This window comes from Gasterosteus aculeatus, chromosome 7 (genome assembly GCF_964276395.1).
Source record: "Gasterosteus aculeatus chromosome 7, fGasAcu3.hap1.1, whole genome shotgun sequence".
NCBI lineage: Eukaryota > Metazoa > Chordata > Actinopteri > Perciformes > Gasterosteidae > Gasterosteus > Gasterosteus aculeatus.
Window position 1 is genome coordinate 27,110,442 of NC_135694.1, and position 139,869 is coordinate 27,250,310.

At 45.3% G+C, this 139,869-nt stretch overlaps 9 protein-coding genes across 23 annotated transcripts; 4 read left to right on the forward strand and 5 right to left on the reverse strand.

Moving 5' to 3' along the window:
* Window positions 1-4,516: 4,516 nt before the first annotated feature.
* On the reverse strand, window positions 4,517-10,203 carry ndfip1l (Nedd4 family interacting protein 1, like). 2 transcript variants are annotated; one of them, XM_040181758.2, is made up of 8 exons: window positions 9,908-10,113; window positions 8,668-8,755; window positions 8,045-8,175; window positions 6,940-7,008; window positions 6,451-6,538; window positions 6,186-6,310; window positions 5,981-6,047; window positions 4,517-5,682 (listed from the first exon to the last, which is right to left on the reverse strand). In XM_040181758.2, exons 1-8 carry the CDS (start codon window positions 9,935-9,937, stop codon window positions 5,579-5,581), a joined length of 702 nt encoding a protein of 233 aa, XP_040037692.1. In that variant the 5' UTR covers window positions 9,938-10,113; the 3' UTR covers window positions 4,517-5,578. The 2 variants fall into 2 exon arrangements, with proteins under 2 accessions (XP_040037692.1, XP_040037693.1); XM_040181759.2 differs by lacking the exon at window positions 6,940-7,008 and having other exon boundaries at window positions 9,908-10,203.
* Window positions 10,204-10,551: 348 nt separating this feature from the next.
* endou2 (endonuclease, polyU-specific 2) lies at window positions 10,552-14,819 on the reverse strand. Its single transcript, XM_040181757.2, has 7 exons — window positions 14,386-14,819; window positions 13,660-13,810; window positions 13,288-13,393; window positions 12,233-12,354; window positions 11,741-11,853; window positions 11,256-11,409; window positions 10,552-10,885 (listed from the first exon to the last, which is right to left on the reverse strand). The coding sequence occupies exons 2-7, from the start codon at window positions 13,759-13,761 to the stop codon at window positions 10,631-10,633; spliced, it is 852 nt and encodes a 283-aa protein (XP_040037691.2). The 5' UTR covers window positions 13,762-13,810; window positions 14,386-14,819; the 3' UTR covers window positions 10,552-10,630.
* Window positions 14,820-15,284: 465 nt separating this feature from the next.
* Window positions 15,285-19,978, reverse strand: rnf14 (ring finger protein 14). Of its 2 annotated transcripts, none has more exons than XM_040181754.2 (9): window positions 19,835-19,978; window positions 19,162-19,321; window positions 18,891-19,021; window positions 18,615-18,804; window positions 18,085-18,455; window positions 17,674-17,902; window positions 17,298-17,470; window positions 16,898-17,028; window positions 15,285-16,771 (listed from the first exon to the last, which is right to left on the reverse strand). In XM_040181754.2, exons 2-9 carry the CDS (start codon window positions 19,310-19,312, stop codon window positions 16,711-16,713), a joined length of 1,437 nt encoding a protein of 478 aa, XP_040037688.2. In that variant the 5' UTR covers window positions 19,313-19,321; window positions 19,835-19,978; the 3' UTR covers window positions 15,285-16,710. The 2 variants fall into 2 exon arrangements, with proteins under 2 accessions (XP_040037688.2, XP_040037690.2); XM_040181756.2 differs by having other exon boundaries at window positions 18,648-18,804; window positions 19,835-19,972.
* Window positions 19,979-20,595: 617 nt separating this feature from the next.
* On the reverse strand, window positions 20,596-32,461 carry hspa4a (heat shock protein 4a). Its single transcript, XM_040181753.2, has 19 exons — window positions 32,149-32,461; window positions 30,526-30,583; window positions 30,279-30,419; window positions 29,582-29,704; window positions 28,757-28,856; window positions 28,267-28,400; window positions 27,756-28,000; window positions 27,369-27,445; window positions 26,712-26,863; window positions 26,285-26,391; window positions 26,029-26,162; window positions 25,434-25,615; window positions 25,127-25,210; window positions 24,603-24,755; window positions 24,126-24,251; window positions 23,900-24,007; window positions 23,526-23,645; window positions 21,691-21,852; window positions 20,596-21,540 (listed from the first exon to the last, which is right to left on the reverse strand). The coding sequence occupies exons 1-19, from the start codon at window positions 32,253-32,255 to the stop codon at window positions 21,322-21,324; spliced, it is 2,532 nt and encodes an 843-aa protein (XP_040037687.2). The 5' UTR covers window positions 32,256-32,461; the 3' UTR covers window positions 20,596-21,321.
* Window positions 31,796-37,643, forward strand: zcchc10 (zinc finger, CCHC domain containing 10). Of its 2 annotated transcripts, XM_078106807.1 has the most exons (5): window positions 31,796-33,157; window positions 33,423-33,678; window positions 34,664-34,825; window positions 35,568-35,609; window positions 36,978-37,643. In XM_078106807.1, the coding sequence occupies exons 2-5, from the start codon at window positions 33,638-33,640 to the stop codon at window positions 37,213-37,215; spliced, it is 483 nt and encodes a 160-aa protein (XP_077962933.1). In that variant the 5' UTR covers window positions 31,796-33,157; window positions 33,423-33,637; the 3' UTR covers window positions 37,216-37,643. The 2 variants fall into 2 exon arrangements, with proteins under 2 accessions (XP_077962933.1, XP_040037694.1); XM_040181760.2 differs by having other exon boundaries at window positions 32,468-33,678.
* An 874-nt stretch (window positions 37,644-38,517) lies between these two features.
* aff4 (AF4/FMR2 family, member 4) lies at window positions 38,518-64,831 on the forward strand. 8 transcript variants are annotated; one of them, XM_040181749.2, is made up of 21 exons: window positions 38,518-38,861; window positions 49,939-50,074; window positions 52,639-53,451; window positions 53,750-53,788; window positions 53,946-54,032; window positions 54,425-54,452; window positions 54,552-54,615; window positions 54,844-54,936; window positions 55,294-55,438; window positions 55,592-56,336; window positions 56,443-56,582; window positions 57,141-57,226; window positions 57,407-57,641; window positions 57,934-58,031; window positions 58,372-58,435; window positions 59,139-59,275; window positions 59,774-59,845; window positions 60,007-60,100; window positions 60,260-60,303; window positions 60,615-60,838; window positions 61,057-64,831. In XM_040181749.2, exons 2-21 carry the CDS (start codon window positions 49,943-49,945, stop codon window positions 61,182-61,184), a joined length of 3,468 nt encoding a protein of 1,155 aa, XP_040037683.1. In that variant the 5' UTR covers window positions 38,518-38,861; window positions 49,939-49,942; the 3' UTR covers window positions 61,185-64,831. The 8 variants fall into 8 exon arrangements, with proteins under 8 accessions (XP_040037683.1, XP_040037684.1, XP_040037682.1 ...); XM_040181748.2 differs by lacking the exon at window positions 38,518-38,861 and adding an exon at window positions 45,704-45,956; XM_078106801.1 differs by lacking the exon at window positions 38,518-38,861 and adding an exon at window positions 48,622-48,737.
* Window positions 64,832-65,942: 1,111 nt separating this feature from the next.
* Window positions 65,943-89,428, forward strand: shroom1 (shroom family member 1). Of its 3 annotated transcripts, none has more exons than XM_040179984.2 (9): window positions 65,943-66,329; window positions 79,193-82,083; window positions 82,189-82,339; window positions 82,530-82,582; window positions 83,013-83,657; window positions 83,881-84,462; window positions 84,972-85,074; window positions 85,547-85,819; window positions 87,103-89,428. In XM_040179984.2, the coding sequence occupies exons 2-9, from the start codon at window positions 79,409-79,411 to the stop codon at window positions 87,355-87,357; spliced, it is 4,737 nt and encodes a 1,578-aa protein (XP_040035918.2). In that variant the 5' UTR covers window positions 65,943-66,329; window positions 79,193-79,408; the 3' UTR covers window positions 87,358-89,428. The 3 variants fall into 3 exon arrangements, with proteins under 3 accessions (XP_040035918.2, XP_040035921.2, XP_040035919.2); XM_040179987.2 differs by having other exon boundaries at window positions 66,021-66,130; XM_040179985.2 differs by lacking the exon at window positions 65,943-66,329 and adding an exon at window positions 76,493-76,977.
* Window positions 89,429-91,231: 1,803 nt separating this feature from the next.
* Window positions 91,232-94,459, reverse strand: sowahaa (sosondowah ankyrin repeat domain family member Aa). The gene has a single exon (XM_040179989.2). It carries the CDS (start codon window positions 94,340-94,342, stop codon window positions 92,939-92,941), a length of 1,404 nt encoding a protein of 467 aa, XP_040035923.2. The 5' UTR covers window positions 94,343-94,459; the 3' UTR covers window positions 91,232-92,938.
* A 55-nt stretch (window positions 94,460-94,514) lies between these two features.
* Window positions 94,515-119,596, forward strand: septin8a (septin 8a). 3 transcript variants are annotated; one of them, XM_078106803.1, is made up of 11 exons: window positions 94,515-94,657; window positions 95,398-95,727; window positions 101,435-101,549; window positions 101,695-101,890; window positions 103,322-103,508; window positions 106,093-106,254; window positions 107,359-107,455; window positions 111,326-111,494; window positions 111,580-111,712; window positions 111,871-112,040; window positions 117,389-119,596. In XM_078106803.1, the coding sequence occupies exons 2-11, from the start codon at window positions 95,698-95,700 to the stop codon at window positions 117,552-117,554; spliced, it is 1,425 nt and encodes a 474-aa protein (XP_077962929.1). In that variant the 5' UTR covers window positions 94,515-94,657; window positions 95,398-95,697; the 3' UTR covers window positions 117,555-119,596. The 3 variants fall into 3 exon arrangements, with proteins under 3 accessions (XP_077962929.1, XP_077962932.1, XP_077962930.1); XM_078106806.1 differs by lacking the exons at window positions 94,515-94,657; window positions 117,389-119,596 and adding exons at window positions 94,949-95,088; window positions 113,360-114,134; XM_078106804.1 differs by lacking the exons at window positions 94,515-94,657; window positions 117,389-119,596 and adding an exon at window positions 113,360-114,134 and having other exon boundaries at window positions 95,307-95,727.
* Window positions 119,597-139,869: the final 20,273 nt, after the last annotated feature.

A 139,869-nucleotide genomic window follows, 5' to 3' on the forward strand; every position in this document is an offset into this window, starting at 1 on the left:
TCCTAGGCTGGTCTCACCGTCACTTCTAAATTGAACCGTCACTGTTGAGTATGGTAAATTGTTGCCATGGCTACGGCATGTGCAGACAAATCTGAGTTGGATTGCCAAGAGCACCGACATGAAACAGTAATTAAACTGTTGACAGGAGGTATGTGTGAGGTGTCCATGTGACGACTCGAAAACTGTTAAATAGGACACGAAAGAATGGAATAGAAACACAATAATCTGCAAATACAATATGCAGGAACACAATTCAATAGAATTCATATTGTCCAGTTCTGTGTGATGAATTGAAATAGCCGGCAGCAAATTAAGATAATGTGTTAGAAAGGAGAGTGGAACATTACAAACGATGGGATTTAGACATCAGCAGGAGCAGGAGGAGTAGAGGGAAGATTATAGTTTCAGCTTCTAACCGATAACCTGGAATCTTTAAGGCAGAACTGAATAAAGTGAAGTAAAGCCCTGAAGTAAAGCGCTGACGTCACCACAGGATGAAGTCATAGACAAACCCGCCTCTCGGTGTCTGATGCATCAACACAACGGACCTCCGTTTTGTGACATTCAGAAACGCCTGCAGAAGATAACTGGACTGCAGTCTGCGGAGAAAAGCAGTGATGTGAGGAACCGGGGTCGTTTTTCACGTTATAGACTAAACACTGCCACGCTGCAAGAAATGTATAGGAAGAGATGTGGTGACATTTCATTGTTGGCGATGAATTAATAGCAGTAACACATTAAAGAGACAGTAAAACATTTCTGTACGCTGCCAAGTGAAGTACATTTGCTACATTTCGAGTAAAGGGTGAAAGGAAAGGTCATAGAACGCATATTCTACTGTACTGGCCTTCAAGATTCTTTTCCTTATATGCAGACGTCTTTGTATTGAGCACAACAGAAGAATACTTATATTCCTTCATCCCGACTGATCGTCAAGAGTACAAACTACAACATTATATTTGTATTTTATTCATATATTTTATTGACCTAACCGTTTTTTGTTTTTTTTACCACTACATTTTTCAACTAAATATTTTGTCTTTTTTTTTCCCAGACATATTTTCAATTAAATCTTTCACCCCAATATATTTTGATTTTAACTTTTTTCCATGGCATTTTTGGACCTAATATTTTTGTACTTTTTTTTCACAAAACATTTTTGACCTAATATATACAAACATTTCTTGGCCAAATTTTTTTCGACATAACATATTTGACTATTTTTTCAATGACATGACTAAATATATATATTTTTTCTTTTTTACATTTCACAACATTATTGACATTTTACAACAATATCAACATACATTTTTTTACTAGTGACATTTTTCAACCTAATATTTTTCTCAAACCATTTGCATAATGCATTCACTTGTGAAACTCATCATAACATTGCACGTTGAACTACGACCCGACTGGTCATAAATCACCTCCCTGCACATATCTTACAATGCATAACATTGTTTGATGGTCACAGTAGTCAGAGACAAAAGCTCCGGCTGCCTCATTGTGATTTCATGAATGAATGGCCGACATTCACGTTTGCCCGGCTGGTTGGGCTGAGAAGAGGAGCTGAGAAAGTCTCAACGTACAGTATGAATCACCACAACACAGTGTCAGGGAGGGGGTGGTGATGTCATTGATGATGGTGGGGGAGTCATCTGTGAGTCAGAGAGGAAAAAGGGAGAGGAGGAGATGGAGAGGGGGGGCGAAGGAGGAAGTGGATAAGGAAGAGAGGTGGGTGAAGAAGAAGAAAAAAGGAGCTCATGGGGAGGTGGGGAACCTGCTGTGTGACCCATGGTAACAGGCAACGTTGGCCCGTGGATGACTCACCGCCGCTTTACCAACCTCACGCACATACGCACGCACACACAATACAGAGGGATGCTCACGCCATTCGCCGTGACACACATGCAGGTAGAGATGACATCATCGCTTGTTTCTTTGCTTTAGACTTCCAACATAAACACAGGCGGCCTACGGGACGCTTACGCAAGCACATCCACGTATACGCACGCAATTATAGGCGCACACATGAACACGCCACATGAAGTGCAAGGAGGGCAGGGGGGGATGGGGGGGATGGGGGGATCAGGATGACTCACACATCAATGACAAAACCCCTACCCCCAATCACACGCACACGGGAAGAAGAAGACGACGGACATATCATTTGGATGCAAACCCACATCCCGGGAAGCCTCCCATCTGAAGCTCTGACGGGCTGCACTCTGTGTAAAGGGAAGGGAAGATATTCTGCCTTCAAAATAAACAGGGATGAATTCAAAACGTCAACAGTGTCAGGGAGCTGCCTTTACTCATGAGAGCCGTTATCTGTTAAAAATCAATTGAAAAATGACATCATGGAATTATTATTTCAGTATGAGATTAGTATGAGAGCGTGGAGGAGGGATCATCACCGGTATATAAAGGATATATATATATATATATACATAAAGGAGGATAAACGTGTAAACACAAACGAGTGATTTCTCCACCGGCCTTTTCCTCGTCCCACCATCTGCCATCGTGAGAAAACTGCACCAGCTTTTGTTCTGAACAGAACAGTTCCCCTCTGGAACTCACAGCATGCTGGTCTCTGATTTGGTTTTTACGTTTTCTGTTTCTGTGCCCACGCTGCAAAACAGGGTTTTCCCCTGGTGAGAAATCAACCTGATCCGTGTGGTCGGGGGGATCACACGTCTGAAACAGGGTCACATGATGTGAGACGTTCTTATCTTTGGCAAAATTGGTGTCTCCAAGTTTTTCTTAACCTTCATCCAGCAGTAAGTTTCACGCCTGTCAGCTTTGGCCACTATTGTGCTGTTGAGCAACTTTAGAGGAGCAATTTTAATTCAAAGTTCCTTGCTCACAATTCCAATGAGCGAGTGGTAAATAGAAGAGAAAGTAATGATGACGCAACACAAACCTTATTGCGCTCCTGCCCAAAAGTTAAAAGAGGAGGTTGACACTAAATTCTGAATCAAAATCTTTCCGTGTCACTAAAAGCCTTTTGTAGAAAATATCTTGTAGGACATTTTAGAAAAAAGTGTTAATAATGAAATCATTAATAACATCCAAGTCTCACGAGCGGTTACCTCATTCTGCATTCATCAGACAAATATTTCTGCAGAATGATCATCAAACGGCCTCCTCTTATCTTTCCGATAGCTAAAACATGCAAGCAGTGGCCTTGGCTCTTTTGCTAGGACACATGATCCTCATCAATTACTCCGAGAAACACTTCCGTCCCTGTAAATCGAGGGCAGCCGACGAGACGAGTTATTTCATGAATGACATCTGGATAACGAGGACACCTGGACCGGGTGACCCTGCTGGAGAGAGAGGAGGAGGAGGAGGAACATGAGGGATTCAAGTGGACCGAGGGCGGGGTCTGTGTACCATGTCGATGATGAGGAATGCTGTTGTGTGTGCTTTGCCGGAATTTACAGCTGACACGCTGTCGGCGATTAAAGCCGTCCGCACCTGGCAGAGTGAGGTTTGTTTATCCGAGGTCATCTGGTGGTGCTGGTGGACTGGTGCTGATGCTCTGGAGGATGACCTTTGACCTTTATTTTTTTGTCATGCTACCTCGTCCGTGGAAGAGCCAATAACTAGAGAGCACGAGACAGTTTGAGTTCACGTTTTCTGTCCCAGAGCTTCTGCACATCTGCAATTTCTGACCAACAGCTGTTTCTGTTTTCTCCAAAGTGCACAATGCGTAACAAGAAATGAGTTCGGGAAATCTGATTTTCAGAAAGCCGTGGTGCAGCAGGTCTGAGGTAAACGAAAGAGGAAGTGTATAGTTTATGTTAACAAGGTCACCCATCAGTCAACAGTCGCCTCTCAGCAGTTTCTTGTCGTCTAATTACATGTATGACTCTTTAAAAGGGTTTGGATTGGAGAGCAAAAATCTGCTTCACGTGCTGTAAAAGAATCATTTCTTTTGTGTGAATTGAGAGTGACATTTCCTCCTCTGGGCCCCGTGAAAGACGACCCGAAAGGAGCTAATGTCGCGTCAACTGATCACCTCCAGAGGCCAAAATCCAGCTGTGCTGTGACGCTAGTTTCCAGTGGAACCAAACCCTGAGTCGGTTGGTGCCACATGTCTTCCAGGTGGGGTGACCTTCACTTCCTGTTACGACTGCAAGGAAAAACAGTGCTGACATGTATAATTAACCGCCAGTAAATCATCCTAATTCCTCTGCACATACAGACACACACACACGTTAAATTTAGCATGGCTAAAAGTACATCTCGTGTCAGTAACTGAACATCGCGGTCAGCTGGGCTTCCTCTCTGTGGCCGAGGAGCTCCGGAACTCTGTATTTTCCACACACGTGATACAGTTCTTCACATGGTGGGTGTTTTTATCTGGACCTGTAAGGTCATCTGGGCGAGGTTAGGGTCTAATGAAACTTGATTGTGTCCAAAACAACTTTATAATCCGCTGAGAAAATATAATTTCTCAAATTCTTGAGCTTAATAACATGTAATAAATAGCTGAACACCAAAATTGACTTTTTCCCGTTTATTTCCAAACATTTTCCAAGACAGATAATGAAATTCTTTGAAAAAGAAACCATGTCATTCCACTACAGTGAGGATATACAGAAAATGACTGACTCAATATTTCATTGCTTGGGCAAAAAAGAAAGAATTCTCTCTGTATAATGTCGTCCTTGTTCTTCACAGGAAAGGATTTCAAAATCACTTCTGGGAACATAAAAATGTTTCCATCCATGTAAACAGTCAATGGGCGCCAGTGACCAAGATGTGGCGTCTGACTGCACATGTGAATGGAGTGACAGACTATCATCTTATTGCATGACACGGTGTCCTTGAGCAGGGCAGTGATCCTCTGCCTTTTAAAGAAGCTCTGCTTTACCTTTGTGCTGGTATACGTGTACTAAATGTAAAGCACTAACGCTCCTGATTACAGTGTGTGTGACCAAACTATTCCTAATTACAGAAGGAAAAGAAAACCATGCCCCTGAACCGCTATACATTCTCGCCCTTTCCGGTGCCTGTACCCCGAAAAAAGCGGATCATTTTCCATTTTCGTCCTCATCTTAGCTGAATTATACACTATTTCCGGCGGGAATGACGCATTAGTGACAAAAAGGTTAAAAGCACATGAAAATGGGACATGAAATATATTATTTCACACCGAGTAAATCAACCCATAATCCCCAAAGTACCCGGAGTCCAGGGCTGAGAACCGTGACATCATTTGATAGAAGAGTGGTGAAAGTAAACACAAACCTGACTGCCCCCTGGTGGCCGGCAGGAGAACGGCTCTTGCCGCCGCTACCAAGAGGCAGACAAACAGAAAATAAGGCATTCATTTACACATCACACACTTCAGAACTGCAAATAGCACTTGACAGTACACCACTAACAACTGAATAGTTTTACAGCATATCACCTTTTTACACCAAAAGGGGAAAACCGATGTATTGTCCAGATCATGTCAAGCAGAGGGGAAACGCCTCCTTTTCTCCCGTTGTGATTGGATAAAACCAGACAGCACGCTTCATTGAGAAGGAGGAAAAGAATGACGATGACGACTGTGAGCTCAGTATATGAAGAGGACTCGGGTGCGGGGCAGGGTGGAGAGAGTGTCAGCCATTTTGCGGATTCTGGCATAGTTGATGAATCCTCGAAGGAAGAGCAAGAAGCCTGCAGAGCAACGGGGGAAAAGGGAAAGTGAGACAACCAGGGGCCTTAAGGGGGGAGATAATCCAATGAAATAGTGGCCAGTCAGCCACCAGTGATCAGTCATTTAATCGAGTGCTATGGGAAAATGGGAATTTACTGTTGGGGGGAGAAATAAAAAACACAGTCCCCTCTGTGTGCTTTACAACAGCTGTAACTATTGCGTAACACTTATCACAGCTGAGCACAAATGTGTCACAAGCAGGACAAAAACATTCAACTCCCTATTAGAATCTTTCAAATTCATAAGTTGGCCACTTACCCAACACCAGGAAGACCCACCATAGCCAGTACTGTCCATCAAAGTAACCAGGGAAGTATGTGGAGAACTGCAGGGCCAACAGAGACACAAAGTGACTGCTTAGAATAAATACGGCCTTCCATGGTTGGATTTAAAAAGAGTCCTGCTGCTGCTTTACTCAAGAGAACAAACCAACCGCTACAGAGTGGTGTGTGCGTGTGTTTACCCTGACAATGAGGATCCATTTGATCAGCGAGAGGCCAAAGCCTGAGATGGCCCCATAGCGGCCGGCTGCTGAAGTGGTCAGACAGAAAGACATGAAGAAGCCGATCCAGTTGAACAGGAATGCCACTGGAGAGAGAGGTTACGCAAAAGAAAAGTCACTGATTTGTATCTCAAAAAGGAAAAGGGTGTCATTTCGAGAAGAGACGAAAAAGAAAGCCAATGGGTGGAGGAGAGAGAGAGACAGACGAGTAGGTTGAGTAACTAACTGAAGAATGCCAGCATGAAGACGCCGTCATTTCCTATCCTCAGCTGATCAGCGTCCTCAAAGTCGTCTCTGGCCACAAAGTCTTCGTCCTGGGAGAGAAAGAGCAACACAAGAGAACAAAAACAGAGGACAGTTGAATTGTTCAGGCATTCAAAATAACAAATCGATCATTTTGATCGAGTGTGTCACAACGCTTCCTTCAGGATTCTGCAAGTGCAAAGTGGTGACCGAGATCAAAGGGGATTGTGATTGAGCACGAGCAAGCACATAGGAGTGGAAACCAAGCTGAACACAAACAAACAAGAGAACAATGGAGCCACCACAACACAGCAAGCCCATTGAAATTACCATCGGTGCCACATTATCTCAAAGGTTCTGGATTCAGTTCAATTAAATGGAGGACAACAAGAGAACCAGTAGACGACGTGTATTTATCTACTAAGCACTCTAAACACACACACACACACACACACACACTCCTCCCAGTTACCTCCAGTGAACTGCGAATTACATCGTCAAAAGTCTCCGGGCGTTCCCTGTGCTGAGGTTGGGGCTGGTGCTGAGCGCAAAAGGGGCGGTTGTGTGGCAGAGAAACACAACACGGGCAGATCAAACAGGATGGCCCCACACGCAGTCAAGCAAAGAGCATCACGTGACCGCTAGAGGTCAGAAATGAGCCGCCGGGGAGTCGCGGCTGAGGGCACGTTGTTTAGTTTGGGGTGGAGGAGACTTTGGTGCTAAAGCCTGAGGTTGGTTTACTGGTTGTCTGTGAGCTTTGCCCTTTGTAACTGGAAGAGACGGTGACACAATAATAAGAAAAAAACATGTTCACCGCAAACCAGAAAAATTCAGCCATTAAAACAATCTAGAAAACCATCAAAAGGCGTAATATCAAAAGAACTAGACTACCAAAAATGAACGATGTTCTTTTACAGATGCAACGAGTAATAAAAACTTTGGCTGTGGTTTTTAGTGGTTGTAGCCATGGAAAATTAACAAAAAACATTTTAAAAAAGCAACAGCTGGAAAGCAAATTGAAAATGTTTCCCTGCTTATTTCCACACTCCATGTGAGGTCGACGGTACAGAGATAAATATTAATGCTGCACATCTACAATGTTTGAGTAGTAACGGAAACGTTAGCCTTTGTGGCTAACTGAAGCTACATCCCAGGTTCCGACATGTAATGCGACCCGGCAACAGTACAGAACGCGTTAAAGTCCGAAGCTCCCCTCACAATTCAGATGCTGCACCAATATTTACTCAGAAGAACAAACGCAGGTGCAAAGTGCACAAAGGGTAGTCGAGTTATTACTGAATTCTCATTTATTATGAGTCATCAATAATGGGGTTTTTCTCTACTTCATTAAATCTCTTCCTATTCGAGCAAGCAGCGAACGTTCATGTCGGAAAGACAAACAGACACAATCAGAAGAAGAGAAAAAGCTTTTCCACTTCCTGCCTTGCAGACAACGCAGGAAGTGTTTGGGCACCAGAAGCGACCGTGTGCGTCAGTGTACATATCAAGTGTGACCACAGACAAAATGCTAAAGGAAGGAGGAAAAAAAACAAAAGAACTGCAGCGATGCTACTCACTCTGCCAGTTGCCAGGGGAACCGCGGTCTCAGTCTTGGTTCTTTCTGCCTCGTCATAGGAAGGCAGCGTGGTTGCAACGTTGTATGATGGAGGATTGGGGAAAGCACCGTCTTCCTTGTAGTCAAAGAAGGCTGAAAAATATAAACGGCACAGTTTCACAAACAAAGGCACAGACAGACTTTTTAGCCAACAATAAAATGGCTGCTTATGCGAAGAAGAAGAAGAATCTCTGGCGTGTGAGACACAGTCGAGTCAACTATTATATTTCCCACAAAGAGCAATCCCAGGAGTCTCGTTATACCAGTTAGACTATTTTTCATACTGTATCAATAATTTACTGAACCTTATTGCTTTGAATAACCTTCAGTATTCCGATGAAGAAAGCTTGTGAGAATCCCATTGTGCCAACATGATCAGAACAGCCCCTTCAGTTATAAAATAATCTATATGAATACCTCATACAATGGCCGTACGTTTGTTTCTTGAACAGTTCACAAGCTCCTAAAGGGCCTCGTTTCCTTCGGTTCGCCCTGCGCCCACAGACACAAATACGGCCTCTCTGTGTACCAACAGCGCAGATGGGCCAAGCACCTGGGAAACATCTGGATTATTGATGGTCTCACCGGCATTGTCCCCTGTGATGCTGCTGTAGGGGGGTGGAGATTCAGCTGCTACCAGTGGAGTCTCCTGTGGGTCCTCCTCATTGGTCAGCTGGGGGGAGGGGAAGACAACCACATCCTGGTACATTAAACGTGTGTGTCAGCAGTAGCTGCTTTGAGCTAAAGAAGCTTCTCACTGCCCAAGTAGTCCTTCACTATTATTGAAACGTAAAAGAGCTGACGGGGTAGCGGAAGGGAGTTGTTGGAGCGCAGATAACATCGAAAAAAAGAGACGATGAGTAATAAACGTGAAAATGTAAAAGCAGCACCGGACGACGCCTCTCCTTCCTCTTGGTTGAGCTGGAATCGAAAAGCCAACGCATTTGATCATCAGCCAGGAAAGACCAGTGACATAGTGCTGAATACCGAGCGGTAACTTAGCAACACTGGTCTCAACAAAAGAAATCCACTAATTACCTAAAGAAACCTTAGTGGCAGCCTTGATTAGCAGAGGTATACATTACAGGTTAACGCTCTGGTTTTCCCTTCGATGTGGGTGGCGCTTTATTTATTTATTTATTTAACTTTATTTCCTAGTTTGGAAATGTAATCCAGACAAGACACGAGCAGTTGCTGACTGATGCAGTTCCAAATGACTATTTCCCGTGACATATTATAACCCCTTTTAGTCAGTAAGATGCCCTGGACATGCGAAGAGATGATGGGAACACCCATTCAGTAAATAAAGGAATGATGAGGGACAGATAACCACTGACAATACACTCAAATAAAAACAAATATGTGCTCACTCTGAAAAAAACTGTACTTATTTAATAAACTGAATATTAAACATTGCTAGGCAGGTTATCGGAATCAGCGGGTTCTTTAAGTGAGGATGAGAAGGGTCCATTGAAGTTACAATGACAAGTTTAGGTTTTTTTTTTTAAAGAGCCACGCTCTCAGGTTCGATGGATGGAGCTCGCGCAGCGTTAGCTTTAGCTTTAGCTGAACCGCTAACACGGGCAAACGTAGTTAACCATCGGCTTTACGTCAACAGCCACCTTCACCCGATTGAGAATAAACGAGATTAATCCCGAACAAATTCAATTGACGAAAGCCACCACGAGATCGACACACCTGGATAGGCGTCGTCGTTTTTAATTAACAGCACGAAGCCGACGTGGATACGTGATGTCAAAACATGTAACGTTAGCTAACGCTAATTACGCTGTCAAGAGACCGATAACGTCGAGTGTTTCCATACCTGCTGATATCTGCCGCTCGGTTCGCCCATTCCGATTTTAAAACTGCCGGGAATCAACAACAGAGATAGGAACAAGACACTGGAACCTCAACACGAAAACAAAATTATATAACAGTTAAATCTTCATGACGATGAAAACCTTTTTTCCCCTCGACTGCTCGGTGGTCACACCAATGTCAAGCTAATGTATTGTTAGCGTTAAACACAAAGCTTCCGGTTAGCTTTGACGTCCTTTCAAATTAAGCCCAGGGGGAACGCTTTCAACAGTAAATGAAGGCGGTGTTTTGTGAAGTGCTATGTCGCCTACATCAGTTCAGTTCATCATTTATTTATTTAATCTGTAACATGAAGACATGTTTAAAATAAATCTTGACATTGGAAATGTCTGATTGTTTTATTTTGAAATTACAACCGTGCCATTTCTTCATTCTTTCCAGCTTGATACAGGTCTTGCTTTCCAATGGATTGACGTCATTGGCCACAACAAACCCTCTACCGCCCCCGTTTGGAGCGAGGTGAAACCAATATATATATAATTAAAAAGTTACTGACAAAAATGTAAATGGCAGAAACAAAATCACATACTGAGTAAAGAAACTGTCAAAATAGGCATCACTGTACAAATAAAAAAACGAATGCAGTTTGGTCTTTTATAGGTTTTTTAATGTATCATCATCTAAAATAAAGTGTTGGAGAAGTGATATCCTATATCTAGCCAAGTTTCTAGGTGGGTTTCCGGTACTTAAGGAGCACAGGGTAAGTGGTGCCTATGTGCTTTTGGTTGTAGTGGTGGCAAACGATCTCCACGTCGTAGGAACTGAACTGGACCTTGACCCGCTCGTTGGGCGAGGTGAGGAAGCAGAGCGTGTAGAGGGCGAACTCAAACTCGGGACTGACGCCGATGAAGATGCTGCCCTTGGGCTTTATACCGTCCTTCCAGCTGAACTGGAGGGCCAGGATGTGTTTGTTCTCGTCGGGCTGCAGTGAGAGAAATAAATGGCAGGGCATGAAAGAGGAACATTGAAGACGACGGTGTCCCATGGGTTCAGTGCACATTGCAAATATACTTTGGAATGCACTGTGTTGCATAATAATTGCAAACTGGGGACGAGTTTGGCGAAGAAATACGCAAATATGATCTGAAAATCCGCCCAAAGGCTCAATAGAATGAGAGAGGAAGAACGTGGTCATAGCAGGATGTGAGTTTTCTCATCACCGGTCAAGAAAGACAAAGTGAGCAACGGCAACCGGGGGAGAGAATAAAGATTTGTCAGAAGAACAATCCAGATACAGTAGTGCTGAATAGATATATTCATTGCCCATTGCATGTAGTGATGACACACCGTACCTGGGGGGAATTGGCGCTGACGCTGTAGCCTTTGTAGTCGATGTGTCCCAGCTTCTCCTGCAGGTACAGCTGGATCCAGTTGTGAAAGCCGATGACAGTCCTCCCTCCTCTCGTCTCCCCGACGAACACGTGTTCAAATCCAGAGGAGTCCGGCCTGGCGGGAGACGGGACGGACGTCATTATCTGAATGCTTGTGTGCAGGCCGCAACACACTATTGTCCCTTTTTTTTTGTCTGACGGCTCATTTTTAAATGCTCCCTGTGGGTTCATTTAAAAACGGAGCCTTATGACTCTGTACTTAGCAGCGTGCCATCGATTAAACAGACTAAATTTAATTAGCTTGTGTGCCATTTGGTCATAATTCACGCCTTAGTGGCTGTTTCCATCCTGATGCTTTTTCAATAGCTCACAGCGACGCTGCCTGGATGTGGTTTCAGATTCCACTGGTGAAGTTATATTTAGGTGCCGAGCCAGATTCCACCTACTTGCTGGATCCCCTCCTCGCATAAAGTTCAAACCAGATCCTGTATAGCTGCTGCTTGAACTGTGTATCATCCTTTGGAGAAAGGTTCTTCTCCACCAGGTATTTATGAGCTATCTGCAAACAAGCAGGAATTCACAATGAAGCGTCGTCGTTCGTGGTTCCCAGACAATGACTTTCATGATCCTGTTGACTTGTCGTCTTTTACTGCGATTACTAGATGAAAGAAATATACGAGCTGCAAAACTAATAATACCTCAGTTCCCATCAAACATGCTCAACATCCGCGTGCTAGCATTAGCTTTGAGCTACAACATCATACTTCCATTAAAGTAATACACTGTAGATAATCCCATCATTGTGAAAGTCAGTTTTGATTAAATAAATATTTGAAAGAGTGAAACTCTATTGAGTTCTCTTCAATGTGTTAGTAGAAATGGCCCTTTAAAAAGGCACAGCGAGAGGGGAGAGTTTCTCAGAAGAACCCCTCGGGTACCTTCATGGTGGGAGTCTGAATGATGGAGTCCAGGAATTTGTGGTTCTCTGCCACCTCCTCCGGGGTCACAATTTCTGGCTCGCCGGTGTCACTCACATAGTTATCCAGCAGGGAGATGAAAGCTGCAGGAAAAAACAAACAAACTTGCGCTTCAAAAAGGCATTTGGCCTCAGAATGGGACGTGGATAGAATACCGAATACCAAAACCATTATCTTAGTACAGTGTAAAAAAAAAAATTTAAAGTCTCCAAACTGATCTACTTCAATACATTTGCCCTGAAAAACAAACTCCCAGCTCAAGCAGTGTACAGTGGCCATTGAGGAGCATCCGCTCGGCGGCGGTGAACTCTGCATGCTGCGTGGTTACGCAATGCGCCACAGTCCGTCATGAGGAGATTACGAGCAGACGGAGAGGCTTTAGTCTGAAGGGAGGCGACAAACAGTGCAGTGGAATGTGTGAAGAGTATTAGAAATAAACGACCCTGTTCATAAAATTAATAAAATGCATATAGTGTACACCAGAATACAGCCATAATTCTGAAACTGTGTAATCAATAAAGTAATGACAATATTGTAAAACCACTGTAATTCTGAAACTAGATAGAATAAAAATAGAATAATACCAAATGTACAGTTATGATTGTATTTGATGTAATGTAATTAACTGGAATGCATGCATGTAATACTTGAACAACAACTGATATTGACTAAGGATCATTCGAAATCCGAGTTACATCGAACTCACCAGAAGACCACTCCCAGAGGTGTGGACACAAACTTTCACACCTTTACGCATTGGTATAAACACCTGTAGGAACCATTGTTCTGAGTTCGCTGGTGGAGGCAGCAGACGGGCACTAGGGATGGTCAATGGGCCCTGTGGCCTGTTTGGTTGCAAAGACCACAACACCATCTCTTTTATTAAATACATTTGATTTTAACCTTTAGATCTGCGATGTCCTTTGTCCGTCCGGCGTTTCTTCATTTTAAACACAACAAGTCAAACACTTTTGACGGCCACGGGGAAAGAAAATGCACTTTTTTGGTGCACTTACCTAAAAAAGTCTCCTTTTTGAACGTGTTCTCGTCGACAAACGTAAACAGAGGAGACCCGGCTCCGTCGTTGTCGTCGTTCACGCACATGCTGTCTCCTGCTTTGCCCTGCAGCGGGACGACAACCGCTCAAACTTTAGAACTGGACCGGTGCAAATACTAGCGGCACATCTTTTTTGGTTTTGTTGGCCTTTACACACATTGTCAGAGCTACATTTACTACACCAAACCCCCTGGAAGTAAAAAGACACACAGAGAGGGTACAGAAAGGTTTAACAGGTCAAACAACAGAATCCTCCTGGCCCCCCCGTCACACGTCCTCTCCACTAGGCCTTGGGCTCCCGTATGTCACGGCATGTAAAGGTGTGCCGCACCTGCAGAGAGATCCTGTAGTCGGTGCCGGGTTTGAGCCTGTTGACGTCGTTGTCCCACAGCTCCTGCGCCATGGCCGACAGCTCTCTCTCGCTCTCCATCATGGTGTCCTCCGTCCCCGCTGTGGATCAGCTGCGGATGTGTGCGTGTCTCCTACGGGACAGTTGGTGGACAATGGTGGACGGGGACAAAGGGTACATCTAAAGCGGAGGCATTGGCGTTTTAAATGGTGCACTTCTTTTTTTTTGATGGTGGATCTCTTTGTGAAGGCTTATTTCTTCGATCTGTCGACGTCCATATTCAACAAAGGCGCTTTCAAAATGGAAAATCCTTACTATATTTTCCCGTTTTGTTTCCCACAGAGTTCAATGTTGGCACTAACCAGATGATTAAAGCTACTGAAGCTGGCAATTTTACATTTAAAATATATATTTAATTGTTAACTGTTACAAATTGCTGATAATCACATAAATATATTTAAATGCCTGAGATTGTGTTGCTCGGTTTTTGTTACATCTCACTTACCTGAAAGCTTCACGGTTGACAGAAACAAAGAAATTTAGAAGAAGAAAATTGTGAGAAAATTTGAGAAAATGTTTGAGACACCAGTTATCCACGTGGCTCAACACCCAACACGAACAAGCCGAAACACACATCCACAACGCCGAGCTCTGGGGGTTCTCTCCAGGGCCGCTTCCCATCAGCCACCACATCACAGATCCACTGACCTTGGAGTCGCTGGTCCTGCTTCCTTCTTGCTTCAGTGAGGGATTCCTCGGCGTCGGTCAGGTGCTGCCGTTTGTAAGGGGGGCGCCTGAGAGCGGGTGTCTTTATGGGAAACGTAACGGTTGAGTCAGTCACTCAGTCAGTGTATGGTGAAAGACAAGCAGGGGCTGGAGGGGCACGAGGCCGGACAGGAGAGAGGGGACCTTTCAAAAGGGTTGTCCCCCGTCAGCAACTCTAACCAAAGGGATCACACCGTGTTGTCGTCTCTTTTCAGGCCCTTTGTTCCTTTAGTGTTTCATTGTGTCGCTTGCGGTCACAGTGTGACCTCTGGATCACGCGGTTAAACGCGGCCCCGCCTTTCAGGTAACGAGGCGTTGGGAACGCTCACTTCAGGCGCGACGCGGAGCTCACGGCTTCCATCGAACGCGAAACACTCGTTTCATTGACGAACTTAATACCGGTTGAGTGAAAAGTCTGATCGACCCGTGGACATCTGAAGGGGCTTTTCTGAACGAAACCAAAGAAAATACGGTTTGAAATCATTTCAGCGCAATTAAAAATAACAATGTGAACGTTGACAGTAAAAACTGCTTGGTGGATGCACGTGTCACTAAATGCCTTCCTACTGCACATCAACAAATCCTCACTGTACATTAGCTGAGAAGAAACTGGGCTGTAAAACTATTCTCAGCACTATTGTTGACTCACATTGCCACGTGCACCCTTTTGTCAGACGTGTAACTAGGCAACCACTGACTGGCAGTATCTACTCCATGAAGCACTTTGCTGTATGTGTGGTACTCTTTAATTAGGTACTCGTTTCCATTACATCATTCCCAGTCACCTTTGTGTTGTATTTTCATTTGATATTTCACAGATTAAATGAGGGTCATGGACAATCTGTGGACAAAGTGGGGATATTTATTCTAACAAAACTGATGACGAATGCATTTTAACATGAATCGGCAAGTCACGTTTCCAAATGTTTCCTCTGTGAGACATGAAGACGTTGGGTTCTGCATTGAAGGGAAAGCAAATCCAAGTGCATTTCAACATGGTCTTTTAAACAGTCGCCACCTTTTAAGTGCAGTGTGGTTCCATTTCCTTTCAAAAAAATAGATGTTATAAGATAAAAGGAAAATAAATTAACAATATACAAAATGTTTATCTCTAAACATATCAAGGTCATATGGCCTCTTTGATTAACTTTGGCAACATTCAAGTAACAAGTTGTGCAAAGGAGGGTATGAACACATGTAATCAAATATCATTTCTAAAAGGTGACTCGTGAGGATTTACCCCCCCCCCCCCCGTCCCTGAACGACTCGACACCCACGAGGAGTTACTGCTGTCTTCTGTTAATCTTTGTGCAAAAACACAGGCACCTCGACCCACTTGTGAATCCCTATCCCCAGAAGACACCCATCTCCAACCCAGCCGATTCCAATCACATGAAGTGCAAAGGCACATTTCTGTGGAGTAACTCATATCAGGAAAAGACAAATCCAAACACTTTTCAGAAAAGACAATTTAAAAAAAAAAAAAAAAAAGCACATCCTGACATAAAGAGGAAAAAAAGAACATCAAGTGATTCCCATGGTGACAGTGAACCCCAAACCAACAACAAAACCACGGTGATTATGGCCGGGATACGAATCCACTGGTTTCCCTACATTTAGGATTATTATGTATCACGGGTGTGGGCGACCCACCTGCGGCTTCATCTGATGGAAAGTGACCTGTGAGTTGATGCCACGGTGTTGACATATTTAGCAGGTAGAGAATCTACCTGCTAAATATGAAAAAAGAGGGTAAACGCGGCCCTTTTGGCAGCAACACCCAGCTGCTGGACAATCGTAAGCAAACACGTCGACGTAGTATCCAGCATCACCGGTCGATCGCCACGAGCCGGAGAATGTCAAAGAATGTCCTCGTGAAGAATACGGTAAGACCTGGAATCTAATCTAGAATATAGTAGAGAAGTACAATTTTCTTTTTTCCTCTTTTCGAGTTTAAAACAATAGTTCGGCCTTAATGTCATCATCTATACGAGTCACCAACACCAACCGTGTATGTTTGTAAGAAAATGTCAACGGTTGTTTCTCAAACAGAGAATAAAGCTAAAGCTGTCCTTGCCATTCCCGACTACGTTACACGCATCAAATCTGTCATACTGAGCGTCATCTATTTACAGGCAGACATTAAGTGTTTTATACCCAAGACTTATGATCGTATCCAAAACATGATCTGCTGTTGCCGTCACTGTTAGTGAAGTGATTGTTACGGGAGATAAAGTGCATTCGGACGGAGCGGACAGTGGCGAGCCGTTAGTCCTCCTCGTCGCTCCAGAAGGCATCTTCTTCATCCAGATCCACACCCTGGAAGAGTCTGCCACAGGGGGGGAGGGGAGGGGTGGAGAGGTCAAAGGTTACGCCTGGACGGGCAGTTTCCGTGACCGCTGGGTCATCGAGTGGTGAGAAACAAAACAAACGGAAAGGAGATGCTTGGACTCACTGGTTGAAGCAGGCTGAATTTGGGTTGTTAAAGTGACTGTACGGGTTGACTTTGCTGAGGAGGCCCAGGCACAGCCAACAGAAGTACTGTTTACAGGAGGTACAGGTCATCTTGTTACAGCCGTCGGCTTTCTGGAGAGACACAGGGACAACGCGTTAGCTGGGGAAGACTCAGCCAACACAAACTCAAGCTGATCATGGGGGGTGGGGGGGTCTTCGGGGTAAGCGTGGAATAGAGAATAGCATTTTAAACTACCTAATCATCTGTATATCTCAAGTAGGACAGCTTAAAGTCCACTTTCCCCGCGACTGTGCTTCACCCACGGCCCTTTGCCAGAAGTGAATGGTGACGTGAAGTCAAAGCCCGTCATGAGAGCTGTGGCCAGCGGGGGGCGCCACACCTGTATGTTGGTGCCACAGCGGGGGCAGCCTTTGCAGTTCTCGTTGAGCCAGTCTCTGCTGAAGGACTCCTCCACCGCTTTCTGGATCACCCTCTTCCCAAAGCGCTGCTCCATGAACTTTTTTCCCACGCTCGTGGCTGACAGGTACTCGTCTCGCAGGTTACGCAATTCCTCTGTCGGACAAAGCAGAGAAACAGGGGACTGTTAGAGGAGGGTCACAGCAACAGTGATATCTAAATGCAATTACTATCAAGTATTGCAAATACATTTTATATAAACATGGAACTTTAGTACACGACAAGACAGGACTGGGTCCCACGTTGGGATTCAGAACAAAAAAAAAACATGAAATAAATAGTATTTTCAGTCACATTACCTGCAGGGATTTTACAGTGGGAGAGCCCGTGGTAGCCCAGCTTGCACAGCGTGCAAAAGGCGTACTGGCACACCGAGCAGATCCCCATGGTGGAGTCGGGCTCCACCATGACAGCGGTGGCACAGGATTGGCGGGGGCAGTAGACCACGTCGGCCATGCCGTCCAGACTGGACTGGAGCAGCAAACGGTCATAACGGGCAAAGAGCTCCTCGTCCACCAGCTGCTTCACCTGAGACACAAAGACATCACGAGCGCTTTGGTCAACTTAGAAAAGTCGATGACTAGTCGCAGGATTTGAATTTAGCTAAACTCTCCTCTGAAAGGCACTTTGTCAACTGTAAAGTGATTTGAGCGCTCACACACACACACACACACACACACACACACACACGTACGTTACTGCCCCTTTACCTGCGACGGTGTGGCTATGGAGGTACATTTGGGCTCAGGACAATTAAGGCACTGAACGTTGCCGTCCCGTATTTGGATCTGGAAGTACTCGGTCATGCAGGCCTTGCAGTAGACGTGCTGGCACTCTTTAAAGCAGAGGCAGCTGGAGCCCAGCTTCTCCACAAAGCAGATCCCGCAGCCGAACACCTTGCCGTCGAACGCCTTCTGCCGCTGCTCCTCGTCAAAGTCCAGCAGCTGAGGTAGGAGGTCGGCGCGCGGGTCCATCACTAAAACGGCCCGCGGATCCGCCGGGTGTTGTTGAGACTTTTCCTTCTTTGCTTCTCTCCTCGTCTCCTCCGCGGCTTCAGAGTGACTCCCACACTGCGACAGAGCTGAAAGGAAATGTGAATTAATGAATCAAAGGGGAGGAGGATTGGGTTTGCAAAACTATGGTGAGCTCCTTATAGATCCTTCTGCAAAATGTTCTAATGGAACATGGCTTGGGGGGGATTTTAGCTCATTCGGAAGCCTGAAGCGAACGCATGCGGTACCTGTGGCCTGCGGGTCGGCTTTCCTGCGCTCACCACCTGCCTTGCTGCCTCCCTTGATGACTTCCAGAGGAGACTGGATGCCCAGAAAGTCCAGCGCCTGCTCTTTGAGGAACTGGATCCACGTGAAAAGAATCACGCAGCCTTGGTTCTCCTCGTAAAGCTCATCCAGACGTCTGCACAGACTGCTCATCTGAGGGGGAGAGGGTGTAAAACGGCAAGAAGACATTCTTTATCAGCAGTAACTCAACTTCTCCTCAGTCGAGTATCGATTCTTACCTGCGCCCTGCTCATCCATTTGGAGCTGAGAGTGAAGACTGGCGAGGACATAGACGGGTAGTCTGCAGGGAGCTCAAAGTTGAGGCCCAAAGGAGGCAGGAAGCAGACATTATATTCAGTCAGGTTCTCTCCTGCAAACACACGAGAGAGGATTCGGTCACATCCACGAGGCAGTGATGGGATGGGAGGACGGGACAACAAATCGATTCAGCGTTTGGTGTGAAGAGCGCCTGCAAACGGAGTGGGAAGTCCAACTTGTAATTAATTGTACCTTTGACTACTACTTTGAAATCCGGAGGGAGCTCCAGGCGGAGTTGGATCTCTCCGCCCTGAGCCGACTCCGCCCGGCGGAACTCTTCTTCGTCATAGATACTCGCTAAAGCAAGCAGCTCATCCTCCTGGGCTTCCTTGTCCTCGGACATTTAACATTCCTGTCAACAAAAAAAAAAAACACGAGACAAACATGTTAGCACTCGTACACGCAGAGTAGAGACCGCTCACTTAGCGTTAATCGTATCTGCAGCTAAGCTAGCGAAACGTTGCGGTCACATAACGTCTTCTTGCGTCAATGTCCGTGGCCTCGGGTGTTAGCACGCTAGCTAGCAGAAGTAAACTTTAATTTAGTAGGCATCCATCCCGAATGAACGGGCGCCGTTTCGGACGCGGGGATACCGGCAAACGTCACGTCAGCAGACGTGGGTCGCGCTCGCTAAGTTAGCAGAGTTAGCGGCGGCGCTTTGGAGATACGCGCGCTAGCTAACGTTAGCTAGCAGGGGTTAGCTGATGTAAACAGTGACCGAGCTCGGCCCCGCTGTCACTTTCCCTCCGTGGCAGCGCGAAAGCCCGGCGACACTCGTGCCGGAACCCCGGCGCCGAGATACAGCTGCGCGAACACGAGTCCGCTAACACCGCGAGTGCGTAAGAACCACAGCGCGGTAAATTACCTTTTCAGAACCCCGATTCCTAGTGACTCCTGCCCTCTGACCGGGAGGCACCGTGAGTGGGCGGCACAGCGCGGCCTGTCGGCCGGTTAAGGAACTGCACGCTTAACGTGATCCATTCAAACAAAAACAACAGCGAGCCGTCCCCGGATGCTGACAAAGGGTAGTTATTAATTTACCCGGTTGTAGAAGTTAAATCAATGACAACTATTTTGTTTTTTATTATATTCATATTCTCAAATACCACACAAATGATATGGTAAATGCTTGCCTGGCTTTATTATTAGCTTTGGTTATTATGATTGCATCGATCAGGTCAGCAACTGGCAAATATTTTGCATTTTTTTAGCAGTCCCTCTGTGTGGCTTCGTATTTGTTTTTCATTCACTCATTCATCTATCTTTATAAAATTTCATGTAGTAAGTCCGATACTATGTTCAGACAAAACTACACGCAGTTAAGTAAGCGGTTTACTTGCCTCATTGCTTCTGAAAAAGGCCCATCAGAGCACCTCAGAACTGCTATATTTTTTGTTTTATCCAGTTAAAAGTCAATTGGGAGCAACGTAAACCAGCACATTTGAGGAATTGGGATCAGTGCCAAAATTGGATCTTCTATCAAAATTGTAAAACCACAAAACTGTACCGTCTTCTAAGTACCACATACATGCTCTCATTAACAGTAACTGTCGTGTGACTACAAAAAGAAGGCATTGTTCACAAGATCACTGGTGCACACCTATAGCAACAAATGTCTATTCCTTGTTTTGTTCAAGATTTATTTTTTAGAAGGCGAATAGTAGGACCACCGCTCAAACTGTTAAGTAGAAAAAAAACAGACAGTACAAGTCTACCAGAGAACCAAAGGACCAACCATTGCTTTTGAATGAGAAAAGCCAAACAGGAAATACTGCATGACAGTAACTTATAGTTTCTAGTTTCAACATACAATACAAGTAAACTCAATAACAACGTCCTCCTTAACCTTAAACTAAATATAACACAATCCAGCAGTTACACTTATTTTAAGTCATGTACAACTTAGATGCTCGTTAACATTTCCCTCTGTACCTCTATCGTGATTAGACATACTGCAATATTTTACACAGTCATAAATCCGGTGTGTATTACTTCTTTTCTTCTGTCCTTTTGCTTACAATTCTTCCAAGCTGACATTCTTATGTTAAATATGCTCAGGAGATGCTGAACTAAACAATCTTTAGCTTGATGGCCGTCAAAGCAACGCGGAGGAAGCGGTTTTCCGGCCGACACCGACAACCTTTATGTCATAAAGTAGTCTATTCATTTTCAAAGTTATGCAATATTTTTTAATTCACCAGAAAAAAAAATAAAGGAAAAAAATAAATAAAGGGGGAATGACGTGCCGATGACGCCGGCTGCATTGATTAGGGATGCCGTTGTTTGCATTTTTGATAACTCTCGAGGAACACGGGTCGGGTTGCAAGCGGCCCGACTAACGGAGGTGAACCGTTAGTCGATGTCCATGTCGGGGAGCTTCTTCTCCGCCGCTCCTTGCTCTGCGCCCGCGGGTGTTGCTTTGTCAGAATTGCCCGGCTGACTATCAGTCCCCTCCGTCCCTTCCTGCCCCTCCTGCCCGTTCACCGGCCCGTTCTCAGTCTTCTCCTCCTGCGGGAGCTCCGCCTTGGGCTTGGGTTTGGACACCACGGGGTTACAGGCCGAGTAGAGCTCCTGTGCGAGGAAGTCGGAGAAAAAGGTTAAATAACTCCCATAATCACTAATCTACAGGAAGAGGATTTGGTGAAGCGACGATCATATTTCCACAACTTCTACTATTTTAAGGTTGGTTGTTTGTGTGAGCACCTCGAATGTACTCAGTACCTTAATCTTTGCCTGGATCTCTGCCACTTTGACCACTGGTTCCAGAGTGAGGTCCTGATTGTTCTGCTGGTTCATTTTGCCGTTCATCCAGATCATGGCGGCCTTCACCTGCTTTTCCACGCTGGTCACTTCCAGCTCATCCATGTGATCGTACAGCTCATCCTGTTGTGTGTGTGGGGTGGGGGGGGGGGGGGGGGGTGCACGAATAAATTATGCTATCTGTTTGGCAATCATTAATAATCTCACATGGAACCTCGTTGGCTGTGATTAAACACCTATTATAATATGGGTAGAGCAGCGATTCCCAAAGTGTGGAGGTACTGCAGGTGGGCCGCAGTTTTTTTTAAAAGTTTTTTCATTTTCAATTTTTAAAAGTTTGAAATTAATATACAAATATTTATGATGCGGCACATTAGTTATGTGAAACATTAGTTGATGAAGCACAAACAATTTAAACGGACAGATTAATAAAACAATAAGGCTCTCGCTTGAAACGGCTGCTCTTGTCCGCCTGTCGTTGTTCAACAAACGGGGCGCCCTCTTGTAGTATTAAAGTAAATATACCGCATTTTCCGCACTCCAAGGCACACTTAAAAGGCTTTAATTTTCTCAAAAAACGACAGTGCCTTATAATCCGGAGCGCCTTATATATATGGATCAATTGGTTAATCGGTTGATCCATACTGGTTGTTCACGGCGCTCAAGGTGCTCTGCCAAACACGCCAAAGCTCGGTCTACGACGGCGAGATGCTGAGCGTCGCTCAAGCGCGTGAGATATGGAGCTTGTTTCAGGGCGCGTCGGAGAAACAAAGCTGTCGTTCTTGCCGAGCACGTTATGAGATTAAAGAGCGAGAGACGGCGTCCTTTTTTTTACAGGAGCTGAACCATCTTAACAGGGAAAATAAGTTATTCTAAAAGCAGCCGAAGATTTAAGTCGTGGATGGCGAGGGCGGCGGCGGGAGCGGACGCACCTCGCAGCATCGATCAGACCCTGAAAGCACCGTCTCCACCTTACTGTCAAAAAGAACAACAGCGAGCAGCGATTCTCCTCACAAGCAACGAAGTTCACGTTTTGCAAGCGAGCAAATACCTCGCGGTGACGAACTTTTGCTCGCGGATGTTTGATTTTGGTTAAATTCTTACAGTCATTTAATCATTATGTTTTGATCAGAGGTGTGATTAAAGGTTTGGGTGGGCCACGAAAGATTTTCAGATTTCAAATTGGGCCGCGGCATTCTTGAGTTTGGGAACCGCTGGGGTAGAGGAAATTCAGCGTTCTGATTGGTTAACAGTGAGTCACACGGGCTACATTATTAATGTAACATACTTCACATTGACCCGAGCGTTCCATATCGCTGCGCACTCAAAATAACGGTTAGATTTTGCGCGACAGTTAGTTGACATTTCAGTTTTAGCTCGGTGACTATTGCCGAAAAAAGGCCGGAAACACCACACATGATCGGTTTCAGGCAATGCGAGCTTTCGCAACCGGACAATTAAGATGGACGTCATGAGCGATGTGAATGAATGAGATGCTGCAAGATCTTGCAAGGAGACCCAATGCTGTTTACATGCACGTACAGGGACTATTTTTCTCTAGACGACTATTGAAATGCGATACACAATGTTTGGTGGCTAATACTATTTTGTGCTGAAAGGCAGCTTTACTTACATATTTATAATTTCGCTGGTAACCGTATTATAAAAGCAATAAGGTATGAAAGGCCGTGGTTTATCGTCCAATAATGTAACAGTTTGGGGTGTTGTTAGGCAACCCTCAAACTGTTAAACGAAACAAAGCAAGCCTTTGGTTTGTAAAGAAACCAGGTTACTACCTTTGCCTTGTAGGCGTCGATGATCTTCATGTACATCTGGATCAATCTGCCAAGCTCCTGGAATGCTCTAGGTCTCTCCTCAGCTTCCATGTATCTCTCAAAAATTGGCTGGCCCATTTCCTGTAGAAAAGTGTCACGTTTAGTCAGAAGACAAAACACACTCATTCATTGTGACTGAATAAACAGAGTAATTTCTGAAAAACTATTATGATACTGCAGAATATAATAGATAAACATGCATTGGGAACCACATTAATCTCAACAAGCAGGGAGCCAGGTCAATAACTGTACACCTGTTTAAAACGAGTTTTCCCTTGAATGCTATTATGTCCCTCTGGAACATCTGTCCAGCTGCTCGCTTTGTGCCCGGTTACCTTCAGCTCAGCCAGTTTGTCGATGTAAACTTGTTTCTGTTGGTCCTCTCCGTCTTCGTACAGCCAGGTCTCCGTGTCTTCCAGCTTTAAGGAGAACGCGTCTCGATGCTGCACACAAGAAGCATTTTCAAAATCCCAACGCACAAAAAACAACTAACATTGATTAAGAGGAAGTGCGTGTTGAGATTAAGGCGACAATGTGTCAATGTCTGCTCACGGTACTCACAGCCTCATTCACAAACTTTTCCAAGACCCCGTGCAGTTTGTCCCTCATGTCGTACACGTACTCCTCTACGTTGTTCTTGGCGTCGTTCCTCTCCTTCTCGAGCTTGTCCTGCATGATCATCTGCCCCTGAAAGAGCCAAAGGGCGGGTGTTACCGAGACAGTGAACAAAAACAAACACTTTGAGGAAAAAGGACAACAAATATCCAATTATATATGGTGAATGTCTACATCCAAACAATCAAATCCATCATTATCATATTTGATTCTGCAGCATGTCATTTAATAAAAGCAACCAAATCCCCGTAGTGTTATATTCACCAGGTCATCAGCTATAATATCATCAACATGATCTATGAAGCGACTAACGGTCTTTCCTCTAGAAAGAAATGAAGGCAGGACTTAAGAAGCAGCAGCACGTAGTGTGGACGGATACTGGGAGTGCATGCTGGACACTGGTGGTGATTGTTGGGACATTACCTCATTCTCCACAGACATATTTAGTACGTCATCAGACAGCTGCCCGAGCAGTTTGTGCTCGACGGGCAGCTCCACTGTCTTCGTTTTCACTTTGGGCTTCTTTGCTTGGGGCGGCTGGTCGTTTTTCTTTGCCTGCTTGGAGTCTTCAGTTGTCTGAAAAGGGAAGATGGAAAGCATTTTAGTGCGTGCAAATAAAATATTTAACATTCAACAGCCTTAAGACTATGCTGAAAATTTAATATCTCCCTCTGCTGATGACGGTTTCGATCCTTTTCCAGTTATTAGTAGCGCTTTACTGAAATCCAACAATAACCTTTATTCATTTTTCATGCCTTTCTCCCTGCTTAATTCTTTTCATTTGTACTTCCTTATTTCCTTCCTACGTTAGGGAAATGTGGAAAAAAGGGAGAAAGCAAAGAAATAGGGAGAAGAGAAACCAGAAAAGGCAGTTTCATTGTACTGTATATAGTAATGGAATATGTATTGGCATCATAATGAGTGACTTATCACAAGGCCGCGGTTACCTCCATCTCCTCCACCTCTGATTTGTTTTCTCCGTTGTCTCCAGTCTGGAGCTTTGGATCGTCTTGGTCCACGTGCATTTTGTTCTGATGCGCGGTAACAAAATAAAAGACATGAATCGTATTAAATATAAGATTAAAGATATTGCCTTTTGCAGCTGGTTTAATGCCAACAGTGGATTGAGACTATGAGAAAAATGCAATTCCATTTAAGTCTTAAACAGCTTGTTAAGGCAGTACATTTAAAGTCCATTATGATGACATTAGGGGGTTTAAAACACACACACACACACACACAATGAGCACACACCTCCTCCTCTTTGGCCGGCTGGTCCGTCTCTAACTGTTCTTCCCCCTCAGCTGTTTTCAGGACCTCTATGAGTGAGGCGCTCGAAACGCTGAACATGCCGTGAACGTTGACCCGGACCTTCACCTTGACTTTGGAACTCTCCCCAGACGCCTGAGGAACCACGTTGTGGATCAGGAACTGGCCTGGGGGGCGGAGATACGGGTGGACATTCAGAATACATCAACGCACAGGGTGGTGGTTCAGGCTCCCTGTGGGGCGGCCGCATGAGGTGAGCAACGTCTTTGTGGCTCTGAGCTTTAGAGCACATGACTGTCACAAACTGTTTACTGATAAAACCTTTAAGGATTTCACTAAGCTGACCAACTTGTTTTCCTTAAGAAAATTAGTTTGTGTTAAATGTAGCTGGACCTGTACGTTTTTAGAATGTATTTGTATTTTATTTGAGTGAAACAGTAGTTCTTAAAAATATCTTTAAAAGTTTATTCAACCTTACGTTTCTACAATACATCTAACACTTAATTTATTTATTGCCAGGGATTGTATAAAAGGTGAAGATGGAAGTATATGAATTCTTGTGAAGTTAAACTTGCAGTACCTATATGGCTGTTTGGGTAGGGCAGCTCCTTGGGGTTGCTGTAGTAACCTTCAAGGGTGAAGGGCTCCTTCCGGAAGAAGGTCAGTACCTTGGAGAAGGGAGCTGCGTGGTTCTTTTGGAAGACCTCACAATCACTGTTAAGACACAGCGGGGGGGTTAATGAGGAGACAAAAAGTAAACCATCCAAGGTAATGTTTCACACTGCTGGATACTAGCCAGTATCTAGTAAACTGCCAATGAAACTCAGAGATTGTACCTCAGTCCCTCCTCAGCAGCCGAATTCCATTTTAGAGAGATGGAGTAGGGGACAACATCTGTAATGGAGAACTCCCGGACTTTGAACGCTGGTGACAAGATGGCACACTGGGGAGGAGGGGGGATACGAGTTAATAAAACTCACACTTGCCTTTTAAGTCGCCTTCCTTCACCGACTGCCAGCAACAAATTATCCAACCCAAATATTCCATTTACAATGAGAAAACAATATTTGTGAAGCTGTTACCATCAATGTTTCGTTGTTTTTACTCACTATAAATAGGTAAAACCACAAACATTATTCCCGCATCAACAACAAATAAGCCACTTTAAAATGATGCGTGTGCACGTCATGCTCCACCCGCTCTGCTGTCACAGCCGTCGGCTGTGTGAGTCCAGACGGTCGGTTATCGCAGGGGCAGCCGTACCTGCAGCGCGCAGCCTCTGGCCACGGCCTCGTCGGCGTTCAGGGTGGTGCTCAACTCTTTGCCAAAGAACTTGCTGATGCGCTCCTTGATGGATGGGATTCTGGAAGCACCGCCCACGATCTCCACGGCATAAATATCTTCCTTTTTCAGCTCTGGGTGACAGGAAGCAGGAGACGATGGTGACGCAAAACAGGCTTGGTAAAGTGTACGGAAGCAACACTCTGTTTTCCGATACTCGCCGACGTTTGTGTTTGCAGTGAAAATACATCCAGGATATATTGTCGACAAAGTTATATGTTTTGGGTGAAAGCACATAACTCAACGACACTTAGCGTAAATACTCTGGCACACCCAAATTTATATTTATATCACCCCACAGCTTTTAAAAATACTTTTGATTGGTCAATCCCTGCAAAAAAAGGGAGCAAATTGTTGCATATAGACATCTAACAGTTGCTACTGACGTACTTCTGATCTCTCAATGAGAGGAATAGTCTTTTCAGATGAAAAATCTATTTTTTAAACAATATTCTCTTTAGAATGATGCAGCCATGCAATGAAAGGGATGAGTCTTTTTAAAGTGCACAGGCGGAGGGGCTCTCTCTGCCCTGTGCTGACGGGGATAGTCCACATGCTAATAATGTCAGATGCACTCACTGGCTTGTTCCATGACGCTGCGCAGGGGACCCTCCACTTTGGCCAGATGCCCCGTACACATCTCCTCAAATTGACCCCTGGAGACACGTGGTCAAGGATTATTAATAGATTCTCACACACACACACACACACACACACACACACACCGAGGGCCACTAAATGTTAGTTCTTACTGTAGCAAAAGTAGTTTTTTAAATTTTATTTGGGCTAATCTTTTAGCAGCTCAATATAATATTCAGACACTAGTCAACAAAAAAAAGAAACTAAAAGATTGTAACGGCTTTATTCTAAATGGCACGAACACTAAGCCCTCATTGATGATACGTGTTATACCCAGTGAATAACAGATTGTGTCCCATTAATCACGAGAGTACAGCTGCATCTCACCTGTTGAGTTTACCGGAGACGTCGATGTCATTCATGAAGCACTCGATGTTGAGAGGCAGGTCGGAGGAGTTGGCGCTCATCAGCTTCTTGAGTTTCTCACACTCCTGATGCAGTCGGACCAGAGCCCGGGGCTTGGACTTCACGTCCAGCTTGTACTTTTTGCCGAACTCCTCGCAGAAGTGGTTGACCAGGATTTCATCCAAAGCCTTCCCTCCGAGCTCCGCGTCAAACGCTGTGGCGAGGATCTGAAGGTGGAAAACATATTAGAACAGGTTCCCACCAACATACGGGTTGAATTTATTGCTGTTACAATTAAGAATCATTACCATTAACAAATGAATAAAAAGCACTGCTCAGTAGCATTGCTCATCATCCGGCTTCCATCTATGCCCGCATGACAAAATAAATGACAAACTTTTGGGCTGAATCTGCCAATAACGTCGGGCTGCGACATCATAAGCGCCCCTGAAAACATTTTACATCGCTTGGGCACGAAGCATCCATTACTCACCTTGAGCTTTCCCTTGTTGAAGGCACAAACGGAGACCTGGTAACCAGAGTGGCCGACGTCCACAAACACCACATTCCTGGGCTTCTCTTCTGGCGCTGGCAGGTCCTGCTTGTAGATGCCATATGCCAGACTCACTGCAACAAACAGGCACAATCTGGTGTCAGTTTGGCCCACAAATATAGTAGAGGCATCTGACCGACAGAAGAGTACGAGAATGCAAATACATACAAATAAAATGCTTATGAAATCCACCGCATTTCTATTTTAACATATTTATGCAATGACACAGTGGTACTTTTGCTGCGCAATGACTTTGCCAAATAATTAGCTAGAAGTTGACAGCGCTATACTTTTGTAATAGCGGCTCCACTCATCTGCCGTCGATGCAAGTTTGCGGTAGAACGTTATTGTTTGTCTAAAAGCCCGACGACTGGTTGCAAGGATTGTGAGGTTGCTTATCCCTCAGAGAGAGAAATATCTTTCGGTATACCTGCAGTGGTCTCATTCATTAGTCGCAGACAGTTGAGGCCCGCGATCTGAGCTGCATCCATGACAGACCTCCTATCTGAGTCGGTGAAATAGCTTGGGACCTTGGGAGGGGACAAAACAATGCAGGTGAGGGATTTGACTCATACAATTTCTAATAAAAAGACTGGAAGGCATTGATAACACAAAAAAGATGTTGACAAGTTAAAACATATCCCTTAGTTCTTCTCATTGAACATCAGTGACGCATGAATTGCCTGTATCGCAGGACGTCTGGACAACGCTGCCATGTTAGTTACTCCGGGAGTCAAAACAAAACTTCTCCTTGAGGAAAAAGGTCTAATTTTAGCAACTGGCCTCAGTAATAATAACACCACCTTATCCACCTCTTCGGCTGATGCAAACATTAGATTTAGTACCGGTGAAGCTAACCGCCTCCCCGTGTGAGATCTGTATCACTACGCAACAGGTGCCGTTGCTTTAACACGAGACATCTGGTGAAGTGTTGGAAACTCTAAAGACCACACGAACAGGTGCTAATACATTCATACACCTTGGAGACAGCTGTCATCGTATAAAGTCCGTAAGTAATCACAAGTTGTGTAAAAAAAAAAAACTCGTCATATTAAATAAGCAACGTGACGCGATCCAACTAGTACTTTACCTCCTGCTAAGACATTTAAAGCCAATGAGATGTGACGCGTTGCCACAACAAGAACCTCCAGTAGGACGCGGAGAGGCAGTAATGAGCAGTACTGATGAGTTCCAGAGGTGTCATAGATTCTCAGAGCCCCTGCATGAGCTGCAAAACTGCTGTGCAAATGCTTACCGAGATGACACAGTCTGCCACTGGTTTCTTTAGTGCGCTTTCAGCAGTCTCCTTTAGTTTGCTCAGCAGCATGCCTGTGACCTGCTCGATGCTGAACACTCTCTCCTCCTCCATGTACATGACCTAGAGTTGAGGAACATTTGACAGTTGAATAACCTTGATTAAAGGTTAGAAAGCTATAAATAACCCATAATGCATCTTAATAGATTGAAAGCACATCCAAACTTACGATTGTCTATGATGTGATTGAATCTGGAAACTCTTAATAGAAAGGATGGATCTATGATGTGTTATTTGTCAGAATAAATATATATGCAATCAGCTAATTGAAAAGTTCAGAGATCCAGTACAATGATAATTTCTTACCACAGAATATGTTTACAGGAGTTGAAATAGCTAACAGTTTATGACGGGTTGAGGAAACTAGTTTTAGTAGAAAAACATAAAGAAATGGATTGACAGGGAAAGATAACAGAAGAACTTTGATCGAGAGGAAAGAATAGTATGCAAGGCACTTTTTGGGAAAACGCTGGGTAGGAAATGGGCGAGCAATAACGTCAGGAATAAGCTGTTGTGCTTTTTATCCTCTCTGTCCGTTACTTTTGTTGGAAGCAACTGCATCTTTTCTCTCCAGCTAGTTGTGGCTACCTATATTATCTTGAATATAGCAGCGGCTGCGGGATATTCTTCATCTTACTTTTATACCGGTGGCTCCAGATGGCATCTCGGCCAGGTCGTACACCAAGTTGGACTTGGCTGACTGGACATAAGGGTCTGAAAACGCTCTGCTGTGAAATCGCTTGAAGGCCTGCACCGTGTTCCGACAGTTGGTCACCACCTGGGCATGACAAAAATTAATTAAAAAGGTTGCCAGCCTCCATTTTTTCTGGGTTTGATTACAAGAATCTTCAAAGATTCTCGATGGGCGACTAGACTGATCTTACCTGGCTCTTCGCAGCTGCTCCTATAGACCGATTTCGTGGTCCAAAGGATATGACTGAGCTGGAGGACAACAATCAAAAATGTTACGCTAAGACATACGGCGAGCAGTTCGTATCGTCCGCCTATTTGTGAATACACCCTCAAGACAGATTTACTTGCCAGTTAAGCCATGTCATGTATTGGCATGGCTTAACTGGCAAGTCATTTCTAAACACTAGCTACAGAAAAAGGGACAGCGTGGTCTGTCCATGAGATTTCAACATGCCCGTCGTCCTCACCCCTATTGAACTCAGAGCTACATTCGCTGTAAACAATCAGAGGAATGTGGCTCATCAGGTAGCGGACCACGTCCTAATGCCAGATCAGAGTGGTAAGAATTACCATGCTGTGTTATTTGCTCATTGCAATTGATGTAATGGATTGAAGTCAGGGAAGTAAGAACATTTTGATTAAAAAATAAATAATTAAAAAACAAAAATGGAATGAAAATAGAAAACAATTATGTCACTTGCTTGCTTAACAAAATTAATTATTACAAAACGTATGTCTTGCATATTGTATTTAAACAATTGCACAAAAACCTAATTTCATAAAGAATTCAGAAGAAACAGGTCCTGGTTGTTTTTTGCACACACAAATAGTTGATCCCTTAATGAAATTATATTATCTCTCTTGCCATTGACAAATTCAACTCATTGCCTCAGTAATAACTAGTTTCTTACAGTCGGTTCATTGAGTCACTAAAAACATCAGTTGACGCTTCCAATTCATAACGAGTTAAAAAAAACTGCTGTAAATACATCCACATTCAGATCTATCATCATACTAAATATATGAGATAATACATACAGGATACAGTCTAGGAAATGTTGTTATAGCAGTCATATTCGTTAACATATTAACATAGTGAAATGACGCTGAACGACCACTTGAAATGCAATATTATCTTGTATAGACATTTGCCATCGTGGGTACAAAGTGTCCGCAAAATGAGCTGCACTTAAACAAAAAACAAACACGCGTTTCTCTTTGAAGACGCATCATAAACTACACGTATCTTCAGCGCCAACAACTTGCTAGAAGATTCCAACAAGCCGCTGGATGCTATGGTAACCGACGAGAACGTAACGGACGGCGCTCGCTTCCCCACACGGCGCACGCCGGTTGGTCGGGAGCTTTAAAGCATCGAGGCATGACCAACCACGACCGCAATTAGAACGGGTGGGAACACCGCGCGCCCGTGTTCTCCGGGCAACGAGAGCCCGTTTTCCAACAAGGCAGTAACAAAAAAACGTTACGGTGAGCTCGGCTAGCCGACGTTAGCCGCTAACTCGCGGAGGCGCCATGGCGGATGGGAGGATGAGCACTAAGGATTAGTCCGCGTTCATTCGACACCGTTACATGTCCAAAACATTGACACATGCTTAGCTAAGTTAACATTCACACTGAAAGGATATTTTAGTCGTACAAATACGCGGTAGCTAATAAGCAACGTTCAAGCGGGATTCGCGTGTTACGTCAACTTTGCCATACCATCGGTGAGACACAACCGTTGAGACAAAGACATGTTTTCTTAAGATATCCACTCATATATCCACACATCACAGCCATATTTATGTACTTACGGCGTGCATCTGTCGCTGTATTCATTGGCGACTGTCTCAATCCCTCCGGCTCGGGCTACAGCTACATAGCAGCTTTGAAAGCCCAAGTCGAATCCCACCACTGACATCTTCAGCGATAGGGCTGTATTCTAGCTATAACGTTATCTAAAGTCGGACAAACACTAATAGAAAGCAATGGTGCCGCTTTAAATGGATGAGGAAGCAAGATGAAGTGGCGTGTTTCTCTGTGTTAAGTATATCAACTTCTAGTCATAATCCACACGGCTGACAATTACCGGCGTGTCCGCAGCATAGACATATATACAGTACAACGGCAAGGTGGCTGAACTAACGTCTCGAACGGGAGTTATCGCGAGATTTGCGTTGTTCTAGATATATCTAGACGTTTCCATAACCATGTGAGCCACTGTTCTCTAATATTCAAGATTTAGCTGGAAATAAACGAGTACTGCGTTGTTGACACAGATAACCAAATGCTCAACCTCAGAAACGGTATATAGCTCAATATCTGAAGATATGGACGTACAAATAAACATAAAAGACTATTGTTTTAGTATAATCATTTTACATTACTGGGACTTTATACGTTTTTGTCTTTTATTATGTAAATATTAGAAACCATATGGAAATTCACCACTATTCAGACTATAGAAATTGACATAATTAAAAATGTTCCCTGAATCCTAGTTAGATTTACATTATTATAGATATTATTTTTATATAATTTATTTTCTAATCAGTGCGTAGTGCTATTTGATATACATATATTATTACATACATTATATGATATAAATATGAAAAGAGTGTTATATATTTTCATTGCAATGTAAATTATTTTTTACGGCAATGGTGTATCTTTTGAGCATACAGTGGAGCCTCTCAATATCTCCGGAAGTTAACAATCAACACCATCACCTCTTAAACGGAGTGAGAAAAGCTTTTGAAATGGGACAGAACGTGTCTGTGATCTCGAGCTCCTTCACAATGTCATAACATGTCAGGTACTATGGTGGGTGTATATCTATACTTGTTAATCCCTAATTACAAACTCTTTCAGGCTCTTGATTTACAAGCTTCTTCAACAAAAATAAATGTCGGATGATTTAATCTGTGTAATAGACTCTGTTTTCATGTGTTTTTGTTCACTGTGTTTAATCTTTTTACCCGTTTCCACTGGTAACCCTGTGTTTAATATCACACCGGTTGTGGGTTATTCCAATACCAAGCCTGCGTGGGGTTGTTCCTTTTCTCCTCTGTCTCTTTCTCTGTTTCAGCACTAGAAACACAGGAGCATCCAAAAGAGGCAGCCACCTCACCCTGGGCCTGCACTCTGGTTTTGCAAGTCTTCAAACCCAGTTGGCATCATCCCCAACTGACCATATCCCAACAAAAACAAAGGGGGCGACATCATCTTGCTGGCGGGAAAACAGACCTCCGACGTAACACCGGAAGTTCTCATACCATCGAAGAAGAAAAAGTAAACTGCAACATGGCGACTCCTATGCACAGGATAATAGCCAGGAGGCAAGCGTGAGTATTCTGTTTTTTAAACCGGTCACCATCCATCGTTTTCATCGTCGTGTGAGCGTTCTCGTCCTTTAAAGACGGAATTGCATTAAACTCGCCGAGCTTTGTGTCGGATAAAGGAGGGAAGGACGAAGCCTGCAGGGCTTGATGGAGCACAAATGCGCCACGGTTTTTCTGACCGACACTTCGTTTTTTTCCACACTATTTGAATGTTTTCTGTGATCTTTTCTTTGGGGAGGGTGTGTGGGGGCTTTAAAATCGTAACTCGTATGTTTTAATAAACAAATAACCTGCAAGCGCTCAGTTTATTCGGCATGTAGTGTGCGATTAGTCAAGAGGCGAGCTGTACAATATCGGGCTGTTTTTGAATCACGACTTTCTCCCTCAACAAAATATATTTCTAATGTTCTTAATTTATATTAATGTCAAGTTAAGCTTTATTTAATCAGGTACTCACATTTAGCTCTGGATCTATTTTAATGGAGATCGATGAGTACAGTAAATTCAATAGAAACATGGATACGACCCACAACAAAACACAGATGCACATACAAACATCTGTAAAACCTAAAACTTCACTTTTTAACATTTCGATGAATCACTCCCAGCAGATGGAAAATAACCTGACAAGTTTTTGGAAGTCGGGGTGGTGAATTGGATTCATACAAAATTTCCATTTGCAACTTTCCATTTTTTTTACCCCTTTGTTTCGGGACCCTGCATCATGACCGCAATGGTTTAAAGGGAGGTTTTAGCTACTCAAACCTTCCAATGGGATGAAAGATCAGACATTAGTCTTATACAACATGGTTTTGGAATTTGAAAAACAAGAGAAAAATGCATGTGTATACCCCATCAAATGTGACGCACACTATAGAATGTTTATTGTTTAAGAAACATTAGCACGCATCTTGCTGCAAACACACATCACGAAAGAGAAACGTCAGCATCTGTCCTCATTGTGATGTCTTCTTTTAATTGCATGCAGAGAGGCAAACAAACAAAATGTGCGTTGCCAGAAGTGTCTGGAGATGGGACACTGGACCTACGAGTGCACGGGCAAGCGGAAATACGTGCATAGACCATCGAGGACAGTTGAGATGAAAAAGAAAATGAAGGAGAATGAAAACAAACCCCTGAGCATTACTGGGTAAGGCCTCTTCAGAAGTTCACAGGTCAAGCTGATTCTGTTTGAGCGACTAACGGTGGGACTGAATAACTCGGATGGTCACTTTTGAGGAAGCTAAAAGCCTCTCGTTCACTTCAGGCGGACGAGCAGTTAAAATGGTTTTCTTGGTCGACATAGTCGGTCAGAAACAGCGAGACTCTCAAATGAATATACAGCGCTTGTCCTGTCATCCAACCACTCAAAGCGCTTTTACACTACTTGTCATTATTCACACATTCACCCACTGATGGCAGTGGCTCCCGCACACCGTGCCAGTCTGCCCTTCAGTAACTAACATTCATACACCGCAGTCACAGCTACAGCAAATGAATGTTAGTGGATCCGGGGTTCAATCCGCCGGTTAAAGGTTGATTGTACATTATAATTCAATGTATTGATCACAGAGATTAGCCAAATTTGACCCAAACGGAATAAACCACTTTCTGAAGCAGGAGTGATGTTCCGCTATAATTTACCCGTCTCTAATTTAAGGTGAATCTGGACAAACACTGACCCAACAGAAGCGCGGTATATTGTTTTTTATTGCCATCTGGAGGACATAATGATAAATAGCCTTGAGTTACTGGCGTGGAATATTCCCTAAAGGTCCTACAACACATCGTCATACCTTATCACTTGTAATTACTAAGCCAATTCAAGCTCAACTAATTGACAAATTATTAATAATGTGGTGTCTCTAAGGAGTTTTAATTTATCTTTACAGACCTGGCAATGAAGGCTCCAGTGAGAAGAAAATTAAAAAGAAGTAAGTACATTTTTAAATGTTTTGTTTTCACCTTTTTACCAAATTAGTGTTTTGCCATAAATTAATATTCTTTTTATTTTTCTAAGTCTTACCAATCTTGACATTGTAGTAAACCACTACATATAATAACATAATATAATATAAATAAAACATAGATTTACATATCTGTATTACTGAGTAATAAAAGAACAAATTGAAAAGAATAAATACAAATGGTTTCTTCATGAAATGATGTCAATCATGTGAGAGTTGTAGTCTCGTGAATTTAAGCTTGACTTGGTGCGGGATTTATCCTCGGATGGGGTGTTCAGGTGCACTTTATGAAAGGTAGATGACCTTTGCAACGTTGCTCTTCCACTCTGGATTCAAAGTCCAAACTGGAAACGTCTGTGTGAACATTGTTTACTCTACAGCTCCCTCTGCTGGACACTCCTCATGACCAGCTGTAAAACAGTTCAGCTCTTCTCCAATGCAGTACTTTTACACAGCAGATATTTGAGCCCTGGCAGAGAAAGCACAGGTGTAACTAATATTGCTATTATATTGTTATTGCCTCCAGGATATCGCGGTGTTATGCAGCAATTCATGTTATTAGCTTCACCTGTGTTTTCCAAATCAAAGGTTCTGTTCAACTTGACCTCCTCCCACCAGCCCCAGAACACTTGACTTGCATCACCGCTGGTTGAGCGTTGGCTTGTGGCCATCGACCGAACCGGTATTACAGTGTATAGTTAAGCAGCGGACTTCGGTAACTCTGCAGACAGTTTGGCTCCGTGGCAAATGACGCCGTCATCTCGGGTGTAATTACTTTGTTTGTTTTGGAGTGGCAGGCCATGATTGCCTTGGTTGGTAGGAGGGGCAGATGCAATCAGTCAGGAGATCTCAGAGGTTGTGAATCAAGGGCAACTCAAGTGAGAGGCTTAACATCAATGAGCATTTAGCAGCAAAGGTGTGCCCCCACGACCCCCTTCATGAAAGACAAAAAAAAACCCACAGAGGAAGCCTTGATGGGGGTGACTAAGTATTGCTTTACCTTTTAGGCGTGACGACACTGATTATTTCAACACCCAAAGAGGAAAACAAAGGTTGCCAGTGCAGGTTTTGCTCCCAGTTTGCCATCGGCTTTCTCAGTTGAAGAAGAGATGGTAGACAAAATGTGATTTCACTTTGAAAGTAGGTAAACCGAGCCGGTCAGTGTTGTTTAAGAAAAGTGAACAAAAATAAGGTAGGTCTTATAGTTTTGTTTTCCTTCTCTGTTGCAAACAGAAACATCTGCGGGAGTGTACCAAGTACCGAGTGAGACCTTAATGGCAAAACTCGGCGTTCTTGCCTCCGTAGTGCATCTCACGCTCTATCATTTGTTCTCAGGGCAAAAGACGGGAGCGACAGCAGCAGTGACTCAGACGGCTCGTCAAGTGACTCATCGTCCGACAGCAGCGACTCCTCCAGCTCCTCTTCGGATGACAGCGACAGCAGCAGCAGCGACGATGACGACAGCTCCTCCTCGTCCTCCTCCTCCTCCTCTTCATCATCGGCCAGCTCCGACTCGGGGAGCAGTAGTGGTTCAGATCAAGGACCTCCTAAGAAGAAGAAAAAGAAGAAATGAATAAATATGTTGGATGAAGTGGGTTTTCTGGTTGTTTGTATACAGTATCCATAAATAGATTTTAGTTGTGCACTGTTTTTTCTAGCAAAGGTTGAAAATACCAGATTAATTTGGTTGGCCAATAAGTCATGTTATGCTTTAAAAATAAACAAAAGAACACGTTAATGTGATTTTTCTCACATGTTTAAGTCCACTAAGGATAGGAATTTGAAATATTTGAAGAAACTAATGTGCTTATTCATGTTGAATTTGTGATTTTGTATTAAAGAATATTTTTAGTCAGACGTCCATAAACCTCAAAGCTGTTATTTAATAGACCATTGAGTGCTAGCAGTAAAGGTTTTACATTGGTTTGAAAATTTGAGGGTGTGTTTGCTATGAAGTTAAAGTTGTTTGTTTCACTTTAAAATAAACTTGTTATTAAGGCACTTTTAGTTGGCCATCAAGTTTTTTATTTTGCTAAAGAGACTCTTTTTACTTTACAAAATGCATTTAAGAATAAAGTTATGCAAAGTTGACCAACTTACAAAACTGATTTTTAAAACTAATCTGCATCATATTTTGGTAGACATGCCCTGGTTAACAAAAAATAATGAAAATTTTAAAATGCGATCATGACTTCAATATTGTGCCTCTCAAACTACTGGCCCCTGGATGATAATGATGAATTTGTATGTGGCAGACCACATAAAAAGTACATAGTGTTATGTACTTATCCAAATGTTTCTGATATATGAGCTTGACAAGCTCTTAAAGTGGCTTTTAAAGACATTTACATTGGACTGAAATTGCGAGAAACTGTATTTCTTAATGGGGTTGATCAACTAAACTTTTCGGGGAATAGTTTGTTGGTACCTTCTATTAAATAAGTGTAATCACAAATATCCAACACAGACTAATTCATCCGATTATGAATTAGTTTAGGAACATTAAAGCACGTACAACTGAAGTTGATGGCATATGAAAAGCATCACATTTACATTTAGTAGTCCAGTTGTGAAATTAAAAACAGATAAAGAACAATGAAAAATCCCCCTCACTTTACGTCTTAACCGTCAGGTCTGCTACAGTGTTTGTGCGTCACATAAATGTTGCATTCAATGAATTCGAAAATTTCAGAATCATCGCCAACTAAGACATTACAGTGAAACTGCATAGTTCACATACATACTTTTACATGTGACTATAACTTGTTTATCGGCGATTTTGAAATTAGCTGACTGTGTGCTATTCTCAAATCAATAATTTCTCCAAGATGCAATAAAATAAAATCTTATGTTTCCTTGGTCGTGTGGCTAGCCTCAGATATTTCCCACGGCAAGTGAAGGGAGCACTGCTTGCTGCCATCCATGCATCTAGTCCTGTCTGTGGTACCTGCTGGCTACTTAACTTAGCCACCTTACCTATCAGTCACTTATGTTGACGAATAATAACATGAACGACAGGCAAAATGAATTTATTTAGTTTTCTACTCGATGGGCAGTTGCGTTTAAAGGGAGAGATGGATACCATCCATTCGGTTTTAGTGTTTTAGCTGTTATAGGGTTTTGCTGAGTCCATTTTGCGTCTAACTGGAAGTGGAAAAGACAAAGAGAAAAGAGCTTTCCAATAGCTAGAATGGTTTGGGCCTAAAAAGAAGACAAGAGGTAAGGATGTCGAATATTTCAGAATACCTCATTTGCTTACTAACCACACACAATGGTTATCTGTCGTTTTGAGAGAATGTTAATTTAAATTTCCCCAGGAAATTTCAATGGTTTCGTAGCTAGCTAGCCGCTAGCCTAGCATTAAAACGCTAACAGTATGCTAAAGAAAATATGCAGGTAACGTTAGCGAACTACGGCAGTCTTGTAGGTAGCGTGTTAGCTTCTTGCTAAACGGACAGACATTGCCGCTACTTTGGAGTCCTCATAACGGCAAACGTTAACCGTTAAAATGATAATATCGCTAAATGTTACTTTAATTCGCCCGGTGGCTTCCCGACCCCGAAAAGTAAGCGATTGTGGTGATTGTGTTTTTGTTCATCTGATGTTGGCTAACGGGTCATGACGTCTGTTTGTTTTTTTTTGTTTATTTTTTTACTGGTAAGCCACCGGTGACACACCACGTTCCGCCAAGTATTCATCTTGCTTGACATCGCTGCGGATATAATCGCTTGAAATTTGTCATTTGTTGACTGTTAAGCGGTAAACGGAAACTGCTCGCAGTTCGTCCACCGTGCCTAAATAACTGTTCTCCACTTAAGCTTCGTGGATTTAATTGCAGATAAACTCTTTTTTTCTTTTTAGCTTGACGATTCACATTCATGCGACTATCATCGCGCTTGCTTGCAGTTTCTCTGCCCCTGAACGGGACAGTGTAACTAATCCTAGGCCCAAAACAATCGTCGGTTTTCTCACTGACTAGCGAAAACTTTTTGGGGGTTTGTTGTCCTGTGGCCTCCGCGCATTGATGCTGCGTTCATTACGGCAGGTTGCTCTCGGTGACAGTCGTCGCTGTGGTGAAGTCAAAACGGCAATGACTCAATATTCCTGTTGAGTTGGAAAGGCGACATAATAGCTGAAGTGTCAAGCTTTGGTCTTGCAAAAGGACAGCTGATAATGCTTCTTTTTTTCTTTTCTTCCTGGAAGCCATTTTACGTGCCTCAGTTGGGGGGAGGGCCAGAAAGTGCATCATAAATCCACAGTTGAGTAACAATTAGCCGCCACACCAGATATCTGTTTTTGGAGAGGTGTTTTTGGCAAATGGGGTAACTTCCCTAGCAATCAACTTGTTCATCTTGGTGGTGGGGGGGGAGGCCTCTGGTCATGAACTCATTCATGGCAGGTAGCTGTGAGCTTGCTCAACATCCGCACTGACGGGGTGGTCAATGGCGGTTCCACTTTCCGTGGAAGTGTTATTGTGTGAGAATGTTTTATTTGAGCAGCTTTCATATAATCTAGCCTTGTATTTAGCAGTAAAAAGAGATATTTGAAGTGTGTGATGGGATGGAAAAATTTAAGAAAAGTTTGACTGATCTTGCGATTGAAGCTGTTTTGGAGATTAATCCGTTTATGCTTTAATGTTAAAGGAGATAGTTTAGATAAGTCATGTTCCACCAAAGAAATGGCTCACCACCCTTTTTTTTTGGCTGTGTTGTTTTTATTTAGGCTAAGCACAGAGGTATCTAGAGAAATCTTCAGCAGATGTTTTAGGGGTTTGCCGACCCTAACCTTAACCTTAGTTATTCCTAATACCAGCACTGTTGTGGGAATGTTCTTTTTTTTTTTTTTAATTTTCTTTAAAAAAAAGCATTAAATGTGGTCTGTGCATCATGGCGGGTAAGTGGATAACGATTTATTTTCTGCCCTTTTGCTCCCTGTGATGCAGCTCTGTGAAATCCTCTTCACTTCCTGCTCGGGTTTTGGCTCTGTGGCTTCAGTATAACTGTTTCCTCTGTAGCCCGGCAAGGGCAGATCACACTCGTGTCCTGCCGAGATGTTATGGTGACTTGTTTGGCCATTCCAGACGGAGGAGTGGATGCCTGCTTGTTTGGCTTTGACACATCTATTGTACATTGCGGCAGTAGGGCAGTGTGGTTTTCCAGTCTGGTATTTTGGAAAATGAGGAACACCTAGTTCCAGACTGTTGGACAACAGTAACTAATTGTACAGGATTTTCTGGCTGCCTTCTCAAAACTGAGTAGTCCTTGTCTGAATAAACCACATGCTTTACAATTCTTATCATCTCTTTGATGACTAATGTATTCATCACGTTAAGTCAAAGGGGGTTTGTTGAAGTAATTTGCTTCGTTTATTGTACAGAAGCCGTTCTTTTTGTGAACCCCACCAAAAGTAGGAGCAAGTTGTGTCTTCAGCTGTCCTTGTGAGTTTATTATCAAATCTCTTTTAAACAGAAGCTTGTGGAAAGGTTATTTGAATGCTTTTCCACAGTATGGTAGTTTAATAAGCCCAAATCTAATCAGGCATCAGCAGCTCGTTCTTTATCCCTCCGTGCTGTTGCTCACACAGCAGAAAAATGTGCTACTCACTGTGTCCTGACCTCATGCATCTGTTCTTCAGCTTTTGTTCTCTAGGATGCCAGTTAGGCTCTCATGTGGCCGGCTATATAGTCCAGTGGAGGTGAAGCTCATCAAGGACATTTCATTTCACTTCACACATCCAGCCTACATGTAGATACTGCGCTATAATATATAGAATCACTTTTAACAATAATACTTCTAAAAAAAAGGATATCACAATATTTCTTTTCACAGCAGGGTAACTGCTTTACGGGCAATAACAAGTGGATCACTATCATGAGCAGTAAAACTAAGTTTGTATGATGAATCCAGAAAGTTAAAATAAGAAGTAAAGCAAGAATAGATTTATTTAATACAAAGGCGAATCAAATTTGTAGGAAGCGAATCTATAGAAACAATATTGCTAAACTAATCCTCTGTAACTTGAACAGAAAAACATATGTACAATTTATGAATCGTGTAAATCTACCGGTCACTCCAATCTCATTCGAGCACAACGCGTATTAAAACACATGTTCCGCTAAGCGTGACGGTTTATTTCGAGGTTCGGAGTAGTAAGCTCGAGGTTGGCATGTTTCTATTTGTAGGCAGGCAGATATCCCAGCGTCAAATTTAGCCCAGACTGCTCTGAGGAATACGATTATTACTGATATGTGGGACGCTACGCAGCACAGAGTCCCCTATGACTCTGCTCTGGGGACGTTTCCTGCTGTGCCTCGTTATAAATAGAAAAGACTGCATGTTCACTTACATGCAGTCATGTACTTCGAGCTTTCGGCCCAGGTTTGTGGTGAGTATTGGATCTTAAAGGGAGGGGGGGAGTCATGTAGGTTACCATTAAAGGTTCAGGCTAAAAGAGGACCTGACATAACAAAGTTTAGTGTTGATCTGTTTGACCAATGCAGGGTGGACTTCACATGCCTAGTGCTTCTTGCATTACATTCATGAGCAATAGTAAGTGAATTGGAACTATATGCAACACATACATATGAAAGCTTTATTTGTACAGTTGATTCAAACCCTTTTGCAATATAATCAATGTTGAACAAGAAATTGCATTATTATATTATGGCTTTATCAGAGCTATTGCACACGGCACAAATGCATGTGATTTTATTGTGTATTTCTTTAAGTAATGTCTTTTTTAAGAGTTCAGTGCAGTTCTTTTTCTCTGTGTTGGCAAGGTTAGGCTAATTGTACTCATCAAACCAGTATGAAAGCGTTTTCGATTGATGGCGCCATCCAAGATTATGACGCGTTGTTTATTGTAAACGTGTCGGACATGCTGGAACATGGCGAGTTCAGACGGTCATTGCATAACGGTGTGTTTAGTCAGTGTTGCTTCAAAGACAGGGGAGTGGTGTGGTAGTTGTTGGGAATTCTTACTATAGTTTCGAAATCGGTGACGAGGTTCATGAGACAAACGTAAACCGTCTTCACTGTCTCAGTGTGAACATTCAAAGAGCTGGAATGACGCAGGTTCTTTTTAATATGCACCCACGATGACGTGAGGGTTGTGTGTCGCGTTTCATAAATATTGTGCTTGGGGGGGAGAAAAAGTAGGCCAAGCGTTGTGTTGCTACCTGTGTTGCTACCTGTGTCCCACTGAGCTTGTCTGTCTTTATTTTTCAACTCCAATCCATACGACCCTTCGGCAGCTCTGCTTCATTTGCTATTCCCTTAACCACGGATTATCCCGCTGTTTAGGATGGGTCGCAAGGCAAGACGAGAGCAATGCAGTGACGGAAAATAAATGAGCATGAATGGGGGGGAAAAACAGTGTAACATCCCATTGCACCTAAGCTAGTAAATACTACGTGTCAGCCTAAACATTCAGGAAAGTTGCTGATGTACTTTTGTTTTTCCTTCTCTGCTTGATTTCATGATCACTAACCTCGAGGTGTATTATTATCTTGTCCTCTGTGTGTTGTGATCATTGTTAATAATAGTCCTCCGTGATGAGCATTCGCTGGATGTTAAATATAACAATGCTCCGAAATGAATCTCCTGTTAATTATTTGTGAGAAATGCAGAACAGTCCCAGCACTGGGCTCTCATTGGTTAACACCGCCGGCTCCCTCTGATTCCCATCATGCACCGCTGAGCGGAGGCATTCCAACCAAACGCTTCAAACCTGCCTGGATGAAAGGAGCCAAGCGGTTGTTTAGAGAACACGCCAGTCAAGACTCTGAGTCTTGTTTTGATATGTCCATTAACAGCTAATCGTTTTTATTATTTTATTAAACTGAAGCAGGAGCTAAAGCGTTGCGAATAATTGATCCCAACGTCAACATCATCTTCCTAAAACATCATCAGCTCAATACTTTTTAACATAACATAACGTGGTCTTGACGTCACTGGTCCCCAAACAGCTGCTTACGTGAGGCAGGTTTGCAGCTTTTTGAGCGGACACTCCCTCCGGAATGCGTGCTGTCAGCAGGTTGGCTTGAAAAGCATCACAGGAGGGGGCCACCGAATACCCGCCTGCACCAAGAACTCGTTGTTGATGTATATTAAAATACCCTTCTGTAAACACCATTTGGATGACATCAGGAGACTAAAGGACAGGCAAACGGGGTGGAGAGGGCGGTCCAAAACACTTGAGTATTAAAAAAAAAAAGAAAAAAATGCTACATGTGAGACACGGAGCCATAGCACTTCCTTTGACGTCAAGAGACAAGCTACTGATATTAAAATGTCACAACGAACTTCTCTAAAATGAGTCAACGGGAGTTTCCCCAAATTTGAATTTTCTAATTTTGTGTTTTTCAGGATAATCTTTCTCCCTGGCTCATTTTGGATGATCCCTTAAGAGACACTCTAATTTAATAGCAAAGAGGTTTTAAAGTTATCTGCAAAAAGTCACTGGGTTGAATCTTGTTGAAACAGAAACAAGTGTTGGAAAAGTTGGATAATCCTTATTTTACTTCATCATGGCAATGCAATCCCTTTTAGGGAAAACTTTGGTTCTATAGTTATATACAGACAATCATTAATATAATATAGGCCCCAGTTCACTAAGACAGACCTGTAACCGATAATTAACTCTTAGAAGTTATTTCACATGGCGTTCACCGAAGCCGTTAACCAATAACGGACAGACTCTTGATCGTTCATTCCCCCCACGAGAACTTTTAAACCTGTTTGTGTCATACGTTCAGAACCAGTGGGGAATTATTCAAAGCCGCAATGTGAAGCGCCACTACGACACCCATCCACTCGATAGATAAAAGATCCACCGAGAGTCCATTATGCTTAGAATCCTAATACAATCATTCACTGCACCACAATGAAGTGAACAGGGGAGAATCGTGCTGAAACAAGTGTTCCCTCAACAGTTTCTGAGGGGAAGGTGAGAACAATATGTGGTTTTCTTGTTGAACGTCACTTCCCCCGAATGAAGTAAATGTGAAGTATCGGGGCAAAAACAATTAATACCCCTAATGTGCTGTAAAAAAAGATTTCAGAAGAAGTTTGGCACACACACACACTTTGGCAAGTGTGTGTGTGTGTGTGTGTTTTCGTTCTTGTTCCTACTTCCCTAAACCAAACAGCAAAAATGGGGTCATGTTTACTCAAGTCCAACAATATATAATTATCCCGGAAGGCTTTATTCACATCGCACATTAGACAACACCTGCTACGCCCAGAGATCCAACTCAAGGAAAAAAGGGGAGAATCTCCTCATGACCGCTGCTGGATCTGCAATAGATGTTTTACATAAAACATCAGAGTAACAGAACCCAACTTCTAAAAACCACAAACTTATAATATAAAGTAATCAAAGCAATGTACTAGTTTCAGGCACATTTTAAAATATGTTCAACTATATATTCTGAACTGGATGATGCTACCAGTTTGTGTACTAGTTATAAATAATAAAATCCCTGTGGAATATGGTGACGTATTGGTCAGCACGCAGTCGTCATCATCATGTGAGGAGGATGAAAATGTCTCCCGGTTTCTTCACTCTGCCTGCCGGAAACTGCACACTGTCTCTTTAACAGGCTACAGGGTGCTTTGCCCTGTGCTCCGCGTAGTGGGGGAGGGAGGGAGGTTGTTGACGGAAAGATGGGCCCTTATTGGCTGGGCCTTACTGAGGGCCGTGACATCACACGGAGGAGAAGCCCGGTGGTGTAAAATAACATCTCCTTTTATGGGACCAAGCGGATCGTTCCATTCTCAAGAGAGAGGTGAGGTTCTGCTCCCCTCTTGATGAGCTCTTAATACTTTCTCCCTGTAAACCGTCTAACCTAATGGCTCTTTCTTTAAGTAAGTATAAATGTAAGTCTGACCTACACTAAACTCATTTATTTCTTCAGCGTTAAGTCTGTCCCTTCTATCTACACACATGCCTTTTCAACCTCAAGACTGAAACAAAAGCCTGCAGCTTCCCTCGACTTCGACCACCCCCGCTGCTGGCCGACGTGGTATCTCCCGAGAACAAGCAGTCTCCTCCCCTCTCGAAGTCAGATTTGTCACCACTCCAAGGAAATGCAATGTACCTACGAGTGGAGTAAAGAAAACTCTAGTTGCACTCTTCCAGCTCGACGCCCACAGATACATTTAGAAAATGTCTTCACTGGAGGAGGTTGGCGTAGAAATTTAGGCTGACAAGTCATAACGAGAATACTTGAGAATCCTTGGGAGATCCTTTTGAATCCTCCTCCCTCCTCCTCCCCAATGTTTCAGTGGTTGGGGCCATGGCCTCTCAGACAGGGTAAGAAATGCATGGCTAGTTGGCTGCTTCACTCATTTATTTTGCTGTCTGGAAAGAATAAAACACACAGCTTCCATTCCGCGACGTTGTTCTGCTAAAATGGTTTTAGTTGCTAATCTCGTGGCTGTCTCACCGAATCCCAGTCTTGTATTCATGGTGCTTAGATTACATACAGTTCTTCCCTTTTTTGGGGGGGGGGGGGGGGTAGAAGATGTGACCTGGCCCTTTTATGTTGTGTGTTGGAACAGGTTAAGTTCATTTTGGTTCAGAGTGAACAGCCTTCTCCACTCAGACTTTGACCTTTTCCAGTCCAGCACACTGTTGAATGATTACAATAAACACACATGGCCACCACGCTTTGAATTTAATGCATGTCCTTTCAACTGGTGTTGTTTGAGATTAGATTTGCTGAGTGGGAACGATTTACATTGCCTACCTTTTAGTATGTTGGCGTCTGATCAACTCCGCAGGGCCTTGAACCTTTTGGCTCGGAGCTTGGGCTGAACTTCAAACCATTTAAAATCCGTGCCTCATAAGCTTGGCTACGGAAACTAGTCAAAGATGTATACCTAGTGGCTTGTCCTATATTTTTCATAAACAGGGCCGATATTTGCCATATCCCAGAAAGCCACAGGTGAAATGACGGCTGAAGTTGTGGTTATTGAGTAGCGATGTGCAACGGATCATGAAACTCACGGTTTGGATCGGATCCGTGCAAAAGGCGAAAAGAGACTAAATGACTTAGAGGTCCATGTTGCAAATGTTTTTTTCTGCCGCCGAAACTGCTTTCCGTTCATTGATGATCCCCATTGGCAGTTAAAGATCCCTTTGTTTGATTAATTGTAAAACTTCATGTTACACTGTGACAGTGAACGTTAAACTGCGTAATTCATTCATTCACACCGTGCAGATCCACGGCGGCCCATTGCACCACTATTAGCAAGCCGTGTCCCATTTTGTACACCGCGTGCTTGTTGATGCCCCTAGATGGAAATGAGCAATTGATCAGTTTCCCCTTTTTAACCCGAAAAAGTAATTCCTCGATCACTTATTAGTGAGATTTAGAAGTAAGTTGGAGATCATCTTGCGTTAACTGATTCTGAGGCATTATGACCACCGCTGGGGATTTCCCATTCGCCGTGCCGTAGCAGATGTTCTCCCTCTGGACTTTTGTAATGCTTTGCTACACTTTGCACAAAGTGGCGTCCGCCACCGTTTTGTAAACCGTATATATACACACAGGTGTTTGCTGACACTGAGAAAACCTGCGATGCTGTTGCTTCAAACTTTTTCAGGATGAAACTGCTTCTTGAGTTTCATAAAAATTCTCCCACAGAAAGGTCCACTTTTACAAGATTTATTTTTTTATTTATCCTCCAGGTCACAGGATGTCTTTCAAACAAAGTGTTTTAAAGCTTTTATTCTTAATTAATATAAAAATATTCCGACTGTTATTATCCGTCCATAGGAGCCTTGCCCTCTGTTTTCATCACTCATATAAAGGCATCGCATTATTGAACTTTGCTTCTCCACGTGGTTTGAGTTGGGAAGTTGATTGATGGCCAACTAACAAACAGGTTTCGCTTGGATGCTTTGAGTAGTCACACATTCGCTGCATGTTTTTCACATTATGTTTTTGCATTCCGGGACTTTGTGTACTAATTAATCCCTGAAATCCCTCTCTGGGTTTATTTGGACTTTGAAAGATGTCCATTGAGTTATTCGAATGTTGCAAAGGCACAAAGGCGAAGCCAGCAGGTATGTAAATACCAACATTAATGCTCCAGTATTGTTGAAACCAACAGCAGGCACTTGAGCCTCCGCTCTGTTGCTTTTGTTAAGTGCTGTGCTACAGTAGGACAGGGTGTGACCCCCCTGCTCTGCTCATAGAAAACAACAGTTTTGTTCAATTAGTCAGGCAGAATGGACAGTAGTGCTGTTTTAAAAAAGGATGTTCTTCCCATTCTTCCCATTTTAAGTGTTTAAGTCCCATTAAGTGAACAGTCACCCATTCACCAGATCAGCTCTATACATATAGTTCTAATATATAATGTGTGCTCTCAGCATAGTAAATCACCCGTGGCACATAATCCCTTTGTCTAACTGTCTAACCAGTGGAGATATTGTTACTTTGTGGGCATGGAACTGCCTTTTTATCACTACATTTTCTAGTGAGAATGATATTGGCACAGAATCACATGAATCTGAATAAACTAGGATGTGGTGGGAGTATCTCCACAGTCCTGTTACATCTAGTGTACACTCAAGGAGATCTGAGCCCATTCAGATAAGGCCGCTACAGTATTGAGTTTTTTGTAGTCTTTGACAGCGTGTGGCCTAACCTTGGTCACCAGCTGCTCGCCAGGTGAAGCCCTGGGACGTTAATGAATGTTTGGACGATGGATTGACGGAAGAATGTTTTCGTCTTTTCCCGACACCCTCCGCTGATAAAAGTGGTGTTAACGGTGCGTCTCAAACGGCTCACGTTGGCCTCGGGCTCCTCCTGAGCTTCGGTTTAACCTAGCCTACTTTGCTGTGCTCTGTAACTGAAGTGGCCCGTGAGGAGTGATGACTCTTGAGTCGGGTGGCGTTGACAACGTCAAACAGCCGAAGGCTCGGTAAAGGCGTTGGTTGGGAGGTGACGTATTGGACTTGCTGATTGATTGAGCCCACAGATAAACGGTCTCCAATAGATGGCTGCAGGACTGAGCACTAATATCCTGAGACAATGTACCAGGTTTTCACGTCTCACTTCCCTCGTCCCAAACTCTGATGCCTGAAGTGAGTTCCTGTTTCTTTCATCCGTACTTGGTAAAGATTGATAACCCCCTTGTGCGTTGTGTTTATAGTTCAGGACGAGGTGGATTCTGTACAATCGCTCTCAGCCGCTTTAGAATCATTGTTGTCGTAAACGGAGAGGCGACGCGCCCGGCTGCTAAGAGGCTCGTTTCTGGTTTTCAAAGCCTCGTAGTTGCTTTCTGTTCCAGACGGAAGTCTTGTTTGTGGTGGTTGTCGTCCCTTCCCTTAATACTTGCTACCGCGACATGGACAGTCTTGTGTATTTGTCCTCTGCTTGTGGACACAGTTTGTTCAGGTGTTTGGTGTCGTACATCCACAGTTACCGCACCGCTGCCTTCAAATGGCTCTTTAATGGAAGGTTTACACTACACACATTGTTCGGAGGGACAGTAAGAGCAGCAACGTGCGTGTGTGTCAGTCATGGAGCCGATTGCTTAGAGATCAAGTTTAATAGCATCAGGTTCATTAATCCTAATTACAGGCTGATTCATCTCGTTGCTATTTTCCAGAAAACACTGACACATTCTGTTCATGTCGAGTGAATGACGCCTCTTCAGTCTAGTCCAAAATACACAACGTGTTTATTTGAATAATTTATCTTGTGAGCAAACAGCCATTCAAATTGTAGTTGACAAACTTTGAAACGACGACGTTGAAAATGGCCGTTGCATATGCCTGTGTGTGTCCGGGGGGGGGGGGGAAGACAAATTTACATTGACCATCTATACAAGCGGAGTCTTTGTTGTACAAGTATCCTGCTTGTTGTCTCGATCAGCCGGAGCCCATCGGGGATTGCGTTCTGCGTCAGTCCGCTGTGTTCACGTTGCCCGTTTGTGCCCCCCTCCCCTCCGCCCAAAACAATAAAGTATAAAATGACTCAAAGCAGAGGGTAGTCGATGGCTGATTGTGACTCGCAATGAGGGGTTATCATTTTTATCCGGGGCAAGAAGTCCTGGCAGCAGGGAAGACTTCAGAGCTTGTTTTAGTTGCGGTACCTCACTGTTTAGGAGTAACCTTTTTGAGGGCGGGGGGTTCTTCTCATTAGGCGTTCCTTTTGAATCGTATACGGCTGCCCTAGATGACCCCCCCCCCCCCCCCCCACAAAATGAGTGTGGAGTGTGTTTACGGTCTCTCCTCCGCGTGTACTTATGTTGACCTGTTGTTGTTCTGTTTGCGTTATTAGCAACATGAACCGTGAGGACCGGAATGTGCTCCGAATGAAAGAAAGAGAAAGGCGAAATCAAGAAATCCAGCAGGGAGGAGGAGGAGGAGAGGCCTTTCCAGCAAATTCACCTCTCTTCCCTGAGCCCTACAAAGTGGTAAGTTTGTTTACCTCTCCCTTCAGATGTTACATGACATTGATTAGTCCGTGGCAGGAAGTGGGAACAACACAAACCTCCTCTAGATTCAGTTTTGTCATCACATATTCTTTGAACAGTCATACTTTTTTTTTTTTTTTTGCCTGAACTGAAGTGCAGAAGGGAATGTTTACCTACGGGCCTCTGTGGCAAAAGGTGGAAACCCTCTTTCCGTTGGTGGTTTTGTACACATGTGCACGCTTTATGTAACATTGTTTGACTTCCCTGCATTGCTCGAGTCAGGGAGAACAAAAACCTCCTAGTTGTTTGTCAGGACTATCCTGTTTGACGACGACGTGGACACATTTTTTGCCTGTCCCATCATGGGGGAGGAAGTTTTTGTTCCGTTAATTTCTTTTTCATCATGACCTTCAGTCATGAAGTCTTTGGTTTTGTGTGATGAAAGCTTAAACAGGGCGAACTGTGAAATGCTTCCAATACCTATGCACTTCATATCCGGGCGAGTTCTGTCATCAATGGCGATCCTGCTTTTAATCTCGACGATTTCGCTCAAATTTTGAGCTGTAATTGGCGTGTGTGTGTGTGTGTGTGTGCAACGTAGTTTGTGGTTAAAGTGTTAAAAGGGCTTTCTTTATTCCAAGCATTTGTTATGAAATAATGGTTAGCGGTAATCCGCCGTGGACTCCGGGTGAGTCGGGTTGACGCCTGTCTTTGGTTAGCTGGTTTGCAGTGTAGCCCTTTCCTCCCATGCTGGTGGATACATATAGATGTAGGCCAGCCAGCGCCTCAGCCAGTGTAATTGTTAAGCGGATTTGAGTTCTCTGAATCGGTCTAATCTTCGACCACTAACCAGATTTGAGCGTAGGTAAGTGGTCCCTTTCCTTAGCCGGAGTTCGCCATCAATGAGGCAGAGAGGAATGTGTCCCGACAGGTCGGCAATAGAGAGGTGGACCAGAGGTGAGTGCCGAAGGTATGAAGCTGCTGTTTTGAAGAAGTCCTTGACCTTTGCGCAACAAAAGAAAATGCAGTTGCAGCAAACAATGTGGTTTTGGTTGATTTAGTGTTCATGTCTTCAGAATCAATAGGACAAGAAAAAGGCAGAAAAAAGCCACCTGTGTGTAAGTCACTGGCTTCTCTGCACTTTGCATCGCTTGCGTCTTATGTACGCTTCAGTTTGCACCCCCCTCTTCTACCAGACCCTCTGGTACGCTCCACAAAGTGGAAGTTTACTGTGTTCAGCATTAAAGGCCATGTGTGCACGCAGCTGCAGCAGAGCAGTAACATTTTTTTATGGTGCTGAGCGCACACACGTTAAACTCAGCGGCATTGAATGATCTGTTAAATCAGGATTTTGGTCTTTTTGATGACCCAGTGTATGTAGATGTGTGTGTGGTCGTTTTTGAATTTGTATTAAGTTGGCCTTTTTTACTTGGCGAGATCTAAAAGGTTCAGAAATCAAAAATCCAATGATCAATCATGTTTTAACGACGTCTTAACAAAGATCAGGCAACATGGACAAGTAACGCAAACCAAAAGACAGCAGATGAAAATATGTGTTTAGTTCTTTTGTAATTTATTGTTGTGGAAATATGACTTTGGAAAGGATAGTTCCCAGTTAGTAAGGAAGTAGTAGTCATTTTTGCAGCCCACCAAAACTTTAACAACTCTTCTGTTTTAACACGTAGGTAAAAAAAAAAGCTGCACGATAAAATATGTAATTGTGTGTTCTACACTTCATTGTTTTTAGCATTATCAGCCAACGGCAGTGTGTGTGACAAGCCCGATCATCGAAGCCAAACATCCAATCAGAAAAAAAAAGTGGACGCTCCGCTACACACGCACGCACAGTGTGGGCCGAGCTGTTGTGACCAAGCTAGTTAACACTTCCTGCTACAGATAACGATAATGTTTCCTCCCCCCATGTGTGACAAAGTAGACGTCGAGCGCTCCGTGTGAAACTGGATATTTTGCACAGGCCGACGCGGGCTGATTGCTCGCAGGTCTGCAGGAACCTGTGGCTTCAAAGTGATTGATTAACCCCCCGTGTTGGCGCTGTGGGCGGACTTATCTGTGTTGACAGATGGTTGTGGACTAATCGGGGGTCGTTTTGGATCAGCTCCCTGACCGATCGGCGGGTCTCTGCGTCCAATCGATTATTTTCCCCAACCTTAAATCAATAATTTAGAAGGTAAACCTGACGACACGCAGCTCAGGATTTTATTAGTTTCCTCCTGTTTTGGACGGATGTAAATCTGCATTTGAATTATGCTCCTTTTGCATTGACTTGAAGTTGGTCTTTGTTGGAGTAAAACATTTTCTCTCCTTTTGGATGGAAGGCAAAGCAATTAACCCGAGTGTTGAACTTGTGCCCATAATGACTGTTTTCTCTGCCCCGCTCCTCTCTTCTTTCCCTCTGTTCGCTTCTCTCCCTCTATGAAATTTTTTTTTTCTCTGGCTGTCAATTTTTTTTCTTCTCCCCCTTTATCATCACACTGTCTTCACCCGCCCCCCCCCCCCCCCCCCCCCCCACTCTCCCTCCCCCCTTTCTCTGCTTCTCTCTTCAGTCCAGCAAGGAAGATAAACTGTCAAGCCGTATTCAGAGCATGCTGGGCAATTACGACGAGATGAAAGAGCCGATTGGTGACACACTTCCTAAGCTTGGCGGTAAACCATCTAACAGCTCGTCTTCCTCCGAGGAGAAATCGGGCCCACCTCTGTTCGGCGGGGACCAGCGCGGCGTCGGTAGCGGGGGCAGCAGCCAGAGCAGCAAGTGGACTCCCGTTGGCCCCGCAGCGGGCGGATCTTCGTCCCAGTCCCAGAAGCGCTCGGGACTCCCGGGCGGCCACGGTAGCCAGAGGAGCGGCGGCGGGAGCAGCAGCAGCAGCGGCAGCCAAAGACACGGCGGGGAGGTGCGGGAGAAGAAGTCGAGTAAACACGGCGGCGTGTCGGAGCACTCCAAGTCGCACACGTCGAGTCCGGCCAAGGGCTCGCTGAGTTCTTCCGGCGGCGGCAGCAGCAACAGCCACTTGCGAGGCTCCTTGTCCGCCGAGCAGCATCACAGCAAGGAGCGCTACCGCTCCAAGTCCCCGCGAGACCGAGAGGCCAACTGGGACTCTCCCTCCCGGGTTCACACCGCCTTCCCCACTGGACAGCACTCGAGTCAGGCCTTTCCGCCCTCTCTCATGTCCAAGCCCGGCTCCATGCTGCAGAAGCCCACAGCGTATGTGCGGCCTATGGACGGCCAGGAAACGGCGGAACCCAAGAGCTCACAGGCAGAAAGCTACAGCGGACAGTCGCACAGCAGCACCATGGGAGAGATGAAGTCCAACAGCAAGGCCTCGCTTTCCAAACTCAAGATCCCCTCGCAGCCCGTAGAGGTGAGGCTTCGTCTTCGGGCTCTCCGCATGTTACAGCACTTACGCACTGTTGGGTGTAAATGTACAGTTTCTGAAATTGTACGTAGGTTATTTTGACTAGCGGAGCGGTGTTTATGTTCGGAGCATGTATCCATAGTGGCGTCATAGCTGGACGCGGTTACCTTCGCAGCATGTTACACTCTGTAAATCCTCCTTAGAATGACTCATGCTTCTAGGAATGGAGGCCTCCTCCCACCTGCAGCACTGACCGGCCTGTCGATTTATGAGAACGTGTTAAACATAATGTTTCTGTCTTCAGGGATCTGGTGACGCCAACTGTGTCGACGAGATTCTGAAGGTAAATGTCTATTGGCAGAACTCCCCCTCCCCCTTCGTTCAACACAAGTATTCAGGGAGTGAAAAGAAAACTATTGCACTTTGCATTACTCTCAGCGTACAACTCATTCACTTTTCTCCCCCCCCCCATATGTGTGTTTATTCTTTCTTTCTCGCAGGAAATGACTCAGTTGTGGCCCCCTCCGCTGACAGCCATCCACACCCCCTGCAAAACAGAGCCCTCCAAGTTTCCATTCCCCACCAAGGTTAGCATTGCACCGGTCCCTGTGTTTACTGTTCGTCTCAAATCATGCGTCATGTGCTGTGTGTCTAGTTTGGGGCAAACAGACCTCGTGTAGCAAACGCAACCAAACCAGAGTAACCTTTTTATGGCCCTTCAATGAGAATTATATGTCAATTAATACATAGTTATTGATAGTTTTACTATCAGGTATTAATGATAGACTAACACAGAAACTAAAGGAAAGTTGTTTGAACTTCCTAAGGAGCTTTTATGAATTACTAATGAAGGTAAATTCAAGGAGTTCATTTAGAATAGATTTGTATTCATTCGTAGATTGTTAGAACAGTCAAAACATTTGGGTTTGTGAAATAATAATAATAAATCTTTATTTTCCTTTTTCTTTTTTGCCCTCAGGACTCTCACACTTTCCCAAGTGGCCACAGTGAGTATTGCTCCAATTTCTCATTCACAGCCATCATAAAATATATATGCATGTACATTTGATAAATGTAGTGCTCATGAGTTTTATTTGTGTTTTTAGAGCGAGGTAGTTCGTCCAAGAGCTCCAGCAGCCACCAGTCCAAAGCGTGCGATGACCAGCCCACGTAAGTGCTTCATCTTTTCCTTCTTTTAATTGTTAGCCCATGTCAATAGTTTTTACAGTGTAGATTGACGCCTTAGAAGTGGGATACTAAAACCAATGTATGAAATCTATGAAAAGTTAAAGTAACCAGACATGCATGGATGACCTCAGTACGTTGAGTAGACGGAGCCACCAATTACACTGCTCTAATAAAATAGACCTCTAATTTAATTTTGTTCCCCCATCTCAGTGTACTGGAAGATGACCTGAAGCTCAGCAGCAGCGAGGACAGCGATGGGGAACAGGACTCTGCCAAGAATGCCTCAAGGAACACTTCAGCGAGGTAAACCACGAAGCACGTACATGAACGGGGGACAGCGGCGAGCTACGCACACACCACGTCCACACCTTTCACAAAATCAACAGCAGGTGTTCTCAGCGACAATACCTGCATTGTGAGGCAAATTGAGAATTTTACAGCTGAAACATGATCAACTTACGAATCAAGTATGGAAAGGTTTGGCAGTATGTGATCTAAATGTAGTGGTTAAGGATGATCCTCAGACATATGGAGCTACCGTTTGTGTCCCTGGGACAAGACTTTAAACCCCAAACACTTGGTAGTTTCTAAAACATGGCTGGAAGTGTACTGTGCCCTTTTTTTAACGCCGTTCATTCGCGCTCTTTTCTGTTACAACAGCAATAACAGTGAAGGAGCAGAGCAATCCAGGGACGACTCGAGCAGCCACAGCGGCTCGGAGAGCAGCTCGGGCTCCGACAGCGAGAGTGAAAGCAGCACGACGGACAGCGAGGCCAATGAGCCCCCCCGGCGCGCCTCGCCTGAGGTAATGCCTTAAAAACAACCTCTTCTTCTTCCTTTGGCCATCGTTTTTAAAATGTTTGACTGGCTTTCATACTTGTCCACGATGTTCTTCCTCCACGAACACACAAGTCTGACGTGTGTGTGTGTGTGTGTGTGTTCTCCCGCTCCCCTCCAGCCTGAACCACCCGTGGCCAACAAGTGGCAGCTTGACAACTGGTTCAAGAAAGCCAAGCATCCGGCTTCCCCCGTGGACAACAACGTTCCGACCAAGTGCAAGAAAGAGGGCAGGGACAACGGCTCGGGGCGCGGCTACAGCAGCCAGGGAGGGGGCTCCAAAGACTCAGCGGCTCCCACCCCGAGCAGGGACTTACGGGCGGCACAGAAGGGGGCGGAGGGCGGCCGCGGCCGGCAAAAGTCCCCCGCCCAGAGCGAGGGCGGCGCCAATCCGCGAAGGAGCGTGGGCAAGAAACAGCCGAAGAAGTCCGAGAAGCCCCCCGTGGTGGTGGAACCCAGGGGAGGCCTGAGGGTGGAGAGCGAGCCGGCTCCCGAGATCCCCCCACGTCGGACGAAGGCCGCCACCAAGGGGTCCCGCAAACCGAGCATCAAAAGGGAAACCAAACCCTCCCCGAGGCCCACCGCGCCCGCCGTCGCCACCGCGGACAAGCGCAAGGCCAAGGCGCCCACCAAGACTTCGCAGAAGTCGCGGGAGTTTGTCGACACGGACTCTTCGTCGTCGGACTCCGAGGGGAACGACAGCATCCCGTCGTCGTCGCAGACGCCCAAGTACACGGAGAGCATCAGGACCCCCGTGTGCGTCTTTTCTCCGATGGAAGAAAAAGAGCTGCTGTCCCCTCTGAGTGACCCGGAGGAGCGCTACCCTACAAGGCAGCCGCAGCACCAGGTTTTACTCGTGAAGATAGGTCAGTGGAAGCCACAGGAGTTATCTGCGTGTGCCCCGCCGGAGCTTTTCTTTTCTTTGGACCAAATTTAAACTGTTCCTTTTCCTTCCCTTCCCGTTTCCTATAGATCTCAGCCTGCTGTCTAGGATCCCAGGGCGGCCCTACAAGGAGCCTGCAGAGATAAAAGTGGAGAGGGACGACTCTCTGGACAGGGAGAGCAAAGACTTCAGCAAACAGAGCTCCAGCAAGGCCAAGAGGAAACACAAGGTACAAGACTCGATGGAGCAAGTTCCTGTCCTTGTTCTCTGCTGCTCCGATTGATCTTTAAATGTTCTTGAGGCTTTGAAAGACTGCGGGGTGGTTTACTCCTTCTGGCGCGTTTGGGCCAATATGGAGACAACCATCCCTTTTGCCCTGAATGGCAAAACAAGGAGGCAGAGATTACTTATTATCCCTATCTGGGTGATTTAATCATGTCAACATGATGCCAGGAATCATTTTGAGGCAAAGGTTTCCGATTTAATGAGAGGAGAATATGATTTATTATCTGATTATCTTCTTTCTTTCTTTTTACAACTTTTGCACCCCTTTTTTAAAGTCTATTGAACACAAGATAATTGAGGGCCAATTCTGACAATTGCAATAAGTTACTCATTGAAAAACTAAGTATTTTATTCTTACAAGGCTAAGTGATATCACTGTAATTCGCATTGGCTGCAATTTTTTTGAGGTTCAAGTCATCTACTTCCTACAGAGAAATGTGTACACACACCACTAAATCCTTTAATGTGTCTTTTGATTTCCTGCAACCTTTGTTTCTTTTAGAACGATGAAGATGGCACCAAGACCGAGATCAAGCGTTGTAAGCTAGAGGAAAAGTCCCCCTCTCATCATAAAAACAGCAGCAAAGAGTGAGTTTTCCTCCTGATCATCTTTCACACTTAAAACAGTTGGTGTGACAGTAGCACTTAGCTTCATTTCTTTCTTCATGCCTGTGAAGAAAGTGTCTTATAATCCACTAAATAAACCCTGTGAAGGCTTTTGACTACTGAACTACTGAAACGATGTTACAATGGTGATTCATCTCCTAGGTCTAAGAGGTCGGTGGAGAAGAAAGAGGAGCCCGTCCCCTCTCCTTCCATATCGGGTCTCCAGCGGACGCCCAAGGCAGAGCATCCGAGTCGAAAGAGGACAGTCAGCCAGTCCTCCACCTCTTTGTCCAGCGGCACAGGAAGTGGGAAGGAGGGAAGCCACAGCACCAAGGGCAACTCCACCTCCAAACACCGGAAAGGGGAGGACAAGGGACGCGGCGCGCGCGACGGCAAGGTAAACGCATGTAACCTTATCGCAGCTATTTGCTGTGGATTGAACCCCTGCACCCCCACCCGCTTAAACTTAAATAACAAAATGTTAGAAAGAAGGTGGTCGAGAACATTGCTGCTATATGGGTCTATATATTGGATTGTTCGCCCTAATGTCCATAGTACGCAGAACGTTTCTCTAGACATCCTCAACCCCTCCCCCACACCATTTCTCAATTTTAATCCTTCGCTTCAAACACCAGGCCGCCTCCCTTTTTTCCTGAAACTTTATTCCATCTCTCTTGCCGTCTCTGCAGGAGAAATCCTCAAAGGGCAGCGATAACCAGCTGGCTGTGCCTCCGCTCCCCACGGACGGCTCCAAGTCTCAGAGATCCAAGCTGATGTTTGAGGACAGGTAAGAGGAGCTCCTTCCACTGCAGCTAACCCCTGCAAGGGGTGCAGAAAGCACTGCTGTGGGGATCTAGGGTTGCCTTTGATGCACAAAGCTGCAGGAGGTCGGGGAGGTCATGCATAGATGTGCCTGTATGCAGGAGAGATGACATACATTTCCATTTTAAAAGCTTCTTTTTTGGGGATCTGTTTTTCATGCAGAGGTAAAAAAATATCCGTCTTGCCTCCTGACTTTCTTTTTTCGGTTTTGTGGTTTAAATTAATGTAATAACTACTCGGTGGAAATTTATGCTGTTTCCAAAATGTAATTGAATTAGTTTGACGTGTTAATTATGTTGTTTCAGGGTCCATTCGGCGGATCACTACTTACAAGAGGCCAAGAAACTGAAACACAATGCAGATGCACTGGTAAGAGCGTGAGCCTGAAGCTTATTTCCATGTGTAATTGAGATGCTGCAGTCTCAGCTGCTGCAGGCAAAGCAGGGAGGAGCGGTAAAACCCGGTCTACCCCCTTTTTTTAAAATGCAAAACGACCTCCTGGTGAGGTTTTCCTGGAAGAAATGCTTGACCTACTGTAACAACGCAACTAAAACACTTTTTTTACCTATGACATAAAGTGTCGAAAGTCCCTCAGTTATTGAACAAGGAGTTGCTGAAGTATTAGCTGCTAACTATTTATAAGTTCCTGCTTGAAGGGGGGACTGAAATACTTTGCTTGTTATGCCATGTTGAGTTAGACAAGCAAACACACACACTATTGATGAGAACAAAGCAGTATTTTCATGTATCTTTTCAAATATATAGTTCAACATTATGGACACGCTTTGAATTAATCTATAATGTCTGTGGAAAATGAATTAGGCTACAGTTCATGAGTCCACATCTATGGTGTTTTACATTCCGTAGAAAGGCAGACTCATACATGCTGTTATAAGAGTTTATTGTATTCCGCACCGAAACACATCAAATGAAGTCATGTGAAGCATTTACTTGAAAGAAGTGTGATATTAGAGCAGTCTTTGCCCACTAACCTGGGACGCACCGCCATCAGTGACTCGTGACATCAGTGAATCAGTGACTTGTGTTTCTTTCCCCTTTCCCTATTTTGCAGTTGGACCGTTTCGAGAAGGCGGTTTACTACCTGGACGCTGTGGTGTCGTTCATCGAATGCGGTAACGCTCTGGAGAAGAGCGCTCAAGAAGCAAAGTCTCCCTTCCCTATGTATGCTGAAACGGTGGAGCTAATCAAGTGAGAGCAAACAGACTTTTATTCATTGTCACGAGTTTAAAGGGCAGCGGCACCATTTGCACACATCAAAGTCTGTGGACAGGTCTTTCCTTGTACCACCGCATGTTGTGAACCGCCCAAAGGGACCTGCGTGCTCTGGTTGGCGTGCGCTGTGGCCCACAAGTTTGAATATGAAAACAAACCTGCGGGTGTAGTTGGAAAGAAGTGCGCTTGCCTGACCTCTGTAGCCGGCTGCTGCTCTTTGCTCGCGCGCTCTGTGGCTACTTTACCTGCTCCTAACATTACACACGCAATATGCAAATGAGCCCACGGGGTCGAGTTGCATTGTGGGTAATTTAGCTCCCGGGTTTTTTTTGACCAAAAGGAGACTGTTTGGAGTTAAAAAGATGACATGCACGGTTCTTCTGGATACATTTTCTTTGTTGCACTTTTCCATTGGAAGTTTACGTTTATGAAGTTTATGTATGTATTTGTTTTGTTTTTTATTTTCACGTTCAGATACACTATGAAGTTAAAAAGCTACCTGGCTCCGGATGCTACTTCAGCAGACAAGCGACTAGCAGTGCTCTGGTAAGTTATGACCACAACTGATGGGTATCCGGTCCAAGCAGTGTCCTCCTGTCCTAAAAGTCCTCCAAATCCTAGCTGTTTGGATTTGGAGGGAGGGTTGTGAGTTTTAGCTACCTGCCTAACTCCGGTCATCGCTGTCTTCTCTGCATCTTTCTCTCCAGCCTTCGATGCCAGTCTCTGCTCTACCTGCGGTTATTCAAGCTGAGGAAAGACAGCGCTCTAAAGTACTCCAAAACACTCACCGAACACTTGAAGGTACTTTTTAGTTTCCTAGAAGCCAAAATTAAGTTTGGCTTGGCAAAGCCCCCCAAAGCAAAGAGAAGCTGGATGAATTCCATGTAGGTTGTTTCTTTGTTCATGTGAATGTGTAACCTGCTTCGTACATAATGTTTTTCCCTTGATTTTGTTTGACAGAATTCTCTGAGTAACACCCAGGCTCCCTCTCCTGGAATGGGAAAGTAAGTTAAGATAAAAAACCTCCTAAAGGAGACGTGTGTCTTGTGTTGTGTTCAATGGCTAATTGTTTTCAAACTTCACAGAAAGTTGAGAAAATTACCTGAACTACATATATATGTATTTTTTTTAAATATCGGCACCCACTTTAGTCCTGTTACTTCCTCGTGATGAAGCTCTTGACTCGTACGGGGCCGATGGTCCGTCCTGCTATCGGAGATGGTTTTAAGTCGTGTAGCACTCATGAGACACATCAACTCGCCCTCTGCCAACCGCTCTCAGTCATAAAGGCGCTCTTCTCCGTCTCCCCTTTCAGCAAGGCGGCGAGCATGCCCTCTCCGGTGTCTCCCAAGCTGTCGCCGGGCACAGCCGTCGGCTACTCGTCGATCAGCAGCAGCAGCGGCAGCAGCGCCAGCTCTTCTGTGACCATACCTCAGCGTATCCACCAGATGGCCGCCAGCTACGTCCAGGTCACCAGCAACTTCCTGTACGCCACCGAGGTCTGGGACCAGGCGGAGCAACTGTCCAAGGAGCAGAAAGGTGAATCTAGTTCTTAGTTTGTGGCAGATTGTACTATTCTTCTGTAATATTAAAGCATTGTCCTTTTTTGCTTTTTTCAAAATCAGTACAAGATCAGTTTTAGTTTGTAGATTTGTTCTGAAATCTTAATAACTTTCTATAATAATCTTATTGAGTCACAGGCTTTTAACCCCCCCCCCCCCCCCGTTCCTCCCTCGCTGTGTCTTTTGGTTTCCCAGAATTCTTCTTGGAGTTGGACAAGGTGATGGGACCTCTGATCTTCAACACCAGCAGCATGACAGAACTGCTGCGTTACACACGACAGGGCCTCCACTGGCTGCGCCTGGACGCAAAGCTTGTTCCCTAGCAAGGACTCGTTCCCTGCTCGCTGCTTCCACACGCGCACACACACACCTCAGCTTCTTGAGTTAATGTGCTCAAAAAACAGTCATGCATGCGCTCACAGACAGACACACATGCAATGATGTACTGTATTTTCACACACACACACACACACACACACACACGTGATGAACTTCTCAAACAGATCTACAACACTGTGTCCATTTTCTACACCAGCTTGCCAAAAACACTGAGCAATCCAGAGCATCCGACACCGCGGGCAGCACAGGAAGGAAACCACACAAGAGCTCATCGCCGTGCTTCACGTACCGGCGTTCTTACAATCTTTGCCATGTTTCTATCCATTTGGCAATGGAAGCGCTCGCTGGACTATTTGCTATGAAAACGCTTAAAAATGGGGTTTTGTTTTTTAGGCTACTTTTTTGGCTTTTAACTTTTTATTTCACTTTGTTTCACCAAAGTACCTCCCATGAACACCAAAGGTGCTTTAAAATGAAGGTTTCTCTTTATCATTTTTGTGCCTTGTATGTGAATGACAGGAAAACAAACAGCCACACGTCATATCTGAATAAATTATCCCCTTTTTTTTTTTTTTTAACTTTTAACTAATTTTATTCATTTTAAAAATATTTTAAGGTTACTGGAAGCTGGCAACATTCAGGTCTTTGCAGGCTGAGTCGTGTTAACACGTTTTAGAGGAAAGGAGTTGGCCCCAAATGAAGGTACGTTACACCATCTTTATTCATGAGGTTTGGAGCCTAATCGTGAAGCCCACAATGTTTGAGGACGGACTGTAGGAAGGGCTACTGTGCACAGCAGACTAATACTTCTGACACGCACGTATTTATTAATGTTCTCTTTCGTCGATCAGTGTCTCAGTTTTTGTTTCCCACAATCACAAGCTGGTTTCAGGCCCGCTACAGGGTTGAATGTTGCTCAACATGCTCAAACCACCGCGTCCGGTCTAATGCGAGGAGCCGCGCCGCCCCTAGGGGCCGCCACCGGGGGGGGCTTTTAGAATCACTCGGCCTTCATAGAATTGATCTCGTTAATGTTCTCCCGAAGAGATTTGCTGTCTTTGAAGCTCTGGAATACGAGCCTCTTCCTAAGGAATGTTTTCACACTCGTAGCGACATTGTTCAGTGAGCGATTTCCTCGGGTCCGAGTGACTTCCACACAGTGTTGTTCATGTTTTGATCCCCTGTTTGCTCAGAGTGTATTTTTCTAAGGAACAGCAGGGAGTGTCTTAAGTATTGAACCGGAGCGGGAGCCTGGGTGACCACTAATTTGGCACAACAAAAGCGAGTTGATCTGTAAGGAAATATTTAGAGAGGCAAACTCATCAGTGTTGCATCTATAGAACAAAGAGTTTTAGATCTATCATTATATATTTCAAAAACATAAGTATAACGGCCAATATAGATTTTATTTATGTACCACACGGTTTTCTTTTTTTCTCCCTCTGGCCTAGCAGAAGTATAACTTTTCAAATGCATTCTTTTAAACCAAGAATTATGAGATGCAAAGTATTTGTTTGTGTATGTCCTTTTTCCTATTTAAATTTGAATCACACTTGTATTACAAGCCGGTGGATGAGAAACGCGGGACGGCGTATTCCAGCCGTCCAGGTATGAACGCTTCTCTTATTTAAAATGACCTGTCATCAAGGGAAATGTGCACGGCGGTGGGTTTTGAAATGAAGATGTTAACATCACACCGAGACATGTTAGTGTTTGTTAATGGTCAATGACATGAAGGACTGTACTTTATTTTTTATTTTTTATTTTAAAGCTCACTTCCTCAAACATGCTGGAAACGTTTAAGCCTGGGTCAAATGGTATCCATGGAAACTAATAATGGTTGGTTTTTGTTAATGGCAGTTGGAAAAAAGAACAATAGGCTTTTACACACAAACATAACTTCGGGGAGTTGTCACTTCATCTTGAACTCTTTTCATCTCAAAGTAAAACAAATCTTAGAATTTGACTATCTGACCCGGGTTTGACCTCTTTATGTATTTTCTTTCATTCACTTGCTCCCTGGCCTTAATCGTAGGAGGGGATACTGTTATTTCCTCTGGCACTTGAAAAAAGACAAAGCCAGAGGAGGTATTATTTTAATCTATGCAGGATTTTTACAAAAAAAAAGGAAAGGATCCGTTTCTTTGGAAAAAAGGAAAAAAAAGTTGGCTTGGGAATTTTCTTTTCCCTGCTTTTTTTTCCCGCCTCAGTGAGAAACCTGTTGAACTCAAGTGTCCAATGCCTTTTAGCTTTTGCAATTTTGTGTACTGGTTTAAGTATATATGTGTATATAGATCTGTTTTTATAACCAAACACAGGTGGCTTTGAGCCATTTTGTACTTACAGCTGGAGGCCACTTTTCTCATAGGGATTCCTCTGTGGGTCCAGCAGCCCAGTCCATGTCTTCATACACTGGTACACTTTGAAAGTACATGTCCAAGCCTTCTTTTCCCTACACTATCTTGTAGTCAAATGTACAAAATTTAGCATTTAGATCAATTTTTAACAGTTTGCTACTCACACTTATTTATTTTTCTGCCCCATTGCTTAATATTTTTTTTTTTTCTATTTGCCATTTTAAGGAGTTCCACTTTATGAAATGAGGAAGATGTAAATGTATTGGGGTTGTTCATGAGATTTCCTTGTAAGTAGTAATTAATATTAATTCTAACTTGAAAGAATCCAGGGTAAGATGATTTTTTTTTCACATTCAGTAGGAAGATGTTAACAGTTGCATGTTTCTATTTAAATACAAATGTATAAATTGTAAATATAACATTTCTTTAAGGGTGAGTTTTACTACAGGTTGACATTTTTATTAAATTAAAAATGCTGTAAATACATTTTGTGAGATACTTTATGCACATTTTTTCATCCCTCTGTGGGCTTTTGTTCTTCTTCCAAGCTGTTTGAGTCCATCGCAGTCTCTCGACGCTGTATATCACATTAATTTCTCAGTCCTTTTTCTTACCGTGCTCGTATTCTTTGTCTTCTGCTTCACTGTCTCCCAGTGTCACGGTTGCCACATAATCATTAATGACTCTAGAACCAAGTGTGAATATTTTGTCCTCTCTGTATTTGATATGGAGGCGTGTACTTTTCATGAAATGTATATTGTCGATCTCATGGATGGATGGATGGATGGATGGAATCGATGCATGGATGCTGTGTACAGTCTGTTATGTAAAACCACGTCTGTTTCTTCCTCACGATGGAGGGAGGGTGAAATAGAGAGAGATGTATTTACTAATGTGTCCCTTTTTGAACAATTGGTCCAACATGTCTTTTGAAACAGAGGTATTTCTCTACAGGTCAAAACAGTTGTAGCAGTTTATACAGTATGTTGTATAACATCTTTTTTCTAAAAGTCGTCTCTAAAGTGAGACCCGCAGCATACACTATGTACAATAGTCTAAATTGGATTAGTTTTAAGAGAACTGATGATAGAGATACTATATATGATGGATGCAATATGATTAAAGGTACTCTTTGAGTTTGATCTTCAAACTTAGGTTTATGTAATTTAAAGCATTCTTGTGAAGTGAGTATTAATTGTGACTAATGAGAGTCTGTCCTGAATATTCTTTGTATTTTGCCGTATTGAGAATAAAATATATATGGATATGTTTAATTGAGCGTTACTCGTTTTATTTCAGCAGCACAGGGGTATTTAGTTTTGGAGGAAGCACAAGAGTCATGTCAGAACCCATTAACCTGGTATTTAATTTGGCCGAGAGGGTGTAATATTTTTTATTAATAAATGTAAATATGCCCTTAAATTAATTTGTAGTGTAGTGTTTGCAGTAATCTCAATTCATAAATGTATAAAATTTGTTTATAATTAATTCATTGGCAAACCACAGTAGTCCATTAAATGAAATTGAGCAAAAACAATTAAAATCCCCACAATGAAATGGAGAAGTATAAAGTGGCATGAAATGCAAATGCATTCTCCGTGAATGAATTCACACCAAGCAGTCACGAGTTGTTACAATGGCTGCTGTGGCATCTTTTTCAACTTATCTGTCAGCGGATTGTCGTTAAAGTCACTTTTTGTCATTGTTGATGGTTACGATTGCATTGATAACGCTGACATCGGAACATCGGAGTAGGATTAATTGAATAAACAGGAGTACAAGAAAGGATTCCTGCTTGTAAACAAGAGATATAAACAATAAAACCAGCAATCCTTTTCAGTTAATTGCAACCAACAACAAAGCATTTACCAATATAGCAGAATGCTTAAAGTGTACAATATAGATTACTTGGGAACTAATCATTGCATTTTTAAGGATCAATTTTGGATGATTTTACCCCCCAAAAACCTAATAAAACATTAGTAGCCCACATTGGTTGCCTGGGAGATGTTCATATGTAGTTGAAATGAATCCTGAGCCATCTGAATAATGGTCGTCGATTTCAACCACATAATTGATGGTGTTTGGTTAATCTTTCTGTGCATGAATTCAAAGTAGTTTAAATAGCTTTGCATTGCAGAGCCTCTTAGGAATAATTAGCTCCTTTCAATCCACATCGCGCTGCCCTGAGAACATTAACTCTTATGGAAGCTGACCCCCCCCCCCCCCCCTCACAATTTTATAATTACGTGTTTTTTCTCCTCCCACATTTTACGCATTTCGGAAGATTAGCATTTTCCATGACAGTTCACTGACGCGACACGTGCTCTAGAGTCGCTTCCTTCGCCTGAAACTGCCTCCGCTCCGTTTCGGCCTTCTGGATCTCACCGGCGAACCGAAAGGACGTGAAACAATACAGTGAAATTCCCTTTTCACTGATCCGCCATTAACGCAAACCCACCAATGGGATGCCGCGCGTCCCCGGCCTGCCCGCCTCCCCGCACGCATCTGATTGGTCGACGCGGCCGTTCGTTACCTTTCCCAATCCGCTTCTCCCCTCTGCAGGGAATAAGGTAAGCTAACCGCGAAGCGATGGAAAAAGGAAAGCTCATTACCGGGAGAGTGGGGGGCGTTAGCCGACTACCAGAAGAAAAACAAAAGCAAAAAGTGAACTCTGTCCGTTAGTTTATCTGTGTTTTATTTAGTAAACCCGTATTCACTCGGAGGAGGAGAGGAAAACACGGAGTACGAGTTGCGGAGGGAGACGCGCAGGTAAGGTGAAGCAGGTGCAGCGGCTCGTCAACCTGTTGCGCACTATTTACAGTCGAAACGGAGAAATGGGTTTTTGCTGATTTCTTTATAGTTCAGGTGTAGTTTAAAAAAAGTTTTAATTCTCGCTGGGAGTAAAATAAACGCCCTTAAAATAAGCTGCGACTCCGCTGTGTGTTGTTAGGAGGAAACGCAAATAGTGTTCATCGTGGTTTGTTCTGGTTTGATCCGCACACAGTAGACACTTTATTTTCTCTAACGTCATTTAATAATTTAGCAGATCTAGTAATTGTTGTTTTGCATTTAAAAATAATTGTTTTATCTTTAGCTTCAACATAAACCCCTCCAGATGTTCTAAATAGTTTATAACAGATTTTAATGAAATGAAACGCTCCTTTTACACCTTAATTGGTTCTATTATTCAGTGTAACCACGAGCTCTGGGGAAACCAACACGGTGACTGATGAAGATGAAGATGACGATGGTTATTTTCAGCCCCGCAATGACACAGCGACTCAAACTGCTGTTTTCACCACATTTAACTGCCATTTTCACAACACGTAACCTGTTGTTTCACAGTGAAAACAACCTCCTTAACCTCACCTCCTCGCCTCCAATCGATACCGGCCCCTGAATTATGCACACGAGGGCCTCAGATGACTGGAACTATGTTTTATTTAAAGTAGGAGTAGGGGGGGGGGGGCTGTGGCAGTGTTGTTCTGAGGGGGGAAACCAGACACTGGTGTTTTGTGCTGTGGCTGAAACTGAAGCACTCATGCGGTGCATTGGGCAGCAGCACACCGGCCCCCTCTGTGCGCCCTGCCGAGTCCGAACCCCCGGGGGCCCGCTGGCAAGACCCCGCAGGAGAAGTGCGCGCCCGCGCACAGACAAGCTCGCACGTGCACTCGGATGCATAAGTTGGCAGTTGTGTGTGTCTGTGTGTGTATACACATGTGACAGCACGAGTCGGGGGTCTGAGGAAAGGGAGCGAGAAACAAAAGAGGGAAGCAGATCGAGGGGGCCACAAAGCTGTGGGCCCTACATGTAAACTTATCCTGGGTGTTGAAACGTGGCCTCTTCCTCAGAGTGTGTGTGTGTGTGTGTGTGTGTGTGTGAGGTAACAGTAGACGTGTGCACGGTAGCGAAGCAGCCCAACCAAACAGAATCCTTTTTTAATGGTGCTTTTCACTTTTGGGACATTTCAGACCTGAGGCAGCGTGATCTCGGGCCCCGGTTGTTCTTTTGAACCGTGCAGAATTCTGCTCGCTGTGCGCGGTCGTTACTCTGATGTTTACATTCTTTCGGTGAACTTTCACACAGCCCGTCTCTGCGAGGATGAACTAACTGGTTTGGCCTTTTCTCTTTTTTTATCGGGGAGGTTAGATCAGGTTCAGATAGGTTTGCAGCTGCAATAAGGAACTTGCTGGAGGCACCAGCCGACAGGGAGACTGTGAGTCTGATTTAGTCAGCGATAGAATCCTTTTATCAAGGAGCCGAATGCTGATAAATCATCATCCCTCTTTGAACTCCGCTGCTCTGAGGTGTTTGAGGTCATCTGGACGAGGAAGCAGCAGCAGCAAGGTGTCACGCTCGTAAAATCCGCTAACAGCTGGTGGTCTCTGGCGTTTCTTCTCCCCCGTATTGGAGGTGTGACCACGTCGTAGTTCCACCTCCTCCTTTGTGCTCGCGTGACGGGAGGTTTTCCCCCGGATGGACGTGTTGAGGAGCGGCGGGGAAGTCGTTTGTGTCTTTGACTCGTCAGGTGCAAGAGGGGATCGTTGAAGAAACCACAAACAAGATTTGGATGGAAGTCGTCTGAGCTGTTTTTTCTCACACACGTGATATTTTAGCGAGACCTAAAGATTTGATTAAAAGGAATACTGAGCGGGCCGCGAAAACACATTTCAGCTTTGTAAAGTCGAGCTGCAGTGTGAAAACTACCCAGCTGACCAAAGTCCGTCGGACCTGTTGTTATAATCAGGGGTTCAGTGGGTAATAAAGTCAGACTATTCAACATGTCAGAGATAAGCTCAACACGCTACACGTCACACTAATGCCTTTGTATTGTGTTCGCATGCGGGCGAGTTAGCGTGAGGATCGGCCTCCCGGTTTGTGAGAGTCGTCGTGACGCAGCGCTCTTGTTTTGAAGGGCGAGGACCTTGGAGAGGTCGATAAGGTGACGAATGCTCCTCACAAACTTGTGAGGTCATCAGGTGCGCTCAGATTGTATGACATCACTGCAGGAAGTTCTCCTCAACCCCCCCCCCACAAACGTGTGAAGTTAATGTTTAGAAACGACCATCTTAGGAGAATCATTTCTTCTATTTATGTAATTCGTGTCATTTGGGGGGAAAAAAGGAAAATGATTTTCAAGTCAAGGTTTATTTGCATATTGTGTAAAAACCTGCTGGCATGTTGCGAAATGATGTATGAGGATGTAGCTTATCTCAACAAAGTACTTCATTATCTCATTGTGGTCAAACCTGAGCTCGATGTGTTTGCGTTTCTTTCTTTTTAATAAAAGCTGTTTGCGTGTGGTAGCCACAGACACGAAGGTGAACAAAGATATCCATAATCACTGTAGTGTGTTGTGGCTTTTGTGCAGAGGTCACCATGACAACACCGAGCTTCTATCTGCTACCCAACCACATGTTTTACCTCAGCAGTTTGTGAAGATCCAAAGAAAAAAAGCCCAATTCCAATGAAATACTAATGATGTGTAAACGATTTGCTTCAAATTATATAAACATGAGGGTGAAGGAAGTTGATGCAGGTTTAAGGCAAAGACATTAAACCAACGTGCATCCGTCATTGTCCTTGAGAGAAAGTAGTTATTAACATCAACAGGCTTCCCGGCTCTCCTTCATCACCTTTTGTCTTGTCTCTTTTACCCGGGTTTGATCATCCTCCTTTTGTCGGGGGAACAGAGAGGCCTCTTCAGGTAGGATAGACGAGAAGGAGACCCCCCCCCCCCCCTTCCCCGGGGGCAGGCTGGAAAGTGTGTGTGGTTGTGTGTGTGTGTGTGTGCCTGTCTTGGTTATCTGAGAGGACCACACCCACACTGTTGTACGGACCCATCAGGACGTGTGTGTGTGAGTAACTTTGGATGGGCAGCGTTTGAACAGGTCTCCAACTCCCTTTTCCTCCTACTATTTTGTTGCTTGGGTGGGGGGGTGGGGGGGGGGGCGGTTTAAGACGGGGAAACATGAAAACCCACCGGTGAGCCGGCAGCACTGCAGAGACAACAAACAAAGGCCTTTTAATGTGCATACAGTCACGGAGTGGGTATCCGCAGAGCGACCCCCCACCTCCTCCCCCTGTGTGACTACTGTACCTCCACAATGCACCGGGGGGCACCGAAAACCGGCCCTGGCCCCGTGCACAGTAATGCGGCCGTGATGCGGACGAATCACAGACAGAAGAGTCATTTGCAGCTGTCCGGACGGGGCAGGAAGTGGAGGCTCGGTGTCCAGTCGCAGCTGAAGTGGCTTCGACTCGGGTCTATTTTCAGTCACGGGTCAAGTGGCTGATGGATAACGGCTCAATCCAGGAACACTTCTGACGAGTAGCGAGCCGGTTGGTTGTTTTCACATTAGATCGATGGTTTCTCCTCCTTGTCTTCTTATCATTGTGACCTGCGTATCTGTGGCCTTTTGAGGACGTCGCCGTGCGATGGGCACTTTTCAAACCACCGTGTCATATTCAATAAATCATTGATCGAAAGAGGAAATTGTCAGACCAAAAAAAACAAATGCAAACCGCAAAAACCACAAGGGTTTTTTTTTTTCACTGCAAGTGCCTTGCGTCATAAGAAAGAATTTTTCCGGGTTACAAAGTCCAGAGTGTGTGCAGAGTTTAATCTCTCTGTGATGTATTTTACAGCCTTTAACCCCGTCCCCCTCCCCTCCATTGCTCTGAGGTAGGAAACCTGCCCTCCCAGCAGTGAGAAAAGAAAAAGGAGCCCATTATGATCAGCGCCTCCTAAAATGCAACACAATGGAGATGAGAAATCACTTGACTCTGATCAGCGCTATCGGGCTCCTGTGACGGTTTCCAAAGCAGGACAATTAAAAGTGAACACAAAGCGTTCAGTGTCTGCAGACCTAAAAAGGGGGGATGGGGGGCGGGTGTAATTATCAGCCCATCAGACTCACTTTGTTCCTCCAGTCGAACGCCGACGCATGTTCTGCTGTCGTGATGTACTGGGGGGCCGAGGAACCGAGAGCCACCGCACGCCGGAATGAAATAAATCCCTTTCTTTTTTTCGTCCTCACATTATTTTGTTAGATTTCCGCAGCATAAAGCAAACTTTGGAAAGCGGTTAAGCAGCATTACTGAGTTTGAGAGACTTATTGGCCTCCGGGGGGGGGGGGGGGGGGGGGGGTGTTTGGCTGCACGCCATTGATCGTCGGCTTCATGGTGTGAATTATGATGGCGCTGGCTAAACGCTGACTCGCATGACGACCTTGGCTAAACGCTGAAGCGGATGATTGGATGATTTCAAAGCGATTGGTGAACACGTCAAAAAGCTGAGATCTTTGCACTCTTAAGTTTAGCTTTTTCCACCAAACCACACTTGAAACTCCCCGTTTGCGTTTCCCCGGGGGCCCAAACCGAGGGCCTGTCACAGTTACTATGGCGCTGGTTTTGTAACAACAGCTGATCAGGGGTCATCGGGTCGAGCTGAAATCCCGCCGTCATCGCTGTGCCACGTCTTTTTTTCTTCCCCGACAGCTCGCGGGTGTTTTGCTTTCGTATCTGACGCAGCAAGTTTTTCCTTTGTGCCTCACAAAAAAAAAATCAGCCTCCGTCCCCAAAGCCGATGGTATAAAGTGCTTGTTTGGACAAAGTGATCTCTGACCAGTAGCTGAGATTACGTGGAAAGCATTTTTTTGGGGGTTGTGTATTTTACAGAAATGATTCACAAAAAAGTTAAAACTGTAAATATTTCAAATCAGCAGAGCAGATCAGGTGAAGCAAACAGTGAACATTGTTTTACCATTGTTTTCTCTGTGTCTCAGGAGTTAGTGGGAAACCGAGAGTAAAACAATAAATAATAATAATTACAATAAATTACAGTATTTTAAAGACCGTGGTATGAATTGGAATTTTTTTGGAACTTGTAAGGACACCTTCATCCTCATCTGCTTGATTATGGATCCTCATTTAAATTAGTTGGCTCATATATGGTATTTTCTTCAGCCGCAGGCAGCCATGTTGAGGGTCCCTCCACACACACACACACACACACACACGCGCATGTCGTTTTTGCAATTCAAATGTCTGGCGCGGCGGCACCGAGCGAGCGCCTGGTCGTGGTCTCTGCGAGGCAGCGTGTCGTGTATCTGGAACCGTCCCTTTCACCGCGCTTAAAGCCTCCTGGCAGCTCGTGAAAGGAGAGATCAGAGGCGCGTCGGTTCACTTTCACCACGCCGAGATCGTTGACGGCGACTCTGGGTCTCCTTTTTTGTCCCATTCTGTCCTCTCGTTCCTTTTATTTTAGTTTTCCTCCGGCATTTTATTTATTCATGGAGACGGAATGTGTTTTCTTTTCCCATTTCAAACCAGTCCTTGTGCAGCTTTCATTATATTCTAAAATGTCCATTCATGGGAAGAAATTGGCTCATATTAGGGTCATCGAGGGGAGCAATAAGGCCTGGCGAGGAATGCTGATGTCTTGGAGCTCAGCGGGTCGTTACAGTACCGTAACCCGGCTTTGTTTCAAGTTCTCATCCCTGCAGGATTAACATATCCAACGTCATTTATGCCAAATGTCGTCCTTGTGATTTAATATAGCGTCTTGGTGGGAAATAATCCGGATGTGTTTCTGAATGTGACGTCCAAGCTTTGTTTCAGAGAGAAATCCAGCCCTCCATTTTCTCTTATGTGAATCTTTTTTCATAACTTTCTTAGAACTAATATCGCCGTGCATCAAGTCCCCATGTTGCTTCATTGTAACCCCACAGGATTATAATCCCTGTCGTGCTCCCTGTGTTCCTTCAACCAGGAAGTGTCCCTTTCTCTTCGCCTGCCATAAAGTACAGCTGTTACTTTTCCCAGCGCGAATATCAATCTTTTGATTATTTCTCTCCGTGGTTCGAGGTGTGGGTGCGTGTGCGAGGCGAGCGGGGCATCGCACGCCACCCCCCTGGAAAGCTCGATCCTTGGATTTGCATGTTTCCTTTTTTCCCGTGGTTGAACCCGAGGGCGGCGCGCCGACGTGTTTGCTGTAGCCGCCCCGGCCCGATAACCCGGCCCATTCCTCTCGCTGTGCCTCTGCCAAACAACCAAACCAGCGATAAGGAGGGGTCAGGGTGCCATGCCGCCATAAAGTGTCAGCTGTTTGCCCTGCTGATGGTTTCTCGTCCCCGTGCTCGCCCAGAGCAGATTGTTTTATTGTCTTTTTTTTAATGTTGTTTGCCTTCTTGACCCTCTCTCTGTGCGTCACGTTCCCTACTTCATGGAGGCTCTTTGAGGCGACAAGATCGCAGCGCTAACGCGTTGTTCGTTAAGCATGAGGACAAATCTGCCTATTAGGATCTAACGTGCAGCTGATGCTGAGGGGAATGCCAATGGCATTCATTTTCAGGTATTTGGTTATATTTAATTGACATATTAAATCTATGACTTGAAGATGGAACCACAAGAATCTGCAGTTTCTTTTGTTCCTGTCTATTTCATTTATGTTGAGGTTCTTCCCTGGATGTTATTGCTAGAAATACATAATCCAACATGTACCATTTCCTCTGCATTGCAGTAGGCCGTAAAAACAAAAAGGATATTGTGATTTTACCGCTGCATCAGTGTAGCACTTTCTAACTCTCGAAGACGAAACATTGTTTACTTTTCACTATTTTCCGACATTAGATCCGAGGTCCCTATATGCGAATGTGTAAAAAAACGAAGAAAGAACCAGCACATATTGTCCGGTCTTTAATGTTTGATAAGTACATTAACAGCTTTTGCCACGGACTCTACGAGGATTAATACATTCATTGTGTAACAATAAATACTTCACGAGGACTTTGCTGTTCTTTACCCAGTTTGTTTTTAGCTTATCTGCTTAACTTTATCTCATGCCGACTTTCTATAAAACGCAACCCGATACGTGCTCTCGTTGATGGTGCCAAATTAATTAGTTAGTCATTTGAATTTTTTTATTTATTTTTTTCATCCGACCGTGTGGCGAGTCTTATCGCAGACTCCCGATCAGGATACAAAGAATAGCGGCCGACTTCTTTACGAAAACGGCGCCTTTACGGCGTGCAGCTCTCGTTCCCCCGGGAGCCCTTGACCTCTGTGTTTGACCTCTGTGTTTGACGCACAGCGTCACGGCGGCCGCGGTGCGTCCCCGGTTCTGTCCCTGCGGGTACTAGCGTGTTCACTAGCGTGTGCGGATTACGAGAGACGAGGCCCGAGCTGAAGGAGACGCTGGGGACCCAAGAACAATAGAGTGTTTTTAAGGATGGACGTTTCCAGTAAACGATTGCAGGGGCTGAGAGTTTTCCCACCTTGGAACAGGAAGTGCGTCATTTGTTATTGTGTGTGTTTCTCTTCCTGCGGTGTTTGTCCTCGGCTTCCAGTCCTCGCTGTCCTCTTATTTTCTCACTTTCGGTGCTTTTCCTCCTTTCACACATTCCGCGTCCTGGTCCCCCGGCTAGGCCGGTGTGTGTGTGTGTGTGTGTGTTTGAGAGGGTCATCCGTCGGGTGACGTCAGGAGGTACCACCTTTTAAACAACATTAACAAAAGTTTGTTTCCTGCTAAAAGGCATCGCATTTCCTCTTAAAGGTGCAGTACCACTGTTCTGCTGTTTAGAACGCGATTGCTTCCATAAACGTCCTTTTTTTTACAATCATCACACATTGGACTCTGAGCCAGAATAATATGTCCTTGTCTTTTAACATACATATCAAAGACCGTAAACGATACTCGGCGGTAACGGTGAAATTGCGTCTCCCCCATTTTTAGACTGAACACGTCTACAGTCCAACAGAACCCCCCCCCATCGCCCACAGCCTCGGACTCTTCTAGGCTGGAGGAATTCCTACAGTATCCAGTTAATAAATTCACCATGACTAGATCATATTGCAGCCCCCCGCTCCCGCCCGCTGCCCCTTGGGGGTCCGTAATACAAAAGTAATTGTCTTCTCAGAAGCCTCTTGCGAGTCGTGGAAAGTGTATCATTCACAGAGTGTTTGGGTTGAAAGCTGCGGGTGCTGGTTAATGGTTGACCAGAAGTGTTTTCTAATACAGCGGAGAATATTATCAATAACGCCCCTGTTGAGCTTTTGTTGCATTTTGTGTGCACGTTTGCAGCGTGCCGGCGTCCAACGGACGGCCCCGGGCCGTCAGCGCGGTCGCTCCATTTCAGCATGTGCGCAACTTTTTTTGTGAAAACACCAGCGTGTAATTAACAAGTCCAAATGTTAATATTGTCAAGTAAGTATTTGGGACAGATCAAGGTCGGAATGCAGAGCTTATTAGAGTGTGACAGCTTGTCTTGATCAGTTAGAGATTTCAGACATCGACGTGACCACTGCCCGGCAACACACAGCCACGGCCTCCCTCCCTCTCTCTCTCCCCCCTGCACGCTCCTAGCAGTGTCTTGTTTTGGGAGGGGTGGGGGGGGGGGGTGTTGACGCACACAGAGCAGTATTAGCATTGCAGACGTTGGTGGTAACGGTGCACAGCGACGTGGCTTTCTCCTTCTCGCCAGCGACCGGCCGCTTGCACCTTTTTTTTAAGAAACCGATCCTCCGATCCCCGAGTTTGATTTTGGATTTTGATGAAGGGGAGAAAGTTTGGCGATGGGTTTCTAGGGGCCTGTACTGTACAATGAGTGAGCGATCAACATAATGATTCACTTTTTAACCAAGACCTTCGTGGTCCGTGGAACGATTTGAATAATACAGCAGATACCTGAAATCACTCGTATGTCTAAGCAGGAGTGGTGCATCATGGGAAGAGTTTAGTTTCCATGACCCCCTCCGTCCAGTCTACGATATCTCCACGAAAGCAGTTTCACGACACCCAATGGATCACAGCTGTGGCGGAAAGGAGATGGCCAGCTGTTTTCAGGGTTTCAGCGAGCAGCGTAAAGGTGCTTCTGATTGAGAGGACAAGTGATGACAGCGATTTCTCCATTTAGCTCAAAGGTTCGTCGACCCATCATCACCTCTATCCGCACACTTGGCGAGGCTAACAAGCTTACTGCTTTTGGCTGGCTACCACAGCATTAGCCACTATTTATTGCCCGAATTTCCTGCTTGTTTCCATCGTCTTCCCCTCTCTCTCCCCCTCTCTCGTTTCCCCTGCCGCTGTTTTGTCCTCCTGTACCTCCTGTGTCCGCGTCCCCTCTCCGTCCATTTCTGCCTTGGGCTTTCTCAGGCGCCTGGTGGTCCGGTCTCGTGGCCGCATGGGGAAGGTCACGCTGGAACACATAATCACCAATGAATGACAAAAAAAAAGAAAGAAGCTGAAAGAATTTAACCCCCCCCCCGTCCATCATTCCTCCCTCACATAAGCCTCGCTAATTATTTTTCTCTCTCTCGTTCATTAGTTTTATAAATACAATCATGTAAGTACCAAAATGCTTCCTTGCCCGACCTTGTTGGGTTTGTTTTTTTAAAACATATGGTCTTCTGCTGCAGTCTCTCCTCCCTCCACCATGACATGGTCCTTGCTCAGTCACCGGGGGCAAAGTGGTCCCCAGCTTATGCTTGTTCACGCATCTCGACTTACTGGGCACCTCTTTTCTGGAGTTCTCTGGAATATCGCTCAATAAATGCTGTTATTATCATCTTAAAGCATCATAAAACTGTTTCCGCTTGTGTCTTTTTTTTAAAGACATCCATCATGATCCTCTCCTCTTTTTACACAAAATGAAATAAAAGAGGCCAGTTCTTCTTATAGCTTATACAATAGCTTAGATTAATGAATCTGATCATTAGAGTTGGTTACCTGACTGATGTCATTACGACTTCCATCAACATGGTTTTAAAGAACGGAACAATACAGACTAACAGTTGTCCAACAGGAAATGAGGCTGGTGGTGGGGGATAGTTAGTCTTTGTGACTGTTTTTTGTTCCTCTTATCTTGGGTGGAGGCTGGGAGGTCACCCATCCACCCACCAGCCCCACCACCATACCCCCCTCCCCCTCCTCCGTCCTCCCCTCCTGCCTTGGCTAGTCTCCATGTGCCGGGCTCGGGGCTTTGGGAATGAATGGCGCCCGTCCTCTGCTCCGTCTTTGAAGCCAGCCAGGAATGCGAGGCCTCTTTTTTTTTCTCTCTCTCTCTCTCTCTCTCTCCCTGTCTCTGTCTCTCTGTCTCTCTCTCTCTGTTGCTCAGGCGGCCGGCGGCGCTAGCAGCTATCTGCGGCGCTGAAATATTCCCGGACGTCATCGGCTGGCCAATCAGTGCCTCCCGCTAGGCAGCTTCGGGTCTCGGTGGGGGGAGAAGGGACTCGCCAGAAGCCTTCTCTCTAATATCTGGCTCTTCCAGTTACTCGGTCCGGTCCCTCTCTAAGAGGAAGAAAGATGCCCTGAAAACTAGCGGAGCATTCAACAAATCCATAGTTCATTTGAGACTTGGGACACTTTTTTTTCCCACATGGAAATCAGGAAGGTCAGCGACTTGCACTCAAAGTCCGGGTGAGTTTTGTACCGGTTTCTTTCTCGCTGTCTGAACTTAGTAAACTCTGAGACAAGCGTTCAGCCTGCAGGCGGAGAACCTCCCGGCTGCCTGGATCCGGCCTTCCAACTTGTGTTCAGCTTCTCCGGCTGTCAGCTTTGTTCAGCTCTCCTGTTGTTGTGGTTTGCGTGTGAGGGTATTTGTCTGGGGCCGGTCACCCTCTGCCTCACCCCCATCCCTCCCCCCCCCTGTACGTTTTGTCACTGCCTGTCCCCTCCATCACTTCCACTTGAGCGCTCCCCTGTTTGGGAGCCTCTCCCTCTCTTTTTGCAGAGTGAAGAGGAGGGCAGGAAACCTTGCAGACACGCACACACACACACACACACACATCAGAACCTGGGTCTTGATAAACACATGGGATCCCCCTTAATACTGTCGTTTATCTCTTTGAATTTTGTTGAATTTTGTTTTTTGTGCATATGCAAAACGACCACCTAGGCTCATCTGCGATTCGGGTGTTTCTCGCGTGTTTCGGGCTCTGCAACCGGACATGACGATACTGGGAGAAAGCTGCTCGTTAGGACTGATTTGGAAAGGAGTTTTGAGTTGTCAGTCAAAGTTGAGTGAGTCCTCATTTGCGTCAGGATTTTTATGTTTGTTGCCTAGAATAACGTTGAGTTGCAGTTGGATTGATGCTGAGGTGCGACTCTGGTCTGAGTGCAAAGCCGGAGTTGATTAGCTGGTTTGTGTATGCATGACCGGTATGTAGCTTCAGCTAGATGACCGGGTCACGGAAAGGCATGCATGTCATGGGAGAGAGAAGATTATACCCACTCTGTCATTACAGTCCGTGCATTAAACCATCATTACCTCCTTTTACGGTATTTACCGAAACTGGAGGAGAAAAACAACTCCTGGATGAGTTCGATGGAACCCACCAGCGACTGAAGTCAAGGATAAAGTGAATTCGTTATTGGCCATTAAAAGGTAAACCCCAGTCAAAACAAATGGCCTGTAGATCCAGAGTGCAGCAGGCCCAAACACAAGTATGTTATCAGTTGATATCGCTTTACAGCAATCTGCCAAACACTTCGGCTTGTTGCACGGATAAATACCCAGTTAATGTTTCCTCAGGGTCGCAGTTACAGTGCTGGTATGGCTGTGATTTAAAGTGGTTTAATCGCGCCCCAGTTGTTGCTTTTGAGCGTGATTATTTGTCGAGAAATGGGTAAAACACAATACAGGTGAAAGGCAAAGAAGTTTTTGCAGGTCTCAGTCCTGTATAACAAAGCCGTACACATCCATCACATGATTAATCCTACCAGATTTCTGGAGCTCCACATGCAATTCCTGACACTTTCCATGCGTGTGCTGCAACTGTTCTCGCACACTATTATTTTTACATTACTGCCATTTTTTTACCTAACACTTAATTGATAGTGAGCGATTAATAATTATTTTCACATTTTCATCTTTGAACTGTTTAACATTATGTTGTGGTAACAATAGTGCTACAAAATGTGCAAAGCAATGATAAGGCTCTTAAGTAAATTCAAAATAAGTATTGAGTGAAAAACATCCCATTGAATAGAGTAACAATTATATCGTAATATACTTTATTGCATAAAAGTTTAAAACCCAAAGTAAAATACAGCAGTCACAATTAGCTCAATAAAAGTACACATTTGCCATTTATATCTAAAGGCATAGTTTATAACTTGTCTTTGCAATTCGTGGAGCATAATCTTTCTCGAGAGGAATTTGACCTAGAAATGCCAGGCAGAGATTTTCTTCTGGTGACTAACTGTTTTCTGGGATCTTCATAGTATTTACGCAGAAAGCGCCTGAAAATATTGTTTTTTGTCTGCAGGGTAGATGGTAGAATATTAGCAGAAGGAATAAATACATTTCTTCTTTGCTAGGGTAGCTCTACCCGACATGCCAAGCTTACAATCTAATACAAACATATAGTGTTTGTGTAAAATTGGCATGCCGTTGCAAAGCAGTCAAAACTGCCACGCAATGCTTTGTTGCTGCACAAAGCCACATGATGCGTTGAGTATTGCTCAGTCACTCCTGTTTATTTTTATTTCTTTTTTCTATTGCTATTTGAACACACATTTTGTTTAACCTTTACACATCTGAGCAGTCATTTTCCACGACAGGCGTGTGAAGCCAGAGTCAAGACTTGATGTTGACAACCAATTTGTTCTGTGTTTGTGTTTCCTCTCCCAGGAGCTTCTAAGGAGACCGTTTCAAGAGACTTTGAACACACCAAACGGAGGCAGGAAAATGAGTTAAAAAGTGACAAGCGTGATGGACAACCTGATGCAAATGGGTTGGTGGTAATTTCCCCGGTTTCACCCAGAAGACACATGCATCAACGTAGAAACACGTACGTCATACTTACGAACCCCGGCCTTCCCTTCCTGCTATCCGCCCCAGTCCTCCATGGATTCCTACAACTTACACTTTGAGAGAATGAGCAACGTGGACCTGCATCCTCTGAGCCTGCCTGTCAGCCGGCTCTCCCCAGCCAAGTCCAACAGCAGCATTGCCGACCAACTCGCCCACCAACACCAGCACGGCAAAGGAGACTCGGCGTACAGCTCTTTCTCCGGCGGGTCCACCGCCCCGGACTACCCGTCGCCTTTTCTCCCGGACGACCTCCAGTCCAGCTCCTTCAGCCACTATGCTGATCTTAAGTACGTGAAATCTATATACCATCCGACCAAGGCTCTGCAGTCCGACTCAAAGACCATGGACCAGCTCTATCGCTCTGTGGAAGCCATCTCACAGCAGTATCGCAACAATACCAGCGCAAGCGTGAACCTCCGCAACCAAAACGGCTATGACGGTCTCTACACCAACAACAAAGCTCTCTCTAAAAAAGAGAGGCCTTCGGGGGCTTCGTCCCACGGTGCCTACCCACCTGTCTTTCCTCCTCCAGTCCCAGTTCGCCTGGATAGTTTTACAGCCACAAAAAACTTGGAAAACAGCAGGGTCCACCATCAAGGTTCTGAGTTTCAACCCCAGCAGCCGCAGCCTCAAAAACCGCCGAAACTCGCCAACCGCCTCCATGCACAGCACCGTGGTCTGAACACTGAGGCAGTTAACCCAGACACGGTTAAATCCAGCTTAAATTCGGACCCGGTGTACTCCGTTTGGAGGGGCCCTCCGCAGCAACAGCAGCAGGCCCAGCAGCGGTCGAGCTACCGGACCCACCTGCAGGCTCACGATCAGACCAGGCCGCCGTTGAACCCGGAGTACATTTTTATCACAGACAGCAAAGCCGCCTCCGAGCAGCAGAATGTGGCAAACCTCCCGGGCCGATCGCCTCCCCGGGGCACGAGCCAGTCCGAGCGCCCGAAAGTCAGACAGCCCTCGAGCGCCGGGGGGTGTGACGGAGACGACCTCGGCAAGTCCGGTGGCAGCAGTGGCCATTTTGAGAGTCAGCGCAAAAGGGCGCACTCGGCACAGGATCGACCAGGTCCAGAGTCGCCCCGAGATGCCGGCCCGTGGAACACCGGTGAGAGTTTAATGAACAGTAGCATCCAGCACAAAGGTCAGTTCTACTTTGTCACGGGAGTGTGTAAGGCTGAACCTGGAGCGAGGACGCACTCTGCATCCGTGTGCTCCACCGGGCCGGAGACACACCGGCTGAGCGAGAGAGCGCGATGCCACAGCACAATGGACGATTTGTTTAGACCCCTCCAGCAGAGCTCTCGCTCTTCCAGCGGCTCAATTCCACAAGAGAGTCAAACTTTCACCTCCCGGAGCAAGGCGCTCTCATCCAGAAGCCAGGATCAGGAAAATCATCGACTGTCCTACATCTCGACCGGGTCCTCTCGCAGCGTCAACGCCTTGGAAGACCTCAACATGACTCAGAGTCGAGATATCGGGCGCCACACCGCCAATAACCCAATATTCTACTGCGGACCTGACGGAGACTGTCCACCGCATTCAACCAAACAGACGATGGAGGGCACCCCGCCGATAAGCCCCGAACAGCCCAACTACCACAAGAGAGAGGAGCAGGCAAAGAGAGGGAAACGGCAGCCCTTGATGGATGTAGCCAGCGAAAGGATAAACAAAGAAACCACCCCGCTCTTGTACCACCTCACTGGAGCCAGCAGGGCAGCGGTGCAGCCCAAAAAGAATGTTGATTCTTGTACGAAAGGATATGAAGCTATCGCAAACAGAGCGGGACGGGAAGACGTGGCTGTTGAAGGCGCGGAGAGCGCTCCGAATGGTGACGCAAGCAGCAAAGGCCGAGGGGAAGGTGTCCCGGTCGCCTGCGGCACTCTGGACGACTCGTTTAAAAAGTACTACAAAGAGAAGCTGAAGGACGCGCAGACAAAGGTCCTGAGGGAGACGTCGTTTAAAAGGAGGGACCTGCAGCTGTCATGGCCACACCGAATCAGGCCGAAACCCGAGCTGAGGCCCACAGTGATTCACACCTTCTCCCCGTCACAGGACTCCGAGACTTCCACAGATACTCTCACTCCCTCTGTGACCTCCGAGGAGCCCGATAGGGTCACCGTAAAAGAAGGAGTGCGGGAGAGTCGGGAGGAGGGGGACAAAGGGACCGAAAAGGACAACGGGAGACCGGCGAACGTGGCGCAGCCCCAGGTGGCACGCATCGGCGGGAGGAGGCGACTGACCCAGGACCAGAAGAAGATGTGCTTCTCCGAACCGGAGAAGCTCAACCAGCTCGGCGGGGGCCCCGTCCACTCGGCGTGCCTCTCCTTTGGCAACGAAAGCGAGGGAGAGGAACGTTGGCAGGAAGGAGAGCAGGGGCTGGTCGCAGCCCGGAGGAAGATGTTTGAGAAGAGAGGTAGGGCCCTTTCGGCCTCCAGCGCTTCAAAGACAAACTTAAAGCATCTGCAGCAGAAGGCCCTGGTGGAGTACATGGAGCGCAAGACGGGCCAGAAAGTAGCCGAGCCACAGCAACCAGTGCCCCCGACCCCATCTCCATCCAGACACAGGCATTCTCTGGGGGAGAAGCCCTTCGATTGGGTTCCCAGACCTCCATCGGGAAATCCTGAAGGCAACAACGACAAGAAGAAGCTCCACAGACCCCATTCTGCGGGCCGCATCCTCGACTCCTCCGCCAGCTCCATCAGGTACGAAGAGAGAAGCTGAGCCAGAGAGCAGGAAAATCTGTGGTGGTTTTTGCTTTATGGATGAAATCAATTGAAATTGTTTTTTTTAAATTCCAACAAAAACAGGTACGCCCAGTTCTTCTCAGGCCAGTCGAGTCGGAGGGAGAGCCAAGGTCCGTCTCAGGGGAAGTCCGCCTCAGTGGAGAGTCTCTTGGACCAGCCTGAACCCCCTAGTTTCTTCAGGAGAAGATCCACATCCACACCACAAGCATTTCAGGTAAGTCCGTTCAGATTCAGACGATTAAAAGACACTTTAAAGTCACCATTCTGCAGCACAAATATATGAAATGAAATAATCATTGCAAAAGCCAGTCAGAAGAATATCTGTGAAAGAAGACAAGACATACTTTGCTATATGTCAAGTGTAATTCATGTGTTGCATTTGGGATTTTCTTCTGGGTCTGTAGGCTATCGACTATGAGGAGGATCCATTTCCAGTTGACACTATGGAAACCCCGAGGTATTTACCAGCACTGCACTATTTTGGATAGGTTTTAGGTTTGGAGAGCCAGAGCCAAAGTCAGTGTTCGTGGTTGCAGACTATAAAACCTCTGCTTGATTCATTGGTGCACGGAAATGTCAACTCCCACCTGCTCCAGCAAACCAGCATTTCTTTAAAAGAGGAATGCAGAGGCTCTTCAAGAAGCCAGGAGACATTTTCAAGGCCTATTTCTCAGAACTATGTTGTGAATTATAGAAATATCAAATTGTTATTGCTGGTTTTAGAAGTTTAAAAATTTACCTGGCTTGTATAATATTTTTTGACTTTTTAATAATAATAAGCAATAAGTTGCCCATGAAAATGTTAAAAGTGTTGCTTTGAGCATTTTTGGATTTCATTCAAATTTCTATCATTTATATCGATTGATGGTTTTTGTTTCCCACTTAAGTCCCCAGACGGACGCCGCCGAAGACTCCTTTGTAAAGCCGGCCCCTGACCTCCAGCAGCGGGTCCGCGTGGTCTCACAGAGGGGAAAGTCCATGGAAGAGCTCGGGTCGTCAAAGTTGACAGGACCCTCGGCACTGAGTAAAAGTTCTGAGCAGCTGGATCAACTTCTGAGGGATTTCACTCGACCGGTGGGACCGGATCGGGACATGAGGGGCCTTTCGCTCTTTGCCGGAGTCAGAGAAGCCGCTGGGCGGGACCAAGGGAGGAGGAGACCAAAAGTAACGGAGCAAGCGGACAAAGAACCGGAGTTTGTTGGTCAGAACAGCACTCAAGTGCAGACACTGAGCCAAACCCGGAAGATGTCTCTGTCAAATGAGAACTCCGAACCGGGCGAGGAAGCCCCAAATAATTCAAGTAGATCCACCTCCCCGGCCCCCGGTCCCTCGACCCGTGCCAGGGTCCCTTCCGGATCTCCAGGTTCTCACGGCCCGGTCACAGATGACTTCAGGTCCAGCAGACCGCCCAGCGAGACTTCGGCCGACCCACCTTCCCCCAACTGTCTAGAAAGCAGTGAGAGGGAGATCAAATCCAGCCCGCCCGCCCCCACCGAGACAAAGCTGCCTTGTGAAAACGGGCTCAGCTTCGGGTAAGATCAGACGCAATGTCAATGCGCCAGTGAAATAATTTGGTTATTTTAACACACCACTCTTTTTCACAACTTGTTGCCATCATTTGACTACAGCACCATTTGGATAACTAAAACACACTCAAGGCGCGCTGCTGCTGCTGCTTTTGTTTTTTTCGGTTTCTGCATATTCGTAATTTGGGCGGGTGTGGCTGTTAACCTTAATTTGCGTAACCTCCGGCAGAGTCGGGACTTCGCCGTCCGCGACCGAAACGGAGCGAGAGCAGTCGGTGGACGAGCCGAGCAGCGAGGCCCCCGATTCGGACCAGGAAGTGTCTTTGAGCTGCGGGGTCACCACCGATCCGTCGCTCTGGATCCTCCCTCCGGAGGAAGGGACCAGGGAGGAAGCCTGCCCCTCTCCGCTGACTGACGTTTTCGACGACGAGTCCAGCAGCCCGGCCCCTCCAGCGCAGACAAGTGGACCCTCTGTGTCCCCCCGCACCTTCGTCTCCGACGCGGACGTCACTCGGCGGGTGGAGGCGGAGGCGGAGGAGAGTCCAGAAACGGAAGATGAGAAGTCGGGAAACACCCGGGAGGTGGAGGAGAGGGGAACACCGGGGGGAGAGACGCGGAGCCCCGAGAGGACTCGGTGGGAGGAGCTGGTGGAGGCGGTGGTGCGGGCCGACCAATCGCTGGCCAGAGTTCTGTACCCACTGGCCAATCGTAAGACGGCACTGATGCTGATGGAGCAGCTGCTGTCAGAGGACACGCTGCTGATGGAGGAGCACTACAAGAAGAAACAAGAGCGGAAAGGAGCTGCGGAAAGGTAAACCACGATGTCCTGGACCACAACGTTTAAACAAAGCCAGAAAAGACTGAGCAATCTTTCCTTAGCGTAGAAAGATTATCGGCCCCGCTTTATACATTTCCCCAGATTCATGGCTTCCCGTCTTTTCAGGTGACTGTAAGTGTGAAGACTTGCACTCTATATCTATATCTCTATATACACAGCTGTGAAGATTGAGATAATATTCCACATACAACTAGTTTGGAATTGGAATAGTGTTTTAGTTAATTCGGCTTCCTGCCTCTGTGTTTCTCTATGAAACTTGATGCTATTTTTCCGATGACCTTTTGTTGCATGACAAGCACAAACTCACCTGGCCATCACCTTTCCGCTTGTGTAAGCACAGAGAAGACGCGAAGAGAATGTGCCGCTGCGTTTTGTAATACATAATCAGGAGCGCAGTGTGCGTCCTGTGAAGACCGTATAAGTGGCACATTAACTGGGTGCACAAGCGCTGACTCGACCTAAACTCGCGCTTCTCCTTTCAGCGCCGAAATGGCCGACGGGGCCGAACCTTCGCCTCGTCCTCCTGACAGCCCGAAGCCGCAGCGCACAGACCTGCCGAGCAAAGCCGACGTCGCTGAGAAAAAGGTGAATATTTGTTTGGGGGGAGGGGGGCGGTCTTTGTCCAAAGCAAAAGTAATGTGGGAATTCTATTCATTTCAAACCAAATATGAACCATAATAAATTGGCTTCGACATGACCGAGCGAAGCTCAGGTGCAGACAAAATGTCTTTACTAATCTGTATAAAAGGAAAGCAGACAGGAGAAAAGGACCCATGAAACACAAACCCCAGTGATGTCATATTTATGCCACGCGGTTGGTATAGGTGGACTCAAGATAGTTGCGTGTTTCTTATCACATGATGTACCGTCTGCCTCTTATCAGTATCTCCCGCTTGGCTAATGTTTAGCTTAGATAGCCCCCCTCACCCCCTCCCTGCCCGCCTCCCACAGTCATTCTTGATATAGTGTGCCTTTATTCTACTGTAAATATGAAATGATGACTAAGTCGATTTACTTAATTTCCCTGTTTCACACCACCTCCCTTCACGTTTACCAGCTTCTCTTAGTGGCGTCCATCAACGAGCGCCTGCGTTCGCTGGAGGAGACGCGCGGCGCCCTGCAGGCGGACGTCCAGGAGAACCTGGCCCACGGGGACGCCCTGGAGGCGCTGGTCCGGGACCGCTGTGTGCCGGTGGAGCTCGAGAGGTACAGCCTGTTCATAGGAGACCTGGAGAGGGTGGTCAACCTGCTGCTGTGCCTCTCTGCTCGGCTGGCCAGGGTGCAGAACGCCCTGAGCACGGTGGACCAACACACGGACGCCGAGGAGAAGGTGAGCAACCCAAATCTTCCGTCCTCGTTCGCTGGATTCCCACAGATCAGGGTTTTGTGGGTCCCTGTCAAGATTCCTCTTATTTATTTCCGTACAGCTATGATACACAGGTCGCTAAAGTTAAATAAATCCAACATCCGCGCGTATCAAAGCAGCTTGTTTCTGCATCTGCCTCTCAGTGGAGAGTTGTTTATACTGTGCACGAATCCATCCATGTTGGGGGTTAAAGGTCAACCAAATCAGATAATAAATATGTGGTTAAATTGTTGCCGTTATTTACTGCAACACGCTGACGAGCTTCTGGCGAGAAAGAAGATGGCCGTGCGTGTTGGAAGTGCGCGGCTGCTCCCGTAGGCCCCTCAGCTGTGCTGCCGCTCTGTTTGCTTTAGAACAGCAAACAAAGGCCACTTGGAAAGAGTTTAAGGGCGACTTAAAAGGGTCACGCTTTACTCCCTGCGTGGAATTCCAAAAATGTTATCTGTGTTTAATTACCATTTTCCTTTTCTTATCTGTGTTTAAACCAAAGATTATTATATAGAAGTAGTGTGACAGGACTATGTTTTTTTTTTTTTTTTTTGACAGAGTTGACACACCGGGAAATTAAATTATTATCCTTGAATTCCATCGCGCTGACATTCATTAAAATATGTTTGCTGTCAGTCATCGGGCTCTTTAATTCAAACATGGAGAGTTGTGTCACGGGATCCGACTCGGGCTCTGTGCCTCGCTTTGTTCCGCCTCTGAATATCCCTCTTCCCTCCGTTTCTTCATGCGTCACGCTATTTACAGCATCAATTCGTGTTTGCATGGATGCATTTGATTTCCAGATTAATCCCTGAAAGGGCGCTTTGTCACTCTGTCCATCTGTGAAAGCCCGGCTGAAGGTGCTGCATACTGAGAAGCTGTTGGAGGCTCATTTGTTTTCCCGCTGCTATCAGCAACACTACTATTTACACTGACTCACCGAAACTGGGGCCCGGTTTCGATGACATTTCTATCCACCCTGCCCTCTGTTGACATATGGTAAAACTGCCCCCTGGCTGTTTGGAAATAGCATCTTGCCATTTTTGCCGGCTTTCTTATGACATCAAAAGAGATGTTACCTATTGATTTTAAAGCAATAAAATATGCTATACAAATGTTTGACTTTTCTCTCTGCAGGATGTTTACTTCTGCATTTGATCGTGGGCTTAGTCCTCTGCCAAAAGTAATGTGGATGTGACACGTTGACTGCATGGGGTCTAACCCGTGGCCTTTACTCTCTGCCCCCTCCCCGCACCTAGCAATCTCTGGACAACCGCCACCGTCTGCTGTGCAAGCAGAGGGAGGACGCCAAAGACCTGAAGGATAACCTGGACCGCAGGGAGAACCTGGTCTCCAGCTTCCTGGCGCGCCAGCTGTCCGCCGAGCAGCTGCAGGACTACCGGCGCTTCGTCCAGACCAAGGCCTCGCTGCTCATCCGGCAGAAGGACCTGGAGGAGAAGCAGCGGCTGGGAGAGGAGCAGCTGGAGGCCCTTTCCAACAGCCCCAGTCGGTAGAGGGAGGAGGCTCGTCCTTCCCTTTCTCTCGTTGGAAAACGACGCGTGGGGGGAGTTCCCGGGCTGCACTTCAAAGTAGTCCGGCTGCTGTCTGAAGAGCACTCTGGTATCCATTTCTGCTTCCCGGTTGAACCCGCTGCTCCTCTCGTACTGCACAGACCACGCGAGAGATGAGCGACGAAGCCCGTTCAGACTAAGCCCCCCCGCCTTGTTGCCGCCTTGCGCCCCGACGTTTGACTCGGAGCAGAGGATTGTTGAGACCGCCGTTGTCCCTTTTGTGTGCCTTGTTGCAGCTGCGTGGACGGTTTGCGTCCCCTGTCCAGCGACTGTCCTCGTGCTTCTTCAGTAAGATGTTAGTGCGAAACGTATTTGCACGTGGAAAACCTGTTATAAGCTTTAAGAATGTATTTTTGACCTGCGAGAAGGCTCCAGTGGAAGAGCGCGGGCCGAGAGGGGGCGTTGTGCTGCGTCGAGTCGGTGAACTGTACAATAGATGTAGACGGTTTCATCTTTTTTCTTTTGCGAATGTTTTTGTTTTTAAATGTTTTTCAAATGAAGGCACTATAAACCAAAAAGGGTGAATGGAAAAAAAAAAGCACTTTGTAACAATATGTGAATGCACATTTCTTCAAATCAGAGTCAAGTCATTTAAAAATGAAAGCCTCACTTCATCCCTTCTAAAGTTTGGTCATTCATTTTGAATAGCAATGTTAAACTAATCTTTTGCTTTTTAAACAGGACTGTGTCGAAATAACTTTCCAGCTCATTTCATACTTAATGTTATTAAGTCTTAATGATTTCATGCTGGAACGCCTCCTTGTGAGGAGGCGCTAAACCGCTTTTAAAGAGGATTATAAGTAAGCAACAATTCTATCACTCAGTATTCCCTCCCGATGCCCCTTCGGCGCCCACGTGACCCGTGATACTTGAAACACTTTTTTAACGTAAGAGGAAAGCCCACAACCTTCACTTCAGGTGTCTTAAACTAATTCGCTATCCTCTACCTCCACCGTTCAGCCCCGTTTAGACATACGTAACCTTTTTAAGTTCATTTAAATTCACACTTTGAAAGAAGACTCCTGAATCAAATCACTTCCCCTCTAGATGGATTCATTTCTTTGTACTCAATCTTCAGCCAGAGGAGTCGGTGATGTGAGCTGTTGCTTTACGCCAGTTAATGTGCAGAATGTGTGTATTTGTGTGTGTGTGTGTGTGTGTGTGTGCGCTCAAAATAATGAATGTCTTAATTTGTGTAGAGACAAAGTTATTGAAGGAAGAACTCCTCAAAGTCATAAAGTGATCAAAATGTTACCGTCCCCTCTTGGCTGAGAAAAAAATGTGTGTTTGTGTGTGTGTGTGTTTGTGAGTGGTATTTATGTTATAATGACCACAAAGCGCCGAGAGCATCGCGAGGAACCTCTAACCGTTAAAAATAAGCATTCCTCACTAACAAAAAATACAAATTGTAAACGCTTTTACGTTAAGAGATTTTCAGTTCCTCCTTTCTGCTCCACCCGAACCCCACCCGCCCTGCAACGTATTCCCTGGCTATTTACGGCCCTGTCCGTTTCCGTTTGCTAAACAAATGCGTGTGTGTTTTGGCCTTTGTGCTGACGGGTTAGAAAGAGTCGCGTTGGTCCTCGCAGCCTGCTGGAGTCCCTGAAGCATGCAGCATCTCGCTCCCACAGAGGAGCAGCACTTCACTCCTGTCAATCAATCAAAGCAGTGTTGTGTTGAGGGTGGCAGGAGAAACGGGCCTGTTTTTTTTGTTTTTTCTTTAAAGAAGAAGAAGGATTAAATAGTTTGGCCTGTTTCGCATGCGGGAGACGTGTGACATTGATAAGGAACAGGATGTGTCTCGAAGCCAAGAGAGAAAGACATAATTCAAGGAGTCTGAGCCAGTGGGAGGACAGCAGATTTCTAAATCCACATTTTCTGCTCCATTTCCCACGCGCGTGTTTTCCGTTGAGAGTTTGAGTTTGATTTTTTTTTTTTTTCTTTTGTGCCTGTTTGGAGTTTTAAATTCCATGATGTTTGTAAAATTGTGAATAAATGAAGCTCTCCCGCTCTGGCCGGTGTTCCACATTTCACTTATTTGACCACAGTGACCTCGCTGTGCTACAAGTTGAGGTCAATATTTATGCAAAGAGTGATTTATGCTTTGTGCTCCTATATAAATACTGAAGGCGTGGGAAGAGGTCACATTAAGTACGTCTGTCACATTACTCCTCACAAAGCGGCCCCGTTTTAAAAGCCTTATTTTGTCTTCGTAATTGAGGCTCGTCTCTGCCCTCTGCAGGCGAATCCACATACTGCTGCTGAGAGTCTGGTGCAGCTCACTAAACAATTATAACCAGGATCTTAATCTACTTTTTTGGAAGTGGGATTTCTTTTATTTTTTTTGTCATGTCATTGCACCGTATCAAATACTGACATGTTTCATCACAAAATGAGGCCGCTTAGTTTAGCATAAATACCATAAACAACTAGCCGGCCTCTGTCCAGTACCTCTAAAGTTGTCTAATCCACATGACACATCTTGTTTGTGTGGTTCTTTTTAATAACTGACCAAGTTGCAGTACAGCAGCAGCAGGACTCGGTTGTCGTCATGGTAACCACAAGACTCCAGGAAGTCACTGCTCCCAGCCAGGAAAAGGTTTGGGTCATAACATTCACAAATGATTTTCCAAAAGATTAAACTAACAAGATATAAAGTGTTTAATTTGCTAAGCTAATTGGCTCCTGGCGCTGCGCGAGGAAAATTATCTATGAAAAACAAAGACTAAATGATGTGTTTTAAGGGGATTTATTCAGCATGTTCTTCCTCCTCTCCTCTTTCATGAATGCTGTGTGTTTATCAGTAAACATCATGCTTAGTTGGCAAGAGGCCGATGAAAAGCTGATGGGAAAAGTTGGCCTTCAGGCCCGAAAGGGTTTATTTGAACCCCAAACATGATCATTTTCCAAAGCAGGTTTATTGTCCACCAAGATTTCCGGCAGAAAGCAGCTTTGAAAGGCAAACTTGTCTCATGGAAAGATGAAACCCAGAGGAAGACAATGACGGCACTAAGTGTACTTAGCAAAATAAACAAAAACAACTTTCAATCAGATTGCCACCGCACGCAGCAGGCACATAGAACTCCTGAAATTCTCAACAAGGAAAGTCTCTGTTGCACTAATTGCATGGTAATTAAGTCCTGCGTCATCACAAAAGAAGCACGGCGGCACGAAGCCGAGTAACTAGCAGCTTCCTGCTCATCATCACTTACTCCACAGGGGGGCGGCCACACGGGAAAATGGTGGTCGAAACGTATAAAAACCAGTTTGGGTAAAAAGCGACGTCTACAACCGTCCACAGAGTGTGATTGTGTTTTGAACTTGCCCTTTGAACCCTGCGCCCGCAGGAATGAGAGCACGCCTTCAGGCTCCTCCTCTCGCCTCCGGGCGGCCATCACACGGCGCGGTTATGACTAATCGAAGCCTTTAATTGTTTTCATGCCAAACCACAGCAGATTGTTTCTGACCTGAGAGACGTTTGAAACCACCTTACACACACATGGGATTAATGGTTCACAATGAAAGAGCATTCCGCACACACACACACACACACACGCCATTTTATTCCTTCGCCAGGCGGTATCGGCCTGGTTGGCGCTGCATTGTTCATCTTTGTGGGTGCAGCGATGACACATTCAAACTGGGTTGTGTGCAACGCGTGGATCAGATTCAGTCATAGATCCTTGGATTACTGTTTACGGCAACAGTTTGTCATCTTATTTATGTACTACACCTGGTTCCAGCTCCACTGCATACGATGCCTTTAAATAATTACAGTAATAAGTAGTAATAAGTTGGATATTTGCTTTCCTTATTGTTTCAGTTATTTATTTACCTATTGATGTTAATGGCAGCTCTCATTCCTCCACAAATGAAAGTAATAAAGTCTTTTACAATTATGCCATACTGGATCAAAACCGAAGAAGTTCTCTTTCTCAAATTTATATTTTACTTTGAAATCCACCATGTTTATCTGAGAAATGCGAAACAACACAACATTATATGGAGTTCATTAGATTGCATTTTAAAGATTAGACCAACAAGGCAGCAAATGGACCAATTTCCAAGCATCTTTACTAAGAACACAAGTCCCCCCCTCACACTTATTCTCATATTCACTTATTCACCGTATTCTCATTTCAACCACCTTAGACCCACAGTTTTCTGTAATAACCTCCTCTAAATAAAGATGTGAGTACATCTGTGCACCGCGCTGTGTCTCGTTCCTGCCCTTTTCTCCTCACAACAGCAGCAGCAGCAGGAAAAAACATTTGCCTAATAAAAGCCCCCTGTGGTTTTTCAATGAAAAATCGTCTTAACATAAACACAAAGTAAGCTGCTGGGGAAGTGACGTCACGTGACACGAGAAGAAAACAGAGGGATAAGAAGAGCAGTCAGAGTCACGTGACTCCCGGGAGCGAGACGTGCAGGACATGAGGCGGCATCACATCACGCGCACACACGTGTCCTTTAGAGCAGTGATTCTCAACTGGTGGGACCCGTTTTTAATGGGCCTTAGCCTGGAAAAATTAAAATTAACAGCTGGCTGTTTTGTTTTTTCATTAAACTTGTTTTTGTGTTGGCATATGTATTCGGTCTCCATACTATCTCAGGTTCAAACTGCACCATATTTTCATTAAATACATTTGAGAAGTAGAGAATGTCCCTCGATTTGTCATTGATGGTGGGTCCCGGAGCCAGACCAGTTGAGAACCACTGCTTTAGAGTCAGCTGAACGATTCCCATCTGTCTCGACAAGCCCGAAAGGAATTGTGGAGCACCTGTGGATGACACACCCTGCGTCTTTTTGAGGAGAACGAGTGCCAATCCGGAGAAGGACGCAGATTCTCGCCCTCTTCCCGGGAATCTCATTGGGATGTTGGCTTGGACCAAAGAGAAAAATCCTCGAACATCCTCCTCAGAGGCCCAGATTGGTATTTATTGATTCATTAGAGGGTTCGAATCAGCCATAAGTCTGCAAATCACCTTATTTTTCAGATGTTCAGCATCTTTGCCCTTTTATTCGCTCGATGATAATTTTTTTGCTTCTCACAGATTGACGACCCGTTTTTACTGATTAACTTTGATCAAAACAGATGAACACACATTAATATATTAAGTTATGCGTTTCTTAATTTAGAAAAACAGGAATCCCACGGCGATCAGTATACTTGAATTTGAAAGAAACAAAATGTCTGTTGTATATTGTTCCTTTCAGAAAAGCAGGCTGAAGATGAGGCCTTTGAGACACCGCAGACGGTGAGCAACAACACGACTCGCACGACTCCGCCATTATATTCTGAGTCATGATCTGTCCTACACCTGCAAACTCCAGCAACTCATCCACTCATCCAGGTGACATCTCCCACCCAGAACCGATGAGAATGTTACGTCATCCGACAAAAGTCAGATAATACCAGGAAAGCATAAAACAAGAAAAAAGTCATTGAGTTCTCGTCGTGGTTCGAAGATCAGAGGTGTGTGCCGGCCTCATGGCGGTCGGCGCTCTGTCCTCCTCTGCAGTTCACATGAAAGCCTCCGACACGATTCTCCGTCTGCAGCTGCCGTCTTCTCGGTCCTCGCCGGCTTCGTCGCTCGCGGAGAGAAATCCGGGCCACTGCTTCTGCCTCTTCTTGATGCCCGTCGTGTGGGGCTGGAACAAGCGGCCTATTGAATTCAGGCCCTTGGGGAGTTCCGTGAAGAGGTCCGGCTCTTCCTTGTCGTGCTGGGCCCGGTCCTCAGCCTCCGGGGCTTTGGGTTTGCCCAGCATCTCACTCAAGGTCTCCGAGGTGCTTTCGCGCAGGTAGTGGTGGGCCCTCTTCCCGCAGTTGTCCCTGACGCCCGGATTGGCCCCCAACTCCCCCACCAGGATGGCCATGATGTGCTCTTGGCCGTGCAGGGCCGCGATGTGCAGGGGAGTGTACCCGCCGTGGGTTTTCACGTTGACGTCGACGTTGCCCCCCCCTTGCCTGGATAGGTCGACGATCTTCACGAGCATCTCCCTGTTTCCACATTTGGCCGCCCAGTGCAGAGCGGTGAACCCCGACATGAAGTCCCTCTTCTCTGCCAGCCGGTGGTCTTTCAACAGCAGGCCCAAAACGTGCCTCCAGTGACCCGCGGCGCACTTGACCAGCCACTGGTGCTCCGATTGCTCCATGGGATACAAGGAGGGGGCACTGGTGTCTTTGGGCTCCTCCGACTCCTTGGTGACCTTCACTGCCCTCCTCATCTGGGGCGAGCTGGCGCTGGCCTCCACCGGAGGGGGGCATCTCTTGCTCCTGGAGGAGTCCGGCTCGGGGCATCCAGGCGGGTCCGCTTTTAATTTGCGGATCTCCACCGCGGTGGTGCTGCAGGGCGGCATCCTCAGGGGTAATGCATACGGTTTGCTCTTGGCGACGGTGCCCTTAGAACTGTTATCTCCGTGGGCAGGACCCTGCCTCTGGATCTCAAAATTCATCATCCTTTTGACTCGAACACTCGGGTATTTGGCCCTTTGCAACATCACGTCTATAGGAGTCAGTAATTCAGCGGGATCTTGCCCACTTTCTTTGACCGCCTCGGGCTCAGAAACAGCTGATCTGTCCCGGGTCCGCGCGTCATCGCAGCTTCCGGACCGCTCGCCCGCGGTAGGTGAGCGCCGGTGCTCACCTGTCCCCGGGACCTCCGCACCTCCAGGTTCCTCCGCAGTCCGCGCGCCGTTCGGCGCACGCGGCTGTGTTTTCCTGAGGACAACGTATTGGACACCGTCGATTTCTTTGACGATTGCGACATTGTTGACCAAAGTCTTGAAAAGCTCCCTGTTGCGTTTTTTCTCCGCGGGATCGGCGCAGTCTATCGATCCTTTGAATTTGCTCACCAGGTCGGACTTCTTCACTCCCCCCCCCTCCGCAATCAGCAGAGACAGGACGGATTCTTGCGTCAAAGCCATCGGCAATTTGAAGGGAGAACTTTGAACTCTTCCTGCTGGCTTTGTCCCGGGGAGAGCTTACAGGAGCCCTCACCTGGCCGCCCACTTCCCCCCCCGCCCGCCTCTCACCTGGAGGAGTCGTTTCCGGGACGTCCACACGTTTTGAATAATACATGCGCAGTGTCTTCCGACAGGCAAAGGGAAAATTCAAAAAGAGTTTTAAACTGAGGGACGAAAAACGCGTTGCATTTTATTTCTCAAAATACAAGCAAAGACTTTGATTAAGCCAATTGGCTTGAATTGAATATAAACAATACGCATTTGAAATCAAAACAGGTAAGCATTTGGATTTAGATGCGGGTACAATTGTTACGGGCTGTGGCTGTAACTTATCAAATGATCACTAGGTAACTAATAAACTAAATCGTGAAAAACTGGTCTGATAATATTAGTGAATTAGACAAAATATCAGATGTGTATTACACTCCAGCAATCGGCAACCGCATTATTAATTTAATAATTAAGTCCTATTTTGAAAACGACAATTATGCGCGCGCACAAACATGCGCAGACACAACCTCCTTCCCCCGCGATGATTATGTAATGTTGTTATCTCGAACGCCCCTTCACATATTTGTGTCGTTCTGCGGCGCTTCTCTCGCCTGTCCTGGCATGCAGCGTGTTTAACATGACATTCCAGGATTGAATGGGAGTTCCCGGGAAGAGGCCATATTGGAACGTATCTGTCACTCCCAAAGAGCCAACCTGTGCGTCAAGATAGTTGACTTCCTACTTTCACGCAAGTTGAGCGTTACGCCACCTGGAACCGCCTTAGGGCGTCTTTACACCGCTCAAAATATGGAAATAAGTTATATATAACCGTATTTTTATGATAATAAGAAATTATTCGCGTTATTAAAGCTATAGGCTGATTAAAAAGGGCGCAAATGTAAATTATAAATATGACATCCACGGTATGACATCCGCATTCTTGCGCATGCGCAAAACAAGCACATTAAACACACTCTCAGAGCTGTTTACCGACTACGCCTGCTGTCCTGTGTTTCATACTTCAGATTACCCGACGAGTGCCTTTAATAGACTCCCAGTCAGAATTTCGAAACGAAGAAAAAAGAAACAGATTTTCGCCGGACTAAGCGAAAACCGAAGAGGAAGCAGCGGCGGACCATCTCATCGCCAAGCTAGTAGCCCCCCCTTCCCGGGTTAAACCGGCTCGTCTCCGCTTCCTCTCTTCCTGTTATCTCCGTCGGCTCGGCTCAGTAGTTTAGCAGGCTTGCGCTGAGAGACGAGGGCTGCTCCCTTTCGCCTCCGCTTGGTCCGCGCAGCAGCACAGTGACACCAGACATTCCGCCACCATGGCTGCCACGGACGTTGACGTGTTTTCGGTGAGTAAAAGCCGCGGCGTCTGTTGTTTTCTCTTCTTCTTTCTTTCTGTGCCTTTACCGCCCGATGAAACCGAAGACAAGTGCAGCCGGGAATCACCTGGTTGTAATTAGTAAAAGTGTTAGCTGCCGTTAAGCTAAGCCCCCCCCCCCCATTGGTTCGGAAAAGCCTGTAATGTGGGTTTAGCCGAGATGGTGGGGAAACTGATTTGTGAAACTAATGTCGTGACTTGCCCACCTTACATTTTTTTCCTCCATTTTTCTTTATGTGGGTGTCGCGCACGACACCTTTTTACACTGTTTACAGTTGACGTTATTAGCAACGGCTGTAAAGCCGGACACCATTCCGGGAAGGCTAACGTTATTCTGTCATATCGCTGTTGTTGAATACAAGAAGCACGGCGGCTAGCTAGCAGGTACGAGTACTTTGAAGCGGGGTACCGGTGTTATAAACACAGTTGAGCCCCCCCCCACCTCCTACACGTAGACAGCAGTAACTACACAGTGATGAGCCGCGGTCACGTGTGGTTACATTTCTACTTCCTGTTCAGGCCCCCCAAATTAAACACGTTGGTCACTTTTACCCCCATGTCAGTTTCTTTCTTTCTTTCTTTCTTTTTACAAGCCATATGCTGGACAAGTTATGCCCCCCATGGCTGAAGGCCGCCTGTGTTCCTCTCCTGTTGTTGGGAGGGAGAATGCATCCTGCATTGTCTTCATAGTGACATGCCCAGGCTGTCATTCGGGTGTGACCCCTGTTCGGTTTGATGATGCAACGCAGGTGGCAAATAAAACTGGCAATGACACAAAAGCATCACGGTCGGCTCTCCGGCACGTCAGGGATTCACCAAAAACAAAAAAGAGGCTTTTTTGGAGAAACCAATGCTGTAGTGTGGAGGCGAACGCACATGAGGCGGATTTGGAGACGGTGATTAACTTTTTGGCAGATGCTCGAAGAGCTCTTTTTGTGGTAGTGCTGCTTACTGTCAAATTCACTGAGTTCCAGGGATAAAGAGATTAAGAAAAACACTCCAGGCCACTCCTATCGCTTCCCGGTGCAACACACGTCTCCCAAAAGAAGCTGCATTGGGTATTGCACATTTGCCGTTTCCTAAATTATGTAGTAGTAGTTTAGGAAAGGGGGTTAACTTCAAAAATGTCTTTTTTTTTTTTGGATTACGAAATGACAGAACCGATTCATCAGAGAAATGCTGAGACTGCAGTGAAACAGGCCAGTGGAACAACAGTCAGGCAAACAGTTTGTCCGACTTCCTGTCTTAACGTTTTAGAACTAAGTGGGACCATATTGGACAAACTGACAGGCTGTGTGTGTGTGTGTGTGTGTGTGTGTGTGTGTGTGTGTGTGTAAGGGCATCGTGTTAATCACATGCAGCTATTGATAGGGACGTGTGGCTCGTCGCATGTTGGCCCACATCAATCCCCCCCAATGGCTGTCCGAGCGTTAGGAGAACATTCCAGTCCGGGGCCATTTTAAGGGCGATCAATGGAGCCAACCACCCTTAGATTGTCTTCACACACAGATTGCGTTGTAACCTGTAGAAAAAAAGTGATGCTTTTCGTTTGATGTGGTTATGTAAGGAAGGGCCCTCCAACATAAAGCGCACGCACAGCGCTTACTGACCCTGACGAGGATTGTCTCTCCCGGGAGGCCGGCATACACAAAACTGAAATTAGCTTCACAAATAGCTTAAAGGCCAGAGACAAGGGGTGAGGAAGAAGGGGGCGAGTCACTTGCACTTCTAAAAGTGCAGCTCTGCCCGTTTGTGCAGAGAGTTCTTAACATGCAAATGCATGATCTGCATATGTCCTTAATTCACTCTACACTTTAAGCACTTTCCACGTTGCTCACGACAGTACACAGAACATACAAAACGGAGCTGCCTGTAGGCAATCCTGTCAAATTGGATGTCACAGATGAATCATGCCGGCCGGGCTGCTGCCTCTGTGGCGATGAGTCAATATCCATCCATAGAATAGGTCACAATGGCTCCAAAGACATATCCGGAACCCGTGTTGGGACGATACATCACTGTAATAGCTTTCACCGAAATGTAAGCGAAAGCCGAATGATGATTTTGAGTTGTGATCCCTCTGCCAAGATGGCCAGGAGAGCAATCCAGAACGTGTACAGAATGAACAATATAACCCATTTACAGTACGTTCATTGCCTCGTCGATTGTATCAGAACTTACTGATAAAAGGATTGGCTGCATCCAAAAACAGAAACCAAATAACTAGTATGAGCATTCCATAACATGCATGAGTAGTTTAAGTAGTTAAGCTTTAAATTCAGAGGGGGAAAGGGGGCAAAGCTCACCAGATCCAAGTTCTACCCCCTGGTCCATAGAGGACATGGCTGGTGGCTAATAACATAACTGAAAAGAAATGGGATAGTAAACGGAAATAGTTTTGTTGATATCTGTGCTTGTTATTTACGTGGCTCACACGTCATCTACATCTCACCCATCAACATTTTTTACCATTACAACATCACCGCTAGCAAGCACAAGGTGTGGTACTTCTCCCGTTATACTTCTGATTTGTTGCTGTCGGATGAGCCGTTAAATCTGTTGTGTGGTAATTTCTAATAGTAATTTAAAAGAACTCTTTCAGATCTGGAAGCTGGTGCTGAGTGCAAGTCCACTCAAATATTATTACAATTCAAAGGTCGTGAGGCACTTTCACAAACCCACACGCCTTTGGACAGGAAGCTGCTCTGAAGAGCACTGAGTGCGTGAGAGTTTGTCATTGAGGTTATCACGTGGTGTCCTCCGCTGAGGTGAATTAGGCCCAAACTGTCCCCAGAAGCCCCCAAACGGATATCTAAATAAAGCCCCGATGCGTCTTTCTTAGTCCAAAGTGTCCTTAGTTGTGAGGCAACAACAAGAGGCTGATGAGAAGACATGTTCGAATCAAGCTGGCTCGTCATTTTTAGTCATAAAGTAGACGTCAGTAGTTTCATATTCTTTTACAGCAGCCCTGAACATGTTAGCCTATCTTGAGCCCGTAGATATTCTAAAGTTTGCTGAAGACATCATTGACAAAATCTAACAAAATACATAAAACCATAGAGTATCATTATTGATAGCAAGTTCAGTTTGAGGGGATTTTGAAATTGCATTTAGTTTTTCAATATTAGCGTTTGTTGTACAAACGGACAGGCAAAAGACAATAACATAGTTCAACTAAAAACAGTTAAAACATCTGGTCAAAGAAAAGATCCAAAAGACAAAATGAATTATCAAATGAAATAAATATTGAATATACAAGTATAAGAAAGCCATTGGAAGGGAGTCTTTAAGAGCAACTCAAAAGGAGATTTTAGCATGTCTGAAATTATCTGGCAGGTTGACGTTGTGTGGTAGTGACAGACAGCCCCATCCGGTCCTTATATAAATATAACTGATTCACCAGTTTGCGGGCTGTTTGAGTTGCTTCGGTTGGTTTGAATTCTAGACTGAAGCACAGTTGTCTTGACCCGTTCTAAAGACTTTAGAGCAAAAACATTCATAATTCACATTATGTTGTTGCCGAATACCTCAAAACTAAACAACCATGTGATCAGCCCGCCTCCATCACAGCTACTTGCCCCTTCTGAGTCCCAGACCCGCGAGGTTCCCCCGGTAGCTGTCGGTGGTACATCTCCACCCAATGGCTGCTGTTTCAGTAACAAAGGCCAACCGGGTTTCTTTCTGGCGTCGTGACCCGCGGTTCATGTAATCCCGTGGGAGGGGCGGGGGGGTCGTGAGACAGAAAAGTATTTGAGTTGGTTTTGATAGTGAACGAGAAAATGACCAAACGTGGACATGTTCCCATGACAATAAGCACATGCTACAGATGCATGAAAGCATAAACTAACATGCGACTAAGGCTGCTCGGTGTTTCATCTTCCTCTTTGTTGATGCAAGTTTCTGCACATTTTGCAGATCAAGCATAAAATCCACTTCTTCTTCTTCCTCTGCTTCTCCAAATCTTATTTTATTTTATTAAGTGAAGGAACTTGACGGTGTAATTTCTTTTAAACATTATTCATTACTTTTTTAATTTAAATCTTTTATACAGCCCTTGTGATTCACACACAAAGATCATATGCTACCGGCGGCCCGGTTCAGTGCGGGGCCAAGTCGGCTCCACAATCGCCTGTTATTTTTTGCTTTGGCTATCGCTGCTCTGACGTCCCTGCGTACCTTGAATGCACACAGTTAGCTGCAGTGCAAGTTCCCCAGACCTGTCGTGTGAGACACAACAGTTCTTTTGTCAAGGCGCCCTTTAGCAAGACGCCTTATCAGATGTGTGCTGCAAGCAGATTCCACACGAAGCGATGAAAAGAGAGCATGCAGGCCTTTATTTATCTTCCACTGTGTCAATAGAGGCAAAAACAAACCAGCTTCCTTCAAGGTCCGAAACCCTCCAGTGTGAATGGGATGTTCTGGATGGAGCCTTCGCCGCCAGCTGACTCCTCCCGCGAACCACCTGTTTCCTCGGCTCGGCCTCACGTTTCACCAACATCACATGTAGAAAGAAGCTGGTGTGGTTATTCTAATTATATTTCAGTGGGTTTTGGATTATTGCCGACGATAAGCTCCTTGGCACGAGTTGTCCGTGCTTACAGCACGCAGTCGGCCGAAGTGAAAAGCTTGCGTCGCACTCTAAACAGACGTGAGTTAGTTTACACAACGAGGATGTAAACCGTTCCAAAGACACGTAAAAGCTTCCAAATCCAGGACAGGCTCATTTACCGACTTGTTTTATACAGCAGAAAAAAACATTCAAATATCTTAAGGTTGACTCTGAGACGAGGGAACTCATTTCCGCTCTTCAGGGCGTGTTCCTGCTCTATTTACAGCTTGTATAGATTTTCTTTCTTTTTTCTTTCATTGAACACGGATGTCAATGAAATGTAATAAAGTCGCCGTGTGCTTCAGCCAACGCCAGCTCATGTCAGATTACTTCACTGGTGTTCCTGACACAATAAGCGCAGTTTCTCTTCTTCTTTCTCTCACACACACACACATGCTTTGGTCATCCTGTATTGGGCCGTTGGGTCTGCTCCATAACTCGTGCAGAGCCGTCCTGCGCCTCTCTCTTCACAGCCCGTGTTTCGCTGACATCGGCCTTCAAGTATTCGGTCCTTCGTGGCTCGGCCCAGCAAGCTCGGGTGGCCTCGTTCACGACCCAGTAGCTCCCGACCTCCCGTCTTTGTGCTCTTAGGGTCCGGGATGATCTCTCCTAAATGCAGAGTGATTGTAGGTTGGGTGTGCAATGTAAATGCAAGAGAAAACTCACATAGTAGTGGCTGGGATTCATCAGTGCTGAAGTAGCTTTTACATGTTTATGTTGTAATTATTCCAAAGACCTGTTAAACTCTAAGCGACTTTCCAAACTCATCTAGACATTGAATGTCTAGATGAGTTCGTTTCTGTGGTTTCTGAAAGTGCATCTTTTTTTTACCGCGTGATGAAATGTCTTTAGTTCCTCACGCTGGCGAAAGACCATGAAGCTTATCTATCTCATAACGTCAGGCGATGACTTACACATCTGCAGAATGGAACGCGGCCTCTCTCATCAGCATCGGAATGCGATCGCTCCAGCTTCAGCTCCTCCAACCTCAGACTAATGTCTTCCCCATGTGGGCCTCGCTCTCATGCGACCAGACATTTTAACGGTTTGTTTTGTCTGTGCCACTCAGAACGAAGAGAAGCGTAACCTGAACTTGGGCGGACATGTCGGGTTCGACAGCCTCCCTGACCAGCTGGTCAGCAAATCGGTCACGCAGGGGTTTTGTTTCAACATCCTCTGTGTGGGTGAGTAGCGAGCAGCAGCGTGTGAGCGTTGTCCTCTCAGCACGTCCAACCACGACAATACAGCCCACAGTCGTTTTCTCTTCTGAGATGATTTAACTCTCCTCCCCCCCCTCTCTCGTCTCTCTCTACCTCCCACCACCCGCAGGGGAGACTGGCATCGGCAAATCGACGTTAATGAACACGCTCTTCAACACCATGTTTGAGAACGAAGAGGCCAGCCACTATCAGAACGGCGTGTATCTGCGGCCGCGAACATACGACCTGAAGGAAAGCAACGTCCAGCTCAAGCTGACCATCGTCGACACCGTCGGATTCGGCGATCAGATCAACAAAGAGGACAGGTGAGGACGGCCGAGCGATGATGGAGGACGAGCGGCCGGCGACATCATGAGTCATGAGTCATTGCAGTCGGTGGTGGAAGACGCACACAAAGTACCACTTTGTAAACATAGGGAGGAGTATTTGTATTCCTACAAATTGGCTTGTATTAAATCTGAGGGGTTGTGAGTGTAATTATTGTGTAATTATATATATATATATATATATATATATATATATATATACACACACACACATAAAACCTTTACACGAAATTCCCAAATTCTTGTCACTAAAGCCACAGTGCCAAGGCAGAATGGATATGACAATGCGTATAAGTGTGCTATCAAGAACATTTAGATATATTCTGATGAACAGCGCTTATTGCAATTTCCCGAGTCATTCATTCATCTAAAACCACATCCCTGTCAGATTTTCAATCCATACCAGTAAGGTCCACGATGATTCTTCCAGATACAAATGAGAGAAATGGACCCAACTGATACCAGTGGAGGTTTTGGGGTTTTCTCTGATAGTAAGACAAGCAGGAAGTTTTTTTTAGCATGCAGCTGTGGAATGCAGTGTTCTTGCTGTGACCTAGACAACACGGAGCACTCTCACGGCCTTTGATAGCAGCTTTTTCTGTAGGCCGTATGAACCAACATGCCGAAGGACGCAGCCTGCAGAGGACTGTGAATGCACAGTGAGAGGGCCTCAAAAGGTCAGAGTCGGTGCATTCCTCAGAGACGATTGAATCGGGATGCGACGGGAGAGGACAGATGATGGAAACACGGTGCCGGCTGAGGATGTGAAATAGATCGGGACTTATGTCTCCCTCTGAGCTGTGAAGTGTGGAAAGATGGCTGTTTGCAGAGCAATTGTTAAGACCCAGCCGGCCATCCGATGCCCAATCTGAGAGTGGCAGCTTTTATTGCCCATTATGTGAATTAGAAATCACTGTCTAAAAACAATGATTTATGGGTTCAGGTCAGAGTTCCTTTCCTCTGGCGATGCGTTGACTTGTTGCCCTTCCTTTCCGGTCTCGTTTGTTTAGCTGCACTCGCCACATTCTCATGCGCGAACGCCGCGAAACAGCGTTGCCACATACCGCTCATTCCCTCACTGTGATTTACTGGTGACTCCGTCGGCCACACATACAGAGCGCTGTGAGAGCGGACGGGATGTTTATCGCCCTCTGTGATTTGTTTCAATCACACTCCCGTAAGCCGAGCACAAATGTCACGCATGGCCAAGCTGCACAGCTCTAAGCTGAGATCTTGGCATCGAGTCGGCTCGTCGCCGGAAACCTAACGGCCCTGGTTCATGTCACCGGTGACAAGTCCGTGTTTCCTTCCTCACTCGTCCCAAAAGCATGAGTAAGAAGACAAATATCTATGCTTTTACCCGCAGACATAAATCTTCTTCATAAAGTTTCTCTTTGGCTGCCTCCACAGTTACAAGCCCATTGTCAACTACATCGACACCGAGTTCGAGAACTACCTCCAGGAAGAGCTGAAGATCAAGCGCTCGCTCTTCAACTACCACGACACCAGGATCCACATCTGCCTTTACTTCATCGCCCCGACGGGACACTCCCTCAAGTCTCTGGACCTCGTCACTATGAAAAAACTAGACAGCAAGGTAAGACACGACGCACAGTGGCCTTCGTCAATGGATCCTTGTGAATGTAATTTAGATTCAGAGAAAATCCTAAACATCCTCCTGATTCTCGTCTCACTGTTTTGAGTGACGTTTTTGCAGCGGTCCAGCAGTCTGTAATCGCGCTCGGAGCCTCATTGATTTGTGAGGTTTTGATCGCTCTCGTGTGAGCACCACTACACAGATCATTGATCGGTGTGTTGTTGCCGGGCTTCCGATGAGGGCGGCTCAGTAGGGACGCGATCACTGGCTTGGCCTCAATTAGAAATCTGGTGGAAAAAAAAGAAAATCTCATCACAGCAGCCAAACGCTTGGAGCGTGAAGGAAGGGGAGGGGAGGAGAGAGGGAGTTTTATTGTGGGAGGACAGTGTAATAAAGGGTAAGGGAGATATTTCTGAGAAGAGCCGAATGCTCTGCTGAATGGCAGAGTGGAAGCTTCAGCTCTGCTCGCGTCCGGCGATGCGGCGATAACGAGTCCTGAACTAAAGCAGATGGTCCGCTTGTGACCAAAACCTGCCGGCCTACCTCGGCCCGCCGCCAACGCACGGCTGCTCTTCTCTGCCAAATGTCTCCTGGTGCTGTTCAAAGCGGTGACCGGACACTTCAGCCAACTGTCCCCCTCGGGGGACTCGTGGTAAATTTAGGAGGACTTCAGTAATAAGGACTGAGTAAGACCTAAATGTTATTCCCATTTGATTTCAATTGTATTGCTTAGGACACCCACGTTTCACCTGAGGGACGTCTTTATTCTTCCTTTTCATCAGACGCGTCACACAGAACGGGCCAAAATCCAAAGTCAGCGCTTTTTCTGGCTGCGAGGCGCCGGCACTGACCTCTGGGCCTCCGTGCTGTCGTTACCAGCCAATAGAGTGATCAAAACTTGGCGCCGAGCGCTTGCCAACGGTGTCCTGATGCCATCCAAACTACCTCAGCCAGCTCGCTGCACGTGAGCTAAATAGATTATCCTTTTGTGAACATGAGCTAAAATGTGTTTGCCATCCTATAGCGGCTCGCCCTGCCACCCTCTCGCTTAATATGAGTGAAAGCGAAGCCGCTTACCACAGTTAAATCTCCCCATCCATTCACGTGAACCCCCCCCTGTACGCCTGTCAGCACCATTTCAGTTGAGCGCTGGCTTTTTAGTCCTTTTCACACTGCCGGGAAGCGCGGAAAGTGTAAATAAAACAAACCGCAATGAATGAGGCCGGCGCTTTTTATCCAACGTGATTTGGGCCGATGAGCGTGCAGCAGTGGGTTGAGTTTTTGGATGAGTGGGTGGCCACGGTGGCTCAGTCCCAGCCGTCTCTCCGCTGTGGGAAATAGGAGTTTTCCTCTGAAAGCAGGAGCCGCAGTGTGGAGGGGCCGCCGTTTTGTTTTACAGCCTTGATGGGGTGCTTTTATGCGGTCGCCTCATTCGGCATGAAATAGTAATGTTTTGCGGGCAAGATTTGCCGCTACTGACCACATAGTGCCATTCTTTGCACTTTTCTGTAAGCACCAAATGGCTGCAGGTTGAGCACAGAAGTACCTGCTGTGCTTGTACATGTCATACGAAGAAGCCTGACTAGGTCACAAATTAACAAGGTGTTTGACTGATGAAACGTTACAATAATTAGTTCTGTCCAATCAGCATTCCAAAACAAAGTATTCTCTTGTACAACAACAATAATATTGTTGAATGTTGAGCAAATATGAATGTTGATCTGGAAGCTAAATGAAGTAAATAGCTGTCTGTTGATTAGCCATGCAGCAGGAAAAACCAGGGACGCATACCAGAGACAACTGTCCCCTCGGTCCGTGGAGTTCGTTTTCAAGGGTAGACAATGGTGTTTTCCCAGGAAATTAGGAAATGCCCCGATCCCTCCCACCACTCCTAGAGCGGATGGCTTGGCCGAAGGCGGGAAGAGAGATAAGTGTCGGAGGAGGTGTCCTTTTTGTTCTGAATATTCTTTTCTTCTGTAAAGTCATTACTGGTTGTTTGTGGAGGTCATGTGGAGGACAAACGGGACGTTTTTGTACTGTCGTCATGTCAGCAGTTAAAGCTGCTTTAGGATTCCTCACTGCCCGGTTATCACACTTTTACACAATTACCACCAGTGAACTCGGTTCTGTTAATAAGGTTTATATCGCGGGACCGACCGCTCTGCTCTGAATCAATGATTGGGCCTGCAATGTGACTCGTAACCAGCTCTGGTTCTGCCTCTGAGGGGATCCTCCTCGTCCTCCCGGTTGGGGTTTGGGGCAATGCAGACTAACTGTGTTTATGTTTGCACATGTGCTGCTGATTGGAGATGGAGCCCCGTTTGTTTTCCTAATCACTGTTTGGTTTGTGTGTCTGACTGCGCTCATATGGAGTCTGTTGTCTGTTTTGTAATTGGGTCTTCAGGATGTTCATCGCTTTTGTCCCGCTGACAGAGAGAGATCGGATGCTCCGGACTGGAATTCCCTGTAGACGTTGCGTTGATTATCTGCGTGCGTCTGCTTCCGCGCGCATCGAGCTCAGCGGCCGAATGCTTTGTAACACAAAGCATCATGTTTAGTTAAAGCCCTGTTTTTCTTTCCCCAGGTCAATATTATTCCCATCATCGCCAAAGCGGACACGATCTCGAAGAGCGAGCTGCATAAATTCAAAATAAAGATTATGAGTGAGCTGGTGAGCAACGGAGTCCAGATATATCAGTTCCCGACGGACGACGAAACCGTCAGCGAGATCAACGCCTCCATGAACGTAAGTCGCGTCGAGACACTGTCGTCCGTTTCACCGTTCACAGAAGACATTGTGTGTCACGTGCTGAAAAGCTCCGTTCGTTTGTATTGTTTAGATTTGCATTCCACAAATCTGAGCGTACGGAGGGACGAACGTCAAAATATGTGAAATTACCAACCGGGCTTGTGCTGAGATGTACAGAATGAAACCACAGTGACTACTGGTTCTGTTTGATTGCACCAGTCGCCCATTTCTCAGATTTGGCTTTGTGTGCATTTGTACATTTTCCACTGTCAAAATACAGCGTGTGTATATAAAAATAAAGATATGCACTTATCGGTAAAGCTGAATAAAAGCTTTAACCGTTCCCATGAAGCGAGCCCCCTATCTTTGGACTTCTTTAGTTCCCATTTTATAACCGAGATGACGCATGTAATTACAGTGTGCCCAAACGCACACCCACACGTGCACAGATCCACACACAGTAGATCCTCTCATGAATAAGCGAGGCTTCATTTGCTTTGCCTAGACACCGTATCCCCATCTATTGATAGCCGGTTACATCAGCGCCCACGCTGCCAGCTGGTCCCGACTCGACACCCAGGTCCGGAGGTTGGGCCTCAGGCCTGTTTTTCCCATGATGCTTCACTGTCGATCCTATCACGGCTGTAGTAGCTGTGAGAGAAAGTGTTTGTGTGTGTGTGTGTGTGTGTGTGTGTGTGTGTGTGTGTGTGTGTGTGTGTGTGTGTGTGTGTGTGTGTGTGTGTGTGTGTGTGTGTGTTTTAATCACTTAAAGTTTAACAGCTGAGCCACATGTTACACTTAAAACACAGCTCTGGTGCTGCTCACATGTCGCCGTGGTTACACTTGCCTCTGGTGTGGTCGGATTGTGAACGATAACAGACATTTAAGCGACTTTTATATGAAAGTAAATGCTGAATTTTCATTGAACATGTTTGTTGTGTTATTTGTAGTTTTTCTAGGGAAATGCAACTTGTGTAAAGAATATCAACATGATGAAACTCTTTACAAAAGTCTAAACCTGAAGGAAGAGGGACCTGGACCCCTTTCGGTTGCATCTGTGGCCTCTTGACCTTTTCAACCCACATATTTTCTTCTGTCTAGGCTCATCTGCCCTTTGCTGTGGTCGGGAGCGTGGAAGAGGTCAAAGTGGGCAACAAAACCGTGCGGGCCAGACAGTACCCCTGGGGTATTGTGCAAGGTGAGAACCGTTCTCGAGCAATTTAGTCTGTACGTGTGTGTTTGTGTACGGGGCCACGTTTGACTCCTTTACAAAGGCTTTTAGCAATAAGCTAACTTTGAGGTGCACTTAGTGTCATTGTACAGTCGCATTAACGTGTCTTCAATTGGTAGGACATCTGTGTAACTTGGATGAGTGATTAGAGAATGATTAGTGATTAGATAAGATAATTAATTGTTGTCTTTTATTGGGTTAGATTTGATATACCGGTACACTAGTTGTTGGCTGGTTGCTAGGTTACAGGTATTAAGGTAAATGAGGTAAAAACAACTTGATGAGGCAATAATGAAATGAATTGTGAGCCATATGCACCGGTTAGTAAGATTCACCAAAAGCAAAGGAACTGCAAGAAAGAGTGGCGGGCGCGTCCCACAGTTTGCCTGTTTATTTCTACCCTCCCTGTCAACGCGGAGCGCCCTCCAGCTGTGACTTCACGCAGAGCGACTCTACGCAATGAAGGGCGAGCGGGTAGACGTCGTTTTAAGAAGCTGCCAGCATGCGTTTGTGTGCTAGACATGTGAATGGTGGTAAATGTTTTTCTTCATGAGCACGTATGGTATATTCCTCCGTGTGTATTTGTGTGCGTCTCTTGTCTCACACAGCTCATTCCTCTGTGCTTGTCAGTAAGAATAAACATTTTAATTGAACAATTTTGCCAAGAGTTGTGCTGTGAGAAAATAACTGCTCAGATGGGAGATGCACTCTTCTTCCCTCCAGCTCTCTCTCTCTATCACTTCCTTCGTCTCCTCTCTCCATCATCCCAACCCTCAGAGGGCACGCTGTGGTTATTTATAAAGCCTGCTGTGTGTCTCCTGGGGGACAGATTCTCTGACCGCGTCAGTCACCGTGACGCTCGTTCTCTGGCCTTTTATTTAAACTAAATGTTATATTTGAGATGTTTGTCTTCATATTCCATCATCGAGGCTGCAAGAAATTATGCTGCCAAGTTTACATGAGAAGATTAAGTATTATTTCGAGAGAAGAAACTGAACACATGTAATTTGTTCTTTGCTTTTGTAATTGCATCTAATCATGTAATCAACCATGTCCATCGTCTGTGATGCGGTGTAGCTGCTAGTCGGCCTGCTTGTTAACCGATGCCTCGCCGTTCATGCCGCACACGAGATGGCACGGGGTCTGAAGTCGGGGACAGAAGAGGACACGAGTCTCAGTGTTTTATTCCGCTTGTCCGACCGAAAGGACGGCGTCTGTCAAAGGGAAACAGTTTGCGGATGCCAGATAACTGGTTATGGTAACCAAGAGCCACGGGACATTTCCATCAACTTGAAAGAAGGACAAAGGAAGGACTGTCTGCTGATCGGAGCATTGAAGGGGCTCTTTGTTCTTTGTGTTTATCTTCCCCAGGATCTCTGCTCTGTTATCTATGAACTCCAGACTGTCTGTGACATGGAGCAGACCCCCGTCATGCTTCTTCTCGGCGAGCTCCTGCGCTTATTTATTTGTGCACACATGTTCTAGTGGGTGTTTCTGTGTGAACACGGATGTTATAAATCATGCATCTCAGAGTCTTTTAATTCTTTCCTTTTCTTGCTGCATCCTTGCAGTTTTTTTCTTGCCGATATGTTCAGGCTGTAGCTTTTTTTTCTTCTTTTAAATGCATGAGTGAAAGTTGGACTTCCGTCTCAGTCAAGCCCACCAAAACCCACCTGCAGCTAAACAGCAACCTATTCAAACCATATCAAATACATCACTGGGAGGAATTAAACAATGACTTTTCCTTTAGTTTCTACCAGCAGATTTAAATGTTCACAACTGTTTGCTGGATTCCAATGAGATTTGGTACCGATTATCCACACTTCTCTCTTAAAGCCTCCAGCGGGTCAAAGCGTTTTCACTCATCCGGTGAAATAGCAAAGTTTCCTCACGATTGTACACAATGGTTCCCAGACGGATCCACATGACTTTGGAAATCTGATCTCGCACCACCATGAGGTCCACGTTGTGGAATGTCTACCCAACCATCAGGAGGATTTCATCGTGAAGTTAAATAATTCTGCCGCTCGGCAAAAGCACAGCATCAAATGATCGGCCTGGGACACGTGAATCCTTCGGGATGTATTTTCATTTTCCCCAGTTGTGTATTTCCATGAATTCTTTGGTAACTGCAGATGTATTGCGGCCGGGTCTCTGCTCTCCATTTAGATGTTGCTGTTCCCACGCAGGCGTGTGTCCGGCTCAGTGCTGCAGAAAAGTCCGAGCATCGGCCCTCATTCAGCGCTCGGGGAGGGGGGGGGCAGAGAGACTATGAGATGCCAAATACACAGAGAACCACTCCTGTCTGTTTTTAACTTGTATACTCCCACTAATGATGTTTGGTCAACCAGGAAATTTGAGCAAAAACAAGAGCGAGTGATTCACTGCTGCGCGCTTGGCAAGATTTCACGACGTTTTAAGTATACCAGGGAGAGTTGTTCACTTTCTTTCGTCTCTCTCTGCCTAGTGAAGGAACGTGTTGTTCCTACGGGTGTTCGGCCACCCTGACTGTTATGTTGCACTTTTTAGTTGTTGCTATCATCCCCCGCATGCTGCTTTCACAGTATTTGCCATCAGGAGAAGCTAATTGGGCCTTTTCGAAGACGTTATTGCCGAGCTCACACCTTATGGTACTTAAATGTCCCGTCCTCCACCTGTCGGTACCCCCGAGGTTCCTGGCAAAAGCCCCGAAGGGCCTCATGCTTCATCTCTGCTCAGGCCCTCTGCCACCTCACACACACACAGGGGGTCGATCACAAAGAATAGAGCCTTCAGACCACGCTTTCCCATTTCAACAAGTCCATGTTGCTTTAGGTTGTGCGCCAGCTTTCAAAGAAATGTAAAGATTGGAGGATAATCAAAAGGTTTCCAAGTTTCCACGTAGACTGGGTTATTAAGTCTGGGGGGAAAAATAACGCTCTTGATCAGGAGGGTGCAGAATTGGAGCGTCAGCAGGACGCATTCCAGCCGCAGAGGCGTCTGTGCAGCGCGGCCGAACAATTCATGTGAGCTTCATAGGAATGTTCCACGTGCCCTCGCAAAATGTCGAACATCATCTTTTAGATGTTTCTCCGTGAAAAATTTGCATGACGATGCAAATCATGTCAAAGTTGTACACAGTCGACATATTCACAAATGGATATTTCAGCCCAATCATGCATCAATTTTCTGTACTAATAATATCTGAATATCGATTGGATGTTTCAATATGATCTGAAATTATGAGCTAATCTCTGACCTGGTTTTCCAACATGCTTTAATATGTATGATCTTGGTATGAATAAAACCCTAGAGGAAGCCTGTTGCCCCTCCCACAGTGACCTTTTACCGTGACCTCATAACACAACTAGAAACCCAGCAGACCATACTGTGGCACTGGAGCAAAAATTCTGCCCCCTCGCCGCCATGAAACCCTTTAACCGCGAGCGCTAAGTTGTCAGGAGTGGCTCCAGTGTGAAGAATTGACATTAAAAGTGCTGAACGGCTCCCATTTAGCAGCTCCTCTGTGTTGGCCGACTGTTACGGATTTGTTTTAATTAAATGGTGTGATTTATTCACTTGTTTTTGTGACCACCTCACATTCCTGCAGAGAGATGTGGTGTGATTTCCTGCTTCTGATGGAGAGGAAGCCGAGGGTTACAGGGTGACACGAGGGCTGTTAAAATAAATTAGAAACAGTTGAAGAAACAGCCAGCCGCAGCGTGAAGGCGAGGAATAAAGACGCCGTACCTGAAACGAGATACGACTGCGCGTTTGTTACTGTGGCAACCAAAACCGACTTCAATGACTAAGACGTGGCGACTCTCCTAACGGCGGCGTGCGTTTCTCCCCCTGCAGTCGAGAACGAGAGCCACTGCGACTTCGTGAAGCTCCGCGAGATGCTGATCCGGGTCAACATGGAGGATCTGAGGGAGCAGACCCACGCTCGCCACTACGAGCTGTACCGACGCTGCAAGCTGGAGGAGATGGGCTTCAAAGACACGGACCCCGACAGCCAGCCATTCAGGTAGAGGGAGGGAGCGAGGGCCACATGAAGCCAAAAGTGTCAGCGGCGATACCTAATGCACGTCACTCTCCTTTCCCCTGTGCAGCCTCCAAGAGACGTACGAGGCCAAGAGGAAAGAGTTCTTGGGGGACCTGCAGCGCAAAGAGGAAGAAATGCGACAAATGTTTGTCAACAAGGTCAAAGAGACGGAAGCAGAGCTAAAAGAAAAGGAGAGAGAGGTCAGTCTCATTTCCTTTTCTTGTTTATATGGATGCACGGCAAATACAACGCTTTAAGCACATTACAAGTCTAATGCTAATACCTGACAAGGTACAAGATGGAGGCGGCGAGGTACCTCCTATTCTTAAGTGTGTTTTTTCACATCTCCCCCCCCCAGCTGCACGACAAGTTTGAGCAGCTGAAACGGATGCACCAGGAGGAGAAGAGGAAGGTGGAGGAGAAGCGGAGGGACCTGGAGGAGGAGATGAACGCCTTCAACAGGAAGAAGGTGGCGGTGGAGACGCTCTCCTTAGCTCAGCCCATGAAGAAGGAGAAGGACAGGAAAAAGTAAGCCCATCCCGCCGCTCTGCCCCCCCCCCCTCCCTCCTTCCCAGCCTGCTCCTGTCTTTATCTAACCCCGTTGTCTTTTCGCCGTGTGCTTTCGGTTGTGAAATGATGTCTCTTTTCTTGGTGCACTAGCATCTCGTGCTCGCTGGTCCCTTCTCTCTCTCTCAAAGTGTCCCACTAACGAGGCTTTTAGCTGACCCGTCTCCCGACACACGAGCGCTTCGCTGCTGTTATAACGGGCCTGGCATGTGCTAAGGAAACGTCCTCCCTTTTCTTTTTTCTTCTGTCCTGCCCAAGCTGAACATTTCCCGTCCTTTCACTCGTTCCTTTCTGCCTCGCTCTAATTATTCTGGATATCCAGGGAGGAGGCGGTGGAGCGACTGAAAGCTCGGCTCCTGTAGAGGAGACGCCGGGTACAAACACACCGTTTTCTCCAGGAGTCCGCTGATGGCTCGCTTCAAAACAGAAAACAGCCTTTTCATGTGTAGCTCATTAGCTGCACGTCATGTAGACGGCTTTTTCTGAGGCATGCGTTTTCAGACAGCGTCTGTGTGTGTCTGTTCATCTCTGTAGTTTGACTGACTGACCCATTATTCTGTTTTTTGTCTATTTATGGTATGGAAAGTTCCTTTTAGCGGTCCTTAGGGAACGGCTGAGGCTTTAGCGCACAACAACATTGTTCTGCCAACGTGTTGCCACATGACGAATGGCACAAAATGAGCTCCATAGAGGAGATACGTTAAGTGTGCAAGAACACGCGCCAGGGCGTGACCTGAACCTCGTCCAACACTTTTTGGATGAATTACAATGGCAAACCATTGTAAATATATACATTTGGTTTATGTTGAGGTCTCCAAGTTAGTCCTTGATCTCCTGTAGTGAGCGTCTGACTTCCTGGGAGGTTGGAGATGATCTCAATTCACCTGCTAAATGATGACGTAGTTAATCCTTCATCCTTCCTTCATTCTTCCCGTCTGAGAATGTAAGCAAAGGCGCTTGGCTCCATCTGGTGGCTCCTCACACACTTTGCTCTCCTCTCTGTTTGTTTGAGGAAACTCGTCTTCCATTTTGGGACTTGTGAGGGACGTCCCACGACTCCTCGGTTTGACCTCTGATGTGATTAATTGACTCCAAAGTTTCGTTACTCAGAAACTCTGCATCTTCCATATTAACAAGCAGGGCTGCTTATCTTTACTGCAACGCCTCTTTTCTTCAACTCTATTTCATTGTCTGTTCATTATTATTGTCATTATTAATTCATCAATTACACAAAGCAGTCATTCGATTTATTTTGTTCATTGTTTGTCGTTGTTTTTCAGTTAATTTGTGGCCGCCGTAAACCCTCCCACACACGACCATGGATTTGTCCTCCATCACCATTGCAACGACATCACTTGTTTTTTTTGTGTATTTGTTTTTGTTTTTACATTCCATCTTGACATTGTGCACATGGACCAAAGACACTGAGGATGATGATGACGATCATAACGAAGCCACAGGAGAGAAAACGTTCACTTGCCAACGATGGCCATCTCATTCATTCAGGATCTTTCATTCTATGCTTTTATATATTTACATGCGTTTATATAAGCGCATACATGCATTTTGTTTTTCTATGTTGTGAATGAAAGAGTTTGTGTTTTTATGTGTGTTTTTTTTGGTTTTCCATCAGCTACTTACAGAAACAGACGTTCATCCTTTTGGTACGAAGACGGTCGGCCGGTCATTTGAAACCCGTTCAACGCGTATTCAAAGGATGTAGGATGTGCTCAATTTTATTCCACTCTGACATTTAAATTACTAATCAAACCTTTCCTAAAGTCTTTTTAAATACCCGAGCGGGGAAGTGTTGTCGAGGTCAGTTGTGCCTGTTAACCTTTTTGTAATCACAATTTCGATTACATTTCATGGTAGAATAAATTCCTGAGCCTAAATAATATTTGTCAAGCAATAAAACCAAGTACCTGTTTACTGTATAAATCTCTATATAAACACAGGTACTGACCACCTCAAGATTAGTCTTAATAAAGATATATGCAACGTTCTGGTGCTGTTCTATATTGACTCAATAAATGTATGTGAATATTTTCTAGAGCTCACTCGACTTACTATGCAACATGTACTAGTTTTTGAATATGAGATTCTTGTAAGAAGCACATTCGATGGTAGAACGTTGTCCACAAATGATGTAACTGTTGTAAACCGTAATGTGAGCGCTGTGACAGTGGCAGCAACCAGGAAGCCAGTACGCACGCACGGGGGTTCAGGAAAACGCGCACGCCTCAGCTCGCTGTCCGATAGGTGCACTGAGAAGAGAGCAGCTGTATTTACTGTCGCAGGAAATAAATACCACCCCCCCCCCTCCACGACTTTGATGTGTCTCTGCCATGATTTGTTTGCTGATATTCAGCGGAGATGAAAGTGAAGCACTGGCAGGTGAAGCTGCTTTTGCACGCACACACACACACACACACACACACACACACTCGGCCTCAACAGCTGTCAGCTTGAGACGTAGCGTTTCCCGTTTAGTGATCTCTATCTGAAGAGCTGAGAAGTTTGCTCAGTCTGCAAATAATCCTCCCCTGCTGCTTACTTCAGCTGTGTGTGTGTGTGTGTGTGTGTGTGTTTTACCACAGGGCTGCATCGTAGCGGCCTGTAACAGCCTCCACCTCTCACTGACCGCTTTTTAGCATGAAAAAAATAAATGAAAAGGTCATCAACACGGGCCATGCACGCTCATTTAGTTGTGTTTTAGGTCCTTTACTGCGACGGCTCCCCCAGCTCTTATTCTGCCCGCTGCCTGCAGGCCTGCCTGGGTCTCTTCCAGCAGCACCGTCTGTGCACCGCTCTCCGACCTTCAGCCCCCCCCATAAAGCGGAGGGATAACGGCTCTAACGGCCTGTTCTGCATGCAGGACGCCGAGGCCACAAGCGCGTTGAGACGCTGTTAAGGGCTCGCACCTCAAGTGTCAGACCGATGAAGACACTAATGCTTATGGGCAGTTAAACTTTGGATTTATCAAGTTTAAACTAATAACATACTATCACTGGATGTTCTGACTCCGGATGTTTCTGATTGACAAGTGCAAAGTGCCCTCAAAGTACCACTTGTGCCCACACGCAGTCTCAAGAGGTTTAATCAGGCAGCATAAGTACAAACACATTAACATTTGTTAGTGGGTACTACGTATGATGGTCCAAATCACACCAGTATGTTCTTGTCTATATCGGAAAGATCTAATATAAAATGGCTTTGGTGTTTTTCTCAAGGACACTTTGTCTCTAGATGTTAAGACAACACGTTCTCCCATTTTATATTTCCTCCATCTCTTGCTGGCCGGAAAAGCAACACCGTAGGACATCACTCTTTACAAGTCTTAGCTTTATTTCTTTGACCACGCAATAAGATGCAGCTGCCTCGGTAAATCAAGGAATCTGAAAATAAAGTAAAATCCTTTACGTCGGTCACAGGCGTGGCGTCCCGCTTGACTGGAGGAATCTAAGCAGACTTTTTACAGTTGAGATAACCGACAGGTTCACATGAGCAACAGGCTCCATATGTGTGTGAGGTGGTGGAGGCCACGCCTCCAGACGCGCTCCGGCGTCGGCCATTATTAAAATACAGTTTAAGTTTACACGTCGCCATCAGGATGAAAGCTCTAGGTGGTGTTTACAAAAGGAAAACAGGATACTTGTATCCCAATACTGAAAGTATTATTGATGCTCGTCTACAGTGTAATAAATAAAAGTCAATGACTTGTCATCAATCAGGTAATCATGATTTCAAAACCACACCTTTCCTTTGTCTACTCCCCCGAAGGTGCTCACGTTTTAAATGAGGAACCGCAGTTGCATGACTGAACTATTAATGAAAAACATTTGCAGCATTTAGTCAGGAAATTAAAGCACTTTGTAAATGGTAGCTTTTGTAAATAACTGCAGAGTAAAAATAAAATACAGAAATTAGTACAAGTCAGTTGGAGGTTAAAAAAAAAAAAAAAAAAGGGTTGTGGAAAAATACAATTTGCATTTATAAAATAAAAAAAGTTCCTTCATCTCAAAGTGCTGAGTGGATCTGGGCGGGAACCTGAGCACCAAGATACAACAAACTAAATCAGGCTCACCTCTCAAACATTAAAATATCCATTCAAATAAAACTTCATCACCGCCTCATGCTTATCCTTCAGCCTCCATCTTGTTTAACAAGTGGCAGATACAAAAAAAGGACACGTAGGTAAAAAAAGTCAAAATAATCCATTAATAACGAGTCAAACTTGAATGGACCGATTCCGTCAGGCTAAACGATTCCCCACCACTTCATGTGGACCCGGGGACGCCGAGGTCCTGAGCTGCGCTGACATGAAACATGGACGGCGTGGACGAAATGTCCCCACTAGTCGTCGGCGGGGTGCAGCGGCGGACAGGGCCCCCGCGGCCCCAGAGCCTCCCCCTCGTCATACAGGCACCCAAAGCCGTCGTAGTACTCGTCCGAGTCCCCCTGCTGTCCGCCGGCCCGCCTCCTCCTCCTCCTCCGCCTCGTGCTGAGACGCTGGGTGGGGCTCCGGGCCCGCTCCTCCTCCTCATCATCATCATCATCATCCGCCTCATCTTCGTCATCGCGGATCTGGGCGCGTTGGAAGATGTAAACGGCGTTGGTCGGCAGGGAGAACTCGGGGCTCCGCAGGTACTCGTCCACCATCTCTTTGCAGTGGATGAAGTCGCCGCTGTCGACCTGCGGGAGCGAAGACACGGCAGCGCTGCAACGTCAAACCCGCCGAGTCACAGTTCACCTCTCAGAAGGACTAAGTTAACTCGGCACTCGGAGAGGGTGCGAGTCCTTTAAGTTCAGGTTTGTGCTCTCAAAGATCACGAAAAGATGCATTCCTCCCCAATGTGGTCACTAATGCGCTTGACCAGGTTTTGAAAGTGTGTCTTTTTCACCCCAAGCGACCAACCAGTGTCAAGGAGAAAAAAGGTTTTATTTAAGGTCACTGGAAATCAAGAGGTTCAATTTAATTAATGAACAGGCGGCCAGGAGAGTGAGAATCTTCTATTCAACCTTTCCAGCTTCAATCTATCAAAGCACTGATGTGTTTTCTATTTACAATTGTTTTTTTAGTTTGCGCAGACATTTTTTTCCAAGTAATATATATTTAAAAGTACGTATGTGTGCTCAAACTGTACTGCAATATCTTGCCATTTATTAACCAACACGTATTCGGATTCCATCAAGTCAAACTCTGGCGTCCTCAGACATGTAACGTCCCGCCGCCTCGGCTGCACGTGCAATCTCGCAGAATGGCGCCCGTGCCCCCCCCCCCCTCTTACCTGTGCTTTCCTCAGCAGGTCGGTGAAGACGGAGAACCAGTCGGGCGTCAGCGCCTCCAGCTCCAAAGTGATGATGGCCAAGGCCAACGTGGAACCCTTGAACTGCCAGAGCTGGTGGCAGGCCATACAGTGCTGCACCTGCCTGGTCCACAACGCCGCCTGGAAGCCCGCCGGCCTCTTCTGACGACCCGGCATCGGCGGCGCCGCGGGGTCCTTTTCAGAGTCCCAGCCGACGCCGGAGCCGGGCCCGATGGACGGGACGAGGTGAGGGTGGCCGCAGACGAGCAGGGCGTGGAACTGGGCCGGAGAGAGGACACGGGGACCGAAACGTTAGCGTGATGTCATTGTCCACCCAACCTGTGCTACCTGGTCAGTCAACGTCCAACCTTATATGCCAGACGTAAAAAAGAAAAGAAAAGGTCAACGCATTTTTCCTTTGAGTCCAACAGGAGGACACCGCGAGCGGAATCTCGCCGTCAGGTTTTTAGACCGAGGTAGAGCCGCCCGTCTGCCGGAGGAACCATAGTAACTTGTTCGTATCGTACGTGCTTTTCTGTGTTCCCATTTGTAGGCCGGAACGGTAGCTCACGACCTGAGAGGAGGCTCCTCTTCGAGCTTCAGTCCCTTTCTTCATACTCAAAAACGGGATGAACATCAACGCGCCCCCCCCCCAACGTGTCTTTGCGTTTCCTGCATTCGTGTCGTCGTGTAGCAAAACGCCGCCGGTTTTTAAAGAGAGGGGAGCTCGGCGGAGGCAGATTCTTCTGTGTGGCGCAAGACGGAAATCTGTGCAAAAGTTGCTTTTAACATTTTAAAACTAAAAAAAGAAACAAAGTCCCTCAACGTGTTCTCCCACTTCACGTTACGAGAAATCTGGGAATTTTTGTAACGTAGCAAAAAGAAATTGGAATTGCCGGCTTGTGTCACACCGCAGTCTGTCTGCCTTTACTGAAGCACAGGGAGAGAAAGCGTCGCTGTAAATCCTCCTATTAATCCATATCAAAGTGTCATGGTGGCGAGTCTGTGACTAATAGAGCTTGTCGATTGCTGTTTTACAGAGGATTTAGCAAAGTAATTCCTGCGGGGCAGGAGATGGGATTGTGAGATACGGAATTGTTCCAAAAAATATTTATTTGAAAAAAATGTATTTATTCAAATAGTATAAAGAGAAAATGTCTTTATTTTATTATAGTTTTTATCAATACATTATGTCTCTTAATTTCAAAAGATTTTTGTAAAACCTAAAGTGGAGTTGCGGGGACAATAATCATTTCCGACAATAACTACGACATTGATACCAGTCAGATTGTGACTGTCAGAAATGACATGTTTTATAGTTTGTTTGTGGCTTTTTCTCCAAATGTTAATAATCGCAAAACATAATAACACAGGTGAGGGATGGGTACGGGGGGTAATTAGGAAGTTGTGTCAATGGAAATCCCCTGAATGCTGTGAATCAATACATTGTGTGTGAAACTGTCGGGCTGCAGTCATGGAGCATTCGTTTCCTTTGACACATGTTAAGGGTTCGCGTTTTACATCCACCGTAGAAGTTGGGCGACACTTGGTGACCTTTAGGATCATTACGTCTGAGATGACGGCATGATCCTCTGTGTGCGTTTCCAGCTCAGTCGGTGGTTACTGCCTCAATCAATGATTTGTGAGTTTAATAATAAAACTACCGAGAACAGAGACGAGCTGTTAAACAATAATGTGCCATAAACTCAGTGACGCAGCACGGGACAATCCACACGGCACGTTATGGATTCAACCCAAACGGTCCATCTCAAGTCTCGTGAGGTTTGATAAAACGGTTCGGCAGCAGGAAGTCGGTGCCGTCGCCTCTTACGCTTATTCGGCTAGCAGCCATGAGATACACCTCCGTTCACATCTTGTGCTAAAAACGGATCTTTGTTGCTTTGTTTCACACACTTTATTTTTTTTTTGTAGGTCAAGCACCATTCCATTATATTTCATATTATTATTATGTTAACCAATATAAAATAAGAAAGAAGAACGTCTGCCAACTCACTATGTGAATGAAGTCGACCGGCGTCGCGATGTACAAGTCCCAGTTCAGCTTGTCAAGAATGATCCTCTCCATGCGAAGAATCTCCGCTGTTGAAAAGTTGCATCCGCTCTGCACAACCAGATCCTGAACAGAACCGATCACCTGTTTAAAAACAGGCACCGACAAAGGGAACCAATAAACGTCTTGTTTGGAAACGGCGTTGATGTGAGTTTTTGTCATGGCGATCAGACGCGTCCTACCTCGTCTTCCTCGTTGATTTTGGCAGCCAGGACCAACGAGGTAAAAGCGATGCATTTCAGGTATTTTGTTTGGGCCTATGAAAACAAAAAGACACGGTGTGATTCTTAAGATCCAAGAATGAGGAAATGACACGCTGTGTATCGTCGGAAAAAAAAGAGAGGTTTGGATTTTTGAGCCCAAATTCAATCACAATTCCAAAGTCCAATTAGCTTTTAAATAAACTCTGCACATCTGTTTAACTGTGATGTAAAATACAGATTAAATATCATGAATCTTTGGCATAGTGCCTAATTAACTAAAATCGAAACAGACTTAAAAATGTAGGTCCTAAACGATGGTCGGATGGTTGAAAAGGTTGAAGGTCACTCGTGTAGCGGTCTACCTTGACAGTGAACAGCAATCGGCTGAGGACACAAACTCCCAGCGCGAAGGTCTCTGGACAAAAATGGAACATCCGGTTCATCTCGCCGAGCCAGAGGATCATTTCTTGGTGTTGGGAGGAAGAGACGTCAGCGCCCTGTGAGCGGTCGAAGGACACGTCCACCGGTTAACATGAATGAATAGCAGAAATCCGGCGGCCGGTTAATGTTTCAGCAACGCCCTTTATAAAAATAAAAAAAAACCATAGAGTCCCGCTGGTCTCACCTGGACGCCTCCATTCTTGAAGACCGGCACCTTCCAGAGACGAGTCTCCCTGAGCAGCGCGGCCTCCAGCAGGCCCGCCAACCGACGGCTCCCCGCGGCCCTCGGGTTCTTCATCGGCGCCGCGGCGCGGGCCAGGCTGCAGCCGGGGGCCCACGCGCCTGAGGAAGAGGAGGCAACACAACATTAAAAAAAAAAGGTATGCACGCGGCCTGTAGACAAATGACGGGAGTCAGGTGTGTCAGTAGTAAACGGAGATGTAGGTGTGCACACATTGTGTTGGCAGTGTAATTGAATGTGTGTCATGTTGTATAGTCTATATAAAGTGTTAGAGGTGTATGTGAATCAGAGGTGATACAGACATCATCTTTAATGTTTCATACAGTCACAGTTAATAATCCGGTAAACACGCTTCGCTCAATGCAGCGGGCAGGAAATCGCTCACTTTGCAAAAACAACTTGCACTTGCAGGTTGGAGGCGACTCGTTCGATGCAAAGCGTTTAAAGCGAGTGGCCTTTAGCGGCTTTACCGCAGCGTGAGATGCTGCACGTCGCGCCGCGGCCGCGTCACCGGTGATGCTGCGGGTCCAAAAAGACGTCATGTTTTTGTGTTGCGTTTTCTTTTTGTTGTTGTTGTTTGACTTGAAACGCGGTCTTACCTCCTCGGTTTCAAACGCGGGATATCCCCTCGACGGCGGGCGCATTTATGCGCTTTTATTTCTCACGGAGTCCATATCCGCCGAAAGCCACAAGCGGGCAAGCGAACAACAGTCGGGCGCCGTTAGAGAATCTCGGTAAAACAAGCGCGTTTCCGGGGGAGAATGCGGAAAACGGCCGCATCGTCTGAGTAGAGAAAATAAAAAATAAAAAAAATAAGAAAAAGCCGACGAGGCGAGAAGTACTTCAAAAAAGCGCTACGGGGGAGCGAAAAGCAGCGCTAAACAAAAAGAGGGCAGGAAGCGGAAAAGCGGGGAGGGCGAGCGGTGTTTTGAACGCGCGCGGCTCCGCCCCGTCGTGACGTCACCGCGCCCACCGAGCAGCAGAAATGTGTTAGTGGGTCAGACATACGGGACCCCGCTCACAAAATGGTCGAGCTTTTCACTGGAAATGGAAGGTTTCTACAGTGAGTGACTGAAGAGTACATCGTGGGGGAGGAGGGGAAAAAAGATAATTGTGTGTCACTTTGACAGCAGTTATGAGACTTTTCATGTCCTTTCCCCACCAAACATCGCTCTTGTCACCCAGGTCCTGGTCCCTGCGGCCTTCTCTCTGTGTGGTTGTCTTTGGTTGGACTTTCCGGCGGTCACTGTTGTCACTGCAGGCTTTTTTTGTCTAGTCGAAGGATGGAAAAGCACAGGTGTATTTAATTGATTAATTAGTCAAAATGTCTGAGACCCTGTTTACACGATGGGAAAACGCATATATTTTCATGCGTTTTGGCCTTTCATTTACACAAAAACTGAGGTTTTATCACGGAAAACGATACGAACGAAACGAAAGTGGAGATTTCTGAAAACTCTGTTTTGGTGTTTGCGTGTGAACTCGGTCAAACGGAGTTTTAGGTTGTCAAACGTCACAGTATGCGACTTTTTCGTAGTTGTTGGTTTTGAGAATTCTGATTGATTTGCGTGTCTTTACAGGTTTGGCATAGTTATGATGGCGCTCGGCGCCGTATTTATGCGGGTTCATATAAACAGAAACTTTTTTGAAAACGGAGGGGCAGAACTTCATAGCGTTTACAAATAGACGAGCAGTGGATTGTGGAGTAGTAATCGCTCAGGATTAAGGTTTTGATTGTGGGGGTTGTAGTGAATTCCCACTTATCTACAGATTCGTTGGAGTTGAATCGTTTGGTGTATAAAATGTCAGATGAAAGTGATCGCCACACATTCACAGGGACAAATGTCTTTGAATATCTTGTTTTGTTTGACAAACAGGTCCAAGTTGTCAGCTTCCTCTCATAGAAGACAACAATAAGATAAGATAAAATATTGGAACCATTGCTTTCAATAAATACTCACACCACAGGACGCGAGGAGCGAGTTTGCTTTAAACTCTCCGTCCAACAGCTGAAAAACTAAGACGACCGGTGGGTTCGGGGCCCCCGAGGTCACCGCTGGAATGTGGATGAGGAGAGGCGAGCGGGACGAGAACACGCGGGTTGTTTCCTGTATCGAGGCAGGCTGTGTTTTGACTTGTCTGTCTCGTCTCTGGGCAGATATCGTTTTTACGTCACATTCTGGGGTTTGGACGCACACGCACAGTGAGTCGGCCCTCCTTCTTCGTCCCCCCGTGTCCTTGACTTCTAACGCCCGCGGGACGTCTTACGTGTTTGCACAGTAATGTGTGTGTGTGTTCAGGAGCAGGAAGCTGTGGATGTTCATGGTTATTTCCACAGAAGCAACACAAAACACGAGGCAGGGTGTTTTCACAACAGTTCTGTAAAACTCTGAGAATTAAACATGTTCCAATTTCCATAAAATCACCAGAGAGATTCTGCACGGCTTAAAAGGGATCAACATGAACCAATATCTAGTTTTATTTTGCGCATTCTTTTTTTAAGCTAAGAGACTTTTTTTTCCAGGTCAAGTCAAATAAAAGATACATATATATATAATATATAATATAGCAGTTTCTCAATACTTACATAACTTCTAACTTCAGCCTATAAATTTTGAGGTGAATTTTGAAAGCAAGCGCAACTTTTGCGTCTTTAACAGTACCCAAGCGCCATATTAAAAATTCAGAACTGCCTTGTGTTATGTAAAACCACAAGTAATTCAAATCACAGCCTTCATTGTAAAATTTCACAATCGAAAGTGATACAATATGATCAAATACTTCATAAAATATAAAATAATGCGCCTGCATTTGCTTCGAGATAAGCGGACGTTGATTTGTTGCCTCGCAGGAAAAAAACATAAAGATAATGTGCTTCATAAATATTGCCTTTAGCACGTATTGTCTTCCTCAAATGTTAAACCCAGTCAGAGAATCGACCCGTGTGACTTTTAGAAGATGAATGACCGGATTACAGGATCACATTCAGTAGCGTATATTCACACGAACACGGCCCTCCTCCTCTCGGGGTCCCACGTATGAAGCAGAGAACTTTACATGTTTAGTTTGATGTCTCAGTGATGCTCGTGTGTCTGCAGACCCTCCTGTGTCTCACGCTGAGCAGTAAATCAATGGCAACCTGTGAACCGTCAGCGTCCTGTCCGGGGCGCTTCGTGCACTCGGCCTATGCTGCTACAGTCACACCTGATCTCTGACTTTGACCACCGCATGTTTGGACGTAACGTTCAGATAGATAACTAAAGAGAGGAAGAAACTTTCAGAGCATTGGGTTTATGGTCAAATGTCTGCGAAACAAAAGACATCAGCCTCCCATTCTGCACGGTACTCTTCAGAGGGCCACATAATGATTCTGATGTCCTAATACGTCCAATGCAGTATGCAGGGTGTCCTACTGCCTCAGGTTGCATTTTGCAGCACCAAAGACAGCATCATGTTCTAGCTCTTCTGACCCCAAATCCTGTGCCCGGAGGACAAATGGAGAACCAGAGCGCAAGGTACCATTTTATGGAGAGTTACGCTTCTTTTCATTGGGATTCAAAAGATGCAGGTGGATTATCGGTCATGGTCTCCCTGGCACCAGATTCTATGATCATGGCGCTGGACAGACGGTTGAGCTTTTTCTATTATATTTGGTACACATGCCTCCTTGTCCTTGTTCACTGTTTTCTGAATAAAATCTTTTTTTTTAGTTCTGGGCCCCAAAAAGCAAATAAAAGTGAGTCATTTCTCACATTGGAGAAGCATGATGTGAACGTGATTTCAAATGTTTTATAACAACTGGATGATTAGAATTATTTTTCTGTCCAAGACTATTAAGTATTTCTTAACTATTTCAACACTAAAATCGAATGGTTGGTAAATTATGGTTTAAAAGATGTCTTAAGGTTAAATATCAGGTAATCTGATTTCAGCGATGTCATTTGTAGATATCTAGATATAACTGGGTGTATAACATGATGCACATTTAGTCTGGTTTTAAGTTCAATCCCTGGTCATTTGACCAGAAAACCAGTTTCCACAATGAAATGAAATAAATCTTGGAATGTGAGCCCATTGTATTTTTAAACAAAACCTTTACCTTTTAATGTATTTCGCTAAGACTTTTCTCTGAAAGTGAGATTCAAACTTAATATATGCATCATTCCTGCTCAGCTATAATCATCCCCTGATACAGTAAAACCATTTAAGCAGACAAGCAGGCGGCTCCCGGCCGACTGACCCGACTGTGTTTCCTGCACTCGCCCATCGACCGCTCTCAGTGCAGATACAGCAGGAGCCTCGGGAATCACTGCAGGGAGGTGGTCTTACTTACTCCCCCCCCTGCTGCACGAATAGCCTGAAACATCGTCTCACCGCTGGAGGGAGACAGAAGCCGGATCATAGCCGTAGAAAAAAGTGCTGACCATTCAATAGACTCCTTTAACCCCCCTCTCATGTTCTGCTCTTGATTTCCTTTTTTCTTCCCTGTGATGTGAAGCCGTGAACTGTGCACCCACTTTCCCGTCGTGAAAAAAAAGAGAATATATATATATATATACACTCCATCGTTTTTCTCTTCCTGTGAAGCTCCCCACTGAGGGTCGACTCTCAGATGTCAGATCTCACATCTGCTCGCTCTGAAAAGGATGAGTGGAGAGTTTCCACAGCAGGGGGGGGGGACTTCACATTGTTCGGGTTGGAGAAGAAAAGGGAGAGTCGGGGGCATCGAGAGCTCAACTGTCATTTCAATGTGGGTCAGAATAATACCAAAACACGGGGTTCCATTCATCCAGTCGTTGTTAACGGTTGGTGGAAAAGGTGGAAAACGTCATAGATCACAACATCACAGAGGTCGGCTCAATCAATTTCATGGTGTGTTTAATGGAAAAGTGGCAGGTTGTCCTATTTATTTTTAAACCAGGTGTGTCTGACGCGGCATAAAACATTACATCACCAATCCACATGTGTTATTGACTCAGTGAGGATTTAAGACAAATGAAATGTCAGCATAAAACTGTCAAGTCATCGAAGTGAATTTGTTCTCTTTCTCTGGTGATCGCTGTTTTGAATTACTGCTCAAAAAAAAAGGAACATATATGTATGTGTCTTGGTTTTTCTATTTATTGTCATGTTTTTTTCTTCACTTCGGCAAACATATGAAATCTCAGGCAGCTTGTCTTGAGTCATTCTGCACTGGAGAGTTGTTGGCTGTAAAACCGAACTCTCAGATACTCACGTGGCAACAAAAACCAATTAAACGCTGTGACGGAGTGTGGTTTGCTCTGGAATTGACCGGGTTCTCTGTACCTTTTTTTTGTTGCCAAAAGGCCGTGGAGCACCAGCTCCGTGGTGGTCTTTCTCCTCAGTAGGGGGCAGTGTGGTTACACAGGAGCTGTGCCGCTCTCGATATCCTCTGCACAAGACCTCTCTTGAGTACAAAGAGAGGAAAATATTATATAATGAAATCCTCTTTACAGCAGAGCAGCGGTTGCTTAGGAATCTCAGGAAACCGAGTTTGTCTTCCCTGATTCTTATGTCGCTCTTTTGCTCATTTTAAAAACATTTCGAGCAGGAACAGCAGAAACCTTTTCGTTTTAGTGGGCATGTTGAGTTTAGTTATGACTGTGAGACCCTGGAAGTTTACCTTTTTTAGGTTTTGTTTGTAACCTTGTTCAGAAACACTCCCCGAGCGCATCACACGTACTTCTCTGTTGCTTTAGATTTAAGAGAGTCAGTAATTCATTCTTTGAAAAAGGTTTATTTTGCTTCAAATATTACAGTTCCAGTATAAAACCAATTTCTGTCTGAGCCACAATGCACCTTCTAACTTTAAAATTAAATTCTAATCGCTGGTCTCTTGCAAGTACTTAAAATGGAATAAGCAAATTTCCATTTAAATCACTTCTCTGTGGTGTAGCACCTTGGGTGAAGAATTAAATGTAGGCCTAATCAGTATTGAGTGTGGGTTTACTTCAGGCATTAAACAAATTAAGATTTATGGCATCAGATTGCTCGGCTGAAGCCATCCAGAGATTAATAATCATCATTCCGCACCTAATTGTCCACCATTGTACACATCATTATAGAAGAAATACCTGCAGGGGCAGTCTTTCCTCTAGAGTCCACTGGAGATAAAAGATGAAACTCTGCCCATTATTGGAATTATTAGCGATTTTACAATCCACACTCTACATTCAAATTGTGTGGTCAAAATAACGTATACTTTAACTTTAAATATGAAATGTACATCGTTGAGTAGCTGCATCATTTGTGAAATGTGCAGAAAGTATTTTCACCAAGGTGCCCTCGTTAAGTAGCCGTTGAATTGTGACACATGGTTTCTAATTTGACTGCAGAGTTTTAGGACTGAAACACTTGACTCGACAATGGAAAGGATTGCCATGACATTTCGTACCAACATTCATGGTCCCCAGAGGCTGAACCTGCAGGATTCTCTGACTTTTCCTTTTAGCGCCACACATGTGCTGCACGTTTGTCACTTGTGTTTCGACAGCTATCGGAATGATTGCAATAAATTGGTGATTTCCTTTCTTCACATTTTCTTCCATCATCAAAGAAAAGCAGCGTCTGCTTGTGACTCCGCATTACATGTCATATATTACACCGGTTCAACAACATTTTTCATCCTCAAAATCCTTTTTAACCAGCAGCTAAAGCGTGAAGATGTGAAAGCATTGAGCGTCTAAATGAATATATAGTTTGCGTTTATTTAAAGAATAGACTGAACAGCATTCTAAGGCCTTGTTGCCTACGTCCTATAACCATGGCAACCTGTTGTTGGTCATGTCATTACTTCTTGGGAGTTTCCTGACTGAGCGTCCATTGCGTAGGTGGAGGAATAGAAGGCGGAGGAGGAGGAACATGACGAACCGACCATCACCATCCTGGGGAAGCAAAACACATGAAAGATCCAGAAAATTACAGGAAAATTCCGTCTTTTCTCCTCGCAGGCATTAACCAGTGAGAGAAATATGAATGGCTTATTTGTTAGGCTCACTTTATAATGAGTCTTTTGGCTGCCAACATCATCTCTGTGGAAAGGAGAGCACCAGTCCTCATCAGAGCAACCTGCCTGGAAGGTGCTCGTTAATGAAGTTGCACACACACACACACACACACACACACACACACACACACACACACACACACACACACAGAAATATTTGCATCTAAACTCATGAGCCCTTTCTACTTTATTTACTCCAACAGCTCAAATAATTGTTTTTCATCCCGTTTTTTAAATGAGGACAGGATTTTAACAGCTGTGAGATAACTCCTGCCTCAACTAATTGAGCATGACGAGACACACACACACACACACACACGCACACACACACACGCACACACACACACACACACACACACACACGCACACGCACACGCACACGCACACGCACACACACACACTGTCTAAATTAATTGTGTTTAAGTCAGTTTCAAGGATTCTATAATACTTTTCATTCTCCTCATACTCACTCATAAAAAAATTACTTTAATCAGTGCAAACACCTACAGTGTTTTATTATTTTCCTCTTTAATTATAGAAATACAGAATAGTTCACTTACTGAATAGAGTTATTCCATGTTATCATAATATCATTAATAGTATCATGCGGTTGTAAATTGGCATTTGCTGCCCAGAGGATCCGCTCGAAGTTTTTATTCCAGTCGTCCTTTCTCCTGATTTAGCAGTTTAAGTCATTTATAATTCTACTCCCGTTTTTTAATTTAAATTAATAACACCAGATGCTAAGAATGGTTGCTGCTTAGTACAATGTACCTGTAAATCACCTTATCACTCACAACAACTGAGAAAAAAAAGGCAGTTTAATGTGATTTACTGAGTAAAATAACAGGGTTGTTTTGTAGATATTTGCGTGGATCGATAAACATATTGTCTGCATACAAACATGCATAAACCTGCAATAGACACAATGGGGATATACAATGTATAAACTAAAAGAACAGACTGGTAGAAGCATTTATTATGTCACTATGTTTGTTCATCTTTTCACACCTTCTGGTGAAACTGCTGGTAGAATATTTTACTGTGACATTTTCACATTTTCCCGGCCTATTTTAAGGCCAAGCCCCTCAATTTGGGAGTAATAGCGTTATTAGCGTTCCCCATAAAGCCGAGGCACACTGCGAACCACCTCGGTTTGCACCTGTTTGCTAAGTACATTTATATGCGCACACACACGTGCACTTCTGATTTGATACAGTTTTTCCTGTTTTTCCTGATACTGTTTATTTTCACGTTTGAGCGTTACTTACTATTTAAATAATCCAATTACCCCCCCACCTCTCCCCCAACGACTGGAGATGCACTACTGTATGTTAAAAAACAATATCACATTTACTGTCTCTTTAATTGAACCATGTGACACGCAGCGTCCCATAATTCCACATATGAACAGCGAAAAGCAATTTAGACCCACGAGATCAATCAAATGATTTGCATGTTTGTTTCACCCCCCGATGATTATATATGTTATAACACAAGCATGTAAAATGATATTTAGGTTGCTTATGTCATCATTTTACTGTCCCATTAGATTAGCTCCAGCATCCAATTACTGAACAGATTTCCAGCCCAAAGCCATCTGATGCCTTTGAACCACGTCATAAAACACACATGGTCCAATGGTGGGATTTTTCATTCCAATATTGATCACCTCCAAAACGTATTGCTCCATTATGATCTAATTTATAACTTTCATAAAAAGGCTTTCAAATGTGCCGGATATGAAAGTTAAGAATGAATATGTCCTTCATGTTGACATTCGTTGACTGTCATTGACTGTTTTACATTTTAGCTTCGCTTTCAACCGAAAAAGATGTTGTCTCTGAGGTTTGTGAACAAACAAAATGTCCAGGCTTTAATAAGATATACACTGGCTTCTTTTTGTCCGCAATATGGAACGACATCCAACAACAGCGGCCTCTACAAATTTCCCACAACGCAGAGTCTCTTTCGTCACACCATACTTGTCACCCAGATCCTACAGGGGAAGCTTTCTCCATCTGACACGTGAGGCTGATACGAGTGCCCCTCTAAGTGTGATGTACCGGTGTTTCCTTGCTTCGGCCCCCCGGCAACGTTTCGCCCTGGACCTCCGTCGACGTCTGCATCCTCTGATGGACTCGAGAAAACGATGTTATGAAACGAAAGAAGAACAATTGTTGCAGAGAGACAGAGAGAGAGCGACCTGGGACTGAGTGTGAGGGGGGGGGGGCTAACGGGAAGCTAATGGGACATGTGTTCGATGTGGTCACATGGGCGGGGGAATTACCTGTGCTAATTGGGGAACAGGGAAGGCAGCAGACAGATTGTATTACCTAGAGGACTTACACACAAACTGGATATACACACACACGCGCGACCATAAAGACCATAAAGCCACATTTGTGTTTGCACGAGAGCCGATTTAAAACCATAACAAATTGATTGTACATCTCAGGTCTTTGAGATGCAGTTTGGAGTCATTTCACCTCTTTTTGGACCAAACTCCGTTTGTCATCACGGGTCGTCGTCTAATCGGAAGATTAAAGGTTCACGTCCCAGCTTCTCCTCCCGTCCTCAAGTCGCTCCTAAAGCCTTTGCTCTACCGTACGGTGTGAGACCCTGATGATGCCATCAGTGCATGATGGGGTCTGTGAGTGGGTGGATGTTGACATTAAGTGGTGCTTTGTGTGGTTGCGGGACTATAAAGGCGCTATTTTAATGTAAGTCCGTTTGCCATTTTACGCATTTTCTGAGATCTTATTTTTTGAGAAAACAAGAATTGTTTCATTTGCATAGCACCTTCCAACATTGAGGCAATTCCAAGCTGCACATTATCAGGTAACGGAGCAACAGAGAGAATAGGAAGCGAGTATACAGGTCATCCCCCACACAGCCTGTATTCACGTTTTGCCATAATGTGTACATTAGTATTTAAAGACTCCGGCATTACTGTTTAATGGCGCTGAACAGGATTAAACATTTAAAAGGCTCCACCGTCAGTGATGTAAAGGGAAATTAAATTAAAAGGGAGCAAAGGGTCTGCAAAAAGAAGGATGGAAAGGGGTTTTATTCCCCTGAGACCACACATAGGCAAATGCATTAATTTATGTCAGGGCTTTCATCCGAACTTTAATGTATACTCTTATTACACCATATATCATCATATATATGGCCTGCCAAGCTTCTGTTTGGCCGCATTTCAATGTAGAGATGCTAGTTAGTTAGTTAGTGTTATTTCAATAAATCATTGCCATGTAACAGACATTAGTTAATTGCCACATAGTCTTAAATAATAATAATAATGTTTCTTCACATATCAATTTAAACTGAGTAGGTCTAAAAGAGATGCAATGCTTCCTTTCTCCTTCAAAATCAGTGTGTATTTTAACAACGTACGGGTCACTAAATGTTTCATCTTTGAGGATGCTGTGGGGAAGACAGCTCATCGCAGTAAATGACAAGTGTGAGGCCTTAACGTGACCAAATGAGGGGAAGAGATGATACGACTAATGATTCAATTTCCAGACTCGAGGCTAAAAGTTTCACTTTAGTGTGCGAGGCGCTTCCTTGTTTCATGCGGGCAAAAATAGCGACATTGTCCTGCGAGTCGGAAAATAGTCTTCAGTGACAAGGTGTCAAAAACTGGTTGACCTTTAAATTGTTTAAAACTTGTGTGGGTTAGATTCCTTTCTTTGCATGAACCGCTTCCATCGTGTCTATTCAGCTGGAAAGTGTCACCGTCTAAAGGATTGCATGTGTGTTTTTTAACACGCGACATATAACATATGACCACTGCGTGTGGGAGATCTGGGGCATTAACACAAAGTTCTCCCTGTCGATTCTGACCTCCTGGCATTTATAAAGGCCGCCTTTGATAGAGGAAATCGGGACGCGTCATGACGAATGTATTATGCAACAGCGTGTGTGTGTTTTCAGGGGACATTTGGCAATGCTGCCCCTCCAAAAAAAAAAAAAAAAAAGCAGCCTCCCGTACATCTCGTAATTTCCTGACTTAAATCTGCAAATCCCTTTTGGTAAAAGTTTAATTCATCCTTTGCCTCAAAGTTTCAGGCCCGCATGACTTAAACATATGCAAATGAACTCACAGTGACTTGCCAGCAGCGTTAACTGAAAATGGCCTCCCTGCTGGATGTGTCCTCACGCCGACCCCGTGTGAGGTGAGCGGGAAAATAATCGTCCTCAGGGTTTTTTTTTTTTCTCCAGTGACCACATATTTGGCTTCGGTCTGAGCCTGAACAGAAACACCTCCTGTTTGTCGCTTCTGGTGGACGAGTGTAAAAAAACCTGCCTCTTTAGCCTTAGAAACTACATGAATAAAATAATTTATGCTTTTTGGAATTGATTTTGCGAGACCGCTGTGAAGCTTTTTGGAATATATTTACGGATTTGTGTTCCCGGGAGTAAGGATTTCTTTCCCCTCCTCTGATATGCAGGTTTCTTATAATAACCCATCTGGGAAGCTCACAGGGGTTTAAGCTTTTGCTGATTAATTAATTTCAATGTAATCTTTTTATTGAGAAATTATATTTCTAGCATTCATTATTTCAACAGTGACAAAACACAAATAAACCTCAGACGCTAAATTATTTGGGGGACACGTATGTATGAATTATGCAAACATGTCTTTTCTCACAGCATATATTTGCTGCTTTGTTAAGCGCATACTTCATGTATAATATTTCAAGTGAAGGAAGTGTGAACCACACAGAAGGCGTGAGGAGGTGGCGGGTTTACAACCTGCTTTGACAGCAGGGATCTCGTCAATAGTTATTGTCCTGGTTTAGGCAACAAACGTGTTGAAGATCAGGATGAGCAGAGATTCAGATGATGGTTAAAGGGGCTTTAATCATTAACGACGGATCTCACTGCTTCCTGCTTGTGGAACAGGTCAATCTGCTCATTATCTTCATAATGGACAGAATGCAAAGAATAAGGAGACATAATGTTGCTCTGTAACTCGATAATAAAACTAAACAATGCTTTAATCATGCTTAAGTTGCTATGAGCTGTAGTGCAGAGAAAGATGAAGCACATTGTCCGTGAACATAATTTCATAATTTCAGTAACACTTTCCAACAGATTAGACGACATAAGAATAGTTGCATGTTTCATTAGTAATTTGGATGACATTACTTTCTCTTGAAATGTGCTGCATCATATTAGCATAACATAATATCCAGGAGATGTGCTGTCTCATGGTAGTTATCAAACTGTGACATTTGACCTTTAAAAGTTCACGCTGCAACAGTAAAACCCCCACGTAATCCTCAGAGGAAAGAAAACAGAAACCATTCCAACGTCATGTGGCAGAATACATTATTCAACGACACTGGCTAAACTTAACTTTGTGTCTCTGGAACAATCTACACTTAGATCTGTTGATCAAGCCGATGATTATTTTACTCTCGTTCGTCGCTCGAAGGGGGATTTCGAGGGTGCGTTTGAGAGTCTGGTGAAGACGTTGCACGAGTTGAATCTATAATAAAACCACTTGTGATACGGGGGATTGAAGACGAGTCATTACAGTGAAGATTACCTAAATTACATTTGGCGTGATAATATGAATTAGCTTCCCTAATTACAAGCACATTCCCCATGTCTGGCTGGTCGGCATTATCATCGCCGAGATCAGTTCTCCATCTCCATCTTATTTTGAGACTCCCTCCATCCTTCTGTCTTATCGCTGCTTAGGATTTAGAAAACATCTTCCAACTACCCAGCGGAAGAGCTTCAATGTGCCAGTGTTTTTTTTAATAGTCAACAGTGGCCTCCCTCTGTCTCCGCTGTGCCTGAGAAGTCGCTGCAGAGATGCCGCGTTAGTCTGAAAAGCCACCGGGGAGACTTTGTGTTGAAGGAATTCTTTGCTGCCATTTAATGAAGCTTTATTTCACGGCAGCGTTTGAGAAAGAAAAACGCTCGTCCTAATTTGAGACCAGAATGTCTCGCAGAGGTTTTGTAAACTGGCTTTTCAGTCGATGCATTCATGTTGGTACGTTGTCTGAATGAGAATTTAACAGCATTTCCTCTTTCTTTCAGTCAGTATTTGTCTGGGCGGTTGCTGTTTTGCTGCTGGAGAAACGGTGGCAATTTCTTTCCAATTATCTGATAGAACAATTGAAAATAGGGAAAAACACTAAGGAATGACTCGACCAGAATGAATACTAATGAGGGAGGAGAAAAGCAATCATAATATTGTTTGCTTGAAATCATCACCTGTCACCAACAGCACCGTCATTAAAGAGGAGAATAAAGCTCCCACTCCTCAGAATACTAATGAGCAGATGAGTGCATTTGGATGAATAATGTGAAAAGAGGGAACGTGTGAAGCCTGAGCGGAATGCTCATCCGGATAAGGATGCGTTGTGAATGTTTGAAGCTGCCACCGAGGCACAACGACACGGCGGCGGATGCAGCGTGGAGTGCAGGTCGCGGTTGCATCTCGGCGAGGAGGTGAACGCTCCTCCGCTCTCTGATCTCTATGAAAGTCGCCTCGGCGGAGACGCGGAGAGGTTTCTCCGTGGCTGACCGCCGCAAACCAATGAGGCTTGAGAAAACAAAAATGTCCTCGAGACATTATGAATGCCTGTGAATTTTAAAGGGGGACGAAAATGTCCTAAATGTTTTTTTCTCGAGGGCGCCGGCGGCCTTTCCCACGGCGCCCTGGTGTACGGAAGCGTAGAGATACACGTACCTAGAACAACGGGAGGTGCAAATGACAGATGATCTTGCAGGAATACAAGTGCAACCCCCCCCTCTCCCACTTACCCCCCCTCAGGAGCCCTGAAGCCATAGTGGATTCATCCCCTGAAACGCCTTCTCCACATGTCACCTCACCCGCTCGCTCCACAATCAATAAACTATTAACTTCTGACTTGAGTTGATGGTGTTGGTGTCCTGGTTCGTGGTGACAACACGCGTCCACGTTTTACTACTACGTTTTACAACTCTTAGAAAAGAGTAAGAGGAGTTGTAAGTTCTTTTCTCAATCAACCGTACAGCTTCTAATGTTACAGGCACCGTATGAGTGTACGTGTCATAAAACATGTTCAAGGTAATTTTTCTGTTGACGTTTTTGACATGATTCTCCGCAGCGTTCTGAACTTCTGAAACTGTGCCTTTCTCCCAAATGAGAGCACGATAGTCCCATAATGAATGTGGCGCGTGATATAATTGCCCGAGGAGCGCAGTTACTCCACAAATGGAAAATATGCTAATTGCTACAAACACTGCATAAATGTAATTTCTTCTCTAAATGAAAACGACTGACGAGGATGCGCACACGCTAGATCTCCTCCAGAGGAGGAACACACACATTCACATGCGCATTCTGTAAAAAACGCGGGGAACGCCGTGCTTTATAAGTGTGAACGGTGCCTTGCGGGAAGTTCTGCCCTCTGTGACCTTTTGCAAAACTAACGCGGAGCTTTATCGGCATGCTTTTAAGTCCAGGACATTCTGCTGCATCTAATATCCGCGGTTTATAGTTTCCGTTCATCAGAGGCCCTGGGATAAGGCTTCCTTACTGCAGAGAACGCCCCGCTGTTACCTGTGGGAATAAATCACAGCCTGGTGTATGGATGAATCCTTATCAGCTGCAGGGGACGGCATTCTTTGAGCGAACCTACAATAACCTTCGCTATGCAAGCAACAATTACAGGGAAAAAAAAGAAACCCAACAAAAGCAATCAATTCAGTATCGCACTGCACAGCACCACTTCAATGATTCAAGAGTGGCTCCGTGGGGAGGAGCTCCGCTGGATTATATTTTACTCATCTAAAAAAGGAAAAGGGAATGACCTTGCCGGAGGGGCAGCAGAGGCAGCAGCGATGCAGCGCTGATATTTAAGTGTATCCCGGATGTTTGAATAAATCACTCCTATAGGAGAGAACAGACTTTCAACCTCAGGCCGGCCTTTTCCAGTTATGTGCCGCTCCGCAGATGGAGGGGAAGCTGCCAACTGTCTCTCTCCATTAGTGCGTTCCGACCGTCCCTCGATGGCGCGTTTGATTCTATTTGAGTGTCATAAAGCAGTCACGTAAAGAGATTACTCAATGTCCCTGGATAATGTAATAGTCTGTGTTTGATTAATACCCAGATTGACATACTCGATCCTTAATGACCTTCAGATGTTTTGTTGAAAACAAGTCGACGTAACGTGGTTTGGAATAACTCCTTTTCTTCTTCGGGTGTTGCCATGGTCACGGGATGCGTCCTGCTGGCACCACACGCCGTAGCTAAGAGTACAGTTGTATGTTGGCGTGGGGAAATAATGACAACATGTAATTGTTCTCTTAATTAACCGTCTTTTCTGTTCGTTTTGATCGTCTGCTGCTTATGTATAAGGTAAAACAAGTCAGGAATGAATTGATTCCTGACTCGTTTATTGCTGTAATTAAATATTTTTGAGTTGATTTCTTATCTGCCGGATAACTGATGTGGGTTAAGTTGGGTGGATGTTGTGTTTTTGTCTTATATTTGACCCGATGGCAGTGAGTTGTTTGGCTTTGGACTAAGAGAGTAATGAAATTACATTAAAAACAATACATGATTAATGACCCCGGTTTAAAATGTTCAGATGTTCTAAATGTTGGAAAAGTCTAGAGTTCATTTATTTAAATTAAAGAACAAATTACATTAATACTGAAAAGTAATTGAGCATCCTGTGATCACAACCTGACAAACGGTGTCGGCCTCACTTTTATTCAGCATTTGGCCGTATTTCTGTTTTAATTCTTCCATTTGTCAAATTTAATCAAACTCAGTAGATTAAACGTCTGTTCTGATGACTGAATTATGAAATTACCGGCTGTTTTATCAGCATTTTGACTTTCTACCTGACTCCTCTGTCTTTTTGTATCCCGTGTCTTGTGTTAGATTCTGTCACTTTCCTGTCTTCTTCTCGCATTAGACACTTGCTGAATCGGCACTTCCCCGACCTGATTTCCGTCTGCCTTCACAGTAATTAATCTGCGTAGGCAACCAACTGACTGCCTGTGTGATGGATTGCCGTGATCAAACCAACTTAAGTGTCTCCGGTGTGGCGGCTGGCGTTGAAAAAGAATAGTGCTCAGTTTTGATGGCCACGTACCGCTATTACGCTAATTTGTACCCCCGTGACCTGAGCATCTCCAACAGCTTGAATGTGATTGATGACACGTTGTGGGAGTGCGGCAGTTTATACATTCATGATTGTGTCACTCAAATGGCCTCACAAATTCCCTGTTTTATCTCCGTCTCCGCAGAGTTTTTTTGCCTCTTGAGGGGAAAAGAAACAAATGGCTTCCACAGCTCGCTTCCCTTTAGATTGTGATGAATCCCCTGGACTCTAAGTAGGCCGTGCCGGTTCGGCTGGCCATTGCTCCCGCGAGACAACGGGCCTTAATGGGCTTTGCTGAAGGGCCAGAACCCAGTGCGTCTGTCATAAAGAAAATGAAGAGAGCGGTCGAATAATCCAGAGAGGGGGGTGGGTACGCGGGGAGGGAGGGAATTGTTTCCTGTGCTAAGTGGCTTTAAATGGCGGTGGAAAACAGTTAACGAGTCTGACCCGGCGGCGGACCAGAGGCTGGCCGGCTGTCAGGTCCGGCCCGGGCAGTCTGGTTCATGTGTGTGTGTGAGTTTGTTTTGTTTGACTGCGGTAAGCCTTCACCTGTCTATTAAGTCCCCCGAACAGGAGGACTCGGTGACACTGGTGTGCAACAACATTATTAATTGCTCCGGCCAATAGTGAGCCGCCCTTGTGCGTTTGTGCGTGTCTTAATAGCAGAAGGACGCACACCGCGGTGTCAGTTTTGGTTCCAATTTGACCATAATTGGTATGCAGATTTGGTATGTGAGGCACACGCACCCACAAACCAACACTAACTACCCGCGAGTGCGTTCGTCGGTACAAAACCGGTCATGTCTGTGACCGGTTTGCAGAGCAGACCGAGTGCCATCTGAAAGTGTAATGCTCAACGTGGAGCACAGAGCCGATTTACGCTGCACTCTCTCTGGCTTTTCACCATATTTTGTCTTCTTCTGTGGAGATTCAGGCTTCCCGTTGAAATAAATATCCTTATACAGTATTTATAACGCGCTGTCATCTTTTTCATTTCCTCTTGAAAGTGTCAACGCCAAAAGGCTACTAACTCACGCTGGGGAATCAAAGGTTTTCTATCATTTATAGCTGCAACAAACATTTTCTCACATGTGAGGCCGCTACCTTTCAGCGATTTTGATTATTAAGCGTGATTTTCCTCTGGCGGCGTACTGTTGCCCTCGGGCTGCGTAGCACCTACACGTATGGACCATTTCCACTCTTGTGATGTAGGCGTTTCATCCCTGCACGGTAGCGAGTCTGAAAACATGTTTCGATGCAATGCAGTGACACAAAGGAGGTTAATGGAAAACGTAACTGCTGCTGGGATGGAGATGCTGCATTACATGCTGAACTTAGAGTCTACATTTAGGGCGGGTCTTCGTTGCATGTAAACAACATGAATAAGAGAGTTTATCCTCTCCTTTAACCCGTTGTTTATTGATGGGACCAGGATGAGTTGTTCAATACGACACAGCGAGGCTTCCAAAGAAGTTAACATTTTCAAACTAAGCTTCGCGCATGCTTAAATACAAATCATATTCAGGGAAGTGGGTGAACCGCCATCTTAAAATGTGTTCCCCCAACCTGGATCCTCGCCATTGGTGCCACGCTGGCCGTATGGCTGCTGATGGCCACGTGTGTTCTTTGTGTCTCCAGGTGAGCGATGGACTGACGGTTGACATTTACTTACAGAAGGCCCTTCGCGCGTGTCTTTGTCACTGTGCTGCACACTCAGTATCAGCAAGAGGTGGTTAAACACGTGCTCGCCTATTTTATTTAAGACTCGACATCACTTGTGATGCTGATTTAGTTTGACAGCGGTGTACATGCGCACGACGCAGACACAACAACAAACACGTGGCAACAGCTGCATGAACACGCTACTTACAAGCCACTTGCGTCTGCCCTAGAAAGCAATTAACCTTGAGCAGAGCGGACGGCATTTGGAAGCAGAGGGCTGAGCGATGAATGCAGAGGGCGGAGCCCCTGCCGCTGCTCATTAGTGACGCGCCACACGTGAACCCGTCCCACGTGTTTGCATTGACACGCAGGCAAGTGTCGTGAAGAAGAAGGTTCGGGCCTACTTATGCAATGGTTAATGAGTTTCACGGTGATGGATGGCCTCCATCAGTTTCCTTTTTTTAACAGATGGATCTGCATGGCATAACAGCAGTAACTGTGTTTTGATATTTGCGTCTTAAAACCAAATAGATTGAAATTTCGACATGAGTGTTGATTGTCAAGCGATTAAAGCAGAAAAATTTCCTCTGCAAAGCGGGTTGCGAGGGCGTCCCGTTCATTAAAGCTGGGTGGGCCGGACGGAGGATGAATAGATACTCAGAGGGACGAGACAGAGGGCGGTGCGGATGTCTCATCTTGGCAATCTTTAACGTTCAAAGTACCCACAAGGTACTTGAAGAAAAGGACAAAGTAGCCGATGGAAAAAGCAGAACGGGAGAGAAATGTGGAGTCCGGATTGAGATGGACCAGCTGGTCTGAACTTTTGGTGGCTTTCAGCAAAGATAAGACCTTAGACCTTGGATTTGGGCGATAGGAAAAGCACAGGCAAAATGCATTTATTTAAGAATGGCTTAATTCCATCGAGTGTCCCAGGCAGCCATGACAGTGAGCGCGAATGCCCAGGAACTACAACTCACCTGTCCCTCTTCCACCCAAACACACGCACTCACAGTGACTCGCATGAGTGAGACTCGGGCAGCCTTTAAAATGAGCTCCCTCATCAAACCCGTAATACCCACATGTTCCTCCCGCAGATTGTCCCTGAGATTTCTTATTGTGTTTTTCCTGCAATTAACCTGCAACCTTTCAATGTTTTGACCTCCTCTTCCATCGCTCAGGCGGGGATCCGTCTGTCCTTGAACCTGGTGGGGATTAAGCGTAGATAGGTAGAACATTGGAATCTTTTGATCTCATCATATTTCGATGTACTCGGCCAGAGAATACACCGGTAATCCCGGACTCACTTTCCAGCTATGATTGTCAATGTATGTTTTTTAAGGCAGTCAAGTGAATGTTGTCCCAGTCCTCCCTAACAAGATTAGACACGTGGATAAAAGCTGCATGCAGCCTACTCTTGTCTTTGTGAGTGAAGGGGAAGGGGAAGTTAGGCACCTGCATCAGATTAACATTCTGCGGCAGTGGGGACTTGATTTCACTGAACTCATTACCGGTTGCTCACTCTTTATGTAATTATTTATCAATGCAAAGGAAATGTACATGCCCCAAAATTGTGATGGATAGCACGCAATATCATCATCTCAACATCATAGATATTATCGTATTAAATTGCTAGAACTGCTGCATTATTTATAGTTGTGTGAAATGGATTTTCGCTTAATTGTCGTAAGTCAATCTTGAGCATGTGTTGCGCGGA

Excerpts from the sequence above, each read along its gene's own strand:
- sowahaa (XM_040179989.2), bottom strand. The coding sequence starts at position 94,342 with ATGGCTTTGACGCAAGAATCCGTCCTGTCTCTGCTGATTGCGGAGGGG.
- rnf14 (XM_040181754.2), bottom strand. The coding sequence starts at position 19,312 with ATGTCCGAGGACAAGGAAGCCCAGGAGGATGAGCTGCTTGCTTTAGCG. Across the intron at positions 18,456-18,614 it reads AGCCGACCCGCAGGCCACAG|CTCTGTCGCAGTGTGGGAGT; the intron begins GTACCGCATGCG and ends ATTTCCTTTCAG. Across the intron at positions 17,471-17,673 it reads CCACTGTAAAATCCCTGCAG|AGGAATTGCGTAACCTGCGA; the intron begins GTAATGTGACTG and ends TTTGTCCGACAG.
- zcchc10 (XM_078106807.1), top strand. The coding sequence starts at position 33,638 with ATGGCGACTCCTATGCACAGGATAATAGCCAGGAGGCAAGC. Across the intron at positions 33,679-34,663 it reads ATAATAGCCAGGAGGCAAGC|AGAGGCAAACAAACAAAATG; the intron begins GTGAGTATTCTG and ends AATTGCATGCAG. Across the intron at positions 35,610-36,977 it reads GAGAAGAAAATTAAAAAGAA|GGCAAAAGACGGGAGCGACA; the intron begins GTAAGTACATTT and ends ATTTGTTCTCAG.
- endou2 (XM_040181757.2), bottom strand. The coding sequence starts at position 13,761 with ATGATGGAGAGCGAGAGAGAGCTGTCGGCCATGGCGCAGGAGCTGTGG. Across the intron at positions 13,394-13,659 it reads ACTACAGGATCTCTCTGCAG|GGCAAAGCAGGAGACAGCAT; the intron begins GTGCGGCACACC and ends GTCCCGCTGCAG. Across the intron at positions 12,355-13,287 it reads CAAAAAGGAGACTTTTTTAG|CTTTCATCTCCCTGCTGGAT; the intron begins GTAAGTGCACCA and ends TTTTTCCTGCAG.
- septin8a (XM_078106803.1), top strand. The coding sequence starts at position 95,698 with ATGGCTGCCACGGACGTTGACGTGTTTTCG. Across the intron at positions 101,550-101,694 it reads TTTCAACATCCTCTGTGTGG|GGGAGACTGGCATCGGCAAA; the intron begins GTGAGTAGCGAG and ends CACCACCCGCAG. Across the intron at positions 103,509-106,092 it reads TGAAAAAACTAGACAGCAAG|GTCAATATTATTCCCATCAT; the intron begins GTAAGACACGAC and ends TTCTTTCCCCAG.
- shroom1 (XM_040179984.2), top strand. The coding sequence starts at position 79,409 with ATGGATTCCTACAACTTACACTTTGAGAGAATGAGCAACGTGGACCTG. Across the intron at positions 82,340-82,529 it reads CCACACCACAAGCATTTCAG|GCTATCGACTATGAGGAGGA; the intron begins GTAAGTCCGTTC and ends CTGGGTCTGTAG. Across the intron at positions 84,463-84,971 it reads CGGAAAGGAGCTGCGGAAAG|CGCCGAAATGGCCGACGGGG; the intron begins GTAAACCACGAT and ends TTCTCCTTTCAG.
- ndfip1l (XM_040181758.2), bottom strand. The coding sequence starts at position 9,937 with ATGGGCGAACCGAGCGGCAGATATCAGCAG. Across the intron at positions 8,756-9,907 it reads CGAGCGGCAGATATCAGCAG|CTGACCAATGAGGAGGACCC; the intron begins GTATGGAAACAC and ends CCCTCCCCCCAG. Across the intron at positions 6,048-6,185 it reads AATGGATCCTCATTGTCAGG|TTCTCCACATACTTCCCTGG; the intron begins GTAAACACACGC and ends TTGGCCCTGCAG.
- hspa4a (XM_040181753.2), bottom strand. The coding sequence starts at position 32,255 with ATGTCAGTGGTGGGATTCGACTTGGGCTTTCAAAGCTGCTATGTAGCT. Across the intron at positions 28,401-28,756 it reads AATGAATGAGACCACTGCAG|TGAGTCTGGCATATGGCATC; the intron begins GTATACCGAAAG and ends TGTTTGTTGCAG. Across the intron at positions 25,616-26,028 it reads CTACCCAAACAGCCATATAG|GCCAGTTCCTGATCCACAAC; the intron begins GTACTGCAAGTT and ends TCCGCCCCCCAG.
- aff4 (XM_078106800.1), top strand. The coding sequence starts at position 49,904 with ATGTTGACCTGTTGTTGTTCTGTTTGCGTTATTAGCAACATGAACCGT. Across the intron at positions 57,227-57,406 it reads CATAAAAACAGCAGCAAAGA|GTCTAAGAGGTCGGTGGAGA; the intron begins GTGAGTTTTCCT and ends TTCATCTCCTAG. Across the intron at positions 60,101-60,259 it reads CACTCACCGAACACTTGAAG|AATTCTCTGAGTAACACCCA; the intron begins GTACTTTTTAGT and ends TTTGTTTGACAG.